The 144179-nt window shown below is 44.3% G+C and overlaps 3 protein-coding genes, 1 non-coding gene and 1 pseudogene across 13 annotated transcripts; 3 read left to right on the top strand and 2 right to left on the bottom strand.

Annotated features, from left to right (window-relative positions):
* The first annotated feature begins 991 nt into the window (after nucleotides 1-991).
* Nucleotides 992-1781, top strand: LOC122710029 (mitochondrial import inner membrane translocase subunit Tim29-like). The gene is given in 2 exon segments (XM_043927481.1): nucleotides 992-1117; nucleotides 1119-1781. Coding segments are annotated over 2 exon segments (747 nt in total). The 3' UTR covers nucleotides 1740-1781.
* A 50513-nt stretch (nucleotides 1782-52294) lies between these two features.
* Nucleotides 52295-52524, bottom strand: LOC122673126 (annotated as a pseudogene).
* Nucleotides 52525-72180: 19656 nt separating this feature from the next.
* LOC122673067 (double homeobox protein 4C-like) lies at nucleotides 72181-77519 on the bottom strand. The gene is made up of 3 exons (XM_043870654.1): nucleotides 77398-77519; nucleotides 76209-76384; nucleotides 72181-73295 (listed from the first exon to the last, which is right to left on the bottom strand). The coding sequence occupies exons 1-3, from the start codon at nucleotides 77408-77410 to the stop codon at nucleotides 72537-72539; spliced, it is 948 nt and encodes a 315-aa protein (XP_043726589.1). The 5' UTR covers nucleotides 77411-77519; the 3' UTR covers nucleotides 72181-72536.
* Nucleotides 77520-96366: 18847 nt separating this feature from the next.
* CDK20 (cyclin dependent kinase 20) lies at nucleotides 96367-143823 on the top strand. Of its 10 annotated transcripts, none has more exons than XM_043927582.1 (16): nucleotides 96375-96763; nucleotides 97130-97243; nucleotides 99786-99974; nucleotides 100218-100339; nucleotides 100539-100601; nucleotides 101737-101851; nucleotides 102324-102479; nucleotides 111428-111465; nucleotides 115382-115542; nucleotides 117153-117271; nucleotides 120986-121195; nucleotides 135968-136126; nucleotides 137538-137748; nucleotides 138825-139003; nucleotides 139095-139222; nucleotides 143288-143823. In XM_043927582.1, the coding sequence occupies exons 1-16, from the start codon at nucleotides 96689-96691 to the stop codon at nucleotides 143394-143396; spliced, it is 2148 nt and encodes a 715-aa protein (XP_043783517.1). In that variant the 5' UTR covers nucleotides 96375-96688; the 3' UTR covers nucleotides 143397-143823. The 10 variants fall into 10 exon arrangements, with proteins under 10 accessions (XP_043783525.1, XP_043783526.1, XP_043783522.1 ...); XM_043927581.1 differs by having other exon boundaries at nucleotides 96376-96763; nucleotides 101737-101860; XM_043927587.1 differs by lacking the exons at nucleotides 139095-139222; nucleotides 143288-143823 and adding an exon at nucleotides 138272-138350 and having other exon boundaries at nucleotides 96373-96763; nucleotides 101737-101860; nucleotides 138825-138954.
* Nucleotides 128170-128251, top strand: TRNAS-GCU. The gene has a single exon. It is a non-coding gene; the product is annotated as a tRNA-Ser (tRNA).
* Nucleotides 143824-144179: the final 356 nt, after the last annotated feature.

The raw sequence follows: 144179 nt of genomic DNA, 5'->3' as shown, positions 1-144179 counted from the left end.
GAGGAACCAGGCTTCTTGGGCTATTCCAATGGCTGCTGAAGTTGAAAGACCATATATTAATGAAGAGACTACAGTGGAAGTATAGGCAAGGTTAAGGTAACTGAACAGGGATGTTGATAAAGAAACTTAAATTTAATGAAAAAGAGTAGCTAACTCAAGGTTCAGTTCAGTTCAGTTCAGTCGCTCAGTCGTGTCTGACTCTTTGCAACCCCATGAATTGCAGCACACCGGGCCTCCCTGTCCATCACAAACTCCCAGAGTTTACTGAAACTCATGTCCATCAAGTTGGTGATGCCATCCAGCCATCTCATCCTCTGTCATCCCCTTCTCCTCCTGCCCCCAATCCCTCCCAGCATCAGGGTCTTTTCCAGTGAGTCACCTCTTCGCATGAGGGGGCCAAAGTATTGGAGTTTCAGCTTCAGCATCAGTCCTTCCAATGAACACCCAGGACTGATCTCCTTTAGGATGGACTGGTTGGATCTCCTTGCAGCCCAAGGGACTCTCAAGAGTCTTCTCCAACACCACAGTTCAAAAGAGATAGTAACAGCTGAACTGAGATCCATGGATGTCTTATCTACTTCATGGTGCTCTCCAAAATGAGTTTTTCTCTGGAATAAAATGTCATGTTTGACCAAGCCTGAAGTTAAAAACACCTTTAAAGTAAGCAAATGATATTCCTCTTTTTAAAAACAAGACTAAATGAACTAAGGTCAAAGTTCTCTTTGTCTTCTCAAATGAATTATAGCCTGAAATAAAACCTGTCTGGTTTCCGTGAATAATATCAGACATATGATGCTTTCTCCTTTCCTCCTCATTTTGCAAATAAAATCCCGTCTGAACTTTTCTGGAAATAAGTTAAATGGAAGCCAGAATGACAAACATTATATCTGCTAATGTGTGCTCTGGGGAAGAGAACCTATTGTGTCTGTGGGAGTGCGTCAGGAGGATGGGAGGAGATGCTGAGCTTTGGTCAGAGCAAAAAGCCAAAGTCATGGATTTGAAAAGCTTTGTCTCGGCAGCCGCAAAGCCCGGCGTGTGGGGGAGGTTGGGCGCTTGGGCCCGCTCGCTGCTCCAAGATTACGCCGAGGCGTGCAAGGACGCGGCGGCGGCGGCGCGGGGCCCGGCCCGGGAGGGCGGCCGTGTACTTGGGGCTGCTGGGTGGCGCGGCGGCCTGTTGCTCCCTGGCACCGAGCGAGGCAGCCTTCGAGGAGGCGCTGCTCGACGCGTCGGGGACCCTCCTGCTGCTGGCGCCCGCCACTCGCAACCGCGACTCGGAGGCGTTCGTGCAGCGGCTCCTCTGGCTGCGGGGTCGCGGCTGCCTGCACCACGTGAGCCTGGGCCTCTGCTCGCTGGTGTATGAGGCACCCTTCGACGCCCAGGCCAGCCTCTACCAGGCTCGCTGTCGCTACCTGCAGCCCCGCTGGACCGACTTCCCGGACCGGATTCTGGATGTGGGCTTCGTAGGCCGCTGGTGGGTGCTGGGGGCCCGGATGCGCGACTGCGACATCAACGACGACGAGTTCCTGCACCTGCCGGCTCACCTGCGCATTGTCGGACCCCACCAGCTGCACTCGGAGGCCAATGAGCGGCTCTTCGAAGAGAAGTACAAGCCCGTGGTGCTCACCGACGACCAGGTGGACCAGGCGCTGTGGGAGGACCAGGTCTTGCAGAAGGAGAAGAAGGACCAGCTTGCCCTGAGCCAGGCTGACTCTCTGCTGTCGTCGGAGGTCGCGAGATGAAACTCAGACCCCCCCCCCCCCACCCCGGGTCCCAACCGGGCTCCCGGCCCCCGCAGAATGCTGGCCCGGGAATGTGCACTTGGGGCGTGTGAGCCTCAAACGCAGAGTGATGGAAGTAAATTATTTGCAGCGTTCTCCCCCTGGGTTTTCACAAAATCGGGGGCCTACCTCTCACCTGTTGGCTGTGAGCAGACGGCTCATTGAGAGCTTCCCTGGTCTAGGAGTTGGGGAGAGCAGAGAGGCGTGCCATGTCGTGTTTATCACTGCCAGAGTTGGTAAGGAACATTAGACGGAAATAAGCCTTTTTCACTGGGCTTCACGGTTCTCCTGACTAGGGTAACTTGCAGCTTTTCGTCTTAAAATTTGAACTAAAAGGTTTATTCCATGAGTGACGTATATTTTTTAATTCAGTTTTAAGTAATTGTAGTCTCAGAGGAAGCTGGAGCAGTAATAGAGACATTCTGTGTAAACGTTCGCAGCAACTGGTAACATTTCACACTGTCCTATTGTTCCGTTGCTACCTTCAGTGGGACTCTTTTGCAACTCCATGGACTGGAGCCCACAAGGCTCCTCTGTGGGATTTCTCAGGCAAGAATATTGGAGTGGGTTGCCATTTCCTTTCAACAACCTTGAAAATACAGAATTATTGGGAAAGGAATATGTTAGTGTCTATAGCTGGGTTGAAATCATACTTTTAAAACTAATGTTACAAGAGTGAGACTGCCTCTGTCACTGATGTGGCCTGTGACTAGTTAATAAACCAGGAGATGAAACACCAAAAAAAAAAAAAAGAAAAGCTTTGTCTCTTCCGTCACTACTGGAGATAACCAGTACATCCTAGCTTTACCTCTTAGCTAAGAACTTAATGCAAATATATTTTTAATTTATTATTTGTTGTTATGTATATATGTGTGCTCAGTTACTTAGTCATATCTGACTCTTCGCAACTCCATGGACTTTAGCCTGCCAGGCTCCTCTGTCCATGGAATTTTCCAGGCAAGAATATTGGAGTGGGTCGCCAATTCCTTCTCCAGGGGATCTTCCCAACCCTGGGATTGAACCCGCGTCTCTTGCATCTCTTGCATTGGCAGGCAGGTTCCTTACCACCAGCACCACCTGTTAACTAGATTAGAAGACTTTAAGAGCTTCTGAGACTACCAGATGCCTCTTAAAATGAAGTGGTCACCTGGTTTTGTGTAATAGAGGTAGCATTTGTCTTTAAAATTCTTTATAATTTTCATCATCCCCTTCCATGTATTACCTAACTCCCAAGTACTTTCAATTTTCCACATATTGCCTGTCCTCATACTGTTTATGCTGACACCTCTTCGTGCTGCAGAAGGAAAGATAAAATTGGTAAGTATCTTTGGGTGTGGTGTGCACTCTACAGCTCACTGCAGTCTCCATAGCTACCTATTAATGTTTTATCTATTTAGATTATCCATCTAGATGCCAAAGACATTTAAAAGTGTGTCTCCTATCCTGCCTTGGCCAATTCCCAAGTATAGAGTATGGAAATCAGCAGATGTCTCTGTGTGTGTGTGTGTGTGTGTGTGTGTGTGTGTGTGTGTGCATGTGTGCTTTGTTTTGGGATTTTATTGTTGCTTATTTTGCTATGCAGAATTTTTTTAATTAGTTTGAATGTTTATACTTTTATGACCACAGACTATTAATATAGTCCTAACCCTCACATATCATTTCAGGCCCTGTAGATTATGATGATATCTAAATAACATATACATATTCATAAATAAAATTCATGTGTGACATTTTATATGGAAAGTTCCCAAATGTACCTAAATTAGATAAGTTGAGACAGTTTTTAGTATGTGGAAAATGTCATGAAATCATGTCTGATAAAAACTATCAGACAGAAGATGGCAGATAGAAAGACCCTGAGCTCACCTCCTTTCATGGGCACAACAAAATCACAGCTACTTGAGAAACACATCACTGAAAAAGACTGGAACCTACCAGAAAAGATCTTCTACAAATAAAGAAAATATATAAAGAAGGAACCACAATGAAACAGTTAGGACCAGCAGAGATGTGATATAGTCAAGTCCCATGCACCAGAGTAGGCAACCCACAAACCAAATAATTATGATTGCAGAGGTTTTCCCCAAGGAGTGAAAGGTCTGAGCCCCATGTCATCTTCCTAGCCCAGCAGTCTTGCACTGGGAAGATGAGCCCCCAGAGTGTTTGATTTTGAAGGCCAGTGGGGCTTACCTTCAGGAGTGCCAAAGGGACTTCTTCACTCTTCAAGGGTGTGCACAAAGTTTCACATGATCTAGGACCCAGAAAAGAAGCAGTAATTTGATAGCAACCTGGGTCAGACCTACATGCTCATCTTGGAGAGTCTCCATGAAAGGCTACAGGCAACTGGAGTTCACTCTGGGGACATGGATACTGGTGGCAGTCATTTTGGGGAGCACCTTCTATGAGATGGACACTGGTTCTGGCAAATGCCATTTTGGAATCCTCCCTCTAACTTATTAGCACCAGGACTCAGCCCCACTCTGACCCCAAAACCTACAGGCACCAGAGCTGGGATGCTTGAAGTGAAGTGAAGTGCAAGTTGTTCAGTCATGTCCGCCTCTTTGCGACCCATGGACTATAGAGTTCATGGAATTCTCTAGGACAGAATACTGAAGTGGGTAGCCATTCCCTTCTCCAGGGGATCTTCCCAACCCAGGGATTGAACCCAGGTCTTCTGCATTGCAAGCGGTTTCTTTACCAGCTGAGCCACCTGCTTAAAGCCAAGCAACTAGTTGGATGGGGCACAGCCCACCTAGCAGCAGACAGGCTGCTTTAAGACCCCTGAGTCCACAGCTGCTGCTCTACAGAGCCCTGCCTACCAGAGGGCCTGGGATCCAGCTCCATCCGCAAGCGGGCAGGCATCAGACCCAATCCCCTGAGCCCTGGCCCTGCCCTCTAGGGATCCTGCTCTACCTTCAGGACCAGCCTCCCCTGCCAGGGAATAGCACGGACCTAAGAAAATCACAATCCCACAGCCTGAGGACTTGGCCAAGTCCTGCCCTGGATGACTGGGTGTCAGGCCCACTTGATAGCAGGCCAACACAAGCGTCAGGATGCCCCAGGCCCTATGTCCAACTGTGTCTGGCAATCTTTGCCTCACCAAAGATCCGACACCAGCTCCGGGACCCCTGGGTCCTATAAGCAGATTCTTGGACCCAACTCTACCGGCCAATTAGGCCAGCGTTAACCCAGCTTTATTCAACATAATATCAGAAGTCCTAGGAAAGAAAAAGAAATAAAAGAAATTCAAATTGGAAAGGGAGAAATAAAACTGTCACTGTTTGTAGTTGACATGCTACTGTACATAGAAAATCCTAAAAATGACACCAAAAAATTACCAGAGCTCATCAATGAATTCAGTAAAATTGTAGGATACAAAATTAATATACAAAAATCTGTTGCATTTCTACTCACTGACAACAAACTAACAGAAAGAGAAATCAAGGAAATAATACCACTCACCCTTGCATCCAAAAGAAAAAATACCTAGGAATAAACCTACCTACAGAGGTAAAAGACATGACAACTATAAAATGCTGATGAAAGACATTGAAGACAACACAAATAGATGGAATGATATACCATGTTCTTGGATTGGACGAAATTATTATTGCTAAAATGACTATACTACCCAAAACAACCTACAGATTCACTGCAATTCCTCTCAAAATATCAATGGCATTTTTCACAGAACTAAAACCAGTAATTTAAAAATGTGTATGGAAACACAAAAGACCCCAAGTGGCCGAAAAATCTTGAGAATGAAGAACGTGGATTCTTAAAAATAAACAAGCAAATACAACAGAAAACAAACAGACTCACAGATATAGAGAACAAACTAGTGTTTGTCAGCAGGAAAAAGAGAGGGGAAGGGAGTTGAGTGGTACAAACTACAATATTATGCATAAAATAAATAAGCTATAAGGATATATTGTACAATGCAGGGACTACAGCCAATATGTCATAATAATTATAAAGGGACTATAACCTTTAAAAAGTGTGAATCCCTGTATTGTACCCCTGTAACATATAATACTGTAATCAATAAGGCATGCATGCTAAGTTGCTTCAGTTGTGTCCGACTCTTTGAAACCCCATGGACTGTAGCCCGCCAGGCTCCTCTGTCCATGGGAATCTCCAGGCAAGAATACTGGAGTGGGTTGCCAGGCTCTCTTCCAGGGGAATTTTCCTGACCCAGGGATCAAACCCACGTCTCTTACGTCTCCTGCGTTGGCAGGCAGGTTCTTTACCACTAGCACCACCAGGGAAGCCCAATCAATTATACTGCAATTAAAAAATATTTTAATGTCATTATAATACATTGGTGGGGGGAGAAAAGAAAAGCCAAAGACATAAATTTCACTTGGAGCAGTGGAGGGAGGGCACAGAAAAGGGAGAGGAGAAACAATGTAAATTCGTAAAATATTTTTAAATGACAAAAAGAAACTTAAAAACTTTTAAACTTATTTTTAAAAGAAAAAAGTACATCATAGATACTTAAAATGTTTATTTAACTTCTGTAAATAAATGGACCAAAATCACATTGTTTATTAAAGGAAAAGATATCACGTTATAACACTTCAGTACTGAAGATAAGAAAAACTGAATTTTGTTTTAGGACCACTTGTTGGTGAAGGAATCAGATAAAATATCTGCCTACTTTGCCTCAAATCATTTATTAAGACTATCCAGTTATCAATCTACTTTCTGTTATAAATATGAGTTTAAATTGAAGAGGATTCAGAATACAGCTTAGAAAAGAAGACTGTGGTATAAAAGGACTGAAGAGATTTGCGAGACGAAAAGGAAGGAAAGAAGGATGGGTGGAGGGAAGGAGAGAAGGAAGAAAAAGAGAATCTACAATTAGAATTAAAGTTCTCAAAATTATTGGCTTGTCACGAAAGTGTCTCAGACATCCTTCTTCCATTCAGCCTTATCTTTGTGGAAAGATACTTCTGGAACCTTTCCAATAAAGTCTCCAGGGAAGTCAGCCATCTTTCCTTCCTTCCTAATTCTTTTTTTTTTTTTGGATGGTAGTTTATTTTTCCAGATTGAGTCTTTTTTTTTTTTTTCATTTATTTTTGTAAGTTGGAGGCTAATTACTTTATCCATGGCTGATTCATGTCAATGTATGACAAAAACCACTACAATATTGTAAAGTAATTAACCTTCCTAATTCTTTTTGGCGCTCATAGCCTTGAAGCCTGGGAGCATTTTCCAATGTCTGACTGCCATCCTTACTATTTCAATGCAGACTTCTTATTACCTTGGGAAAATGGAAATGCTATCCCCAGTTAGGCACTCCGTGTGCCTGCCTCCCTCACGTCCACTCCGCCTGCATTCGTCCCATAACTAAGGCAATAACAAGCTCCACGCAGGGAGCCTCCAACTCGTGGCTGATCATTAGCCTTGGGCCCAGGGTATCTCAAACACCGCGGGCACCTCCCTGATACCCATGGAATGTGAGGCAGCGCTTGGTCACTGGCAACGGGCACAGATGGAGACACTTCCCAGAGTCATTTCTCACAGCTCCAGAGAGTCCTGTGGGACAGAGAAAGTCCCCATTGCCCACAGCCCACCATGATGAATGACTTGAGAGTTTACCCTCGTGTTGACCTCCCTTCCCTTCCTGTGACAGTCTCCACAATCCCCCACTTCTGCTCTCTGGAGTCATGTTTCAAAATAACTTACATACTCACCTTTGACTCAGGCTTTGCTTTCTGGTGAATCCAGACTAATGTCTCAGCAGTAGTGTTATTTTCTCAGCTCTTAAAGACTATTTAACATTGTTTGACTTGAGATAAATTAACTCATCCTTTCTCTTCAGAGGGAAAGCTTGTCCTAACAAAATCTTATTTTGTGTAGTCTCACTATTCTGAGGGATCTCATAGTATTTCATACTTAGCTCTTCTTTAATTTTTTTTCTTCTTTAATTTTGAGAAATTAAAAATTGCAGGCAGATACAGAGAATAACTACACTAAAGCCTTTGACTGTGTGGATCACATTAAATTGTGGGAAATTCTTAAAGAGATGGGAGCACCAGGCCACCTTACCTGTCTCCTGGGAAACCTGTATACAGGTCAAGAAGCAACAGTTACTATTGGACATAGAACAAAAGACTGGTTCAAAATTGGGGAAAGAGAATGACAAGCCTGTATATTGTCGCGCTGCTTATTTAACTTATGTGCAGAGTACATCACATGAAATGTCGGGCTGGATAAAACACAAGCTGGAATCAAGATTGCCGGGAGAAATATCAACAACCTCAGATATGCAGATGACACCACCTTAATGGCAGAAAGCAAAGAGGAACTAAAGAGACACTTGATGAAGGTGAAAAAAGAGAGTGAAAGCTGACTTAAAACTCAACAGTCAAAAAACTAAGATTATGGCACCTGGTCCCTTCACTTCATGGCACATAGAAGGGGAAAAAGTGAAAACAGTGACAGACTTTATTTTCTTGGGCTCCAACATCACTGCAGATGGTGACTGTAGCCATGAAATTAAAAGATGCTTGCTCCTTGGAAGAAAAGCTATGACAAATCTAGACAGCATATTAAAAAGCAGAGACATCACTTTGCCAAAAAATGTCCATATAGTCAAAGTTATGGTCTTTCCAGAAGTCATGTAAGGATGTGAGAATTGACCATAAAGAAGCCTGAGCACCAAAGAATTGATGCTTTCCAATTGTGGTGTTGGAGAATACTCTTGACAGTCCCTCGGATTGCAAGGAGATCCAAGCAGTCAATCCTAAAGGAAATCACCCCTGAATATTCATTGGAAGGACTGATGCTGGAAGGCCAGTACTTTGGCCACCTGATGCAAAGAGTCAACTCATTGGAAAAGACCCTGATGCTGGGAAAGACTGGAGGCAAAAGGGAAGGGAGTGACAGAGGATGAGATGGTGAGACAGCATCACCAATTCAACGGACATGAGTATGAACAAACTCTGGGAGATAGTGAAAGACAGAGAAACCTGAAGCACTATAGTCCATGGGGTCGCAAAGAGTCAGACTCAACTAGTGAGTGAACAACAACAGAATAATTTCATAAACACCTTTGTATCCATTACACAGAAAAATGAATGTAGACATTTTATTTTAGATCTTTATCTCTATAACATGAAAGCATTGGACATAAAGTTGAAATTACCCCTTTTGGTTTTCTGAGCTCCATTCCCCTTCATCAGTCCCAAGATATAGTCACTACCCTACATTTTGTACATGTTTTCTGCTAGCCAAGTTTTGTTTATTTGCAAAATATTATTTTGTATGGTTGTTTTTACCAGATGACTTCAGTAAAAAGTTTATTTTAAAATTTACATAAGTAATTTTCCAGCTTATGTTTCATTTTGAAACAGTATTTGTTATCAATTTTATTTTTTAAGATATATACACATTGATACATATGGCTCTAGGTCATTTATCTTATTCACTGTAATATTCTATTGTATAATCTATATTCATTTATTCCTCATTCTAAGCATTTTCGGATGTTTCCAGGGTTTTATTTTCCCCTTATGAATAGTGCTGCTGCTATGGATACATGTTTTGTACTTTGGTGCACACATACAAAAGAGTCTGGGAGTCTGGGGGCTTTGAGGGTTGTTTTTTTAGCCGTAAGGAAGAACATTTCCAATTCTCCCAGATATTGCCCAACTACTCTCAGGTGGTTTGCCAATTTATTCTTCCACTTAGCAAGATAAGAATTTCTGCTTCATCAGGTCCTAGTCACCACTTGATATCTTAAATTGTTTTAAAACCTGTTGTCAGTCTCATGGGCTTGAATGAATGCTAAAATTGGGAGAGTCGTGGGTGAATCTGAATCACTGGTCACCCTAGCAGAAGCAGGTCATTTCTCTCTTTATTTATTTGGCTGCTTTGGGTCTTAGTTGCAGCCTGTAGGATCTTCATTGCCCCATGCAGGATGCTTTTTTTTGGGGGGGGGGGGGCAGCATGAGAACTCTTAGTTGCAGTGTGTGGTATCTAGTTCCCTGGTAAGGGATGAAACTCAGACCCCCTGCATTGGGAGCTCAGAGTCATAGCCACTGGGCCTCCAGGGAAGTCCCCAGAGGCAGGCCATTTCTGCTCTCTTTGCTCATCCTTTTGGTATTTATCTCCATGCGTGCATGCATGCTAAGTCACCTCAGTTGTGTCCCAACTCTTTGCAACCTTATGGACTGTAGCCCATCAGGTTCCTCTGTCCATGGGATTCTCCAGGCAAGAATACTGGAGTGGGCTGCCATGCCCTCCTCCGGGGTATCTTCCTGACCTGGGGGTTGAAACCACTATCTCTTCTGTCTCCTGCATTGGCAGGTGGGTTCTTTACCACTAGCACCACCTAGGAAGTTCCATTTATCGCCATATTTCCAAATAATGTGCCTGTATTGCTATTTCTTGAATTTTTTTTCCCACTCCAGATATCATTTTTATGTCTTACTAGTGAAAAGGACTTGACTCTCAGTTGCTTGTTTTTTAATATCCTGTGTATTTATTTTTGTCACTTTACATTTCTGGAGCAAATTTCCCAGAAGCTTCTAGAGAAGTGATGCACTCAAGGCTTTTTTAAATCAAAAGATGAGTTTGAGTGTTCCTCCCTCCCACTTTGTGATGGTTAATTTTATGTGTAAACTTGACTGGACCAACGAGTGCTTAAATATTTGTTCAAACATTATTCAGATGTATCTATCAGGGTGTTTTTGGATGAGTGTAACATTTAAATCAGTAGATAAAATAAAACAAGTTATCCTTCCTAATGTGGGTGGGCCTTGTCCAATCAGTTGAAGGCCTGAACAGACTAAAAAGTCCTGCCTCCCGCAAGAACAAGGAGGTTCTCCAGCAGATAACCATCAGGCTCCATCTACATCATCAGCTCTCCTGGGTCTCCACCCTGCCAGCCCTCACTGCAGATTTGGACCTGTCAGTCTCCATAATCATGAGTCAATTCCTTACGACAAATCACTTTCTCTCCATATGTACATCCTATTGATTTTGTTTCTCTGGAGTTATTCAGTTGCTAAGTCATGTCGGAATCTTTGCAACCTGGTGGACTGCAGTGCCAGGCTTCCCTGTCCTTCACTATCTCCTGGAGTTTGTTCAAATTCACATCCATTGAGTTAGTGATGCTATCCATTCCTCTCATCTTCTGTCACCCATTTCTACTGCCCTCAATACTTCCCAGCATCAGGCTCTTTTCCATTGAGTTGGCTCTTCAAATCAGGTGGCCAATGTATTGCAGTTTCAGCTTCAGCATCAGTCCTTTCAATGAGTAGTCGGGGTCAATTTCCTTTAGGATTGACTGGTTTGATTTCCTTACAATTCAAGGGGCTTTCAAGAGTCTTCTCCAGCACCACAATTCAAAAACCATCAATTATTTGGCACTCAGCCTTCTTTATGATCCAACTCTCACATCCTTACATGACTACTGGAAAACCAAAGCTCTGGAGAATCCTAACTAATACACATCCCCATCATTCTCCATTTGGAAAAAAAAAAAGCCCATAAAATTATTTTGGAATAGTATGAAATGATGTTACCAAAAAAAAAAAAAAAAAGATCTTTGTTTTTATAAAAAAGAAAGAAAGAAAATTACAAATGAAAATAGCCCAGTCCCAAACATGCATTCCCTCACTGTATCCCTAAAGGGGACTAGCCATAAAAAGAAAAGTTTAAAAAATTGAATCAAGATAGAATCATCTTTATCACTAGGACCCTAAGGTACTGTGTCATCTACATCATCAAGATGACCCCTTCCAAATGTGTTAGATATTTCCTCACGGAGTATCCAGGCAACAGGCTGATGATGCTATGTGACATCTACCCCGTCGCAGTGAGTGTGGGAAATCCAGTGGCTCAGCTTTCTCGGTCACTGGCACTAACGTTATTACACTAGGATTTCCAGCAGTTTAGAGGTGAGAGGCAGAAGGTGATGGTGGCGGTCTTACAGCAAGTGTCACTCACATTTTACAAAACCAGCAGTGCCTACAGACTGCTCAATTTTGTCCAAAATTTAGTACTCAGCCTTTCTCTTTTTTAAAAAAATAAATAACTTTATAATAGGTTCATGCATCTTGTGTTTATAGCGCCATCTGCTGCTTCTTCAGACCATTGCAGTTTCTCCCATTTGCTCAGTTCACACCTGGGGAAAAAGTGGAAACAGTGACAGACTTCATTTTCTTGGGCTCCAACATCATACAGATGGTGACTGCAACCATGAAATTAAAAGATGCTTGCTCCTTAGAAGAAAAGCTATGACAAATCTAGACAGCATATTAAAAAGCAGAGACATCACTTTGCCAACAAAGGTCCATATAGTCAAAGCTGTGGTTTTTCCAGTAGTCATGTATAGATGTGAGAGTTGGACCATAAAAAAGGCTGAGTGCAGAAAAATCGATGCTTTCAAACTGTGGTGCTGGAGAATACTCTTGAGAGTCCCTTGGACTGCAAGGAGATCAAACCAGTCGATCCTAAAGGAAATCACCCCCTGAATATTCATTGGGAGGACTGATGCTGAAGCTGAAACTCCAATACTTTGGTCATCTGATGCAAAGAGCCAGTGCATTTGAAAAGACCCTGATGTTAGGAAAGATTGAGCACAAGAGGAGAAGCGGGCAACAGAGGATGAGATGGTTGGATGGCATCAGCAACTCGACGGACAGGAGCTTGAGCAAGTTCAGGGAAGCCTGGCAAGCTGCAGTTCACGGGGCCACGGAGAGTCAGACACGACTTGGAGACTGAACAACACCTGACCTGGCTGATGGGTGAGAGGGAAAAGCTGTTCTTTCAGGTTAATATTAATTAAGAATGATGTTCCACTAAACATCAGGCACCTTTCCAGACATTGCTGAAACAATAAAATTAAATAGAAAAATTATTTTCTGTACCCTTATATTCTCATTGAAAAAACATATAATAAATAATGTCAGGGTATGGTATCAAACAAAAATCAAGCAAAATAAAATGCTAGAGACTTATGGGGTGCTCTTTTTATATCAGGTAGTCATGAAGGGCCTCTCACAATTAATTGATTTCTGAAGCAAGTAGGCACTGGGCCGTGTGGATACAGCAAATGCTGAGAACCTGGAGAAAGATCCGAGGGAACCGCAGACATGAAAGTCATTGTGCACGTGAGGTCTGGGTGATGGAAGCCCCATCTAAACGCAGTTCACAGAGTGCTGTGTTGGCCACAGTGAGGCCCCAGCTTTATGCTAGCGGGAAGGAAACATGGGGTTTCCCCACTCACCTCACTGTACCTCACTTCTCTTGTCCTGGGTTTATGGGGATCCTGGGACTTTCCCCACGTGGGGAACTGTGTGGAATAGTCGGCCGGAGCGTAAGTTTCTGAGCCCTGGGAGGGATGAGGCTTCAGAGCCCAAGCAGAGCGTTGTCACTCTCCCTCTGCATATCCCTCCTGCGACTCGTCCTCTGCTTCTGGAAAATGCTTCCCTCTTCTTGTTTCCCTCAGGGACTTCCTCCACCTGATGTGCTGAAACTCTAATTGTCCCTAATCCTCAAAGATCTTTTTATGACCTACTAAATCCAGTTCTTTTTTTCCTTGATGATGGTGAAGGCTTTATTTTCTTATCCTTTCAGGAGGCAAGAGAAAATACTAATATTTACACTCCATTTCTCATATAGTTTTGCCATATGAGAAATGGAGTGTAAATTGGGGGCAGGAGGAGAAGGGGACGACAAAGGATGAGATGGCTGGATGGCATCACCGACTTGATGGACATGGGTTTGAGTAAACTCCAGGAGTTGGTGATGGACAGGGAGGCCTGGCGCGCTGCGGTTCATGGGGTCGCAAAGAGTTGGACACGACTGAGCGACTGAACTGAACTGAACTGATATAGCATATAGCAAAACTCATATAGCAAAACTATCAGGTTTTCCAGCTGAGAAAGTCTGGAGGTACACATTCAGCCACACTGAGTGTGCATGCGTGTGTGTGGGGGGGGGGCGGGGTGGGTGTTAGTTGCGTCTGACTCTTTGCTACCCCATGGCCTGTCATGGGATTGTCCAGGCAAGAATACTGGAGTGGGTTGCCATTCCCTTCTCCAGGGGATCTTCCCAACTCAGGGATCAAACCCAGATCTCTTGCATTGTAAGCAGATTCTTCACCATCTGAGCCACCAGGGAAGTCCTGGTACCAGCCACACCTTGGAGACTCCAAATTGAACGGTGGACCACATCCATGCAACTACATCAGACGTGGTGTATTTGGGACCCATCTGAGTCCCCGCTTTATTGGAAAGATTTGCTGGGGGAGGGATTCAGAAATGCTGAGATCCAGGATTATTCAAACACTCACTAAATTGTTGCTATAAATGTCACATAGAAGAAGTTACATCTGCCCGGACTAAAGCTGGTCCATATGCAAAGAAGAGAGAAGAAAATGTGGCCACGAGAGCCAAGATGGGGGCACCTTAATGTCTGTGCATGCATGCTGTCCGGCTCTTTGTTACTCCGGGGAATGTAGTTCACCAGGCTCCTCTGGCCATGGAATTTTCCCGACAGGAATAGTGGAGTGAGTTACCATGCCCTCCTCCAGGGGCTCTTCCTATCCCAGGGATGGAACCTGTGTCTTCTGCGTCTCCTGCATTGAAGGCAGATTCTTTACCACTGCACCACTGGGAATTCCACCTTAATGTTCATTGATAGATAAATGGATAAAGAAGATATGGTGTATACATTCACTAGACTATTATTAAGCCTTAAAAAAGAAGGAAATTGTGCCATATATTACAGCATGGATGAACCTTCAGGACATCATGCTACATGGAGTTAGCCAGTCACAGAAAGACAAATATTGTATAAGGTCCCTAGTGTAGTCAGATTTATAGAAGCAGAGAGTGGAATAGTGTTCCCAGGGGCTGGGGGGAGGGGAGAAATGGGGAGTTACTGTTCAACTAGTATAACGTGTTAGTTATGCAAGGTAAACAAATTCTGGAGATCTGCTTACAATGTTGTGCCTGTAGATAACAATATTATACGCTTGTAGTGGCTTCTCTTGTTGCGGAGCATGGGCTCTGGAGTGCTTCAGTAGTTGTGGCATGCAGGCTTAGTTGCCCCTTGGCATGTGGAATCTTCCCAGACCAGGGATTGAATCAATGTTCCCTGCATTGGCAGGCAGATTCTTTACCACTGGGCCACCAGGAAAGTCCTGGTGCGAATTCTTGCCAAGAAGAATCCAGTCAAACGATAAACTCAATTCCAGTAACTACTTTGACCTTTACTACTGACATATTTGCATTCTGATTTTGCTTGGCTTTTGATTTTATAGTTTGAAAATTTAATATATTATCCAGCATAACTTTTCACATAAGTCATCTCTGTGCTTTTAAAAACCTACATGAAGACAAATTTTTAATTCTTTTTCAGGAAAAATAACCAAATAAATCAGATGGATAAACTATATATCTTTGAGATTTTGCCATGAGACTACCTATTCTTCTGCATAAAGGTCTCTCTCTGGGTTACTGATCACTAAACTAAAATTGCTATATTTAGAATTTTTAATAATTATTATAATTTTAAAATTTTGATGAACATAATTACAGACCACGCTTATACAAAAGTACAGAGAAATATTGAAAAAACCATCCACAAAAGTCCACCAACAGAAAAATTTATAAACCAGAAGTGATGCATTGATAGAATGCAATACAACTCAGCAGTAAGAATGATCAGCTACTGATACACAACAGGAATAGATTCCAGAAACATTATGCGGTAGGAAAAAAAAGCAAGACACAAAGGAGCCTGTGTATGTGATTCCACTTATATAAAGCTCCAACACAAGGAAAACTCCTCCACGGTGATGGAGATCAGATGAGGAATTGTCCAGCGCTGGGGGAGGGTGTGTGAGATGTGCATGGGGACACAAGGAAACTTTGACGGTGATGGCATTGTCCTCGATCTGGATTGGGACAAAGTATCACAACTGTGTGTATTTGTCAAAATGCATCAAACAGTACCCTTAAAAGAGATATGTTCTATCTATGTAAAGTATACTTTATAATGTTGGTTAATTTTTAACATTTAAAAATGTGCGTTATTGGTGGTCTAGTGGTTAAGACTCCTCACTCCCAATGCAGGGGGCCCCAGGTTCAATCCCTGGTTGAGGAACTAGATCCCACATGCTGCAACTAAGACTGGTACAGCCAAATAAGTGAATGAATAAAAATAAATATATATATGTTAAAAAAAAGAAGAAGAAGAAAAAAAAATGTGCGTTATTTTATTTATTGATTTTATTTTTGGCTACACTAAGACTTCATTGCCGCACATGAGCTTTCTCTAGTTGCAGCGAGGGAGGGCCACCCTCTAGTTGCAGTGTTGAGGCTTCTCATTGCAGCGGCTCCTCTCAACGTGGAGCACAGGCTTTAGGGCTCACGGGCTTCAGTAGTTGTGGTACACAGGCTTAGTTGCTTTGTAGCATGTGGAAAGTTCTTAGACCAGGGATCGAACCCACGTCCCCTGCATTGGCAGGCTTATTCCCAACCACAGGACCATGAGGGGAGTCCCAATAATATTGGTTAATTTTTTTTAAAGTGAGTGTCCTACGAAATGTTCAAATGTGTTCTATAAAAAAGGAGCGAGATCATAGTGAAGTAATTTTGAGAAAAACTGGATAAAAATGATCATACTGATGTATTTGTGCAGGACTTCTCAGAACCTATGCTAATATGAGCTAAGTAAGATGCTCCCAGTGGTCATTGTGAATAGAACAGGAAATATTCTCTAGGTCAAATCCTGCTCCAATTGCCTTAAAATACAACTCCCCATGGCAGCTTCTACCCTGCTGGTGCTACTGTGGACCCGGTCCAAAAAGATTGTTTCCTCCTCATGCCACCAAAACCCACAACACACAACAAAACAATGACAAACTAGAACTAAATGAAAAATATTCTTAAACATCTGGACTCATTAGGTATTTGAGATGGTCATCATAAAATTTCAGTCTCCTAATGACAGCCTAAAATCCATACCCTTACATGCACATCTGTCATGCTTGTATCTGTACTATTTCATTCTTACAACTGGACAATCAGATGAAACAACCTTTGATCTGTCGTCTTGATATTTCACAGTCTCAGGAAACAAGCTTTCCTCTTATTACAGAATGAAAGCCAGGGAAATGCCATTATTCACAAAAACGGGAGTCACTGTATTTTATTAATTAGTATATTTAAATATGGACACTTTCTTTGGGGGAAATCAATTATATTTTCATGAGGCACCTTCTTGAAGCTCTGTAAATTACAATGCAAATGACCCTTGGGTGATGCTTAGGAGACAGTCTGAGGCTAACAGCAAGTAATGAGGAAAGTAAGGTGCCAGAGGCATTTGCTCTCCAGGCCAAGCAAGCGGTGGCCAGAGCCCCAGACAGGCCTGCTCTTGCATCTCCTCGAAACTGAGGCAAAGTAGAAATGTAGCTTCTAGAAATTCACACCCCTATAAAAGAGTACTAATTTTTGTAATATTCCTAGCTTAAAAAAAAAAAGCACAAGAAGCTACTATACTACATTTGAAAAACTAAACAACAAGTTTAATGTTTCCAAGTTTGTAGACAGAAAAGTGATGTAAAAATTATCCAAATGTGTCTTTGGGAGGTTAAAAATTGGTTCCAATTATTTTAATAAGAAAACTAATTTATGCATTCAAATGCTAGTCTAGAGAAAAAATTTATCATTTGAACGTATTTTCATCAAAAACCAAATAAAGTCAAGAATTACTATCATAGGAAATCTTCCAAAGTATCTATTTTTGAAGAACTTGTGGAACAAGAAGAAATCAGGCTACAATCTTGAATGATTTCTTGATATTGTCTGCCCTTATAAGATCTGTTGGTCCTTCTTTGATTCTATTAACTGACATTCAACTATTCCAATAAAAAGTGTATAATTTATACATGTTCCATCGTTAAAATATAAGGTACATTGTCCTTGGAAGCCTGTCTCTGAGAATCATCTGGATCATATTACACATTGGTTTTGAAAACAGTTCCTGTTCTATTGTGATCCATTAAGAGTATTTATTAAAATACTCCAGTACAATCTATGTACCCTGTTTTGAAAATCCCAGGCTCAGCAATGAAAATACCCTTTGAATAACATCATGTCAGTTTCCTGTGCACAGAAATATCATCTTGATAAATAGGCTTGAGCAGAAAATTATTAGTAGTAGTGCCTCGAGATATTTTAAAGAAATGAAGAAAATAAAGATTTTATTTATTCTAAATGGCTTGACTATTTAAACGTACATGGGCTTTTTAAAATAGAGTTCCCTAATAGGACTCTGAGATTAATCTGCTCATCATTTGCTTGGTGATGTGAAGGTAAGAGTTTTCTGCCTATTTCTGCAAATAACCCAGCTAATGAGATACATTCCCAGAGTCAGGCCCATATGTTAGCTTCAATGACAGGTGCCAAATTATGGTGAATGCCCTTTTATAACAGGAGGCTCCTAAATACACGTGGCACCCTCAAACACCTGTCTTTATTGCAGCGTGGTATGGAAAGAGTTAGTCTTATTGGAGGGCATTTGCTCTGTTATTCTGGAGTCAGTTTATACCAATAGCAAAGAGCTGAAAGCATTTGTATGGCAATTAAGTAGGAAATGTGCTATTTCCTGATAGGCTATGTGATTCTCACCCAGGAAAACCTTCCACCACTTCAGTGCTGCAAAGGTGATGTAATCAGAACTTCTGTGGCGGTGATGTGTGGCCACTCTTCTGGACAGAAAAAAGATCAAGTCATATCTTTGTATCCTACCAAGGATGATGGAGGTAAGATAGCCTTGAACTACTTCAAATCTTTCTCCCATCATCCTAATAGGTTACACTTGGAATTATTAGGAGTTTTCTACTTCATACAAATGCTGAGAAATTAATTATAGATTTTGCTGAGTGCAAGATGAGACTAAACCTTCCTTAGTTAGTCTTTTTTCTCACCTTCTGATTTTCACCACACCGTGGCAGGCAGCAGGTGTCATTTCAGCAAGTGCATCTGCTTGGCAAACCATCTTGGTTCACTGGTTCCTACTTGGAAGAGAAGGGGAAGAGAGAACTACGGCAAAAAGCACCTTGTGTGACACTGGGAACCAAGGAGAATCATCTGTAAGAATCAATGACAATCATTTTACCACCACAATAAACAGGGTTGTAGTAAACAGAGAACTGCTGGGACCATCTCTATGTATTATGAAGGTCCCTTCCATGCAGAACTGGAACCAGAAAGATGATGGAAATATTCCCCTTTCTCTGCAGAGAAAGCCATCCAAAACTTCCTGATTTTCTTCTGTCCTGGAGGAACCATGTAGCAAGAACCACCAATGGCTGGAGAAATACAAGGAAAGAGCAGGTAGATGCAGGAGGGATCCGCCAAGCCAGAGGCTGTTGGTGCCTGCCCTGGCCTGCGTTCAAAGTCTCTCTGGACCATAGATTCTCTGAGGGCACCTGTAGGCCCTTGTATAGTTTACATTTTCAAGGGGGTTTTATTAACCACTCCAAAAAAGTCTCATTGAAACTCAACCTTAAGTTGATCATCTGAAATGACAGAAAGAACATCATTTCTGTTACAAGTCTGGCCAACAGGATGACCAGATTCTTCATGTCCTCCTCAGGTTCCCAGCAGAGCCAAGGTTGGGTACCTGTCCCAGGTGCTCACTGACAGACAGCAGATGGGCCACCCTCCCCAAGAAGGGGCTGCTCTTCTTGCTGTCCCATTCAGCTGCAGTGACAAGAAGCTAGAGGAGAATGCATGTTGTAGGCTCATGGGCCCTCACATCTATTTATTTGGCCTACACTGTACTTAAAAAAAAATGTAAGTGTTTGCCAACACGTAAAATTTGAGTGGTTTCACATTTTAAATGGCTAGGTTCTCAGAAATCAGTGGTTCCAACCCTCCGGCAGGAACCATGAGGAAGCCAGGAGAAGTCACCTTGCAGGATGGGCGTGAGTTCTCCATTAGCACAGGTCCTTCCAGGCTCATCCACTCACTTGCAGCCGCTGGGGTCTGGGAGGCAGTCAGGATGGCTGCCCTGCTCTAGAGGAATGACAGTTTCCTCATCCTCAGAACAAGGCTGGAGTCCAGAAACCAGCAGTTCTAATCTCCAGTTCTCTAGGGAGATCCTAGAGCACTGTGCTGCCCAATGATGCCATTCTTACTCCTCCATGTTCTTCTAGGACCATAGACCAGAGCCCTGGACTCATTTCTTTTTTTTTAATTTACAAAGTCATTGTTGTAGGAACTGCCCTCAGAAACAAGCCCGGTCAAAGTGCTGACACTGGACTTCCAAGGATACAGGGAAACGAAAGAGGTGGTGGGGACCCTGGTACATGTTCACAAGACTGGATTTGTGCTGCTCCAGTAACAGATGTGAGCTTCTAGAAAGTTCTCTGATAAGTGGATGGGGCATGCACATGCAGAGCAAATGTAATAACTGACACCACTTCAGCTAAGCATGAGGAAAAGCAAGCAATGTATAGTTTCTTGCAAAATATTCTTTTATCGAGAAACATTGAATATTTTGAAAATTTCGGATTAAAGAGTTTTTCTTTTTGGGGGGCTGTTCAGCTTGTGAGATCTTAGTTTCCCAACCAAGGGTTGAATCCAGGCCCTCGGCAGTGAAAGCACAGAGTCCTAGCCACTGAACCCCTGGGGAATTCCCTAAAGATGTTCTTTGTGTGCAAAGTAATATAAATGTATCAAAAGAGACATTAAATGCATTGATTCAATTATGTTATTAATATTTTACAGGTTTTATCATATTAAAGATTTTGAAAGACCAATATATGTTCTTTGCTGTTGACATAAAGAGAGAAGACAAATGTTAATAACAATTCACTTTTTAAGCTAAATGGGTTTTGTTCTTAAAATTTTTTTTCTTCATGGCACCAAAAGAAAAGGCAACAAAAGTAAACATAAACAAGTGAGACTACATCAATTCTATGAAGCTTCTGCCTTTTTGTCCAGAACTGCCATCTTTCAGTAACTCACCAAAATGACCAATATGGAGAGAAAAAGGAGGGACTCTCACTACATGTTCTCTAGGCCTCTTAGAAAACATGGAGTTGTTCCTTTGGCCACATACATGGGAATCTACCAGAAAGGTGACCTTGTAGATATCAAGGGGATGGGCACTGTTCGATAAGGAATGCCCCACGAATGTTACCATGGCAACACTGGAAGAGTCTGCGATGGTACCCAGCAAGCTGTTAGCATCATTGTAAACAAACAAGTTAAGAACAAGATTCTTGCCAAGAGAATCAACATGTGTGATGCTAGTGGTAAAGAACCTGCCTGCCAATGCAGAAGACATAAGACACATGGGTTCAGGGGTTAGGAAGATCCCCTGAAGGAGGGCATGGAAGCCCACTCCAGTATTCTTGCCTGGAGAATCCCAGAGGAGCCTGGTGGGCTACTGTCCATAGGGCCACAAAGAGTCAGATAAGACTGTAGCGACTTAGCACACATTGAGCATATTAGACATGCTCAGAGCCAAGATAGCTTCCTGAAATGTGTGAAGGAAAATGAAGGAAAGAAACAGGAAGACAAATAGAAAGGTACTTGGGCTCAACTAAAGAGCCAGCCTGTTCCACCCAGAGAAGCATGCTTCATGAGAACCACTGGAGAGGAACCTGAACTGTTGGAGCCTGTTTCCATGATTTGATGGCATGATGAGTATAAAGAAAATAAAAGATCTGGACTTTTAAAACATTTCTCTTAATTGAGTAGAAGTCTTGTGTTCCCACCCCCCAAAGAAATATTTAAAGCACATTTTAATTGTGTGCTTTAAATTCAGTGGGTGACATCTTTGCTTTTCAAACTGAGTGGTTTTTCTTCCTGAAAGATGTGGGGTAGTTTGTTATGTAATATACTCCATTGGTTAATAAACTAACTGCCCAACATTACTTAGTAAAAAAAAAAAAAAACTACAAAGCTTCTGCACAGCAGAGGAAGTCATTAACAAAATGAAAGGGCAACCTACCAAATGAAAGAAAATATTTTCAAATGATATATCTGGTAAGATCTATAAAGAACTCATGCAACTCAACAGCAAACAAACAAGCAAAGCATCTGATGTAAGAATAAGCAGAGGACCTGAATAGACAGTCTTCCAAAAAAGACATGCCGATGGCCAACTATACAGGAAAAGGTCCTCAATACCACTATCTATCAGGGAAATGCAAGTGAAAATCACAATGAGGTATCACCTCACAGCTGTTACAATGAAACTGAAAATGAAAGTTGCTCAGTCACATCCAACTCTTTGCGACCCCATGGATTATGCAGTCCATGGAATTCTCCAGGTCAGAGTGGGTAGAGTGGGTAGCTGTTCCCTTCTCCAGGGGATCTTCCCAACCCAGAGATCAAACCCAGGTCTCCCACTTTGCTGGTGGATTCTTAACCAGCTGAGCCACCAGGGAAGCCCAAGTGGCTTAGAATGGCTATTTTCAAAAAGACAAGTGATAATAAGTGCTAACAAGGATGTGGAGAAAAGGCAACCCTCATGCACTATTGGCAGAAATGTGAACTGGTGCCTCCACTATGAAGGACAGTAGGGAGGTTCCTAAAATATTAAAAATAGAACTACCATATGATCCAGCAATCCCATGTCCAGGTATTCGTCTGAAGGAAAAGTCGCTGTCTCAAAGAGATATCTGCACCCCTATGTTTATTGCAGCTTTATTCACAATAGCCAAGATATGAAAACAATCTAAATGTCCACTGAAGGATGAATGAGTTAAAAAGATGTGGTATACAAATACAGTGAAGTACTGTTCAGCCATGAAGAAAAAGAAAACCTTGCCATTTTTAACAAAATGGATGAAACTCAAGGGCTTATGCTAAGTGAAATGTCAGAGAAAGACAAATTCTGCATGGTGTCACTTATTTGTGGAATCCTAAAAAAGAAAAACTTATAGAAACACAAATTATAAGGGAGGTTGCCAGGGACTGGGTGATGGAAGAAATAGGGAGAGATTGGTAAAAGGGTCCTGACTTCTAGCAATAAGATGAGCAAGAACTGAGGATTTAGGGACTTCCCTGGTGCTCCAGTGGTTAAGAATTTGCCTTCCAATGCAGGAGACTCAGGTTTGATCCCAGGTGGGGGAACTAAGATCCCATGTATCCTGGGGCAACCAAGCTGGCACGCCACATCTAGAGAGTCTGAGCATCACAACTAGAGAAGCCCTCACGCTGCAACCAAGAGCCCATGAGTACCGCAGCAAAGGTCCAGTGCAGTCGAAATATAAATTAAAAAAACAGATAGTTTTTAAAAAGGTCTCAGGAGCTGATGTATCACACGATGACTATAGCTAATAATATCGTATTGTGTAATTGAAATTCACTAAGGGATGCAAAGAGCCGACTCACTGGAAAAGACCCTGATGCTGGGAAAGATTGAAGGCAGGAGGAGAAGGGGACGACAGAGGATGAGATGGCTGGATGGCATCACTGACTCAGTGGACATGAGTTTGAGCAGCTCCGGGAGTTGGTGAAGGACAGGGAAGCCTGGCGTGCTGCAGTCCATGGGGTCGCAAAGAGTCGGACACGACTGAGCTACTGAACAACAACAAAGGGAGTAGAACTTAAATGTTCTCACAAAAAAAAACTGAAAAAGGTTAATTATGTGAGGTGACAGATGCATTAATGAATTGATGGGGAGAATCCTTTCACGTGTGTATGTATATCAAATCACCATGACGCACACTTTAAATAGCTTGCAATTTTAAATGTCAATCATACATCAATAAAACTGAAATTAAATTTTTTCTTCAAAATAATCCTCTAAGAACCAGAAAATCACAAAGCATCAAAAAGTAATTAAGTTCCTGCCAAATATCCACCTTCATGTAAGATAGTAGCACCACTCTCTGCTGAAGTTCCAGATCAACCACACATTTTTCACTTGCTTTCTCCCTTCCAGAGATGAATTTAGTATGTAATTTGAGGAGATGTAGTTTTGTATGTAACTTGAGGAGATGAATTTGTATGAAACTTGAGAAGATGTAATTTGGTATGTCAGAAGTATCTCACTTAGAGAAAAACAAAAAACCACTCGAATCTCTCCCAGAGCACATCCAAGCAAGATTGTAATAAACTGCTAAAATCATAGTTTGTTATTCTGGACTCAGAGAGACTACACATAAAACTGTAGCTTTTAAAACGTGCAGAAGGATCTGTTCAGGTGAGACAGTGTAGGTATTAGTTATAATACAAAAGAGGGTTCCTTTGTATTTAAAGAGTTCCTCTGTCACTGAAGTGGGGGTGGTCATGGAAATCTAGTAGCTACCATGATGGCTTTTCAAGTCCTCACTGGGAACATAGGCTCTGAGAGAATCTCACATCCACCTGTTTCATTGAAGCTCCTTGTCTGATGAGGCTTCCCTTTCCTTTAGTTATAATAAATATTCAAGAGGAAGAGAAAATTAGCTATTTAATAACTCTTAGGTATGCCACCCAGATCTCCCTCAGAACTGAGGGGCTCATTACCTGGATGAGTCCCTCTTCCTTTCTTTGAGGTTGCAAAGACTTCAGCTTCACCCAAGGTCACATCCTCTCACTGCTGGATTCGAGACAAGGACCCTTGACTCATGGAGGGACAGCTAAGCAATGTCATCCCAGCACAAAAAATCCTCATGTCCCAATGAAGCTGCTGTTGCACCCACATCACAGCCCAGCTCCACCCTACCCAGTTTTGTGCCCTCACTCCTTCACAGTATGGTTCCCAAGAAGTCACCACAAATCTCCCTGAAGACTCTATTTTCTAAGGAATTCCAAATACAGTATGCCTTTGTCACTTCATTTTTTAAAAGGATAATTACAAAAATATCGGAAAGTGTCAACAGTTAAAAAATTGTCATGTGTCGACCTTAGATTTTGTCTTAGAAGGTAGTGTCAACTAACGTTGACAAAAGAATATTTTTTTGTTCAACAACAGCAAAATTCACAGGACATCAAAACAGCTGTCAAGCGGTCAATTTAGTGGAGACAAAACTTATAAAATTGTTTTTAAGTGTAATTATCTATCTTGGGCAGCTATTTGATTACCTGAAATGTATGGCCCTTAAGTTCAAGTCTGCTATTAGTAATAGTGGTTTCCTTTCAACTGTGCTTTCAACAGCTTTAGTGAAGAAAAACCTTGCCTTCAAACACACTGTGAATTGTTCTTGTCAAAATTAGCCTATGTTTTAAGAATTTTCAGACAAAACTTGGAAGAAAGATATTACTTCTCACTTGTTTTGGAAGGCTGTGTATCCCAGATGTATCTGAGCAGCGCAGGCAAGCAGTGAGGTGAGAAAGAGATGAAGAAATTGTCTCTTCCCCATTATCCCCTGACCGTGCCCTCCAGGGGGCATACATTTAGAATCTACTTCAAAGTAACGTCACTGATGATCCAAAGACCAGATGAGGGGATGAGTACAAGTTGTGACTGGTGAAGAAGATGCGTTTTCTGTGTCTTTTTTTTTTTTTCTTCCCTTGATCCCCAAAGCTGCCCCACCCTTGTCAAGCTGTGTTCCTGGGGGCCCTAAGGAATTCTGGGCTCAGGGCGGGGGTCCCTCCCATTCTTGGAGCTACACCAGCTGAATGAAAGGCAAAGGCGATTGGCATCACCAGTCTGAAACGTACTTCTCCAGACTAATACTTTTCTAACCACCACTAGTTAAATAAAGTGGTGCATGCGAACAATAAGATTTTCCCGATAAGACATGGAAATCCTTAAGGAATCACAGATCTGTGCATTTCTTTACCTCACAACTACTCTGAAGAAAGTTACCAGCAAATCAGTGAGAGGTGCATGACTCACTCACAGGACCCAGAAGGAGCCACAGGACAGAAAGCAAACAATGTATCAAAGACAGGGATGGAGCTGCAGAGGCCCAAACAGTAGGCAGAACTTCTCTATTTAAAAGGAAAGGGAAGAATGGAGGGAGGAAGAAAAGAGAGAGAGGGAGGGAGGAAGGGAGGAAGCAAGGAAGAAAGAAAAGAGGGAAGGAGGAAGAGTAAAAGAGAGAGAAAGTCATTGTCAGTATTTTTTTTTTAATCCCCAGTACTTTACCCCTTCCCTGGAGGAGGGCATGGCAGCCCACTCCAGTACTCTTTGTGACCCCATGGACTGTAGCCCACCAGGCTCCTCTGTTCATGGGGTTCTCCAGGCAAGAATACTGGAGTGGGTTGCCATTTCCTTCTCCAGGGGATCTTCCCAGACCACATATCCCACTGAACCACCACACAAGCCCCACTTTACCCCTTATAGGAAGCCTACTTGAAACAAAAATACATAAATGTATTAGAAAGTAAGATCTATCCTGTTGGTTGCTAGACAGTACCAGGTAAAGCATATTTCTTATAAAAGTCACTGAGACACAAGGTTCACATATAATGATGCAAAAGGATTAAATACTTGAAACAACACTGAATTTCTGTGGCCACAAAATCATAAATGTTGTTATTCAGTTGTTAAGTTGTGTCCGACTCTTTGTGACCCAGTAGACTCTTTGCGACCCAGAGGACTACAGCATCCCAGGCTTCCCTGTCCTTCACTGTCTGCCAGAGTTTCCTCAGACTCATATCCGTTGAGTTGGTGATGCCATCCAACCATCTCATCCTTTCCTGCTCCCTTCTCCTTCCCTCCACCTTTTCCAGCATCAGGGTCATTTCCATTGAGTCAGCTCTCCACATCAGGTGGCCAGAGTACTGGAGCTTCAGCTTCAGCATCAGTCCTTCCAATGAATATTCAGGACTGATTTCCTTTAGGACTGACTGGTTTGAAAGACAGCTGAATAATGGTAATATCTATTTTACTATCCAGATGATAAGAGATCAAGAATTTGGACTAAAATTATTCCTCAGAATCACACAAGAAGTAAAGGTAGACTTCATTGGCAGGTTGCAGATAATTAAGTTGGACACTTACTGGGAACACAAAATGCACAAAACCTGCAGAGAGCTGACACAGGATTGCTATCATTGAATTCAGGCCCCAAGGCACAAGCTTGGTTTGAACACTGCAGGTTGGAACAGAAATGTTTTCAATTGTGTATGACCCACTTTATATCAACTTGTTGACAGCCAGATAGAAGGCTATGATTTACAATGCTGATTTTATTTTCTTTCCTTTTCTTTCCCCAGCCTCTTTTCACATTCGTCTCCTCCTTAATTTAGCCTGAACTGAACACAGACCTTCCCTTCTAGAATTTATTTTTAAACTGATGTTATGTCACCAGTAACAAAACTGAAAGAAAAAGCAACAATTTAGCAAGAATAAATCAACAGATTTTCTTTCTTTCTTTAAATAAGACCCTCTGAAAAACCTGAAGGATCTTTTTGGTCAACCCAGTATTTATTTATTTATTGGGCTGGGTCAAGTCTCAGTTGGGGTACATGGGATCTTTAATTTTGACATGTGGGATCTAGTTCCCCAACCAGGGATTGAACCCAGGCCCCCTGCATTGGGAGTGCAGAGGTTAGCCACTGGACCACCAAGAAAGTCCCCAAACCAACAGTTTTTCTAAGAAGAACCAATTTTCAACATATGATAAGTAAAGATACAGTTCTGTTGTTCAGTTGCTAAGTCACGTCCGACTCTTTGCAACCCCATGGATGGCAGCACACCAGGCTTCCCTATCCTTCACTATCTCCCAGAGTTTGCTCAAACTCATGTCCATTGAGTCAATGATGCCATCCAACCATCTCATCCTCTGTCTCCCCCTTCTTCTCTTGCCCTCATTCTTCCTCAGCATCAGGGTCTTTTCCATTGAGTCACCTCTTTGGATCAGGTGACCAAAGTTTTGGAGTTTCAGCTTCAGCATCATTCCTTTCAATGAATATTCAGGGTTGACTTAAAGACACAGCTAAATAAGATCAATTTTCCACACAAGCTAGGAATAAGATGAGCCCCACAAAGTGAGGTTTTTAACTACCCCAAAACATTGTCTATAATTGCAAAGCTAGAGGGATTTGTAAATATCCAGATATCATTAAAAGGTGTGAATTCTGTAGAGAAGAAACAAATGGTTAGGACTAAAATGTAAGTGAAATCACATGTATGTTGCATCTTGTCTGGAGTATCAGTGTGAATTAAAGAGAAACAATCTGAGTACTGTAGACCAAAGAGCCCTATAGCATTTTAACGATGTGCAGAGAGAAGTGATTCTGCCAACAGACACTTGAGGACCACGTATAGAAATGATGGATGCATCAGCCACCATCAGACACAACTTAGCCTCCAGTTCACAGCTGTTTCCTAACATAGCCATCAGGCAAGATGCCATTCAGGTTTATCACACACACCCTTGTCCACCTGAAACAGCCTCCTAGGGCTAGTCATTTTCTTATATTGAGAGGAGCATATGCTGAAGAGCAGAGCTGAACATCTATCCTTCTCTCACTAGAAAGTAATAAATTGGCTTCTTTGGTTTATACATCAGTCTCTTAAGAGTTTGGTTAATTTGAGTTTACACCTATGGGTACATGGAAAATAACTGGGAACGCCACCCTGGAGTAAAGGCTCTATCGGGGAGCCAGTGCCAAGGAGAATACCACCTGAGTAGTCAGCAGGCACCCCCTTTGGTGTCACAGTGGGATCAAGCCTTTAATATTGGTGCTTGATCAAGAGGACAGAAAATTCTGGGGTCAGCCCTCCAGCAATACACCTAAAGACCCTCTCTACATATCATTTTCCATTGGAAAACATTTTCTTCAAGGAGAAAATTTCCTGAGTAATTTTTGTCTCGCCTTCCCTAAAATCTTTCCCTAATCAAACAGATATTTCATGAAAGTTTCAGCACTTCCTATAAAAAAATTTTTAATTGCTTTAATTTATTCCATAAAATTTCATTTTCAACCCAAAGTTACTTGACCCAAAAGTTCTGATGGGCATTTCATGCTGGGCTCAGCATGTCTGAAGGTTAGCATCCCACCAGACTTTTCACCTCTGTTCCTCTACACCTGGATCTGGTTGCACTGGCGTCCTCTCGCTGGAAATCTCAGCCCAGATCTTGCAGTGGTAATTTTCTAGTTTATGGGAAGACGGGCAGCAAACCCCTCTTGACACTGGTGTGGCCAGAGCAACAGACCTTGCAGGTTTATCTCTGTAGACTACCCACCACTGCACAGCCCCACTCCTAAAAGGAAAAAGGCAGGTCCATGGGCCCTGGACGAAAACCTTACAGAGGGTAGGTTCACAGGTTCACGCCTGGGAAGCCATCACACCAGACTGGCGGATCTCTGGGAAGCCAGACCTTTCAGCCCAGCATCTGAGCTCTGGCCACTCCCCACTGGAAATGTGAGGACGGAGACCATCTTCTTCCGGCCGCCTCTTTTAGGGGTCACATTCCAGCACACATATCTCCAGAATTAGATATCAAAAAGAATTAGATATCTTCTAACATGAAGACCCTCATTCCCTTTGAAAGAAACTGTCACATAGTTCATTCAAAATTATCAAAATTATAGTTTCTTTCATTTCAAGTTGCCAGTAGCAGTACTGAAAACTGTTCTGCACCAATGAGAAAACGAAGTGTGGATTTATCCCTCATAAATCTCTACCAAGATAAGCATTAGCATCAGTAGTAGTTTAAGGAATGAAAAGCTTATTTTAAATGAGGATCACAGTTCCTGGAACTCTCTCCTCCTTTTATTTGTCTGAAAAGCTTTTATCACTGAGTTTTTAACATTTGCTACAAAACAGTTCTTCCACACACTATTCTTTCAAAGTGATTTTATTACACATTCAGTTCTTTTAAAATATGCCAAACTGGCAAACCATAGATCTCTCCATTCTAAATGTGTAAATGTTGAAAGTTTTATTAGAAAAAGAAGCTGCATAAAGGGGAGAAGATAATTTGCCTGAGAGAGACAGAGGTGGACACCCTGAGCAAAAGGCAACCACAGCATGGGAACTCAGGGCCACAACATCCAAGGAGTGATGAAAATAAGAGTTATATATTTGCTTTCCTTTACCCGCCTCCTTTCTATAGCGTAGTGGTTATCACATTCGCCTCACCATGCTGAAGATTCCCGGTTTGAAACCGGGCGGAAACAGACTGGGCTTTCCCTGTGGCTCAGCAGTAAAGAATAAGTCTGTAATGCAGGAGTCACGGGTTCAATCCCTGGGTCAGGAAGATCTTCTGGAGAAGGAAATAGCAACCCACTCCAATATGCTTGCCTGGAAAATTCCATGCCCAGAGAAGCCTGGTGGGCGGGCTGCAGTCCATGGGGTCCATGTAGTCCTTTGGACCGAAGAGTGGGACAGGATGGAGCACCCATGCACGCATTTGAGAACTAGTCACAGAGGAACAGAGGATCTTCTGGAACTCTCAGGCTCAGGATGAAACCAGTAAGCAGAGGTGGGAGAAGAAACTAACATTTCTCACACATCCTGGTTGTACCTGCAAGGGTTTCTCAGCAAACCCCGCCCCCAGACACATACAATCATTCCCATTTTACAGACATGGGTACTGAGGCACAGAAGATAAAGAATTCACATTCCATGGGCTACAAATTAGTCACCTGGACTCCTAAGAGCAAAGCATATCTGCCAAGAAGAGGAAATTGGCATTCCAACCCATGGGGAAGTCAAGGTTAAATCAGGATGCTGCCCAGATGCTCTCTTTGGAGTGGGGTACAGGACAGACAGAAAGTAGAAGGCAGCAGCCAGGAGACCAGTGGCCACAAGACCATGCTCAGGTGGGAGACCTGCTGAGGAAAGGTGGGCTCCGGGTGAGTCTAGAGGAGGCTGATGAGGGGGGCACACACCAGACAAGGGGGGAGGGTACGTGATTGCTCACGTTCACCTTGAGAGATGCTGAGTGGAAGCAAAACAGGGGAGCGGACAGCAGACGGATATAACTGGAACAGGCAGAAATAGATTTTTAAGCAAAATTTATGTTTTTTCCATTTGTCTAGCTTTGTTGAGAAGAAATTTTCTTAGAGCTGACACCCTTCCTCTGTGGGCACTTGGTAACTGTGAACACCACCACCAAAGCTATTCCTACCAATTTGGAGTCATAATCATTGACATTTTAGAATAGAAGGCAGCAAACTGCAGCCCACCATCTCTTTTCACGTGGTCTGCAAACTAAGAATAATTTTTACATTTTGAAATGAATAGGGAAATAAAAGCAGATGACTACCGCAAGCCCCCTACATCCGAACGAGTTCCATCCCAGGAGTACGATCACAAATCCAATCTGTTCCCAGGTCCACTAAAGTTAGCCTACTAACACAATCAGCTATATAGTACTGTACACTATTCACACAAATAATACATAAAAAAACAAACACACAAAAAATAAAACATGTTTAATCTTACAGTACAGTACCTTGAAAAGAACAGAAGGACAGTACAACAGTTGGCATACCGGGACTGTCAGAGAATGCACAGGCAAGCAGAGTTACCGTCAGGAGGAGGGAGAGGAGGTGGGAGATGGCAGAGCTGAAGGTCAGCAATTGGAGATGGACTTTCAATACAGACCAGAGGGGAAAATGACCCAGAGTGGATTTTCATGACAGGTCTTGAGGTCCAGATATTTCATATTCTGACCCAACATGGAAGGCCAGGGTGCTGGTGGGCAGAGGGTTAAAGCACTGTAGGATCATCCCTGGTCTTCCTATCAACTTTTCTTTAACCCTTTCTACTAAAGTAGAAGCCTGATTCTTCTCCAGGATTCCAGGCCTCTGGACCTCTCCCTGGGAAACTGCCATTTTAAGCATTTAAACCCCAAGATAGGAGAGTAGAGATGCCAAATTAACCAAGCACAGCAAAGTAATGAAGAGGAATTGGGGTAGCCTCTTCTGCTAACTCATTGGTAGGGTTACCTTCTGGTCAAAATGTGACGCTAAGGTGTAGAGATCAATGGCAACCATCCCATGTCCTCGTCAAGCCATCCACTGCCAACTCTTGGTTTTAAACATATAGCCTTTAAATATAGAGTTTCCATTCATGACCATGGTTCAGATCCCTGATAGTCACTGGGCACAAAAATCCAAAGAAACAAAATGGGAATAGATCCCAATGGATCATTAGTCTCAAGGGCCTGTGCCAGGAGCTATAAGTCTTTCTAGGGCTTGTGAAAACATCTGAAGTCTGACAAAAAGAAGAAATGCATTTTAATTCCAAAATTAATATATGCTTAATCCAGTTCAGTTCAGTCACTCAGTCGTGTCAGACTCTTTTCAACCCCATGGAGCGCAGCACACTAGGCCTCCCTGTCCATCACCAACTCCCAGAGTTTACCCAAACTCATGTCCACTGAGTCGGTGAAGCCATTCAACCATCTCATCCTCTGTTGTCCCCTTCTCCTCCTGCCCTCAATCTTTCCCAGCATCAGGGTCTTTTCAAATGAAGCAGTTCTTCGTATCAGTTGGGCAAAGTATTGGAGTTTCACCTTCAGCATCAGTCCTTCCAATGAACACCCAGGACTGATCTCCTTTAGGATGGGCTGGTTGGATCTCCTTGCAGTCCAAGGGACTCTCAAGAGTCTTCTCCAACACCACAGTTCAAAAGCATCAATTCTTCGGTGCTCAGCTTTCTTTACAGTCCAACTCTCACATACATACATGACTACTGGAAAACTATAGCCTTGACTAGATGGACCTTTGTTGGCAAAGTAATGTCTCTGCTTTTCAATATGCTGTCTAGGTTGGTCATAACTTTCCTTCCAAGGAATAAGCGTCTTTTAATTTCATGGCTGCAGTCACTATCTGCAGTGATTTTGGAGCCTAAAAAAATAAAGTCAGCCACTGTTTCCACTGTCTCCCCATCTATTTCCCATGAGGTGATGGGACCGGATGCCATGATCCTAGTTTTCTGAATGTTGAGCTTTAAACCAACTTTTTCACTCTCCTCTTTCACTTTCATCAAGAGACTCCTTAGTTCTTCTTCACTTTCTGCTGTAAGGGTGGTGTCATCTGCATATCTGAGGTTATTGATATTTCTCCCTGCAATCTTTATTTCAGCTTGTGCTTCCTCCAGCCCAGCATTTCTCATGATGTACTTTGCATATAAGTTAAGTAAGCAGGGTGACAATATACAGCCTTGACTTACTCCTTTTCCTATTTGGAACCAGTCTGTTGTTCCATGTCCAATTCTAACTGTTGCTTCCTGACGTGCATACAGATTTTTCAAGAGGCAGGTCAGGTGGTCTAGTATTCCCATCTCTTTCAGAATTTTCCATAGATCATTGTAATCCACACAGTCAAAGGCTTTGGCATAGACAATAAAGCAGAAATAGATGTTTTTCTGGAACTCTCTTGCTTTTTCAATGATCCAGTCGTTGTTGGCAATTTGATCTCTGGTTCCTCTGCCTTTTCTAAATCCAGCTTGAACATCTAGAAGTTCATAGTCCATGTATTACTGAAGCCTGGCTTGGAGAATTTTGAGCATTACTTTACCAGCGTGTGAGATGAGTGCTGTTGTGCGGTAGTTTGAGCATTCTTTGGCATTGCCTTTCTTTGGGATTGGAATGAAACCTGACCTTTTCCAGTCCCGTGGCCACTGCTGAGTTTTCCAAATTTGCTGGCATGTGGAGTGCAGCACTTTCACAGCATCATCTTTCAGGATTTGAAATAGCTCAACTGGAATTCCATCACCTCCACTCGCTTTGTTCGTAGTGATGCTTTCTAAGGTCCATTTGACTTCACATTCCAGGACGTCTGGCTCTAGATGAGTGATCACACCATTGTGATTATCTGGGTCATGAGGATCTTTTTTGTACAGTTCTTCTGTGTATTATTGCCACCTCTTCTTAATATCTTCTGCTTCTGTTAGGTCCAAACCATTTCTGTTCTTTATTGTGCCCATCTTTGCATGAAATGTTCCCTTGGTATCTCTAATTTTCTTGAAGAGATCTCTAATCTTTCCCATTCTATTGTTTTCCTCTATTTCTTTGCACTGATCACTGAGGAAGGCTTTCTTATCTCTCCTTGCTATTCTTTGGAACTCTGCATTCAAATGGGTATATCTTTCCTTTCCTCCTTTAATTTTTGCTTCTCTTCTTTTCACAGTTATTTGTAAGCTCTCCTCAGACAGCGATTTTGTTTTTTGCATTTCTTTTTCTTGGGGGTGGTCTTGATCCCTGTCTCCTGTACAAAGTCATGAACCTCCATCCATAGTTTGTCAGGCACTCCATCTATCAGATCTAGCCCCTTAAATCTATTTCTCACTTCCACTGTATAATCATAAGGGATTTGATTTAGGTCATACCTGAATGGTCTAGTGGTTTTCCCTACTTGCTTCAAGGTAAGTCTGTGTTTGCCAATAAGAAGTTCATGATCTGAGCCACAGTCAACTCCCATTCTTGTTTTTTCTAGTTGTTAGCAAAATATAGCCCTTGGTCATCAACTCAGGGCTTCCCAGGTGGCTCAGTGGTAAAGAATCCACCTGCCAAGCAGGAGATCCGGGTTTGATTCCTGGGCTGGGAAGATCTCCTGGAGGAAGAAATGGCAACCCACTCCAGTATTCTTGACTGGGAAATCCCATGGACGTAGAAGCCTGGCAGTCTACTGTCCGTGGGACTGCAAAGAGTTGGACACAACTGAAGTGACTAAGCAAAAACATCAACTCAACTGCAACTTTCTCCTAAAGAGTTGTACTATATGAATTCACTCTTTCAGCAAATGCTTATTCTTAAGTAGCAGTGAAAGGAAGTAAAAAAACAGGAATTAGTTTTTTCTTTCACTTTCCTGAGAACAAAGAAGATAAAGAGAACAGTGAGTTGCCTGAACCTTCCTAACTTGGAATGTCAATAGCCAAGTGTGCTTTGAAAGTGAAAATCGCTCAGTCCTGTCCAACTCTTTGTGACCCCATGGACTATGACAGTCCATGGAGTTCTCCAAGCCATAATAGTGGAGTGTAGCCTTTCCCTTCTCCAGGGGCTTTTCCCAACCCAGGGATCAAACCCAGACCTCCCGCAGTGCGGGCAGATTCTTTACCAGCTGAGCCACAGGGAAGCCCAAGAATACTGGAGTGCATAGCCTGTTCCTTCTCCAGCGGATCTTCCCGATCCAAGAATTGAACCTGGGTCTCCTGCGTTGCAGGTGGATTCTTAAACAACTAGGGAAGCCCAAAGTGTGCTTTTTTGCCCCATGACTCTGCAGGAGGCATACTTCACATCTATTTTCCTTTGACTCTATACTAAATGCGTCCTGCATCTGGTGTTTACAACACTCTTCCCTTTAAAGTTCTTCTTTTTACACATAAGAAAGAAGGCCACAGAGCCATCAAACCGCCAGACTCAATTACTGAGTTACTGAAGCCAGCCTATGACTGTCTGTGAAACCATGTAAGAGGAAGAAATCAAGATCCCAACACCTTTGTTCCTCGTCACCGACTCCTAACAGTGAGCCCTCATTTTATATACGCCCCTAGACTCCTCATGAAGCCGGGGTGGGGCACAGTTTTTGAGGCGTGAGCCTACCATCTTCCCCTCTCCTCCAGAGAAAGCCAAGATTTTGGCCAGCAACATCCTCAGTGCTGTCATTACAGCGTCTCTCAAGGTCCCTGCCTTTCGCTGCTTTCATTTCAGTGGGAGAGACAAATAATAACAAATGAAAAGTCAGGTAAGGTAAAAGTTATGAACAAAAATACAGAAAGGCAAGGCAACAGCGGGGTCAGGTGCAATTATCAGTGGAGGTGAGTCCTGAGCAGTGAAGGAGGAGCGGGAGGGGGTGGTATGACCATCTTAGCCGCAGGACCACAGAAACAGAACAAAATCACACCTGTGAGTTTAGATTTCCTAGTCACCACCTTATGAAACTAAAAAGAAACAGATAAACTTAATTTGGTTACCCCAATATATACCAAATATTATGTTGACATGAAATTGACAGAGAACACTTTGATGAGATATTTTACATGTTTTTCGTAAGAGGCCTTCACACTCCAGTGTGTATTTTGCCCTTACAGCACATCTCAAGGTCAGCCAGCCACCCACAGGGCAAGGGCTTAGCAGCCACACGTGGCCATCAGCTACCACGGCAGCACAGTACAAGGCCCGCCACTGGAGATGGATGCCCCTTCAGGCTGGGTCCTGACATGGGCCACCCACACCAAGCCAGGAACGCTGCCTACTGACCGGAAGTTCAGACAAGGGATTTTGATAGACCCTGGAGTCCTCGTGTGTGTGCCTGTGTTGTTGAAGCTGTTATAAATGCACATTTCGAGTGATCTGAGTGACAAGGAATACAGAGGGGAAATCCAGTCTCATACCCAGAAACAAAAGTGTTGAATGTTCCTTTCTTTCCTCCTGAGGCCTGAGGACAGGCACCTATCTAGGATGATCTTCTTCCCAAGGACTGAAGAATTTGCCTGGAGATGTTCCTGTTGACACGGGGTCCACGCCCCTCCATGACACACACAGATCTTTGGACAAATCCACCCTATGGCTTGTCTTGAGCGCTTCATTCTAGCAAATTCTTATCTGAGTGTTTGTGCAACTGAGTGAGGGAAAAGGCAACTCAAAATCTCCCAAGGCTTAATATTAGGAGAACGTGATCCTTGGTTTTTCCCTGCCGCAGCTGGGGCCTTAGAGCAGGCTGCTTTTCTTATCTAGGCTCTGTGTGTGAAAACATGAGGTGGGGTGGAAGTGGCGGGGCTTTGGGGGCCCCTTTCAGAGAAGACATGATTAAAACTGTCTGCAATTAAAATTGACCACAGTGTAGGAGTAATCTAACTGAAGTGGGTTTTATTGTGCTTTTGGCCAATTAGGACTTCAGGAAAACATTCACCTTTCTTTTAGAAACTTAATTCCTGAGGTATGGGGCAGAGGGCTCCCTGACTAGGATTTTTGAGAATGTCTTAGATTATTTTAGAAATACTTTCTTAGATAACCTGCAATTTCTAGTGTTAACAAATCCTATTATATCCCTCTGCCAAAGAATGTGTGTTTATAAAATGTGCATAATATGGTAAGGAAGTAAGAAACATATGGTTAGATCCTGTGAGACAAATAGGACGTGTACAGTTGAAGGACCCACACACGCTTCCCTCCTCTGCACATGCACATGAGTAGTCCAACTGGATGTTTTAACAGGGATACTGATGAACGTTGATGAACGTTGGTGGCTGCCATTAACCTCAGGTTGACGAGGCCATGATGGTGTCCGCACTAAATGACTCCGTAAACCTTCTCAAGGCCTAAAAGTTCATCTCCCTGAGAACCTCCCTTGTTACAGGGGACTGACAGATGCACAACAGGAGAAGGCGCTGTTTCCCAAGTTTAGGAGAAGAGAAGAATGACCCTGATGCTCGCTGAAAATACAGATGTGGAGCCAAAACAAGGGAAATTGCACTTGGGTGACCACTCTGGATTGAAGTGAAATTTTCAGTTCTAAGTACAAGAAGAAAGAAGGAAGTGGGGTTCTATGTGCTCTACCCCACCCCGTCTCCCTCTGCCTCTTGATGCTCCTAGCTGTCTCTCTGCCTGTTTATAGAAAGGAGAGCATAAAGATATCTTGGTAAAGACAGATGTGTTTTCTCTTTCTTAGTTATGAGAGATATAGGCCCCAGATTTCAGAGTCCATTTGCTGAACAAGGACTTCTTTTCTCTCTGGGCATATGTCAGTGATTGCTAAATTGAATGCATTGGAAATACATTAGTACATTGTAAAATTCTGGAAAGGGGGAAGATTTAGTGGATTTTAGTCTCTCAGGGATGGTCGATATGTAGCAGACTCTCTATGAACCAGGATGCACTGCATTTCTCTGTCCTGTATTTTAAAATAGGGTGTAATTAGAACATGGGATTCCCTGAGGATGACACACAGATGGCAAATAAGCACATGAAAAGATGCTCAACATCATTAGTCATGAAAGAAATGAAAATTAAACCACAATGGGTATCACTACAGACCTAATAGAATGGCTGAAATAACAAATATTGACACCAGCAAATGCTGATGGAGATGCAGAAAAACTGAATCACTGTTACATACTGGTAAGAATATAAATTCGTTATCTTCACATCGGAAAAGTTTGGCAGTGTTTGCAAAACTAAACGTATAATTACTGTACAACCAAGCAAGATAAACTTTTGGGTATTCATCCCAAAGAAATGGAGACATATGTTCACACAGAAACCTGTATGCGAATTTTCAGAAGAGCTTTATTATAATAGCCAAAACTAGAAACTACCCAGATACCCTTCAGTGGGTTGAGTCACACAAGCTCCTATCTCTCCATACCACGGAGTGTTGTTTAGTCGTCAAGTCGTGTCTGACCCTTCTGTGACCCCGCTCCTCTGTCCATGGGATTCTCTGGGCAAGAATACTGGAGTGGGTTGCCATTTCCTTCTCCAGGGGATCTTCCCAATCCAGGGATCAAACCCGCATCTCCTGCATTGGCAGGCAGATTCTTTACCACTGAGCCAGCAGGGAAGCCCCTATCACAGAATGCTACTCAGCAATTAAGAGAATTACTGATGTGTGCAACAAGTTACAAGGGAGTTCTACTAAGAGAATGAACAATCCCCAAAGTTTATATTACTGTATACTTCTATTTATGCATCATTCTTGAGATGACGGAATTATACAGATGAAGAGTCGGCTAGTAAAGATGAGTGATGGCCCAGGATTAGGGATGGGGTGAGGAGGACAGGGGGCTTCCGTGGTGGCTCAGTGGTTAAGAATCTGCCCCACCCACCAGTGCAGGATTCCTGGGTCAGGAAGATCCCCTGGAGTAGAAAGTGGCAACCCACTCCACTATTCTTGCCTGGGAAATCCCATGGACAGAAGAGCCTGATGGGCTACAGTCTATGGGGTCACAAAGAGTCAGACATGACTTAGTGACTCAACAGCAACACAAAAAACTTTTGAAGATCTGAACTTTTCTAAGTGAAAGTGAAAGTCATTCAGTCGTGTCCAACTCTTTGCAACCCCATGGACTATACAGTCTATGGAATTCTCCAGGCCAGAATACTGGAGTGGGTAGCCTTTCCCCTCTCCAGGAGATCTTCTCAACCCAGGGATCGAACCTAGGTCTCCTGCATTGCATGTGGATTCTTTGCCAACTGAGCCACAAGGGAAGAAAACTTTTCTAAATGACACTTAAATTGGCCAAATAATTAACCATATAAAAGTTACTAGTTGCTTTCTGTCAAAAGAATTTATTGTTTTTATCTTTTCCATATTACTGAATTATTCCCCCTTATCCATATCACTGAGGATATACAGCAGGAAGTTCTGTAAAACCTTTTCTAAAATTATATATAAGTGAAATGTATCATTGGAAACTGGGACTCTTGAAACGTTTTGCTGAACCTTTTATTATAGAATGACTAAATAGGAGAAGTAGATGGTTTCACAGGCAATGAGATCCACAGGTTGGGAAAGAAACCGTTGCCTAAATGAAGCAATGACAGTGAATGAAATATTTCATGTAGGCAAAATTGCTTTCATTGATGGAACCTACAACCTGCAAGTAAATGCAACTAGGGAATCAAGGACTGAACAGTGTGTAAGCTCACATATAGAGACAGCAAAGAATAGAGGCAGGTCAGCAAGCAAGGAGAATCACAACGTAAAATGCTATCTTCCACTTCATCTTTCCTAGGAAACACAAAAGACCCAAGTCAAAAATTAATTCATGGCCAGTGCATTGAGCAAGCTATCTCTACCGCTGAACAGGCCTTAGGTGCTCTGGATGAGTAACAAATGAATAATGAAACACTTGAAAGGCTAAGACATTTGTATAATTATGGAACCTGCTGAGAAAGAAGCAGCTATAATGAAAGCCATGGGGAAAATGTAAAACAGAGCATTCTGGGTAATCCCCTAATCATGCTTTTTAACAAGAGAAAAGCCCTTTCAGGCATGTACCTTTCATTCCCCTAGAAATTCAGTGCTGAGTTTCCAAAGAGAAAAATTATTAAAAGCAATAAATATTCTTGAGAATTTTTCTTTACTCATTTGGAAAGACAAATGAAGGATAAATATTCCAGAAAAAAATAATCAAGTTTTTGGTAAAGGAGCTTTTTCATTGTCCTGAGCTCAGAGTACTTTCTGATCTAGAAATCAATATTATTACGCTCTTGGAGCAGACTTGGGTTCCGTCTCAGTGTTGTGTGGACAGTTGTCAGCAGCCTCAGACCCCTCCGCTTCTCTGGGATGGTCCCCCACACCTGCCCCGCGGCCACCATCCTCACTCATCACTGACTTGACAGAGTCATTCACAGCTTTAGTTAATTACCTGCTGCTTAATGCAATATACCAGGGATGCGTCCCGGTTTCTCACATTCATTCTTTCTTTAAAAACCTTTTTATTTTATATTGGAGTAGAGCCGATTGACAGTGTTGTGAGACTTTCGGGGGTGCAGCAGCGTGACTCAGCCACACATGTACATGTATCCATTCTCCCAACTTCCCTCCCATCCAGGCTGCCACATAACATTGAGCAGAGCTTTCTGTGCTATAAGTAGCTTCTTGTTGGTTATCCATTTTAAATACAGCAGTGTGTACATCACATTCAGTTTTGACAGCCCACTTCTGCCCCAGAAACAATTTTAACTGACAAAGAAACAAGACAGCAGACATGCACCATCTTCTCTGTGAGTCCTCCCAACACCTCCCCTCCCTTTCTCCTTGTCCTAGTTATTGTTGTTGTTTAGTCGCTAAGTCGTGTCTGACTCTTTTGTGATCCCAAGGACTGTAGCCCACCAGGCTCCTCTGTCCACGGGATTTTCCAGGCAAGAAAACTGCAGTGGGTTGCTGGGCCCTCCTCCAGGGGATCTTCCCGATCCCGGGATCGAACTTGCATCTCCTGCATTGGCAAGTGGGTTCTTTATCACTAGCACCACTTGGGAAGCCCAGTTACAGATTACTGCAAAATAAACCCCAGTATCAGTCTGATAAAACAACATCCACTTTATTCTGTCTGTGGATGCTATGTTCAGGAAGTTAGACCAGGCCCTGAGACAATGGCTTGTCTGTTCTGTGGGATCTGGGTTCCCAACTAGGAGTGCTCAAATGCCAGGGCTAGCATCCCCTGGCATCGTTACTCATCCATCTGCTGCCTGGACTGAGATGACTCAAAGGTTGGGCTCCCCCGGGCCTGGAGCTCCTGCATGCGGCTCCTCTGTGCAACTTTGGCTTTCTCTTAGTTTAACTGCTTCAGGTGGAGCAGCCTTCTTACATGGAGGCCCCCACAAGTGCCTTGTAAGGGAGGCAGAAGATGCATGGCCTTCTATAGCCCAGCCTCAAAAGTCACACAGGAATCCTTCCACCAATTTCTGTTAGAGCAGTCCCAAGCCTGCCGAGCTAAAGGGAGGACATAGATCTCCACCACTGGAGGGGAGGAGCTACAAAGAGTTTGTGCAATTTATATCTCATGTGGGTTCTGGGTTTGACCTTCTGCATGCTTCTGGATCTCGGGTTCTTTTCTTCTCCCCACCACCTAGATGACCTGGCCACCCCTCTTTCTCATCTCCCTGCACATACTCTTAGGCTCTGCTCAGCCACAGTCTGTTCTCCATCCTGCAACCTGGATAATCGTAAAAACCCAAATATGCTTCTCACCAGCCGCTAACCCCTCTGAGATTGAAATTCCGAGCGCTTAGCTCAGCCCCCAAGGCCCAGTGTGGTTTATTCCCTGACGACCTGTCTCGTTGCCCAATCCTGGGCCGCTGAGTTGGGCGACCATCCTGAATGCCTCAAGGCCTTTGCACACGCTGGTCCCTCTGCCTTGAATGCTTTTCCTTGTAGGCCCCATTCATTTGCACCCCAAAACTCCTGACTCATGATTCAGCTCTCTGCCCAACACCATGGTCACACAGGGCCCTTCTCCACCCCCACAGTGAGTCTGAGCGCCCTGTGATGTGTTCTTACAGTACTCTGTACTTTGCCCCTGTCTGGCCCAGCATTGCCTATAACTGTCTTGTGTTAGGTTGTACAATTGGCCACATTGTGATCTCCTCCTTCAGTCTACGCCCTTAAGATATGAGGCTCCCGATGATTCCATCAAGAGGTGAAATCTAGGACTTTCCTGGTGGTCCAGAGATTAAGAAGCCGCCTTGCAATGCAGTGGACACAGGTTCAATCCCTAGTCTGGGAAGATTCCACACGTCACAGGGCAACTAAACCTGTGTGCCCCCACTACTGAGCCCTCACTCTAAAGCCCACAAGCTGCAACTACTGAACCTGTGTTCTGCAACTATTAATACTAAAGCCTGTGCTAGAGCCTGTGCACCACAATGAAGAGTAGCCCCCACTCCCCACAAGTAGAGAAAGCCCACACATAGCAACAAAGATTCAGCACAGCCAACAATTAATTAATTAATTTTTTAAAAAGAGGTGGAATCTATACATGAGACTTGGCTGTGAAATTGCTTTGGCCAATAGGGCTTTGACAAACACAGCACCAGAAGAAGTTTGCAAGGTGCATGTGCTTTGGGGCCTGCTCTGTTGCAATGACTGGACCCCCAAGACTACCAGATATGAACGAGCTTACTGTACATTGGAGTCACGTGGCACTGGGGCTCCCTGCATCATACCACAAGGCCATCCTGTGTCAGCCAGCCTCCCCTGCCCTTTCACTGGCCAGACACAGGGGACAGCCCAGCAGAGACAAGCCATACTGGACGCCCAGTCAGGATGACTCTGTAATCAGATGCACAGCAACCGATGGTTGTGGTTTGAAGCCACCATATGTTAGGGGAAGCTGATGGATATGCCTGTATTCGGATCAGTACTTTATGGTGTCAATAGCCTCACCGGACTTCAAACCTCATCAAGGCTGATACCAGATGCACGCTAATGATTTTCTTCTTTAAGATCTATTTTCTTGGCTGCACTGGGTCATCATTGCTATGCATTGGCTGTCTCTGGTTGCAGAGAGCAGAGACCACTCTTTTTCGTAGTGTGTAGGCACAGCTCATTGCTGTGGCTTCTCCTGTTGCAGAGCATAGGCTCTGAGGCTCAGGAGTTGTAGCACTGGGGCTTAGTTACTCGAGGCATGTGGGATCTTCCCAGACCAGGGAGCGAACTGGTGTCCTTTGCATTGCAAGGTGGATTCTTAACCACTGGAACTTTCTGAGTGGACAGAAACATCCCTAACTTGACAGCAGTGATGATGACACAAGGGCACGGGTTTGTCAAAACTTAGAATTGGTACAATTCCTTGTACATGAAAGATTCTCAATGAAAGTGATTTCCAAAGGGCTAAGGAGGGTCCTTCTCTCTTTCCAGCTCCTTCTCTCCCACCTGTGCCCACGGCCCTCTGGGTTGGAGCACATAGAGAGACGAGGGGAAGGGGCATGAGAGATGGCCGGCTCCTGATGGAGTTTTAGAAACTCCACCCTCCAAATTGCCAGCTGACTGTTCTGCCCTCCTTGCTTCCAGGGGCAGGAGTGTCCCCCAGTCACTGTGTCCCCACACTCCAGAGCCTCAGCAGAGCCATCTCTCACCAGGTCTTAGGTGGGAGGGCAAGGGGCTCATGACACAGTTGTCTATCTCTCAAGACTCTGCATCTTTTTTATTTTGGAATATAATTTTCTTAGAAAGGTGTGTTAGTTTCTGCTATACAACAACATGAGCCAGTCATATGTACACATATATCCCCCTCCTTCTTGAGCCCCCCTACCAGCCCTCCCCATCCTACCTCTCTAAGTCATCACAGAGCACCGGGCTGAGCTCCCTGGGCTATGCTGCAGGTTCCCACTAACTATTTTACGCACGGTAGAGTATATATGTCAAAGCTACTGTCTCAATTCATCCTACCTTCCTCCCTCCCCACCCTGTGTCCAGAAGTCCATTCTTTACATCTGCACCTCTATTCCTGGGCAGCAAATATGTTCCTCAGTACCATTTTTCTAGATTCCATGCTGCTGCTGCTGCTGCTAAGTCACTTCAGTCGTGTCCGACTCTGTGTGACCCCATAGATGGCAGCCCACCAGGCTCCCGTCCCTGGGATTCTCTAGGCAAGAACACTGGAGTGGGCTGCCATTTCCTTCTGCAGTGCATGAAAGTTAAAAGTGAAAGTGAAGTCGCTCAGTCATGTCTGACTCTTTGCCACCCCATGGACTGTAGCCTACTAGGCTCCTCCACCCATGGGATTTTCCAGGCAAGAGTACTGGAGTGGGGTGCCATTGCCTTCTCCCCTAGATTCCATATATATGTGTTAATATACAATATTTGTTTTTCTGACTTACTTCACTTTGTATAACAGGCTCTAGGTTCATCTGCATCCCTACAACTAACTCAATTTCTTTCCTTTTTATGGCTGAGTAATATTCCATTGTATATATGTATCACATCTTTATTCATTTGTTGAGGGACATTTAGATTGCTTTTATGTCTTGGCTATTGTAAACAGTGCTGCAATGATCATTAGAGTACATGTGTCTTTTTGAATTATGGTTTTCTCAGGGTATATGTCCAGTTGTGAGACTGTTCAGTCTGTATCTTTTTCTGCCCCGATCCTGCCGTGGTGTCTTTGTAAATTTCTATTTGGTCAGGAAATTCAGGCTCCATGGGAACTGGCATGTGGAACCAAGTTGGCATCCTATTATAAATGATGACCGTACTGGGTTTTTGTTTGGAGGTTGTTGTCTATTGTACCTTTGTTTTATACCATCCAGCTTCTGCCAGCTATTCCTGAGATAATAGCAGCCTGAATTTGCTTTGGTGATGAGTATTTCTCCAAATCAGTCCAGGTGATTCCAGAAAAGACAGCTCCACAGAGGAATTCAACATGTAACTTGGTCTGAACGGTAAGGAACCTATTGCCTTAGCAGATATCCAAGGGAGAACATTCCGGGCAGAGGAACTATTATGGATTGAATTGTGTTCCCCCACAAACGGATACATTAAAGCCCTAAGGCCTCCAAGTGACCCTCTTCAGAGATAGAGCATTTAAGGAGTTAATTAAGGTTAAGCGAAGTCATAAGTGTGGAACCCTGATCTGCTAGGACTGATGGATGAGGAGAAGAGGAAAAGACACTAGCGCTCTCTCTGCCATGAGGACACAGCAAGAAGGTGACCGTCTGCAAGGCTGGAAGGGGACTTACCCTTCAGCCATGATGGCACCCTGATCTTGGACTCTCAGCCCCCAAAACTGTGAGAAAGAAAAGTTTGTTGTTGAAGCCTCCCAGGTACTGTACTTGGTTACAGTAGCCCAAGCTGACTGAGACAGGAAGTGACCCATGCAGAAGACCTGAGGTTCAAGGCTTTTCAGGGACAGCAGAGGGAGCAGGAGCTGTGGGGAGGTTTTTAGCAGAACAGGACCAACTCAACTGCGTTCACAGGACCCACCTGGACCTGGAGGGGGAGCAGTGGGCAGCACTAGGGGGAGAGGAGGACCCTGCCTTCTAGGCGCAGAGGGGCAAGGGATCGATGACAAACGGTGTCTCCCAGGGAGCAGGAGGGAGGCTCACTGGGACCAGAGGAGGATTCGTGGGCTGGCTAATAACCATGATCTCAGAGGATGCCTGGAGGGGCTGCAGGGGCTGGGATGGGCCAGATATTCTTGGAGCCATAACAAGCAGGCCTCTCTAGCTTGGCCTAGGAGAAGAAATAAAAACTCCTGGGGTTTGGGGCTCGTGGAAGCTGTTGTTGTTCGGTTGATAAGTTGTTCCAACTCTTTGTGACCCCATGGACTGTCACACACCAGGCTTCTCTGTCCTCCACTATCTCCCAGTTTGTTCCTATTCATGTCCATTGAGTCTGTGATGCCATATGATTATCTCATCCTCTGCTGTCCGCTTCTCCTCTTGCCTTCAATTTTTCCTAGCATCAGGATTTTTTCCAGTGGGTCAGGTCTTAACATCAAGTGGCCAAAGTATTGGAGCTTCAGTTTCAGCATCAATCCTTCCAACGAATGTTCAGGGTTAATTTCCTTTAGGGTTGACTGGTCTGAGCGCTGTGCTGCAAAGTAAACAGGGACGAGTCTAGTTACTGCAAATCATTCTCCCTCAACACTTCCAACATGCAAAGTGCTTCAAGGTAGGGAAAAAAGAGAACTGAGGGGAGGGGGGATGAAAAAGGTGCTGCCTTCACAAGGAGGGGAATGGAGAAGCCACTCTGGGTGTAGAGCCCATCTCAGCCACCATCACTGAATCCAGTTGCTGAAGCAGCTCCACACCACAAAAACAAATCTGCAGAGAACCCAGCAGATGTCTACTCTGACGTTACACGTCTCCTAGATTAAAGAGCCATTGATGAGCTAGGACCTGGAAGCAACCTAGATGTCCATTGGCAGATGAATGGATAAGGAAATTGTGGTACATATACATAGTGGAATACTACTCAGCTATAAAAAGGAACACATTTGAGTCTGTTCTAATGAGATGGATGAACCTAGAATCTATCAAACAGAGTGAAGAAAGTCAGAAGCAGAAAGACAAATAGCATATTTTAATACATATACAGAAGAAGGCAATGGCAACCCACTCCAGTGTTCTTGCCTAGAAAATCCTGTGGACAGAGGAGCCTGATGGGCTGCCGTCTATGGGATCGCACAGAGTCGGCCATGACTGAAGCAACTTAGCATGCATGCATGCATTGGAGAAGGAAATGGCAACCCACTCCAGTATTCTTGCCTGGAGAATCCCAGGGACAGAGGAGCCTGGTGGACTGCTATCTGTGGGGTCGCACAGAATCGGACACGACTGGTGTGACTTAGCAGCAGCAACACATATATATGGAATCCAGAAAGATGGTACCAACAATCCTATGTGCAGGGCAGCAAAAGAGACACAAAGAACTAACTTTTGGACTCAGTGGGAGAAGAAGAGGCTGGGATGATTTAAGAGAATAGCAGTGAAACATATGCATTACCATATGTAAAACTGATGACCACTGTGAGTTTGATGTATGACACAGGGCACCCAAAGCTGGTGCTCTGTGATAACCTGGAGGGAGAGGATGGGAAGGGAGGTGGGAGGGAGGTTCAGGGTAGAGGGGATACATGTATACCGATGGCCAATTCATACTGATGTATGGCAAAAACCATCACAATATTGTAATTATCCTCCAATGAAAACAAATAAATAAATTTTAAAAATAAAAAATAATTTAAAAAAAAAGAGCCATTGGTGTTATCTAGAGAAAGAAGAGGGCAAATGATTGGAGTTTCATTTTCCTCTGAACAGCACATCACATTAGTGATCCAGGAGGCTGGGAGCTGCCACTCTCCTTTGTTGTTCCCAGAGCAATTTAGCCAACATTTCTTTCTAAACATCTCTTCCCCAGCATCTCCTTGTGGGCATCACACAACCCATCATGGGGCCAACAAGCTGCAGCTCAGGGGTATAATTTCACTATATTGATTGATACCGAAAATGGAATGCTCTCAGGTTACTTTCCTGTCTTAGTTTTATCCTGGAAATGCCCCAAGGGACATAGTCATAAGGCTCTGGTGTTGTTTTCAAGATGAGCAGAAATACCCTTCTACATGAGTTTTTTAAAACTTATTTGTGGAACTCACAATGACATCCCCCTTCTTTCCTATGGCTGCTCAGCTCTTTCCAGCACATTTCTTCCTGATTTTTCATAGAAAAGCAGGGATTTTCCCATCCAAGAGGAAAGGGAAATACCACAGTAAGTACCCTATGTACAAAAAAGTTCTGTTCCGAGAATGCATTCATAAGTCAAATTTATTCGTAAGATCAACAATGTTAGCCTAGGCACTCAACTAATACAACCAGTTACGTAGTACTGTACTGTAATAGGTTTATAATATTTTTCACACAAATAATACATAAAATACAAATACAAAAAATAAAGAAAACATTTTTTTTAATCTCACAGTACAGTGTACCACTTTTAGAGGGTGCACACACATGACAATGTATGCCAGACGTGTGAACTAACTTACATAATTGGACGTGTGAACACATGTTCTCATCTTTGAAAGTTCACAACTTGAAGGTTTGTATGTAGGGGACTTAACTGTACTATTACCAGCATGCAGCATTTCCCCTGCACTGCTACAGATGTCTGTGGTAATTAAACCAAAGGGAAACCGTATGCAAAAGCCCAGTCATCTGGTTCAAGATGGTAGAATGAGATACAAGGTTTCCTTGTCTCCCTCACTAAAATCATCCAAGAGAAGTACAAGTGGGAGTAAATCCGTGGAAACCAAGGAAAGGGAGCAGAGTGGACGATGGAGACCATCAGCCTTTGAAGACTCTGACAGATTTCTAGAAGACAGGAGGTGGAAAGATGCCAGTAAATGGGTTGGAAGAGGCAGGTGGAACCCACAGGGTGGGGTTGGGGAGACAGGCCGCGTCTGCAGTGCACAGTTGGTGGGGAGATGACAATGATGATCATACTCACTTCATATCTATGCCCTTAAATGAAATAAAACAAAAGCTTGTATTTACCTTTTATGCCCTCCATGCACCTAGGAAGAAAAGTTAATGCCTTGTGAATTATTACACACACCTCCAGATCTCTGGCTGAAGTCCATTCTCTCACTAGTTTTACCAGTCTGCCTCAGATTGTAACCCACAGGGCCAGTTACAGGGTTAGTCATTGGTAACACCCACGAATGGCAGTGCTGACTTTTGTCACTTTATTTGTGAGTTCAGTAGGTACACATCAGAGTAATGGGAAAGACTGACTCATTTCAGCTTGTTGGCTATCTTCTCTACCAGACTCTTTTCTTTTTAATTAATTTTTATTGGAGTATAGTTGCTTTACAATGTTGAATTAGTTTCTGCTGGCCAGCAAAGTGAATCAGTTTTCCGTATGCATATATCCCCTCTGTGTTTGGATTTCTTTCTCATTTAGGCCATCTCAGAGCCTGGAGTAGCGTTCCCTGTGCTACACAGCAGGTCCTCTTTTGTTGTCTATTTCATGCATATGATCAATTGTGTGTATATGCCAATCCCAACCTCCCAATCCATTCTACCCCCACTTGTCCCCATTGGTGCCCATATGTTTGTTCTCTACGTCTGTGTCTATTTCTGTTTTGTAAATAAGATCATCCATACCATTTTTTCTAGATTCCACACGTATGCATTAATACACAACATTTGTTTTTCTCTTTCTGACCTACTTCACTCTGTCTGACCATCTCTAGGTGTCTACCAGATTCTTAAAAGCTCCATGCACAGTGGGGCACCACACGGGTATTTATCGATTTATCTATCTATTGACAAACCCAAAATGTTCTCAACGAATATGAGGTAGTAAGGGGGTACAATTTTAAAATAAGGATAAATCTAACTGAAAATTTACTATTTATTATCACCATGTTCTAGATATCCTAAACAATGTCAGTGATAAAAATATTCATTTTTGCTGGACACTCAATCAGTACTATTCATATCTTGTCACACTACTCACTCATTATCACCCATCCTTCCCAGTCCCTGGGAAGGGACTAGGCTCTGCCCATAAATCAATATAGATCTTTACCTCTGGTCCTATCTCCTTCTAGGCAATGTAGACCATCAGCTTTACTGCCTTCTCATGGGTCGTGCTCTATACAAAACTGGAAACCTTTCAGGTCACTCAGAGCAGCACACTTAACTTTGATACAGACTACCTCCAAATCCCACAGAGGCACACCAAGCATTGTATATCTTTCTGAGAAGTAAAGAACACAATTCACAGCAACATTCTTTCAAATTAGAGACAACATCCCCAAATGTCCTGTGACGCTGGACTCCAGAAACTCCACCAAGGACACAGACCTTGGTGGTTTGGGCTGAAAAATGTTCGTCTTCCATTCTTTTGCATATGTGTCTCACCAACACATGTGTCCCAACATCAGCTCTTGGAGTCCTGTCAGCATGATGCTATCAATGCTGTGAATGACTCAGAATACTGTCCTGCAGGTCAGTGAAATGGGAAATGTGTGGGAAAGAGCCAGAGCATTGAAATACCCCTGAGGCAAGACACTGAAGATGTTCTTCTTAGCCAAAGAAAGTTCTCAGTTCCTTTGTTATTTGGCATTAAGCAGGAAAAAATTCCTTATCTTTAGCTGCATCCTTAATGACTGGAGGTCTTTTGATTTGCTCCACTAAGGAGGCTGTATCTCGAAAAGCAACTGCAATTAGAGACATCACCTGGAATTATCCACTGTCATTATCCAGTTTTCATCTGCCTTTTGCCCTGGCTATATTAGAGAGCTAAATGGACCATGGTGGGAGTCTACATCCTTGCATCTTTAGTCATGAACAGTGCCAATATCCCGTGAACTTCCCTTGGGCATTTGCCATTGCTTTTGGCTCTTTGTCAACAGTAAGGAAGGCTATGTGGGGCTTTCTCTTTTTTTTAATGAATTAATTTTTTTATAGAAGGATAATTGCTTTACAGACTTTTGTTGTTTTCTGTCAAACCTCAACATGAATCAGCCATAGGTCTGCATATATCCCCTCCCAGTTGAAACTCCCTCCCATCTCCCTCCCACCCCACCCCCTAGGTTGATGCAGAGCCCCTGTTTGAGTTTCCTGAGCCACACGGTAAATTCCTGTTGGCTATCAATTTTACGTATGGTAATATAAGTTTCCATGTTACTCTTTCCATACATTTCACCCTCTCCTCCCCTTTCCCCATGTCTGTAAGTCTATTCTCTATGTCTGTTTCTCCATTGCTGCCCTGTAAAATAAATTCTTCAGTATCATTTTTCTAGATTCTGTATATATGTGTTAGAGTATATTTATCTTTCTCTTTCTGACTCATTTCACTCTGTATAATAGATTCTAGGCTCATCCACCTCATCAGAACTGACTCAGATGTGTTCCTTTTTATGGCTGAGTAATATACCATTGTGTATATGTACCACAACTTCTTTATCCATTCATCTGTTGATGGGCATCTAAGTTGCTTCCATGTTCTAGCTAGCTACTGTAAATAGTGCTGCAATGAACAATGGGATACATGGGTCTTTTTCAATTTTGGTTTCCTCAGGGTATATGCCTAGATTGGGATTGCTGGGTCATATGCTGGCTCCATTCCTAGTTTTTTCACCTTCCATAGTGACTATATCAATTTACATTCCCATCAACAGTGCAAGAGCATCCCCTTTTCTCCACACCCTCTCCAGCACTTATTGTTGGTAGACTTTTTGATGAGGGCCATTCTAACCAGTGTGAGGTGATATCTCATTGTAGTTTCGATGTGAATTTCTCTAATAATGAGTGATGCTGAGCATCTTTTCATGTGCTTGTTAGCCATCTGTGTGTCTTCTTTGGAGAAATGTCTGTTTAGGTCTGTTTCCCACTTTTTGACTGGGTTGTTTGCTTACCTGGTATTGAGTTGTATGAGCTGCTTGTATATTTTGGGAATTAAACCTTTGTCAGTTGTTTCATTTGCTACTATTTTCTCCTGTTCTGAGGGTTGTCTTTTCACCTTGCTTAGTTTCCTTTGTGCAAAAGCTTTTAAGTTTAATCAGGTCCCACTTGTTTACTTTGGTTTTTGTTTATATTACTCTAGGAGGTGAGTCATAGAGGGTCTTGCTTTGATTTATGTCATCGAGTGTTCTGCCTATGTTTTCCTCTAAGACTTTAATAGTCTCTGGTCTTACATTTAGCTCTTTAATCCATTTTGAGTTTATCTTTGTGTATGGTGTTAGGAAGTGTTCTAATTTCATTCTTTTACATGTAGCTGTCCAGTTTTCCCAGAACCATTTATGGAAGAGGCTGTCTTTGCCCCATTGTATATTCTTGTCTCCTTCATCAAAAATAAGGTACCCATTGGTACATGGGTTTATTTCTTGGCTTTCTATCTTGCTCCATTTGGTCTGTATTTCTGTTTTTGTGCCAGTACCATACTTTCTTGATGACTGTAGCTTTGTAGTAAAATCTGAAGTCAGGAAGGTTGATTCCCAGCTGCATTTTTCCTTCTCAAGACTGCTTTGGCCATTCAGGGTCTTTGTTGTTTCCATATGAATTGTGAAATTTTTTGTTCTAGTTCTGTGAAAAAATGTCATTTGATAGGGATCACATTGAATCTATATATTGTGTTTGGTACTATAGTCATTTTCAAAATATTGATTCTTCCTACCCAGAAACATGGAATATCTCTCCATCTGTTTATGTCATCTTTGATTAATTTCATTAGTATCTTATAATTTTCTGTGTACAGTTCTTTTGTCTCCTTAGGTAAGTTGATTCCTATATATTTAATTCTTTTTGATGCCATGAGAATGGGATTGATTCTTTAATTTCTCTTTCTAATTTTTCATTGTTAGTATATAGAAATGCAAGTGATTTCTCTGTATTGATTTTGTACCCTGCAACTTTGCTAAATTCACTGATTAGCTCTAGCAATTTTCTGATACTATCTTTAGGGTTTCTTATGTACAGTATCATGTCATCTGAAAATGGTGAGAGCTTTACTTCTTCATTTCCAATCTGGATTCCTTTCATTTCTTTTTCTTTTCTGATTGCTGTAGCTAGGACTTCCAGAACTATGTTGAGTAATAGTGGTGACAGTGGACACCCTTGTCTTATTCCTGGTCTTTGAGGGAATGCTTTCAGTTTTTCAACCATTGAGAATAATATTTGTTGTAGGCTTATCATATATGGCCTTTACTATGTTAAGGTAGGTTCCTTCTATGCTCATTTTTTTAATTAGTTTTAATCATAAATGAGTGCAGTATTTTGTCAAACACTTCTTCTGCATCTATTGAGATGATCATATGGTTTTTAACTTTCAATTTGTTAATCTTTAGGGATTGCTCCACAATCCCTAAACTCCAGCTCCCAGCCACTGCTCTTTCCAGGGGACCTGCGTCCCTTTCTGCGGTATGTGTGGCTATACTACACTTGATCTTAGCCAAAAGGCCAAGAAGCGATTGGTATGTGTGGCTATAGAAAGGACTGTCTGATTCTCATTCCATTAAGGCTGCCACAGATCAGCTGTTCACTCTCAGCCTTAAATGTTTCTCCTCTGATTTAGACACTTGACCAGATGTGGGGATCAGACCACTCTTCAATTCCCCTACCCACTGAGGGCAGGTCCAGTCCTACGAACACTCAGGTTTTTCCCCCTAGTTCCTTCATCCTACTGAGTTTTGCGTGATTCTATTCTTTTCTGCTGGTCAGATACTCCTGTCCACTCTCAGCTGGAATTCTGCATGGCCTTCTGTGTCTGAAGGTGTAATCCTGATTTATCTGTGGAGATAACCTCAACATCCACCTACTCCTCTGCCATCTCGTTCTGTTTATGTGGGGCTTTCTACCATAACAACTTCACCCCCTGGACCAGGAGACCAGTGGTAAAATTGCACCAGTTAGTGAGGTCACCTAACCAACGCTCTGTTCAGGAACTGGGAAAGTAAGTACAGGGTAGATGTATACAGAAAATAGCTAAATAGATTTAGTAGACTACTTAGCTAAGTAGTATACTTGGATCCTATTCCATATATCATATTAATAAGCCCCTCTACACACTCCCAGACTGGCCAATGGACCACAGTAACTGAGTTGGTCTATGGGTATTAGCCTCAGAGAACATTCCCTGTGTATTTTCCCATGCAAAGTTATTCTGTTAAGTGGCTATAGGCTTTAGGGAAAGGTGAGGAAGTAAACTCATAGCACGTTTTGTGAGAATATCATGTAGTCCTCCTTGAAAGACTACAGGAGATCATGGCTTGTGGATTAGTTCCATTAAGAGCCTTTGATTTCTCATCATGATGTTCAGTCCATGCCTCTATTCCCCAGAGCTGAAAGTTCTCCATTTTAAAAATCAAACAGAACCTCAGTAAACTGCTTGCCAATTTCATTCCTAGGGCCTTGGGAGTGAGAACACCCAAACTGACCTGGAGCCTATTATGGTGATCAAATTAGATTTGCGTGTGCTTACGTGGCTTCCACCTCCCCAGAACCAACATTGAAATCAAAGAGTCCATGTAAACCAAATCTTTAATCCACATTATCCTCAGCCTAACATTGAGTGGTGTTAGTGCTCCTAGAGGTAGCAAAACAACTCAGAATCCAGCCTTCAAGTAGTTCACTCATATAGACACTTCAACCCAACATAAAAATATATTCTCTTTTTCCTTGGTCTTAGACAACCATAATCCATTCCCATTCTGACTTACTTCATTTTTTATGACAGTCCCTAAGTCCATTCATGTCTCTACAAGTGACCCTACATTGTTCCTTGTTATGGCTGAGTAATATCCCATTGTATCCATGCACCACATCTTCTTGAGCCATTCATCTATCTGTGGACATCTAGGTTGCTTCTGCCCTGGATATTATAAGTAGTTCTGCAATGAACACTGGGGTGCATGTGTCTTTTAGAATTTTTTGGTTTTTCTCAGGGTATGTGCCTGTGGGTGGGATTGCTGGGTCATATGGTAGTTCTATTTTTGGTTTTTTGAGGCATCTCCACACTGTTCTCCATGGTAGTTGCATCAGTTTACATCCCCACACGTGGTACAAGACAGTTTCCTTTTCTCCACATCCTCTCCAGCATTTATTATTTACAAATTTTTTGATGATGGCCATTCTGATCTGTAAGGTGATACCTCTTTGTAGTTTTGATCTGGGTGGGTGGGATTGGGGTGGGGAGGGAGGTCCAAGAGGGAGGGAATATATGGATACATTTCGCTGATTCACTTTGTTGTACTGCGGAAATTAACACAGCTTTGTAAAGCAACTAGAAGCCAGGTTAAAAATCTATTCTCACACACGTTCTGATGATTTTGCTGATTACAAACAGCTTATTTTCTATTCCCGCGTTTGACTTTGTAGTTGACTTCCTGGACATGTAGAGTTCCGAGTCTAATTATAGGCCATCAGACAGCCAGAATAGCATGCAAGGACTGGGATGTGAAGAGTGGTTTCCCCTTGCAACAGAACTTACTCAGGCAAGAGAGTTTCAGGGTCTTGTATGCAAGGAAGGACTCGGCTGAGTAAGGAAAACCGAGGGGAAGGAAAAGGCAGGACTCATAGTTGTCCAGATATTTTGGATTCTCTTGTGTATTCCCATTCTAATTCTTAGAGTTCCAATCAATCCCCTCACTTTGATAGAGTGATGACATGTTGTTGTGAATTCAGCTGACTTTGCCACTTGGCATCCTGTAAGATCAAACTGCAACACAGCATTAGACGCACTATGGGGTACAATTTATGCCTCAATTTTAGAATTAAGACATTTCTTGTTATCTTTCTTCAAGCCCTTCAATGCTGTATCAGTGTTGCCTTCCCAAATACTAAGTGTATTTTTATCCCTTTTCATTGAAAAATCATACCCTCCGGGGTTCCAGATAGAGCAAGGAGGAGAGAGTGAAAGTGGAAGTCACTCAGTTGTGTCCGACTCTGTGACCAGGCCAGAATACTAGAGTGAGTAGCCTTTCCCTTCTCCAGGGGATCTTCCCCACCCAGGGATCTAACCCAGGTCTCCCACATTGCAGGTGGATTCTTTACCAGCTGAGCCACAAGGGAAGCCCAAGAATACTGGAGTGGGTAGCCTATCCCTTCTCCAGGGGATCTTCCCCACCCAGGAATCGAACCGGGGTCTCCTGCACTGCAGGAGGATTCTTTACCAACTGAGCTATCAGGGAAGCGAGGAGGAGAAGCTGCCTGAAATGAACAGGAATGCTATCAAAACCACCTGGGAGGACTTCCCTGGTGGCGCAGTAGATAAGAAACTGCCTTCCAATGCAGGGGACACAGGTTCAATCCCTGGTCTGGGAAGATTCCACCTGCTAAGGGCCAACTAAGCCCTTGAGCCACAACTAATGAATGTCTGTGCCACAACTACGGAAGCCTGTGTGCCTAGAGACTGTGCACCCCGACAAGAGAAGCCACACAGTGAGAAACTGTGCAACTAGAGAGGAGAGTCCCCTCTCTGCAACCAGAGAAAGCCCACGTGCAGCAATGATGACCCAGTGCAGCCCCAAATAAATAATTAATAAGTATAAAATAATACATATAGCTGTGTACACACATCAGGATAAAATTTAAACAAAACAAAAACAAAAACAATGTCAGGGAAACAAGTTAGGACCTCATTTTATTTTCTCAATGTTACCTGTCACTGCCAGAGTTGGGTGGGCGTCTCCATAGCAGAGGAAGCAAAAAGAGGCTGAAGGCAGGCCTTTCTGGGAAGATGTCCTCGCCCTGAGCCTGGTACTGGCCGCTTTAGCCACTTCCCAGATCCAGGAGGAGAGGCCCCACCCTTCCGCAGGGCAAGGGGAGGATGGGCATTTCAGCTTAAGGAGCTGTGGTAGGCGGGAGGAGTATGCCCAGAAAGCGCTAGCCTCAGACTCTCATCCCACTTATTGAACCATTTGCTTTTGTTTTCTCAAGTACTTCCCTGGTAATCAAGCTGCCTTGAGATGCATTTTGTAAAAGGAGCTAGAAATAGAAACCTCTCAGGAAACCCGCTTGATTCCTGATGAAGGAGGCTCTCTGACTGCAGACCCCACATACACCGGCTGAGGGCCCTGCTTCTCACACTCAGCCCTGCTTCATGGGCTGAGTTTTTTAAAGGACTCTTTTAAGTGTTGCTTCATAGTCCTTTGAGGGGATTCTGAATAAATATAGAAGGTTTGACCTCTCCGTTACTAAGCTGTGTGCCTTTTGTGATAGCCAGAGGTCAATTATTTCACACTCTGTTCAAAGTGCTAAATGGTTACTGCTTTGAAATTAGATAACTGCTGTATGAAGCATTCTGAAGAAAACATTGCAGAAGTTCCCAGAAATGTTTGTAATAGTCATCATTATGAAAAAGGAACTGACTTCCTCATCACCAAAAAAAAAAAAAAAAATTGCGCTCCAGCTGTGTTCTAAATGAAAATTTGTCTATATTAGTCTCAGCACTTTTGTTGGTCTTTAGTCGCTCAGTTGCATCCGACTCTTTGTGATTCCATGGACTGTAGTTCATGGGATTTCCCAGGCAGGCAAGAATACTGGAGTGGGTTGCCATTTCCTTCTCAAGGGGATCTTCCCAGCCCAAGGATCGAACTTGTGTCTCTTGCATTGCAGGTGGGTTCTTTACTGCCACCAGGGCATTTTTAGGGGCCTGTAATGCAATACAGTACAATGTCATTTAAAATGCATTTAGAAATATATATACATAATACTAAAACGTTGGAAAGTTGTAGTTAGGGTGTCAGTGACTGTAAAAGTATCCTTTAGAGTGAGAGTGTAAGGAAAAGGCTACTTTACGTATTTAATATCTATCTTCTCCATTTGAGCCATTATCTGGGATTCATTACTCAGCAAGGCATTTTGTCTAGAAGGCACCCTGTTTTACACTTGGTACATAGAACTGGAAGATCTTCTCAGAAGTAACCCTGACACTTATCACTGCACAGATGTGTTCTCCATTGCTCTCAGAATAAATTCAAACCCCCTGCCTTACCCCTCAGAGCCCTGTATGATGTGGCCTTAGCCTGATGTTCCCAGAATTTTTCTTGCAACACTGTGGTGCCAACAACCTCCTTCCCATCCAGGCCAGAGTTGCTTGTCTTCTTTTTTGGAATGTTCCACCCATAGCTTGGTCATGCTTCAGTATTTTCACCTGTTCCAATGTGATGGTTAATTTCATGTGTTTATGTGACTGGGCCACAAAGTTTGGATATTTGGCCAAATATTATTCTAGATGTTCTGTGAAGCTATTTAGTATAGAAATTAACACTTAACTCAGTAGACTTTGAGCCAAGCTGACTGCCCTCCATCACACAGCAATGCACTCCAGTATCCTTGCCTGGAGAATCCCATGGACAGAGGAGCCTGGCAGGCTACAGTCCATAGGGTCGCAAAGAGTCGGACATGACTGAAGTGACTTAGAATGCATGCATGAACACACACACGATTGCCCTCCATAATGTGAATGGGCCTCCTTCAGTCAGTGAAAGGTCTTCAGAAAAAGATTGAGTTCTCCCAAGGGAGAGGAAATTCTGAATCCAGACAGCCTATGGACTCAAGCGGCAGCATCAATCCTTCCCTGGGTCTCCAGTCTGCCAACCTGCCCTTCAGATATCAGACTTGCCAACCCCCAAAATCATGGGGCCAATTCCTCAAAATCAGTCTCTCTCTCTCTCACACACACACATACACATACATAGACACATACACTCACATACATCTTATCTACATATGTATATCCACATGCCATCAGTTCCATTTTTCAGGAGAACCCTGACTATTACAGTCAGACAGTTTTCCTCAACCACCTCATCTAAAGATGGAGGCTGCCCCCGTGGCTTTCTTGAAGTGCATCATGGGCATTTCCCTAACCTTGATTACTGTGCACTTGCTCTCTAGCTGTCTCAAGGTCTGAGGACTCTGAGCAGGAATGTTGAAGGCTCTGGGAAGCCAGCAGCCTTAGTGAGCTCTCATTGCACAGACCCATGCAAGCACAGAACACCAGCTGGATGAACAGTGGATGGCACATATTCTTAACATTTTAATTACATATCTTCTTTGAAGTGACTGTAAGGATTAATCAATACATTTTTAAAGTCTAATAATGTCTCAAAACTGATGCTTTTGAACTGTGGTGCTGAAGAAGACTCCTGGGAGGCCCTTGACTACAAGGAGATCAAACCAGTCAATCCTAAAGGAAATCAATCCTAAATGTTCATTGGAGAGACTGATGCTGAGGCTGAGACTCCAATACTTTGGCCACCTGAAGCGAAGAGCCAACTCACTGGAAAAGACCCTGATGCTGGGAAAGATTAAGGGCAGGAGAAGAAGGGGAAGACAGAGGACAAGATGGTTGGATGGTATCACTGACTCAATGGACACGAGTTTGAGCAAGCTCGGGGAGATGGTGAAGGACAGAGAAGCCTGTCCTCCTAGCATGCTGCAGTCCCTGGGGTCGCAAAGAGTCTGACATGACTGAACAACAGGACTGAGCAACAAAAACATCTCAAAGTTAACGCCCACTTTGTTATTTTTAGAAACTTGAACAGGGGACTACAAGAACTAGACTTAGACAATGTTTCATAACTTGGTTAGCTAGTATCATCAATCCATTAATCATTACAACATTGCAACATCATAAGTAACTGCAATAACTCATTGATATCAAACTATCAAAACCTTCACACTTCCTGCAGGAGCCCCACCCACGCTCCCCTCCACCCTCTGCTTTTGTTAGAGCAGTGTATACCCCTCACCCTCGCTTTTCAAGGAGCCACTCATTTTTGAGTGGTCCTGCACGCATGTGAAATAAACCTCTCTCCTGTTAAACAGGCCCCTGACCCCCGGGACCTACATTGGTAGAAGAAAAATTTCCCTCCCACACTAGGAACTGTTTTGCTAATGCTTTTCTGGTGGTTGACTCTGTTACTCTTCTTCAAAATCTTACATCACAATTTTTACTAATTACTATGCTATAAGCTCCCAATTCATTTTTATTCTCTTATTGCTTATCTTTATACATTTAAATAATGATTTTAAGCCTCTGTTCCTGTTTTGCCAACTCACTTGCCTCTCTATGAGAATCAATGCCCACTGCTCATCCTACAAGCCAATATCTTCTTCCATTCAATAGGTTGTCTTTTTACTTTATTAATGATTCCATTCTCCGTACAAAATGTTTTTACTTTGATGTAGTCACATTTGTTTATTTTTGCTTTTGTTGACCGTGCCTTAGACAAACCCCAAAACACCTTGCTAAGACCAAAGTATAACATTTCACTGCCTATGATTTCTTATAGGAGTTTTATGGTTGCAGGTCTTATATTTAAGTCTTTACTCATTTTGAGTTTATTTTTGCATATGGTCCTATGTTAAATAAAGACATAATTCATTACTGCTTTATTCATTACTAGTTTGTTTCATTTAAAACTGTATTACTTTTGAGGTCTGAAATGCCGCAGCAAAAGCTGGATCCTAACAATTTAAAGTAAAAGAGGAGGAGGGGATCAGCAGGTGGTGGGGAGGGTCCCTGGTACAGATGCCCACTGACCACCTAGAGGAAGAGCTGGCTAATAGCCTGTCCAGAAGCGCTCCCACTGCGCCACCTTGTGGAGTGATTCTGAAATAGCTGAGTGAGCGGCTCTAGGGCTGGTTTGAAAGCACATCCCCCACTGCAGCATCTACACTGCCTGGGAGCTTGTCAGAATTCAGGTTCTCAGGCCTCATTCAGACACACTCAGTCAGAAACTCTGGGGGTGGATCCCAGTGATCTCAATTTTACAATCGTTTATTCTGTTGAAACTTGAACTCGAGAACCACTGCCCTATTTCAAACATGGGCACAACCAACATATACATATATATAAAGATAGTTTCAAAATTTGAACTACCCATAAGGGTAGGTGTACTGATCTTTTTAAGGGAAAAATCATTCTGGCCACAGATCTATGTTCATCAGTGATGTTGGTCTGTAGTTTTCTTTTTTTGTGATATGTTTTTCTGGTTTTGATATCAGGACGATGGTAACCTCATAGAATAAGCTTGGGAGTGTTCCTCCCTCAATTTTTGGAAGAGATTGAGATGGATAGGTGCTATTTCTTCTCTAAATATTTGATAGAATTCACTGTGAAACCATCTGGTCCTGGACTTTTATTTGTAGGAAGATTTTTAATCAATTTCACCTTTATAATTTGTGACTGATCTGTTCATAATTTCTATTTCTTCCTGGATCAGTCTTGGAAGGTTGACTTCTAAGAATTAGTCCATTTTTTCCAAGTTGTCCATTTTATTGGCATATAGTTGCTTGTGAAGTGAAATTAAAGTGAAGAGTTAGTCACTCAGTTGCATCCAACTCTTTGCGACCCCACGGTCTGTAGTCTACCGGGCTCCTCAGTTCAGTTCAGTTGCTCAGTCATGTCCGACTATTTGCAACCCCATGGACTGCAGCACGCCAGGCTTTCCTGTCCATCACCAACTCCCAGAGCTTGCTCAAACACATGTAAATCGAGTCAGTGATGCCATCCAGCCATATTATCCTCTGTCATCCTCTTCTCCTGCTTTCAATCTTTCCTAGCATCAGGGACTTTTCCAATGAGTCAGTTCTTCGAATCAGATGGCCAAAGTGTTGGAGTTTCAGCTTCAGCATCAGTCCTTCCAATGAATATTCAGGACTGATTTCCTTTAGGATGGACTGGTTGGATCTCTTTGCAGTCCAAGGGACTTTCAAGAGTCTTCTCCAACACCACAGTTCAAAAGCATCAATTCTTGAGCACTCAGCTTTTTTTATAGTCCAACTCTCACATTCATACATAACTACTGGAAAAACAATAGCTTTGACAAGACAAACCTTTGTTGGTAAAGTAATGTCTGCTTTTTAGTACGGTGTCCAGGTTGGTCATAGCTTTTCTTCCAAAGAGCAAGTGTCTTTTAATTCTATGGCTGCAGTCACTATCTGCAGTGATTTTGGCACCCAAGAAAATAAAGGCTCGTTTGCCCATGGAATTTTCCAGGCAAGAATACTGGAGTAGGTAGCCATTTCCTCTTCCAGGGGATTGTCTTGACCCAGGGATCAAACCCAGGTCTCCTACATTGCGAGCAGATTCTTTACTGTTTGAGTGACCATGGAAGCCCACAGTTGCTTGTTGTATTATCTTATGATCCTCTGCGTTTTTGCTGTTATCAGTTGTAACTTCTTCCTTTTCATTTCTAATTTTATTGCAGTCCTCTCCCATTTTTTCTTTAAGAGTCTGGCAAAAGGTTATCAATTTTATCTTTTTGAAGGAACAGCTTTTAGTTTCATTGATTTTTGCTATTGTTCTCTTCATTTCTATTTCATTTGTTTCTTATAGAAAGTAGAACAAAAAGATAGGGGGGAAATAGAATTTAAGAGATTTGCTTGGATAGCCAAAATCAAAATAATGAAATCTTTAAAGAGAAGGCAAAAAAAAAAAAAAACAGAGATAGAGTTATCAGCAAAGAAGTATAAGAACATTTTCTAACATGGAAAGACATTAACTATCAAACCTAAAATAGCTATCAAAAAAAACAATAGCTACCAAATCCACAGCCAGATAAATGTAATTTAACATGCACACACACAGAAACATAAAGAATGAAGAGAAAACTCATTTATTTTCTTCAGATAGAAAAATAAACTATTTACCTACAAAGCATTGGGAATCAGTATGACCCTGAAATTCACATTGCCGAAGCATAAATGATCACAAGAATTACCTTTGAAATTTGGAAGGAATATTACAGCCAGTATATATCCACCCAAACATGCAATCTCAAAAAAATCAACGTTGACGACCTATTCTCATGAAGTTACTCGAAATTAAGATCCACAAAACGATAGAAAAATCCAAGAAAAAGAACAATATGGGGTCCAGAAAATGCGAGCTCCAACAGAGGAAAGAGGGGGAGGAAAGTCCCAAGATGATGGAGTAGGAAAATTCTAGGATAACAGTAGGAAGAGAAGCCTAGAGAACAGCTGACACAGATTGGAGGAGGGAAACTGAGGCCTCCAGGGGAAAAGAAAACTGAGAATATCTGGTTTATTTTTGGTTTATATGGTCATCAGAGCCTGGAGGAGGGCATGGCAACCCACTCCATTCTTGCCTGGACAATCTCATGGACAGAGGAGCCTAGTGAGCTACACTCCATGGGGCTGCAAAGAGTCAGACACGTCTGAAGTGACTTAGCATGGCATGCATGGTCATCAAAGGTGCGGAGAATTAATGAATGACTAATAACTGAAATAAATGCAACAAAATTGAGTCTAGAAGAAGAGAAGTTGTACCAGAAAGAGCATAATCAGACACACTATGAATATGACTAATATACTGTGAAAATTGTGATCATGATAATGTAAACACTGTAATTTACCCAGAAATTATGTTTTATGAAGAGAGAATGGAGGGGGGCAGTAAACACTGAGGTGCCAAAAGAATTAAATTCTCAGGAATTCCCTGGCAGTCCAGTGGTTAGGATTCGGGCACTTTCACTTCTGGGACCTGGGGTTGGATCCCTGGTTAAGGAACTAAGATTCCCAAAAGCTACTCAGTGCAGCCTAAATAAATACATATATAAAGTGTAAATAAAATAAAATAAAATAGCTTTTTTAAAGAATTAAATTCTCATCTACCATAGTGAGAAAGCAGACAATCAGAACACTAGAAATCAAGAAGTACTCTTGCAAGCTTGTCACATATCAATGTAGGTATAAAACCGTAATAAGCCCCTAAAAGATTTATATCTTCTTGCATTTAAGGAATAAGAATCAGTTGTGTGGAAGGGTGGAGCAGGAGCTGTGTCTCTTCATAAGTATTGAAAAAACACTCCACTTTTCAAAATGAGTACATGCAACATGTGGTAAAATGAAAATGAAAACTAAAGACTCAGATCTGCCTGACATGTAGTGTATGGCATTTAAATTCAAAAATCACGCTTAGAATGTATTTTTATCACATGATTCTGAACTTAAGTATTATGCAGAAAGAGCGCCACACATGTTTTAGAATATTTTCCTAAATCTTATCCATGTTGAATTCACTTTAGTAATGGTGTATAGAAACGTCCTATTTATTGAGATACTGGGTTTGGCCTTGTTTGGCAGAGGCGACCCTCTATCACACGTGCTTCTGGGCCAAGTCGTCCTAAACGACATGATATCGTGTCTGACGATACGGGGGGCATCTGCTCGCTTAGGGAGCTGATGTCGTGGTCCCCATAGAAGAGGAAGGGGTTCAGAAAGGATGTTGACCAGAAGCGGGAGATGCTGAGAACTCTGAGAGAGCTCTCTGAGAGACATTAAGAAGGTAGGAAAACCGGACTGTGGGATAAATGAACTTCATGTGAAAGGTAATCAAGAGTAGTCGCAGGGTTCTGACCTGGGTTCTCAGAACCCAAATCTTGGGTTTTGCACCCTGAGACTCCACACCCCACACACACCCCCGAGGGCGTTTTACATTTTTCCCATTGTTCCCTCGTTGCCCTGTTGACTGTTTTTATCATCATTCGTAGCGCCATCTAGAGGCTTCGGTCTCCTGGAAGGTGAGCATTTCCACAATCGCCTCTAAGCGGCTAACCTAAGCGGCTAACTGGGGCTTCCCTGCTGGCTCAGAGGTTGAGTCAGCCCGCAATGCAGGAGACGCGGGTGCCATCCCTGGGAGGGGAAGAGCCCCTGGAGAAGGCAACCCACTCCAGTATTCTTGCTGGGAAATGCCATGAACAACAGTACCTGGGGGGGCTAAGTCCGTGGGGTCACAAAAGAGTCAGACACCACTGACTGACTAAACAACAGCAAGAAGCTAGTTATGGTTAATCATCTTAAGTAGAGCTTGAGGTTTGTTCTTTTCTAGTCAACAGTCTTCCGGATTTCTCTTTTGTATTAAGTTCTCGAGATGGGAAAACTTTATTGTTGTGTCTGCTAAGTCTTGCTCAAGGCAAATCATGTTCCTAAAGGCATGTGTCTCATGCCTTTATTTTTATTTATTCTTTTATTTTACCCTTTTGGCTGCACTGCGAGGCTTGAGGGACCTAGTTCCTCCACCAGGAACTGAACCCAGGCCCTGGGCAGTCAAATCACCAAGTCCTAACCCCTGGACCACCGGAGAATTTCCTAATTTGTTTCTTAATTTTTATACAACTTTTAAAAGTTACTTTCCCCAAAGTTACTATGGCCAAAATGTTGGCTATATTCCCTGTGTTTTACAATACATCCTTGAGCCTATCCTTTACATCCAGTAGTTTATATCTTCTCTTCCCCACCTCTTATTGACCTTCTCCCCTCCACTGGTAACCCCCAGTTTGTTCTCTGTGAGTCTGCTTCCTGTATGTTATTTTCACTTGTTTGTTGTATTTTTTAGATTATACATATAAATGATATCATATAATATATCTGTTTCTCTGTCTGACTTATTTCACTTAGCATAATGCCCTCCAAGTCCATCCATGTTGCTACAAATGGCAAAATTTAGTACTTTTTAAATGACTGGTAGTATTACAGTGTATATATATGAAACAACATTTTCTTTTCTTTTTTTTTTTTTTTTTTAATTAGTTGGAGGCTAATTACTTCACAACATTGCAGTGGGTTTTGTCATACATTGACATGAATCAGCCATGGAGTTACATGTATTCCCCATCCCGATCCCCCCTCCCACCTCCCTCTCCACCCGATTCCTCTGGGTCTTCCCAGTGCACCAGGCCCGAGCACTTGTCTCATGCATCCCACCTGGGCTGGTGATCTGTTTCACTATAGATAATATACATGCTGTTCTCTCGAAACATCCCACCCTCACCTTCTCCCACAGAGTTCAAAAGTCTGTTCTGTACTTCTGTGTCTCTTTTTCTGTTTTGCATATAGGGTTATTGTTACCATCTTTCTAAATTCCATATATATGTGTTAGTATGCTGTAATGTTCTTTATCTTTCTGGCTTACTTCACTCTGTATAATGGGCTCCAGTTTCATCCATCTCATTAGAACTGATTCAAATGAATTCTTTTTAACGGCTGAGTAATATTCCATGGTGTATATATACCACAGCTTCCTTATCCATTCATCTGCTGATGGGCATCTAGGTTGCTTCCATGTCCTAGCTATTATAAACAGTGCTGCGATGAACATTGGGGTGCACGTGTCTCTTTCAGATCTGGTTTCCTCAGTGTGTATGCCCAGAAGTGGGATTGCTGGGTCATATGGCAGTTCTATTTCCAGTTTTTTAAGAAATCTCCACACTGTTTTCCATAGCGGCTGTACTAGTTTGCATTCCCACCAACAGTGTAAGAGGGTTCCCTTTTCTCCACACCCTCTCCAGCATTTATTGCTTATAGACTTTTGGATAGCAGCCATCCTGACTGATGTGTAATGGTACCTCATTGTGGTTTTGATTTGCATTTCTCTGATAATGAGTGATGAAAACAACATTTTCTTTATCCATTCATCTGTTGATGAACACTTAGGTCTTAGAAACTATAAATAATGCTTCTATGAACATTGGGGTGCGTGCTCTTTTCAAATTAGTGTTTTTGTTTTTGAATATATACCCAGGAGTGGAATTTCTGGGTCATATGGTAGTTCTATTTTTAGTTTTTTGGGAAACCTCCATACTGTTTTCCACAGTGACTGCACCAATCTGCATTCCCACCAACAATGTGACAGTGTTCGCTTTTCTCCATATCTGGACCAACATTTGTTATTTGTAGAGGTTATAATAATAGCTGCTCTAACAGGTGTGAGGTGTCATGCCTTTATTTTTAAGCTCATCTCATTTTTCAGAATATCCTCACTCAGGAGCATTTTGACATTTGCCTTTGATGTCACCCCAGGACTGCTGTTCACTAACTTCTCAGCTATTTGTTGAATAAACCTACTTTGCAATTCCTCAATATTTTTTCAACCATTTTAACATTCTGAAAAAAATAATTAATGGAAACACAAAAAAACACATAGATAGGGAGGCACATTTTCCCATTTGCCTCAGGCTCTGATGTGGCTCAGAGTAGTACTGTGAGAGCTTATCTTTATTTACTCTTCTTTCATCTTTTTTTAATGCATTAGTACTAATAGTTTTTGAATATCACATTAAAATATTAGTCATGCTGATTACTGAGATTTGGGGCATAAAATTAAAAGATGCTTGCTCCTTGGAAGGAAAGCTATGATAAACCTAGACAGCATATTAAAAAGCAGAGACGTTACTTTACCAACAAAGGTCCATCTAGTCAAAGCTATGCTTTTTCCAGTAGTCGTGTGTGGATGTGAGAGCTGGACCATAAAGAAGACTGAGTGCTGATGCTTTTGAACTGTGGGGCTGGAGAAGACTCTTGAGAGTCCCTTGGACTGCAAGGAGATCAAACCAGTCAACCCTAATGAAAATCAACCCTGAATATTCATCGCAAGGATTGATGCTGAAACTGAAGCTCCAATACTTTGGCCACCTGATGTGACAAGCCCACTTATTAGAAAAGACCCTGATTCTGGGAAAGATTGAAGGCAGGAGGAGAAAGGGGTAACAGAGAATGAGATGGTTGGATGGCATCACTGTCTCAATGGACAAGAGTTTGAGTAAGCTCCGGGAGATGGTGAAGGACAGGGAAGCCTGACGTGCTGCACATGGGGTCACAAAAAGTCACACATGACTGAGTGACTGAACAACAATGGCTTTGATCATCCGTCCATTCCAGGTTCCCTTCCCCACTATCTCTGGGAATGAGAAGTGTGTGCCCAGCTGCTCGGTCAGTCTGACTCTTTGCAATCCTTTGGACTGTAGCCTGCCAGACTGCTTTGTCCTTGGGATTCTCTGGGCAAGAATACTGCAACAGGTTACCATTTCCGCCTCAAGGGGATCTTCCCCACCCAGGGATCGAACTGACAATCTCTGGAGTCTCCTGCATTGACAGGTGGATTCTTTACCACTGAGCCACTGGGGAAGCCGTGGAAATGAGACGGGATGATGGCGATTATAATCCTATGAGCATGAGCCTTTACTCAAAGGAGATAAGGGCGAGGGGAGAAGGTGAGGTGGGGAACTTTGTTGCAAGACAAAGAAATAAAGGAATAAAGGAAAGAACTTAAAAGCCAGGGACAGGGAGGACACTCTACTCGCTTCTCCAGGTCAAACCCACGGAGGTATCTGGATCCCCAGGAATGGAGGAAAGGAAGCAGGCAGACGCGAGGTCTCCAAGAAGTTGAGAAATTGGAAGCAAGGAAACACTTCAAGGGGAATATGTATTTTCAGTCTGGGTTTAGCAGATAGAAAAGGTTGGGATCAACTCTTGGAAAGAACTCTGAAATGGAGAGCTATTGTGTCTATGGGCAAATGTTTCTTCACTCTTTTTATTTGCTGACTTCTCAGTTGTCTGCAAACATTCTGCAAATTCTGAACTGGCATTCCCAGCCCACCGCACAAAAGCACAGGTGTCCTACATTTACATAGCACTTACTACATCACAAGCTTCTTTCAAACACTCCACTTTGTGAGGTAAGCAGGAATGGTTTTCTTTATTCATGAGATTGTCTCACTTGGCAGACCCAGAATGCAAAACTAAGACTTCAGATGGAGTTACAGGGTTGTGTTTACGGCTCTCAGCTGCCACGTACGTTCCCCAGAAAACCCGCAGTCCCCACAGCTTAGTTTCTTGGGTCAGTTTCTTAGGGGTCAGTTTTCATCTTCTTTTCTTTTCCCTTTCTTGTCTCCCTTGGAAACAAATGTAGGTGTGAGCCCCAGGCCTCCAACCTCCTACCTTTGCTCTGTCATGGTCTCCCACTGTCCAGGAAGGGGGCCTGAAAGGCAATGAAGAGCTGCTGCAAAGATGCAAAGGTAAGAGGAAATTCCCAGAAGTGAAACGTGTTCTAGGGGCTGAGTGTTTCCTAGGGGTAGGAGAGGGAGGCACCCTTGGTCTTGTTTGGCCCACAAAACCCAAAGATGCCATTTCTCAGCAAATGTCTTTGGCTACCCCCAGTGGGTACTGAGGAGCTTCCCAGGTGTCTCAGTGGTAGAGACTCCGCTGGCCAATGCAGGAGATGTAGGAGACTCGAGTTCCATCCCTGGATCAGGAAGCACCCCCAGAGGAAGAAATGGCAACCCACTCCAGTATTCTTGCTGGAAGAATCCCTTAGACAGAGCAGTCTGGTGGGCTACAGTCTTTGGGGTCCCAAAGAGTCAGACATGACTGAGCTACTGAGTGAGCCTGTACACGTGTTATGCATGTTGAACCAAACCAGGCCCAATAGCATTTAGAAGTTTCCTATGATTTATCTGAACAGTGTTGATGTGCCTTTAAAGGCATTTATAATTAGCTGGGGGGATTTGGTGAAATGGAGAAAGATTGGGATTTAGCTAATTATCTGCTCAGATTCTTCCCCTGTAAAATAGGAGATTTAATTAGCTAAATGGTTCTAGCTCAGATGTTGAAAATGTTTCATTTAGGACACTGAAATGAGTTCATAATAGTTCATGTGCTAGAAGATCCATATAATTAACCTTTCTATTTTTTCATTCCTTTAATTTTTACTATTATAAACAAAGCTCTATTATGCATATCCTTAAATATTTGACCGTGTATGGCAAATATTTTCATTTTTAATTCAATATAAGAGGTAAAATATAGCTTTTCACTAATTTAAGTTGTATTGCTTTTTAAAAAATTATTTTATTGAAGTATAATTGACTTACAATGTTGGTTTAATTTTCCTTGTACAGGAAAGGGATTCAGTTATATGTGTATATATATATATACTTTTTGCATATTCTTTCCTATTATGGTTTATCATAGGATATTGAATGTAGTTCCCTGTGCTATACAGTAAGACTTTGTTGTTTATTCATTCTATATAGTTTGTATATAGCATAGTTTGTATCTGCTAATCCCAAAAATCTCCATCCATTGCCTACCACCCCCCTTCCCCTTAGCAACCACAAATTTGTTCTCTATGTGAGTCTGTTTCTTTCATAGACAAGCTTTTCTGTTTTGGCCATGACACAACACATAGCTTGTGAGATCTTAGTTCTCTGATGAGATGAGGGATCAAATGCAGGCCCAGGGCAGTGAAATCACCAAGTCTTAACCACTGAACCACCAGGGAATTCCCATTTGTATCATATTTTAGATTTCACATGGATGATATCATTATTGTGTTTGTCTTTCTGATTTACTTCACTTAGGATGATAATCTCTACATCCATCCATGTTGCTGCAAATAGCATTACTTCATTCTTTTTTATGACTAAGTAGTATTCCATTATATATATATATATATGTACCACATCTTTTTTTTTTTTTAATATTTATTTATTTGGCTATACCAGGTCTTAGTTGCAGCATGAGAACTCTTAGTTGTGGCATGTGGGATCCAGTTCCCTGACTAGGGATCAAACCTGGGTCCAAGCATTAGGTGCACGGAGTCTTAGCCACTGGATCACCAGGGAAGTCCCCACATCTTCTTTATCTATTCCTCTATGGACGGACATTTGTTTCCATGTCGTAGCCATTGTAAGTAGTGCTGCTATGAACAGAGAGGTGCAAGTTTTCTCTGGATATATGCCCAGGAGTGGTACCGAAGGATACCATGGCAATTCTAATTTTAGTTTTGCTTTTTTTTTTTAAATTTAGAATGACTTTTTAAATATGTTGAACATTTTTGAGAGGTATCATTCATCGCTATCTGAATTTATTAATTTCCCTGCCACTGTATATGCTCTCACTTTTTCCCCCAACATGTCATTTGCATTTTGAGTTTTGTCCATGGTCACTATCCTGTATTAATGGCAGAGCAGTCTCTTTTCTGTGTTTATTTTTATGCTTAGAACCATCATCTTAGCCTGAGTGGCACTCATATGCTGCCTGGTAATTAAGAAAACTAGGCTCTAAGAGAAGAAATGTTGCCCAGGCTCTACATCTAGAGTGTGGGGCCAGAACTGAATCTCAGTCTTACCTCAGGCTCTTCCCTTATTCCTCAGGTTTTCTCTGATCAGCTGCCTGCCAGACAGGCACGCAAGAGCCTGAGGAAAGGAAGGGAGGTAGGGAGTTCTCATCTGAGAACAGGAGCATGGAACCCTGGTTATATATCCTAAATCATTTCCTTCCAAATACTGATTCCCTAAAGATCTTGCTGAAGCTCCAATACTTTGGCCACCTTATGTGAAGAGCTGACTGATTAGAAAAGACCCTGATGCTAGGAAAGACTGAAAGCAAAAAGAGAAGGAGGCAGTGGAGGATGAGATGGTTAGATAGCATCACTGACTCAATGGACATGAATTTGAGCAAACTCCAGGAGACAGTGGAGGGTAGAGGAGTCTGGCGTGCTATAGTTCATGGGGTCTCAAAGAGTCAGACACGGCTTAGTGACTGAACAACAAAGGCCTTGTTCATGTTTTTCATTTGTTTTTGTTTTTTTTTTTAGTTGCTTTTTGTTTTGCTTTTGGTTTTGTTTTGGCCATACTGTGTGACTTGCTGGATTTTAGAACCCTAACTAGAAACTGAACCCAGGCCTGGGAAGTTAAAGCACTGAATCTTAAAAAAATGGACCTCCAGGGAATTCCCAAGAACTTGCCCTTGTTGAGGACCAATTTCCTGCAAAGAATGTAGGAAAACTAGAGACAAAAAGCAAGAGACAGCATCTTTTATTTCTTTTGCACCTACAAGAAACTTGGAAATGCTGAAATCTAATTTCAGAGAAAGACCATCACTTACCAATCATCTTAGCATAGGCAGATTCCATGGCCAGCTTTGCCACGGCATATATGAGTAAATAGTTCTTGAGTCAGTGTCTTCTCTACTACAACTTGATAAATATACGGGCCAACTAATGCTTTATTAACCCATTCCAATGTGGATTTCATACATTGTAAAGCACTATAGGGGCAGAAAGACAGGGGTCCAGAGAGAAGCCTTATATTTTAGGTCAGTGTTCAGCCAAGACTTCTGCTCCATTTGAACAGAGGACAGCCATTCAGTCTCCTACCATGCAGCTATGCTTCTGTCCCACTGGGGCCCAGACCTGGGAAATTCAGCATATCCCCTGATGAAGACACACAGGAGCAGTTTCCTGATGCCCTCAGTGGGCACAGGGCAGCCTGTGACTGCCCTCCACCAAGGTCTGGTGGTACTCTCATCCTCTCTTCACCTGGTACTGCCATTTGGGAAGGAAAATGGGGGTGAAGGATGGGGTTGGAGGCTAGAAAGATGTCTACTGATGAAACCTGAGTAGTCGGGCGTCAAAACCCAAGGTGCTGACAATGTAGATCCAACTTAAGGTTTTTCAGGCTATGAGGCCTTCCTGCGCCATATTGACAAAGGGGATCGAGTCTTTGAATTTGGGCTCATTAAGAAGCCACTGCACTGTTACAAGTTATCCTGACAGTTTGTGTGCTGGTACTGTAACTTCATAGACTGGCAAGGTAGCAAGGAAGGTGAAATATGTAATTGGACATTTCTGTGGTCAAGCAGCCTGTGCTCAACCCCTCGTTTTCCTTAAAGTCAGTCTGTGCGGAGCAATTTAAGGCTGCTGGAGTTCATCTCTGATGTACACCAGATTCTTATTTATAAACTGGGTAAAGCTAACTTTTGCTACTCTGTAACCTTGAAGGTAGTCTGCCACATGAACAAGAAGCATCTTTATACAATTTCTCCAACCTTGAGGGCTCAGTCCCCCTGGCTAAGCAGATTTCTTCCACACAACTGTGCTTCCCACCCTCTCCCTCTTGGCATGGATGGGTAGGTACCAGAGGGACCCATGCTACATTGTGTAAACTGAAGAGAAGAGATGCATTTGCATTCACCTTCCAATATCTCTCTCTACTCAAACCCATTCATTCTACACTACAGTTTGCATTTGGCCATACAGAGTGAGTTGGGAGAGGGGGACTTGCTTTCAGGAAATTGTTTGCCTAGAAGCAGAGATGTGTTCAAAGTCCAGAGGGAAAACACACTTGGCTGGACAAGGGAAGTGGGCAGTGTGCACGCAGAGAATTGGGGGGATCCATTCCAGGCCACAGAAATAGCCACAGTGAGTCCCATTCTGTGAGTATTGAGTTTATTTCTACAAATCAGCCCTCACCCTACCCCTCAATCCCTTCTAAGGTTTACAGAACGTTTAAGTGCTTCATATTGATCAACCACAAAAAGGCAGGACAGATGGACTTCTAAAGATCCCTTTTCCTCCCATCTAAGGAAACCCCTTAGGTCCTCTGCCTGCCCATATCCCCTGCACTTTATGTCCTTCCATCCTGACAACTTCATTTCTTTAGAAATTACGTCTAGGAGATCTCTCCAGTGCAAATACACAAATCTTCAAATCCTTTTTCAATTTTGCATACTATTAAAACGTACAGATGAGCCCTAGCTGATTTCATCTGTGACCTGACTCATACTTGCTTAGGTTACGTCCACTGTTTTGTTGTAGCAGGAGTTTAAGTGCTGCTCCCCAGCTGCAGTGGCTGAGGGTTGGGGTGACCAGGGCCTCCCACCAAGGTCCGTTCTCAGAGGTAGGGATGGAACCGGCTACTGACGTTGGCAGGTGCCTTCATCGGAGAGGACTGAGGAGCAGGATGGGAACACGGCTCCTGGGGCAGAGGCGGCTGAGCGGATGAAGAGGCTGGAGTCAGCGGAAGTGACCAACAGGACCACGGGGGCACAGCGGCCTCCAGCCTCTGGGATGGTGGCCGCTCGAATTCCATCTCTGGCTTCGGAGCCGGCGAAGGCTGCCAGCTCCACCGTGGCTGCTGCTCACCAGAGGGAGGACACTGCCCGTATCCCTGCGGGGCCTCATTCCCTTGAGCCAGGAGCTGTTCAGGGCCCGCCACATAAGTCTCTGCACGGCCAGCTTCCGGTTGTGGAGAGGTCTGTGGGGAAGCCGTGAGAACTGTGGGGTTGAAGCCTGAGGAGAAATAGTGGAGGTTGAAGCTCGAGGAGAAAGAACAGCGCAGGTCTTCAGAAGGCTCATCAGCTGCAGTCGGCAGGTTATGCGAGGCCATATTCATGCCCAGGTTACCAACATACCCCCCAAAACCAGCTTGACCAGAAGCATTCTCTGGCTCTGAGGAAAATAAACTGGCATCCCTCTGGGCCGCCAGAAGACACTGCTGGCAGGGGCAGCTGGGGGCACAGAGACCTCCGTGACTGGGTCTTGGAGCTGCGGCGCCAACTCTTCCGTGAATGGGTTCTGGAACCGGGGGGCATGCCTTTTCCTTCTTTGTTTTCTTGCGAGGATCTCGCGCTCTTCTGTTCTGAAACCACACCTAGAGGGGCAGGGAGATGGGGAAAGGAAAAGACACTGAGTCAAAGGGATGGGGAGACAAAAGACATTTTCCAGTTAAGCCCAGTCCCGTAATTATCACCACCAAGGAGCATGTGACTTAAGGTAGAATTCAGAATAAAAGTAAAATTCGTGGTAAGCTGATTCAAACCATTCAAGGTGTGGCCCGACCTTAACCTTCCGGGCAAAGCTCCCCAAAGCATCATGTGCGCATGCGTCCCACAACCCAGGACGCTGTGTGGAGGCGCCATAGTGACACACCCTTTCTCTCCCATTCTGTTTTCCAATCTTTGTCTGCACTTTCACTCCTGGCTCTTCTCTTCTCTGCCAACTGCAATTCACCCCTTATCCAGATTATCTTTGAAAGAAGCCTCCTCCCATGGCAGGGGTAGGCAGAGGGAGGCCGGGGGATGGGACTAGGTCATAAGATTAACAAGTTCTGGAGATCTAATTACAGCATGGTGATTACAGGTAATAAAACTGTAAATAATATTTTAAAGTTGCCAAGAAAGTAGATCTTTAATGCTCTTGACATAAAAAAAGAAATGTTAACTATGTGATAGAATGGAGGTGTTAGGTAAGCTACAGTGGTAATCATTTTGCAGTTTATAAGACAGAACCCCTCCGAGTAAAACCCCTTTTCACCCCAAGCCCCAGTTCAGTGTCAGTTCCTCTGTGGGTCCTTTCAGGACCTCACCTTGGACAGGTGAGGCCTGGGAGCAAGACACTTGTTAGTCCCGCCTCCTCTCCTTTGCCCAACACAAGCAGTCCTCTTCTCTTCCCATTCCCAGGCAGGCCTCCTCTCTGCCTCCTCTAGATTTGAGATGTGGTTCTACTTCCCCCAGGGCTACTCCTTCTCCTGGAGGCTCCTCTTCACCCCTCACCCTGGTCCAGCTCTGCCAGGCCCCCCCTTTGCCTTCCAGGAACACAACAATGGCCTCTTTATAGGCCCAGCCACTGGGCAAGCCCTGAAGATGGAACAGAGCAATAAAGGGACTTCACAGGCAATTCCCACCCATTTCCCTTTCCCTTAGGAAAAACAATTCCCCCAGGGAAACTGCAGGACAAAGGCCCAAACTTACTGCAAAGGGGTGAGGGAGGAGGGACATTCCCAAATTCCAATCCTGCACTCTCCTGTACACACCCTGGCCCCGAGGCAAGCCCAGCTCCAGGCAGGCACCTTTGCAAATGCTAAGCTGATCTCCAACCAGCAAACTTTCCCAGTCTCTCTGACCCCTAACTGGGTTTCCCAGGTGGCTCAGATGGTAAAGAATCTGCTTGCAATGCAAGAGACCTGGGCTCAATCCCTGGGTCAGGAAAGATCCCCTGGAGAAGCAAATGGCAATCCACTCCAGTATTGTCATCCCTTTGGAAAATCCTATGGACAGAAGAGTCTGGCAGGCACTGGGTGGCAAAGAGCTGGACACGACTAATCGACTTTCACTCTCTGGCCCTAATAGGGTGTCTACCAGGTGCCCCCAGAGGGATGTCCCATAGCTGAGCTTTTAAACTTCAAAGTTTCCCATCTGGCTCCAGCTGCTACCTGAAGTATAAACAGAACCCCAGAACTTTTTACTGAACTTCTGAACCCAGTGCTTCTGCCCATAAGTGGTCACGAAGTTGTACCTGCCTGCCTGCTAAGTCGCTTCAGTCATGTACAACTCTGTGTGACCCTATGGACCATAGCCCACCAGGCTCCTCTGTCCATAGGATTCTCCAGGCAAGAATATTGAAGTGGGTTGCCATTCTCTTTTCCATGGGATCTTCCCAACCCAGGGATCGAACCCAAGTCTCAGTCTCCTGTAAAGGTGTTTGGGCTTCCCAGATAGCACTAGTGATAAAGAATCTGCCTGCCAGTGCAGATAGGACTGAAAACCGCTGGTCAAGACACAGAGATTTCAATCCTAGCTACACATCAGAATCACCTGGGAGGCTTTCTAAACGGCCTGTGTGTATTCCAGCTCCGCTCTCAGAGACCTGAATTTCATTAAGAGCAGCAGCAGCAGTTTTCAAACTTGACCTCACACTTCAATCACCTAGAGGGCAGAGGAGGGGGTGTTATTTAAATTTAAATTCCCAGGCTGGACCCAGACTCATCCCAGTAGACTTCCTGGAGGAGGAATCAGACAGACTACAGTGTGCCCCCAAAGCTGTAATCCAGAGATCCAAAAGATCCAAGATCCCTGAGACCTCCAGCCCCCTTTGGGGGGTCCTTGTGAAATCCATCTTCTTTACAACACCCAGATGTGATCTGCCTCTGCTCTTTTGCTTACTTCCTATATTCTCTCTGATTCCCAGAGGCCCAGAGACCTGGTACATCAAAGGGAATGCAAAGAACGGAGAAACCAGCTTCTGGGTCTTGTTCTGCCATTCCTCTAAGACAGTTTTCAGGCTTTGAGACTATGGTTGCTTTTCTTAAAAAATACTTCAAAGTTAACAAAGTAATGTAACGAGTTTATTGTTGTTCAGTCGCGAAGACTCTTGGCGACCTCATGGACTGCAGCACAGGTTTATTATGTCTATTTATTATTTTTAGGTTATTATTAGGTTTATTATTTTTACTGAATTAGTGAATATTTTGAAATTTCTCCATTTCAATTTCTTCCCCCCCCCCTTTTTTTTCAAATTCTCAGTTTTCAATTTCTAACATGGTAAATATTTGACAGATAGAACCCACAGAAGCCAGTTTAGACTCTACCCCATGCCAGAGTAGTAACCTAAATTACTAACCTCTAACCTTTATTTTCCTATAAATGGGGATAATGTCTACCTCACAGCAATATTAAGAGGATTAACTCAAAGCAGGGCTTTTAAACCAGTATTAAAAACAGGCAGTTAAAACGTGGGCTGGTTCCTCACCCAGCCCCACCCTCCTGTCAAGGATTTACATTTTTACCTGGATTCTTGGCTCAGGAATCTTGATTTGCTCGGCCAGAGCCATTCTGACATTAATATCGGGGTAAGCGTCACTTTTGAAAGCCTCGAAAAGAACCTTGTACTGGTTTTTGTCGTACTTGGTTCTCCTGCGCCTCTGGCCTTCTTCACACTCTGGAGCAGGTCCAGAAAGAGACTCTAAAACAGATCCAGAATGAAAAACAGACTTTAGCCTCAGGCCTCACATTTAGTTTCACTTGTAACCCCTCCATCTCTGTGTGAGAACTGAGACTTGCTCAATCTGCAACCTTCCAAAGAAAAGGAATTTTGTTTCTGGGCAGTAAGCTTAGGCCCCCTTGCAAAGCTCTCGCAAGCCCATTCCTGGGATTCGGCTTCTGGCCTGGCACCCTCTGAGGAATCCCATGAAATATGGACTCTCCCTCAGCTCCCAACTCTCCCTCAACTCCCAACTCAGGGATTCCACCTGCACAACTTACCCATACCAAAAACGTCAGTGCACCCCAAACAATTCTTGGGGCATCTGCCATATAAATTATAATGACAACGCAATGCACAGGTCCAGACACTGGCCTGGGAATGCCCAGATGTGTCTGTCAAGACCCCCACTAATATGTACCCACCAGCTATGAGAGGACTCAAAATACGCAGCTATTAGGAGATGTCAAAAATTAAAACGAGGAAATCTCATCTGAGAAAAACCAAACATCGTGGAATTCTACACATTTCTGCTTGTAACCAGGGCAAGCTCCCCAGTCCTCAATTTTAGCTTTGGGCTCCCAAGTCCATTAGAACTGGGCTCACCACTGACTCAGTTCTAAACCGAATTCACTCCCTGAGGAAAAATGGGCAAACTGTCAGGCCCTGGAGAAGCTAGGCTCCCTTTCCCCTTTAAGCCCTCCTCAAAGCAATCTAGAACCACTGCATCCTGCAAAGCGAACTCTCCACACTTCTGAATTTAAGGAAAAAAAAAACACCGTACCATGATGGGTGCCTACTACCATCTTGAGCTCCTTCTCTAGGGAGGCTTTTTCAGGGCCTGGTCTAGTTAGCCTTCCCCCCTTTCCAAGTCTCAGCACTAAATGGCACAGTGAACAGAAAACTTCAAATCACTCCAGGTGAGCCCTGCCGATACCCCAACGGCCCAGACTCTCCCGCATTAGTCCACAAGAGCCCTCCTCCCAAAGACTCACCCTCCGAAGACATGATGAGGATGGGCCTCCAGACAAGCAAGGAACTTCGGCGAGAACTGCCTCCCTGTCTCCTGGAGTCCTGTAGAGGCACTGGAGGGACCCACCCAGTCAAGCCCCTTTTAAACCCCTTCCAAGGCCCCCGCTTAATGCAATCTTCTCTGAAAGTAGTTCTGGGAGTGGCCAGGCGCACTCGGCCGAGCACTAGTTTCCAGTGCGCCCGACTCCCCGGGCTTTGCGCAGCTACTGAGACATTGAGCACTGGGTCAGGATTTAGGAAACCTGACTGGAGATTGCCCCGACCCCGTCGCAGAATAACGTAGACCAGACCGCACAGCGTCATCAAGGTGATTGGTTTTGAGGGGTACGACGGCAGATGAATTAGTTGAGGAATGAAAGGCAACTCTTCTACACCCACAATACGCCCAGGTTCAGGGCAGCAAGCGTCGCCCAAAAGCAAACGTCCCCCAGTAGCAAACACAGGGCCAGATTGAATCACACTTTCCTACCCCGTTACTACAGAACTTGCTACTGAAATTTCCTCATCCATTTTCTCTGATCAACATTTCAATCACGAAAAAAAAATTTTTTTTAATCATGAAATGAACTATGTTATTATAAAAGCTGCTGCTGTGCCTACCTAGTACATAGGTGATGAGTCAAGATTTAGACATTTATGCTGTGTATCAGGGCCCACTTTTCTTGAATTCCAGTGGACTGAGCAAATCTCAAGGGAATTTTAGTAGAATATAATTCCACGAAAATAGAAAGGAAATAAGTTGCAAACTGCCCCCAAGGTGCAGGTACCAGGAGAGAAAGGGGTGGGAAGCTGCATGACCTTTGGCTTATCTCATTGCAGTGATTAACAAGCAGGGTGGGGCACTAGATATGATCACATTTTGTTGTTGCTATTGTTCAATCACTCAATTGCATCCTACTCTTTGCAACCTGTTGGACTGCAGCACACCAGGCTTCCCTGTCCTTCACTATCTCCAGGATTTTGCTCAAACTCTTCTTGTCAATTGAGTCCGTGATGCTATTTATAACCACCTCAACCTCTGCTGCCCCCTCTTCTCCTGCCCTCAGTCTTTCTCAGCATTAGGGTCTTTTCCACCTCTTCACATCAGGTGGCCAAAGTATTGTAGCTTCAGTCTCAGCATCAGTCCTTGCAATGAATATTCAGGGTTGATTTCCTTCAGGATTGACTGGTTTGATCTCCTTGCAGTCCAAGGGACTCTCAAGAGTGTTCTCCAGCAGTTAGAAAGCATCAACTCTTTGGCACTCAGCTTTCGTTATGGTCCAAGCCTCACATCCATGTGGGTGGATGTGTACTCAGTCATGTCCAACTCTTTGTGATGCTATGGACTGTAGCCTGCCAGGTTCCTCTGTCCATGGAATTTCCCAGGCAAGAATACTGGAGTGGGTTGCCATTTTCTACTCCAGGGGATCTTCCTGACCCAGAGATCGAAACTGTGTCTCTTGCATGTCCTGCCTTTACAGGCAGATTCTTTACCACTGTGCCACCTGGGAAGCCCCAGTTCACATCCATACATGACTACTGGAAAAACCATAGTTTTGACTAGACGGACCTTTGTCGACAGAGTGATGTCTCTGCCTTTCAACGTACTGTCTAGGTTTGTCGTAGTTTTCCTTCCAAGGAGCAAGCATCTTTTAATTTCATGGCTACAGTCACCATCTGCAGTTATTTGGGAGCCCAAGAAAAGAAACTCTGTCACTGTTTCCACTTTTTCCCCTTCTATTTGCCATGAAGTGATGCAACCAGATGCCATGGTCTTAGTTTTTTGAATGCTGAGTTTTTAGCCAACTTTTTCATTATCCTCTTTGACCTTTATCAAGAAGTTCTTAGGTTCCTCTTCACTTTCTGCATTAGAATGGTATCATCTTCATATTTGAAGTTGTTCATATTTCTCCTAGCAGTCTTGATTCCAGCTTGTAATTGACCCAGCCCAGCATTTCCCATGATGAGCTTCCCTGGGGACTCAGTGTTAAAAATCCTCCTACCTATGCAGGAGATGTGGTTCGATCCATAGGCTGGGAAGATCCTCTGGAGATGGGGATGGCTACCCACTCCAGTATTATTGCTCGTGGAATTCCAAGGACAGAGGAGCCTGGTGGGCTATAGTCCATGGTGTTGCAAAGAGTCAACATGACTGAGCAACTTTTCACTCTGCAAATATGATAAATAAGCAGGGTGACAATATATAGCTTTCAAGTATTCCTTTCCCAGTTTTGAACCAGTCCATTGTTCCATGTTGAGTTCTGACTGTTATTTCTTGACCTGCATAAGGTTTCTCAGGAGGCAAGTAAGGTTTCTCAGGAGGCTGGTAAATTCCCATCTTTTTAAGAATTTTCCACAGTTTGTTGTGATCCAAACCAGAGGCTTTTGATCACATTTTGACCACTATCCAATGTTTTCTTTCAAGCTCCATAGTTTTGATTTGACTTGTTTTGTTTTTCTCCTGGCTGGATTAATTTGCAACTCGTTCAATTAATTTGGGATTGCCTCAGAAAAAAAGAAATTATTTCCACCAAAGTCTGTCCTGAGCTGAAAGATTTAAATAGCAAGAGCAAACTTGGAAAGATCCAAGTGTTGAAAAGTAGAGTGGAAAGTATTGTTGAAAATTGTCAAAAAGACAACCTCAAAATGCCATATGAAGCTTTGCTGATGGTCTCCCATGGAGAATTCCATCTCAGAAACCTGCTTTCTGCTCTGCATTCCAGGACGCTCAGAAATACATGGGCACTGGGCTCCTATTCTGCTCTGAGGATGGTTCTGCTGGCCTGTCTCGCTCCTGCAGAGAGGGGTAGCAGACTGAAAACTCAGAATGCTTCCAATCCTGAAAGGCTCTCCATCTGCACCAGTTCTTGTTAGAAATGATCTTCGCAGCTGTGTGTCCATGAAGGATGTAATCTGTTTGAAAAAGTTTAGCATCAGAGGGTCCACCTCGGGCAGAAGGAACCACCTTATGGGTGCGATAGTTCCCACTCCTTCACCAGGGAACAGCTACATCAGCTCCAAGCAGTTGTACTTCCCCACCCCCACACAGCCCCATAAGACCCCACAAGACTCCCCCTCAGCCCCACAAGATCCCACAACCACCCCAAAAAGACCCCAAATGACCGCACAACAACCCAACAACACTCCACACCATGCTATCCCACATAATGCCCAACATCCACCACCACCTCTTTAACACTTGACCCTCTCACTTCATTTCTTGTCCCTAAGTTTGAGAAGACTATTGCACTTGCAGGGGATGGTGAGTGTCAAGCTCTGTGCAGTGAGGAGAGAGATGGACAGGAAGTGCAGGAGTGGGAAAACCCTGAGAATTTGCAGGGGAGCAGAGGGAGCTCTATACGCGTGTGGACGTGGATTTTTGGAGAAATACTTTAAAATGGGAGACACTCAAGTGTTATTATAGCAAAGTGTGCATCAGAGCAGAAATGAAGTGACCAATGGTTCAGTGCCACAAAAGGATGCATCCAAAGCTCAAAGGATCTGGATCTCTGCTCTGGGTCAAGCCCTGCCCTTGTATTAATTGGTCCCCATGACTGCTCTCATCCCCATTTCTTCAAGAGTAGAGGCCAAGCCCAAAAATCCCTTTAAAGGCACAGTCCTGGAATCCAAGGCAGTTTGGGCAGTAAACTGCTGCCCTTTTTCCTCCTGTGAAACAGGCTCTGAGGATGTTTATAACCAATACAGTGGCTGAGCCACATGTGCTATTGGGCACTTGAATGTGGCAAGTCCAAGCTGAGATGTGCTGTGACTATAAAACACACCCTGAATTGTGGGGTTGTTTTGTTTGCTTGTTTATTTATTTATTCTTTTTTTGCCCCATGGTGTGGCATGCAGGATCTTAATTTCCCAACCAGAGACTGAACCCATGCTTCCTGCAGTGGAAGCTTGGAGTCTTAACTACCGGACTTCCAGGGAAGCCCCGGCACACTGCATTTTGGACACTCAGCGCAAAACACACGATGTGAAACAGCTCTGTCCAAGAAAAAAATACTCAATAGCCAATCTAAGAAATAAGTGGAAAATTTTATTCAAAGCAATCTGAGGATTACAACCCAGGAAGACAGTCTCTCAGAAAGCACTGAGGACTGTTCCACCCGTTAGAGCTCAAAGATCCATTAGAGGTCAAAGCACAGTTATATAAGCTTTTGAGACAAAGGGTTATACGTAAGGGAAACATATCGATAGTTTACATGATCTAACAAGGCAAGTAGTGAGTCATCGTGACTCCTTACAGAATTGAAAAAGGAATGTTATCTCCTAAGGAGTTACCTTGCTGGCAGTGACTAGAAAATTGGTGCGGTTTTTAGTTAGTTAGTTATTTTGTTGGTGAGCAGGCATTCGTGTGTCTTCTAGAGCTTCTAAGGAGATCTAGTCTGTGTACAGTGCAGATGGACAATGCATACGAAGGGGAGGGAAGAGTGACTCAAACAGCAGATAAAATTTTAGGTTCAATGTTTCTTGTCCTGCCTTAAAATAATTTTGTTTCATCAGCTCAGTGATTTTTATATGCATTGCACAGTCAAAACAACATTTTTTACATACTGGGCAAAATAAAATGTATCAGTAAAATCAATGTCACCCATTTCTTCTTACCTTTTTAATGTGGTTATTATAAAATTTAAAATCACCTATGTGGCTCACATTATATTAAGAGTCTGTGCCCATAATTGCTATGCAGTCCCTCTGCACCTATGAGGTGCCAGATAATGGGCAAAATCCTAAAGATAATTTATGAACAAGACAAATAGTATTCCTCTGTGGCTTCAAGAAGCTTCCACGTTCCTCAATGGGAGAAGGCCAAAGCTTCAGATTCCTTTAGAGCAGAGGCCCCCAACCCCCGGGATCTAATGCCTGATGATCTGAGGTGGAGATGATGTGATAACAATAGAAATTAAGGGCACAATAAATGTAATGCACTTGAATCATCTGGAAACCATCCCCAACCCCCTTCCCCCACCTTCCACCCCACCCCCTTCACCCCCACACTTGTCTATGGAAAAACTGTCTTCCACAAAACCAGTTGTGCCAAAAAACACTGTGGACTACTGCGTTAGAGAATAACAGGGGGAAAAAAATTTTTTTTTTAATTTAAGGAAGTTTATCTTTACCTCCAAAGACATTTGACAAGTTGATCTATCCCAGATTATGTTTATTTATTATTCAATTGAAGTGTATCAGACACTCATCACTCATAAATTAATGTTTTCCTATAAGAAATAGCAGACTTTGTAACATGGTTGTGAATACTTGTTGATTATTTCAGCTTAGTATTTCAAGAATCATGCCAAATTTTTTTTTGAAGCATAACAGCAATAGATGGAAATAGAGAAAGGGAAAAAAAAAAAAAAGATTGCGTGTGAGAGGGAGATGAAGATTGAGGATGATTAAAAGGGAGTCAGAAAGAGTCCGTTAGTGAATGTCTTCACGATTCAGACCCTCAGGACCACACTTGTCTAAAATGAACTCCATGGGACTCCCCTGGTGGTCCATTGGCTAAGATTCCAAGTTCTCAATGCAGGGGACCTGAGTTTGATCCTTGGTCAGGGAACTAGATCCCACATGCCACAACTAAGAGTTCACATGCTTCAACTAAAGACCCTGCATGCCACAACTAAGACCCAGCCCAGCCAAATAAATATCTTTTAAAATAATAATAACTAAAAACTATAAAGTGAACTCCATGAACTTTCATTTTGTCTCTCTCCCCCTCTCCCCCACCCCCCTGATCTCCCTGTCCTTCCAATCCCTGTGACATTAGTGTTAGTTGCTTCCTCATGTCTGACTCTTTGTGACCCCATAGACTGTAGCCCACCAGGCTTCTCTGTCCATGGGATTCTCCAGGCAAGAATACTGGAGTGGGTGGCCATTTCCTTCTTCAGGGGATCTTCCCAGCCCAGGGATCCAGTGGAAGCTCCTCCACTGCAGGCGGATTCTTTACCCTCTGAGCCACCAGGGAAGGTCAGATAGATTTTGTTGTGAATCTGGTTCCTCCCTTCCCTAGCTCCCTGAAATGGAAAGACTTAGAAAAATTCTCTAAACTTCCTTTTTCTCATGTGAACAACAGAAGTAACTAAATTTGCCGCCTCATTGGGTTTTCATATAAAGTGCCTCTCGGTAGGTTCTGGCATGTGTTACATGCTTATTAAACATTAGCTATTTTATTTTCTTCAAAAATATGAGGACCAATGAATTAATGCTCTTATCTGATGCCTGAAATTTCCCTGATTCAGAGCTCACAGGGAAGAAAGAGCAGCCTGAGCAGACAAAGGATTATGAATGATATCCTGAGGCACTCCAGGGGCTTTTAGCCATGTTGGTTCTAGGCTAAGCAAAGGATTCAGGTGTTCCTTAATTTAACTCATTGAAAATGACTACAGGGCACTTAGCTATGCTAGGGCTAATTAAGGGAAAAGACAGCACAGGATGGAGCTGATTTGTAGTACAAAGAACCACAAAGAAATCTGAGATTAAAAGATTTAGTAGAAAAAAAAAAAAGGTTTAGTAGATTTGGGCGAAGGTGCTGCTATGCCTTCCAGTGGGGCTGGCGGGACCGCTGCAGGCTCTGTGAACGAAGAAGCTACCGAAATTCCAGATGAAGTGGCTTTGGGGCATCTACCACTTCAGCACCAATAAGAATGACTGCCAGAGCAACTTGATCTTCCATTTGGGACTTTGTTGCCGCAATTTGGCTGGCCAAGAATTTGAGTTACATTGACCAAATAGCATCTCAGCCTGGGGTGTAACCATAAAGACACATGGAACCCCTGTTCTGTACTCGAACCTTCCAAAACCAGAGCCTTCAATCTGTGACCATCACAAGACTTGCCCTGATGGCAGCTGACGTTTTATTCAGATGGGTACTTTTCCTTCCCTGCCTGATTTACTTTTCTTTGTTGAAACCACTCAGGACACCCTTTGCGGGTCAGCAGGCAGGCTCAGCTGAAGTGTTGTTCTCTGTTCTGTAAAGTTCTATACAGCAAGGATTTGATCCCTGGGTTGGGAAGATCCCCTGGAGGAGGGCACAGCAACCCACTCCAGTATTCTTGCCTGGAGAATCCCATGGACAGAGGAGCCTGGCAGGCTATAGTCCATAGCGTTGCAAAGAGTTGGACACAGCTGAAGCAACTTAGCACACATACATAGTTCCTAAGTTTTGTCAGGGGATGATCTTTGTTCTTGTCCTGAGGAATAATTTAATTAACAAAGACTGTACACAAAGACCCCCCCCCCCCCCAAAAAAAAAGATTTAGAAGATTTGGAGTCAAATTCATGCTCCAGCACTTATTATATGCAACATTCTGGGTCCCTAAATACCTTATGATTTAACTTCTCTGAATCTAGGTATCTTCACATATAATTCTCACGACACCGCTGGTGAAACCCACTATGCTTGTAATGACTTAATAATGATGAACATTTATTGAGGACTTAATGACTTATTACACTCTCATTAAACCATTGGAGCAACCCTCTTCAGTGGGTACTAGCAATATGTCATTGGAAGAGAAAAAACTCAGCAATTGTTGCAGTCTTCAGCTGATGAGGAGCACTTTGAGAAATCCACTGCAACCACTTTGGTTTTATCCCCTGCGCTAGGCCTCTACATGTTAATATTCCAAGAGCAACTGCAGCTTCCCTAAGTTGGAGCCTTGGTCCATGGCCCTCTCTCTAGAAGTGCACACCATGGGCACTCATAGAGCTTTATTGACTTATTGCTTGATGATGCTAAGAGTGGTGGGAAGGACTTCCCTATTGGTCCAATGTTAAGAATCTGCCTGCCAATGCAGGGGACACGGGTTTGATCCCTGGTTTGGGAAGATTCCACGTGCCTTGGGGCAGCTGAGCCCATGTGCCACAACGGCTGAAGCCTGAGAGCTCTAGAGCCCATGCTCCGCAAAAAGAGAAGCCCCTGCTCATTGAAAGCCTGTACACAGCAACAAAGACCCAGTACAGCCAAAAATAAATAAATTAAAAAGTGGTAGAGAGCCACTGATTCTCTTTAGTACTTGAGAAAATACTGAATTTTCTGAGATAGGCAGCTATGGAGGGGAACTGGAAGATTCCCAGTAGTATCTTAAAGTATTAGCTGCTATGTGTTTCATCCTCAAAAGGCCGTGTATGAGAGCAGCCACCTCGTTCAGCTGAGGGAACTCAGCAGGCTCTGGAGTAGGCATTTCTCCTCTTCACAAAGAGGGATTTATAGAGTGCACTCGAGTCATCTGGCTCAGTTTCTCAGTCTTGTCTGACTCTGCGACCCCATGGACTGCAGCCCACCAGCCTCCCCTGTCCATGGGATTTCCCAGGCAAGAATACTAAAGTGGGTTGCCATTTCCTCTTCCAGGGGATTTCCATGACCTAGGGATCGAACATGCAATTCCTGCATTGTCAGGCAGATTCTTTACCACTGAGTCATCTTGAGACCTTATTAAAAATACAGAATCTGATTCAGTAGGTCTAGGGTGCTGCTGGGCATCTACATCGCAGCAAGCTCCCAGGGGTAGACAGTGCTGTTGGCTTGCAAACCACATTTTGAGTAACCAGTCAAGAGTTTATACTCTGTTTTTCATGTGTTTCCCCCAACCCTATCCAAGCCAAGGGGCTCGAAAATTGTCTCAGAAAGTGAGTACACAGAATAGCCTAAGCTCCCACGAAGCTCCCTATGATGAAAAGAGCCTTTCCATTTCCTGAGAAAGAGATCACTGTTAAATTCTGAAAGCCAAAGCAAAAGAGACTCCAGAAAGCAGCAGGAGAGGAGTCACTCACTACTTACAAGAGATCCTCATGTGCATTCACGTTGTCGATTCAGTCATGCCCAGCTGTCAATTCAGTCGTGCCCAACTCTTTGCAGCCCTATGGACTGTAGCCCGCCAGACTCCTCTGTCCATGGGATTAAGTGCTAATTTCTCCCTAGAAACCAGGACGGCCAGAAGGTGGTGGGGTGACACTGAAAGTGCTGAAAATAAAAACTATCAACCAAGAATTCTACATCTGGCATAACTATACTTCACAAATGAAGGAGGAATTAGATCTGCCCCACAAAAAATTCTAAAAGGAGTTCTTTGGGCTGAAATTAAAGGACTCTTGAGAGTAACTGGAATCGACATGGCACCAGTAAAGATAACTACATAAGTAATGACAACATAAATATATATGCTCTGTGTAATTCTATTTTTCCCATTTGATTTAAAAGACAAGTGCATAAAGCAATAATTATAAATCTGTATTGATGGTCACACTGTGTATATTGATTCGTATAATAGTAACAACATAAAGGAGAGGGGAAGGAACACAGATATATAGGAACAAAGTTTTTCCATGTGACTGAAATTTAGTATTAATTAAAATTATTGATTGTTGGGAATTCCCTGGCAGTCCAATGGTTAGGACTCCACACTTTCATTGCTGAGGGCACAGGTTCAACCCCTGGTTGGGGAACTAAGATCCTGCCAGTCACATGCAAGGCAAAACAAAAACAAAATGTTAGATTGTTTTAAGTTAAGATGCTAATTTTACCACCCAGAGAAACATTAAGAAAAAAAATGTTTCTAAACATCGTAAACAAAATGACAAGAGAATTGAAACAGAACACACTAGAAAACATCTACTTAATACAAAAGAAGCTGATAATAGAGGAATAGAGAAATGAAAAAGACATGGAAAATAAATATGAATTGGTAGATGTAAATCCTACTTCAGAAGTCATTACAACAAATGCTAATGAATTAGACATTCCAATCAAAAGAGAGAGATTAACAGAATGGATTTTCCCAAAAACATGATCCAGTTATAAGCTGTATACAAGGGAGTCTCTTTAGAAAGTTAAAAGATGAGAAAAGATACAGAATGCAAATAGTAACCAAAAGAGTCAAGTGGTTATATTATACTGGTATGAGTCAACATAGACTTTAAGACAAAAACTGTTACTGGAAACAAAAGACACTTTGTAGAGGTATTTAAGGAAATAAATAGGACAATCCAATAAGAAAAATGATTATACACACATATTCACTTAACAATAGAGTCCTAAAATACAGTGAAACCAAACCAGACTTGACTGAAAGGAGAAAAACATAATTCAACAATAAAAGTTGAAGACATCACGTCCCACTTTCGATAATAGAACAACTAGGCAAAAGAAAAGCCAGGAAATAAAAGACTAGAACAACACTTAAACACAATTAAATCCAACAGACATCTGTAGAAAGCATGTGGTCTCTTCCTGGACCACAGATTGAACCCGTGTCCCAGGCACTGCGAGGCAGGTTCTTCACCACTGGACCACCAGGGAAGTCCCTGTGATTACTGTTTTAATGATTTTTTTAGAGAAAATTTTAAAATTTTAGAACAGTTTTAGATTTACAGAAAAATCACAACAATAATACAGCTTGCACATACTTCACAACCCAGTTTCTTCTATTAACATTTTGTATTAGTTATGGCACATCTACAATAATTAATAAATGAATGTTGACACATTATTATTGACTGAAGTCCATACTTTATTCAGATTTCCTTAGTTTCTACCAAATATGTTTTTTCTGTCCTAGTATTCTAAGATATCAAGTTCTATTTCGTTGTCATGTCTCTTTAGGCTCCTCCTGGTAATCGGCTTCCCTTGTGGCTCAGCTGGTAAAGAATCAGCCTGCAATACAGGAGACCTGGGTTCGATCCCTGGGTTGGGAGCTCCCCTGGGGAAGGAGCTCCCACTCCAGTATTCTGCCCTGAGAGAATTCCATGGACTGTACAGTTCATGGGGTCACAAAGAATCGGACACAACTGAGTGATTTTCACTTGGCTATGGCAGTTTCTCAGACTTTCCTTGTTCTTGATGACCTTGCCAGTTTTGAGGAGTGTTGTTCACCTATTTTGTAGGATGGTCCATGTTCGGGATTTGCATGACGTTTCCTCATGATTTGATAGAGATTATGGGATTTGGGAAGGAAGACAACAGAGGTAAAGTGCCATTCTCTCCACGTACCAGTAGTACCTACGATCAGCATGGCTTATCACTAGTAATGACCTTATCTCCTGACTGAGGTGGAGTCTTGTCAGATTTCTTCCCTGTAGAGTATTTTTCGTTTGATTTCACTTGATTTTCACTTCAGATAAGATGGATGAATGGCATCACCAATGCAATGAACATGAACTTGGGCAAACTTCGGGAGACAGTGAGGGACAGGGAGGCCTGGCATGCTGCAATCCATGGGGTCACAAAGAACTGAACACAACTGGGCCACTGAACAACAACAATATAGTCTTTTTTTTCTCTTTTCATAGTGTCCTCTTTGACAGTATGACACGACATACAGCCGGCAGTTAAAAAGTGGGGAGCTATTCATGTACTGGAAAGACAACAACTTACAGAAATGAAAATATGTAACAGAGAGAGGGAGAGGGGAAGGGAGAGAAAAGTCCAAATATATTACAGGGACTCAGCCACATAATATATCACTAGAGTTTAATTCCCTTTAATAGTAGGGTCAGAAAAGATACTTACAAATTGATTGATAGCCTAGATCCTGCAAAACCTGCTGTTCTGAGGGGAAGAGGCATCTGTAAATTTGAATAAAACTCCTGGAAAGAATTAATGCAAAATTTTCTGAAGCCACAGGAAAACATCAAAAGAAGCATTCAGTTCAGTTGCTCAGTCGTGTCCGACTCTTTGCGACCCCATGAACTGCAGCACGCCAGGCCTCCCTGGCCATCACCAACTCTCGGAATTCACCCAAACCCATGTCCATTGAGTCGGCGATGCCATCCAACCATCTCATCCTCTGTCGTCCCCTTCTCCACCTGCCCTCAATCTTTCCCAGCATCAGGGTCTTTTCAAATGAGTCAGTTCTTCACATGAGCTGGCCAAAGTATTGGAGCTTCAGCTTCAACATCAGTCCTACCAATGAACACCCAGGACTGATCTCCCATAGGATGGACTGGTTGGATCTCCTTGCAGTCCAAGGGACTCTCAAGAGTCTTCTCCAATTCCACAGTTCAAAAGCATCAATTCAGTTTTCTTCATCGTCCAACTCTCACATCCATATATGACCACTGGAAAAACCATAACGTTGACTAGACGGACATTTGTTGACAAAGGAATGTCTCTGCTTTTTAATATGCTGTCTAGGCTGGTCATAACTTTCCTTCCAAGGAGTAAGCATCTTTTAATTTCATGGCTGCAATCACCATCTACAGTGATTTTGGAGCCCAGAAAAATAAAGTCAGCCACTGTTTCCACTCTTTCCCCATCTATTTGCCATGAAGTGATGGGACCAGATGCCATGACCTTAGTTTTCTGAATGTTGAGCTTTAAGCCAACTTTTTCACTCTCCTCTTTCACTTTCATCAAGAGGCTCTTTAGTTTAGTTCTTCTTCACTTTCTGCCATAAGGGTGGTGTTATCTGCATATCTGAGGTTATTGGTATTTCTCCTGGCAATCTTGATCCCAGCTTGTGCTTCATCCAGCCCAGCGTTTCTCATGGTGTACTCTGCATATAAGTTAAATAAGCAGGGTGACAGTATACAGCCTTGACTTACTCCTCTTCCTATTTGGAACCAGTCTGTTGTTCCATGTCCAGTTCTAACTGTTGCTTCTGGAACTGCATACAGGTCTCTCAAGAGGCAGGTCAGGTGGTCTGGTACTCCCATCTCTTTCAGAATTTTCCACAGTTTATTGTGATCCACACAGTCAAAGGCTTTGGCATAGTCAATAAAGCAGAAATAGATGTTTTTCTGGAATTAATAACCCTAATATTAGGGTGACTAATATTGTGACTGTGTGGATGACAACAAACTGTGGGAAATTCTTAAAGAGATAGGAATACCAGACCACCTTAACTGCCTTCTGAGAAATCTGTATGCAGGTCAAGAACAGTTAGTACTGGACATGGAACAACAGACTGGTTCCAAATAGGAAAAGGAGTATGTCAAGGCTGTATATTGTCACCCTGCTTATTTAACTTCTATGCAGAGTACATCATGAGAAACGCTGGGCTGGATGAAGCACAAGCTGGGATCAAGATTGCCAGGAGAAATACCAATAACCTCAGATATGCAGATAACACCACCCTTATGGCAGAAAGTGAAGAAGAACTAAAGAGCCTCTTGATGAAAGTGAAAGAAGAGAGTGGAAAGGCTGGCTTAAAATTCAGCATTCAAAAAACTAAGATCAAAAAAAAAAATAAATAAATAAATAAATAAAAACTAAGATCAGGGCATCTGGTCCTATCACTTCATGGCAAATAGATGGAGAAACAATGGAAACAGTGAGAAACTTTCTTTTCTTGTGCTCCAAAATCACTACAGATGGTGACTGCAGCCATGAAATTAAAAGACGCTTGCTGCTTGGGAGAAAAGTTATGACCAACCTAGACACCATATTAAAAATCAGAGACATTACTTTGCCAACAAAGGTTCGTCTAGCCAAAGCTATGGTTTTCCAGTAGTCACGTATGGATGTGAGAGTTAAACCACAAAGAAAGCTGAGTGCCAAAGAATTGATGCTTTTGAACTGTGGTGTTGGAGAAGACTCTTGAGAGTCCCTTGGACTGCAAGGAGATCCAACCAGTCAATTCTAAAGGAAATCAGTCCTGAATATTCACTGGAAGGACTGATGTTGACGTTGAAGCTCCAATACTTTGGCCACCCGATTCCAAGAACTGACTCATTGGAAAAGACCCTGATGCTGGGAAAGACTGAAGGCAGGAGGAGAAGGGGATGACAGAGGGTGAGATGGTTGGGTGGAATCACCGACTCAATGGACACAAGTTTGAGCAAGCTCCGGGAGGTGGTGATGGATGGGGAAGCCTGGTGTGCTGCAGTCCATGGGGTAGAAAAGAGCCGGACACGACTGAGCAACTGAACTGAACTGAACTGAACTGAAGGAAGGTATACCAAATTGTACAGAAATAAGGAATAGAGTGACTCTATTGATAGAGTGAATCTATTGATTATTTTAAAATAGAATTTAAACATGAATGAATTTAAATTTCATGATAAAATTTTATAATTATTGCAATTGTTTATATATGTTGTTTAAGGTCATTGTAAATGTGTGGTTGCCATATAAATTACTTGAGAGAATTTAACTGGAATTGTTACTGATGTTTACATGTTTAAGAAAATGAACTTTCATAGTCCAACTCTTTGCTACCCCAGGGACTATAGCCCGCCAGGCTCCTCTGCCCATGGGATTCTCCAGGCAAGAATGCTGGAGTGGGTTGCTATTCCTTTTTCCAGGGGATCTTTCCAACCCAAGGATCAAACCCAGGTGTCCTGTATTGCAGGTAGAGTCTTAACCATCTGAGTCACCAGGGAAGCCCAAGGTATTTGAGAGAAATTAATCACAATCATTACTGATGTTTACAAGGTTAAGAAAATGAACTTTCATAGTTTTATCTTTTAGATAATTTAATAAGTTGAAAATTAAATTACCAAAAAAAAACCCCAAATAGTGGGGGGTTATGCTGCATCTCCTGAGAGCAGAGTACTTACATAAGTTATCTGGAATTCTTTTGAACAGGATACTTTCTATTACCCTTTATCTATTTATCATTTATTTATTAATAGTGATTCATGGATATTTATTTTATACTTTTGGTTATAACCCAATACTACATCCTTGTTTTCCTGGTCAAATTGTTTCAGCCTTGGAAATTGGAAGCTCTTTCTGTTGGCTTATGTGCACCTTATTTTTTCTTTTTTTTTTTTTTTAGCAGTTTCTTGTTTTCTGTTTTAAATATTATTTGTGAATACATTGAGAAACACTTCAAATAACACTATACTTTTTTTGTTTTTAAATATCAAGCATAATTTCTTGAAAAAACCCCAGTGGAAGGATAATCTATTATCCTCACCAAAAAGTAACCCTTTTTCTTACACATTTATGTATTTATTTGTTTATTTTTGGCTGCTCTGGGTCTTCATTTCTGCGAGGGCTTTTCTCAAGCTTTGGCGAACTGGAGCTACTTTCTGTTGCAGTGCACAGGCTTCTCTCATTGTGAAGCATGGGCTCTAGGGCACTTGGGCTTCAGAAGTTGCAGCATGCAGGCTCAGAAGTTGTGGCTCACAGGCTTAATTGCTCCTCTTCATGTGGAATCTTCCTGGCTAGGGATCAAACCTAAATCCCCTGCATTGGCCAGCGGACTCTTATCCACTTCACCAACAAGTCAAGTCCAAATATTAAGCCTTTCTATTCCTCTTTTTTGCTCCTGACACTCCCATGTTTCCTTCTGTTACCATTCCCCTTCTCCTTTCAAAAACTTCCTTTAGCAATTTTTTTATTAAGTTCACTAAGAGCACATTCACTCAATTTTCCTTCATCTGAGGATGGCTTCATTTCATTTTCATTCCTGAAGTATATTCTCACTGGATGTAGAATTCTGGTAACATTTCCTTTCTCTTAGCACTTGAAAAATGTGCTATTTCCTTCTGGCCTCTATGGCTTCTAATGAGAAATCACAAAAATTAGAGACATTCTGCCCCAGGAGGCAATGTATCATTTTTCTATGACTGCTGGCCGCATTCAAGAGTTGTTTTTTTGTTTTTTCTTCTAGTTTTCAGTAATTTGATTTCTGATGTTTTGGGGCATGATGATATTTTGGGGCCTACTGTTTTTGGGGATTGACTCAACTTCTTCAAACTGTAGGTTATACCTTTCCCAAATTTGTGAAGCTTTTAATCATTATCTATTCAAATTTTTTTTTCAGCCCTGCCCTCTTCCACCTCTCCTAAATTTTAGATCTACTCTTAATGTCTTACCAGCCTTTCAGATTATGTTTATTTAAAAATTCTTTTTTTTATTTAAAAAGGCTTAATTGTGGAAAAGAACATATAAAATTTACCATTTAAACAATTTACCACCTGAACAATTTCTAACTGTACAGCTCAGTAGTGTGAAGCATATTTACAGTACTGTGAAACCAATATCCAGAAGTTTTCATATGGGAAAACAAACTCTATAACCAGCAAACAACAGGACCCCATTTCTTCCTCCACCCATGACCCCAGCAACCATCAGCCTACCTTCTGTTGATATGAATTTGATTTCTCTACATACTTCATATAAGTGGAATCATACAGTATTTTTGCTTTTGTGAATAGCTTATTTCACTTAGCATAATATCCTCAAGGTTCACTCACATCGTACCATGTGGCAGAATTTTCCTCCTTTTTAAGAATGAATAGTATTCTAGGACTTCCTTGGTGGTCCAGTGGTTAGGACTCTGTTTTTCCAAAGCTAGGGGCACGGGTTCCATCCTTGGTCGGGGAACTAAGATCCCACATACCACACCGATCAGTTAAAAAAAAGAAGAGTAGTATTCCATTGTATGTATATATTATATTTTGTTTATCCATTTATCTCTCTATGGACACTTGGGTTGCTTATTCCTCTTGCCTACTGTGAACAGTGCTACTATGAACATGGAAGTGCAAGTATTTCTTTAAGGTCTTGCTATTAATTTTTTTGATATATATTCAGAAGTGGAATTGCTGGATCACATAGTAATTCTATTTTTAATTTTTGAGGCACTGCCATGCTGTTGTCCATAGCAGCTGCACCATTTCACATTATTTTGTGTCTAGTTTCTCTGAGCATTGTGCTTGAGACTCATCCATGTTGTTGCCAGTAATAAGGCTTGGTTTATTCTCGTTACTATGTAGCACTCCATTAGGTGAAAAATCCTGCCATTATTTATTCTACTATAGACTTTGGGGTTGTTTCCAGGTTTGAGCTATTTAAAACAGTGCTGTTATCAACATTCTTCTGTGTTTCTGGTGTTAAAGAAAATATGTGCGTGAGCGGTAAGTCACTTCAGTCATGTCTGACTCTGTCTGTGCCATCCTGTGGACTGTAGCCTGCCAGGCTCCTCTGTCCATGAGACTCTCCAGGCAAGAATACTGGAATGAGTTGCCATGCCCTCCTCAAAAAAAAAAAAAAAAATATATATATATATATATATATATATATATATATATATATATATGTATACACATTTCTTTTTTTTTTTTTTTTCACATTTCTGCCAAGTTAAATTCCTAGGAGTGGAATGATATTCTGGCGACTATTATATTATGGTTTTGATCTAAAATTTCCTGATGACTAGTGGAATTAGCACAGAACTTTTCAAATGTTTATGGGCCATTTGTGCATCTCCTCTTGTGAAGTGTCTATCCTATATTTTGCCCATTTTTCTGAAAGTTTGCTTCTTATGACTTTGCAAGAGTTCCTAAAAAGTTCTGGATATGAATTCTTTGTCAGATACATGTGTTATGATATCTTCTCCTCTTTGTGGCTTTGTTCTTCACTCTCTAAATGTAGTTTCTTATGATAAACTGATGTTCTTACTATTGACAAAGTTCAACTTTTCATTTTTATTTGTCTTTTAACATTTTCTGTAACCTCATTTAGAAAATCCTTATCTAATCCAAAGTCATTAAAATATCATGTTTTCTTCTAAGAGCTTCATTGTTTATCTTTTATATTTAGGTCTGCAGTCCATCTGGAATCAATTTTTGTGTACAATTTGAGATCTGCGTCAATAGACATTTCTTCCTCATATGACGTTCCAAATGACCCAGTACCATTTTTTGAAGATCATCCTTTCCCATTTCACTGCTGTATTTACCCACACCATCTGCAATAGCAGTAAAGCATTCCATTCTAAGGCACTCTCATAACTTATTCACCATTCTTCCATGAGATATTTGACTTATTTTCTGGCCTCTGCCATCATCAAACAGGGTGACTATCACTGTATGGACATCAAGGCCTTCTTCTGAAATTATTAAAGCAGAATACAATTTCTTTTTTTTTTTTTCAGAGTACAATTTCTGAGCCAGAAAAATATTTATTTTTTTGAAGAATTAATAAATTATATGGTTCACATTTCAAAAAATCCAAATAGGCCCAGTGAAAAGACAGCCTCCTATCTTGTCCCCAATCCTTCTGGTCCCTTCAGCAGGTAAGCACAATCATGAAATCTTGAGTATTTCCCAGACACCTTGTAATACATGAACAAGCATTATTTATAATCTTTTCTTTTCTTTTTACACAGCTAGTGGCACTCTATATACTTTGTTCTTCGTCTTGCCCTTTTGACTTAACAATACCTTTTAGAAATCTTCCCATTACTGTACATAGAAAAGCATCCTGGTTCATTTTTAAGGTAGCGTAATTGATGTGTGTACCACAATTTAGCCAGTCTCCTATCGATGGACATCTATGCTGTTTCTAAGTTTTTGCAATTCATCTGCGATTCAATGGCTGACTTTTCACGTGTCATTTCACATGTGTGCAATGTATCTGTTGGCGGAGGTTCTAGAAGTGGGTCAAAGAGGATATGCAGCTGTGATGTGATTATCATTATTTTAGTTGTGATTGGATTATTTTACGGTTTACCTCATCGTGTATGAGATTAAACACTTCTTCAGAAGTTTTAAAAAGCTACTTGCTTTTGTCAACATCCTTTGACGGCATGCACTTCTTAAAAATCCCTCAGTCTGCAAATTCCTCCAGTGTTTCCTCATTAGAAGTCCTCAGACATTGTCTTTCTGTGTCAGAGTTTGCACTTTTTAAAAGTTGTCTTTAAATGCTGCCACTTGACGCTCTCTCCACAACGCAGACCGGAACCCGTCTCGCTTCAATCATCACTGGCCCTGGGGCTTAAAGGCGAAAAATGGCACCTGTGTGTTTTCCTAGGTGGAAGCTGGCACCTCTCGGTAAGGGGGCGGAGGGATCCAGGCCTTCTGGAGGAGGAGCCCGCCCCTCCCTGTAACTTTTAGGCCACGCCCTCGGCGCCGCAGCCACGCCCCCGGGTGGACGGCCCCGCCCCACCCCGCACGGTGCTCGCCTCCTCCCGGAAGAGCGGCTCCACCCTCCCGCCAGTTTAGCGCCTTCCCACAGCCCTCGGGCTGCGTGGCCCCGCCCCGTTGCGTAACCTGGCATCACTGGTCACGTGGTACTCGGCAGAGTCGAGAGGGATCAGCGGTGACCATCGCTCCCGCCCGCACGGTCTGCGCACGGATGACTTCCGCTGAGTGAAGCGCAGTGAGGCGCGATGGCGAGGTCCTAGGGAAAGGCACTGAGAGGCCCGGACACCATCCCTAGTTGCCCTCGGCCTCCTGGCCCGGGCGCTAGTTTCCGCGCCGTTGCTAGGCAGCCGCGTCTGGGGCGGGAGCCGGGGGCGGGCTAACGCGGAAGGGTCCGGTGCCAGGGAACGGGCTGTGACTGCGAAGGGTCAGGGTGCAGGGCAGAGGGCCATGGAGCAGTACTGCATCTTGGGGCGCATAGGGGAGGGTGCGCACGGCATCGTCTTCAAAGCCAAGCACGTGGAGGTGAGCATCCAGCCCTTCCTCCTTCGGTTCCATTGAGATCTCCCCGCCTTCCTGACCCATGCTTGGGCCATAGCTTCTGCCTCCCGGTAGTTCGTCCTGGCGTTCGCCCGCCTCTTTTGCCCGCGGAGATGAGGGCTTCCAAGTTGCGGCCAGCTACCAACCGTGCTTTCAGCGAGTTCCCCTAGGACCCTGGCGTGGATATCTCTTGAGTTGTTTGCCCAACTCTGCGCCGGTTGGCCCTGATTTCCCTCCAGCACGGGTTGCCACTTGACGAGGTTCCACCCCCACGAGGACCTCATCCCTAGGTGTCGCACCCGTTTTCCCAGCCGGGACGGGCTGACAGTGTCTGCGTTCTGTCCCAAACAGACTGGAGAGATCGTTGCCCTCAAGAAGGTGGCCCTGCGGCGGCTGGAGGATGGCATCCCCAACCAGGTCCTGCGGGAGATCAAGGCCCTGCAGGAGATCGAAGACAGTCAGTATGTGAGTGGGGCAGGTGTTCTGAGGGGCTGTCCCGCCCTCCCTGCTCACTCCCACTCTGAGGGCCTGCGGTCACTGTGTTGCCTTATTTACATCCTCACCCCTCAACTCACTGCCTTTCTTGTCCACATTCATTCACCCAGTTATTTCATCCCTCACTCATTCCCTCTTGTTCACCCATTTATTTCTTGCCTACTGTTTATTCATTGACTGACTTACACTTTTTCTCAAAGCATATAGTGATTTCTAATGATAATGATTATTATCACCTGTTGAGCTCCTGTTACATTCTGCAGGCTGGGTTAACTGCTTTATGTACACGGTCCTTCTGAGTTTTCTCCTCCATCCTGCAAGGCGGGTTTCAGGCTCTCTGTCTCTCAGGCCAGGGCCTGCTCATGGGCACTCAGCTGGCTCAGCCTGTCTGTGGAGGCTTTGGCCTGATTGCAGAATCAGCGTTTTAACATTAGGGTCTCCCATAGGCTCTGCCCTTTGCTGGGCACTGGGGACACAAAAAGCGGCCGCTAACCTGCTCTTGAGAACTGAAGTGTGGCAGGGGAGACAGACAAAGGCTACAGGGTCCACTTGGCGTGATTTGTATGTGACAGGCATGAGAGGGGCTGTGGGCACATGGGGAGAGATACCACACGCCCAGGCTCATTATGTGGTTTTCTCTCTTGTCCATGTCCTGAGTAGAGAATGTACTTAATTTCCTGGGGAGTGACAAGGCTAGGCCCACCCTCCCAAGAGTAGGCAATACTCTGACTTGCTTCTTATTCTCTAGAGATGTCCATGATATTTTGGTGAAAAAAGCATGTTGTAGAACTGCATGTGTCATCCTGGTTTTTTATAAGAATATTTCGTGTGTATATATATATAGATACAGATATAGATATAGGCTTCCCTGGTGGCTAAGGTGGTAAAGAATCTGCCTGCGATACCTGAGACCCGGGTTTGATCCCTGGGTTGGGAAGATCCGCTGGAGAAGGGCATGGCAACCCACTCCAGTATTCTTGCCTGGAGAATCCCATGGACTGGAGCCTGGCGGGCTACAGTCCATGGGTTCACAAAGAGTCAGACATGACTGAGCGACTAACACACACAACACACACTCACATATATGAATATGTGTCTGTGTATACCATGTCTCTTGTAAAGTCTGGTGGGATAGACTCCTACTGTTGACTATAGGTGGTAGGATTTTACTTTTGCTGGGGTTTTTTTGTTGTAATTTTGTGTATTATCTGAATCTATATGTTTGTCCCAATTTGTAAAATGACTGTCTGCTACCATCAAAATCAGAAAAACAGCGCTACGGCCATTCTTGTTTCTTGAGGACAGTAAAAGGGCTTGCAAACAGCTTGTGTGAACTGGGTGGAGGGCCCATGGGAAGTTGGTGATACAGTCCTATGTCCTGTGTAGCAGGCCTGAAGGGTCTATCTTTAAAACACTCCAGATATTCCCCTGGCCCAGGCCATCCTCACCTCTCATCAGAACAACTGCAACAGCTCCCCCTTCCCTCCTCCACCTTCCCTGCCGCTACTCCCACTCCACAGTCAAAAAAATGTAGATGAATCCACTCCCCAGCTTGAAAAGCTCCAGCGGCTTCTCTTTACTCTGAAAGAACTATCTCTATCTGCTCCGGCTCATATCAGCCTCATCATTCATTCAGCAAAATTTCTTACATGTCTCTCCAAAAAACAGCACTGTCGAGACTCCAGGAGTATAGAACAGAGCAGCCTCCTTCCTATTCTTGCCTTGGGGCCTTGTGTTTGCTGTCCCCCTGCCCACAGCTCCTTCCCAGATCCCTGTATAACAGACCTCGCCCCATCTGTCCTCTTCTGTTTTCATCAGGATACCCTATAGGTTTGTTCGTTTCTCAGTCATTTGTCCCCCAAGCTCCTTAAAGCCCTTGAGAACCCACTGGCCCTCCCTCCGGCTCATTGCTGTGTAGCCAGCCCTGTGACCTTGTGGGCCCTCAGTTTATATGGCATGTCTCCTGCTGTCCCAGTGCTGGGAGCTGTGATCAATTGTGTGTATGTGTGTTTCCAGATGATTTTCCAGTTTGTGGGCTGGGTGGGGGATCAGACACTGCCCTATGTTGGCCTTTCTTAGACCTCCTTTCCCCTGAGGGTTCACTAGAGCTAAATCACTTCAGTCGTGTCTGACTCTTTGCGACCTCATGGACTGTCACCCACCAGGCTTCTTGTCCATGGAATTCTCCAGGCAAGAATATTGAAGTGGGCTGCCATGTCCTCCTCTAGGGGATCTTCCCAACTCAGGGATCAAACCCACATCTCTTTCATCTCTCGCGTTGGCAGGCGAGTTCTTTACCACTAGGTGCCACCTGAGTGTTTACCACGGGATTCCAGTAGGGACTTGCCTTCTTCTGGGAGAAGGGAGCAAGAGAGCACCCAGCTCCCTGATCCCGAGCTCAGGTCTCTTGTCACCTTCTCTGCCTGCCTGGTCCTCTGTTGGCGCAGGGGCTGAGGGTCCGAGAGAGTCTGAGCCATGTGAGTCTGGAGGCTGACGGGGTACCCCATTGCAGGTTGTGCAGCTGAAGGCCGTGTTCCCACATGGCGCAGGCTTCGTGCTGGCCTTCGAGTTCATGCTGTCCGATCTGGCTGAGGTGGTGCGCCACACCCAGAGGCCACTGGCCCAGGCGCAGGTCAAGAGCTACTTACAGATGCTGCTCAAGGGCGTCGCCTTCTGCCATGCCAACAACATTGTACATCGGGTCAGCGCCACCGTGGGCTGGGCTGGGCCTGTGGGTGGCTGGGCTGGGAGTAGGCCAGCCCTTGATAAACGGCATGGTTTGGGAGGGGACAGAAGGGGCAGGGCCTGGGGACAAGTGATCGGGGTTGTGGCCCTGGAGGAGACCTGGTCCTGGGCTCACCCGGGTGTCCGGCCTGCCAAGCCCTCCTGTCCGGAGGTCCACTGGGGGCTCTGGAGGGACTGATGCTTCTTTTGGTGCCCTCAGGACCTGAAACCAGCCAACCTGCTTATCAGTGCCTCAGGCCAGCTCAAGATTGCGGACTTTGGCCTGGCCCGGGTCTTTTCCCCAGACGGCAACCGCCTCTACACACACCAGGTGGCTACCAGGTAGGAAGGACCAGTTTCTGGGTGGGATATGGCAAAGGATAGGCCCCCAACCTTCCTACTGGGGAAGAGGTGATTTTGGACAGAGATGTTCTGTCCAAACAAGTGCTACTGGGGCTGGTGTGGGGGTCAGGGTGGCCTTCCAGGGCAGCTTTCTGACAGACCAGTGACCTACCTGTGACCCCCTGCCCTCCTCTTATAGGTGGTACCGAGCTCCCGAGCTCCTGTATGGTGCCCGCCAGTACGATCAGGGTGTCGACCTCTGGTGAGACTCCTGTGGGCTAGACAAGCGGGGATGTGGGTAGCTGAGTCACCTCTCCTCCTGGACATTGAGGTCTCTAAGCCTTTTGGGGGTTTTCCCTGCTGTGAGCTCTAGGTTGCCTTGGGAATGTCTCCTCTGGTTAGAGTATCTCTGAGGAGTTTGAAATCAGTGATCCTCCCCATGACAGTTTTGAGCTGGGAGGGGTCAAGTGGGATTGGAGTGATTGTCCCTGTAGGAAGCTTCTGGTCTGAGGCTGGGAAGGCGGTCTGAGGCATGAGGCATCTAAGCCTGTATGCAAGGGGTAACATCCCAGGATGTAATGTCCCTGAGTTATGCAAAGGCTTGGGTCCCTGGATATGAAGGCCCTGAACCTTTATTTGGAGTCGGATGCATGGCAACTCACTCTAGTATTCTTGCCTGGAGAATTCCATGAACATAGGAGCCTTGTGGGCTACAGGCCTTAGAATCACAGAGTCAGACATGACTGACTTACCTGGTAGCTCAGTTGGTAAAGAATCTGCCTGCAATGCAGGAGACCCTGGTTTGATTCCTGGGTCAGGAACCGCTGGAGAAGAGATAGGCTACCCATTCCAGAATTCTTGGGCTTCCCTGGTGACTTAGATGGTAAAGAATCCCCCTGCAGTGTGGCAGACTGGGGTTCGATCCCTGGGTTGGGAATATCCCCTGGAGAAGGGAAAGGCTACCCACTCCAGTATTCTTGCCTGGAGAATTCCATGGACAGAGGAGCCTGGCAGGCTCCTGGCAGGCTACAATCCTTGGAATCGCAAAGAATCAGACACGACTGAGTGACTTTGACTTCACAAGAGTTCGAGGTCTAGGGGCTGTTTTGGAGGTCTGCCCCAGAATGGGAGGGGGTGGCTGTGTGTCCCAGAGTATGAGATTCTGAGAAGTTCCCCGAGCTATTGGGTTGATGTATGTTTCAGAGTTGAAGCCTGAGACCTATTTAGAGAAGGGGCTGTGCTCTGTATTCTAGGCTGAAGCTTTGGACTGTGTGAAGCTGGAGATCTGTAGGCTACTTTGTGGGTGTCTTGACCGCAGGGGGAGGTGTGGGTGCTGGAGTGGGGAAACCTGTGTCCCTGGTGTGAGATCTCTGAGATTTTGGCTTCTGTACCTGCAGGGCCGTGGGCTGCATCCTGGGGGAGCTGTTGAACGGGTCCCCCCTTTTCCCAGGAGAGAATGACATCGAACAGCTTTGCTGTGTGCTTCGAATCTTGGGCACCCCCAGTCCTAAAGTCTGGCCGGTTTGCAGGGGCATTTGGTAGCCTTTGGAGGGGTGGGGTTGGGTGTTCTCTCTTCCCCCAGCAGCTCGTAACTCCCCCACCCTGCATCTTCTGTCTTCTGTCTCATGGCCCCACACCTCCTAGACACTCCCAGACCTTGGTCCTGGCCCAGCATGGGATCTCCTCCATCCCTGATCTGCTGGAGGGGGGAGGACCAGGGCCCAGCCCCTACTCCTTCCTGCTAATCCCCAGCACACACGCAGCCCTTACCAAGCTGGGCATGGAGCAGGCGCCTGAGATGTGCACATGTTTACTCACATCATGCTGTGAGCGCATGATGTCATGAGTGATGCGGTGCGAGCAGGGGCAGGTGGATGGGGGATCTGTGAGTGAGTGGCAGCAGGTGGGTGACAGGAAGCAAAACTGACTCCTGGGGGTGCTGGTGGGGTGGGCGCCAGCCCTGATGAGCCCCCTTCTCCTCCAGGAGATCACTGAGCTGCCCGACTACAACAAGATCTCCTTCAAGGAGCAGGCGCCCGTGCCCCTGGAGGAGGTGCTGCCCGACGCCTCTCCCCAGGCCTTGGACCTGCTAGGGCGGTTCCTCCTCTACCCACCACAACAGCGCATCTCTGCCTCCCAGGTAGGGAGACACCCATTGCCCTGACCCTCCTTGTTTGGGCCCCTGTGACCCAGCAGGTTGAGGTCCTCGGAACCTGTGATGGGCTGGGAACAGCACACCCGGAGACAGGGGAGGGACGGCGTGGAGAAGGTGTGCCTCTCCTGAGCAGACCCTGGAGAGGCAGCAGATGGCTAGGAGTGGGCATATTAAAAGGGCATGCCCACCTCGCTGAAGAGTGCATCTTGCTTCTTCATCCCTTTATTCCTTCAAGAATAATTTACTGGCATCTGGCATGTGCCCAGCATCATCTTGGGTCCTGATCCCGAGTGAACAGACGTGACTTGTTCCTCTGCGCTCTCCACCCTATGGTGGGGCAGGGCAGCCGGTCTGTGGGCATCAAGGGGAGGGATGTTGGGACTGACACTGGGGTCGTGCAAGTCTTCTGGAGAAAGGCAGGGGGGTCTATTATCCCAAGAGAAATGATGAGCAGAGGCCTGGAGAGGAGGACCCAGAAGGGGTAGGCTGTGGCTGCAGGTGAGGGAGGTGGGGAGAACCATGGGCTGATGGCTTATGGTGTTAGGCCTCTGTCATGTGTAGCTGTCCATCTGACCTCATGGCAGCCTCACCTCTCTGCCCTTGGAACAAGCAGTGTGTGTTTACATACACCCTCTGCGAGTTCCAATGTCAGCAAGGCCTTTAGGATGTACTGAAGCCAACCGAGGCTTCCCAGGTAGCACCAGTGATAAAGAATCTGCCTGCCAATGCAGGAGACATTAAAAAAAAGACGTGGGTTCGATCCCTGGGTCAGGAAGATCCTCTGGAGAAGGGAATGGTACCTCACTCCTGTATTCTTGCCTGGGAAATCCTAAGGACAAAGGAGCCTGGCCGGCAAAGAGTTGGACACGACTCAAGTGACTTAGTACGCGTGCACAAAGCCAACCAACCACTTCTCAGCCCCTTGCTGCTGCCTCCCGTCTAAGTGCCCCCTGCCTCCCCGCACGTGCCCAATTGCCTCACAGAGTCTGCTTCTCCTCCTGCCCATTCAGTCTCTCCTCCACCCAGCAGAGAGAGGGGCCTTGTCCAGGCAGGCTCTCACCTCTTCCCCTGCATGGCTCTCTCCTCAGCAGAGAAGTCCAGGTCCTAGTGGCCCACAGGCATCACAAACGTGGGGCCGTCACATCTGTGACCCTGCAGCTCCCTTCCCCTTGCTCACTCCCTGGGACCCCAGGCCTCCTTCAGGTCCTAAGGTCTGTGCACGTCTGTCCCAGAGCCTCACTCATTGAGCTTTCAGATCTCTGCTCAACTGCATCAGATGATTGGTGCTGTGGGAAAGAGAAAGTCAGAGCGTGGACAAGGAAAACCAGCGTGGCTGCAGGCCTGAAGAACGGGAGGGTAGGCCCTGATCTGATGCACTGTTCATCTTACTTTATCTTGTTTATCGCCCCCTGTGCTGTGCTGTGCTTAGTCGTTCAGTCGTGTCCAACCCCTGACTTTATGGAAGACTTGAAGGCAGAGCTCTTTGTTCTGTTCACTGCTACATCTCCTGTCTTGGGAGCAGTGCTGAAACAGTGAACACTCAGAGCTGTTGGGATCATCTTGAATGGAGAATGCATGAATGAGAAAATTTCTTCCGGGCAGTATTCACATCCCCCGCTGTCCCCCCAGAGGGAAGTGAGCTGAACCTGGAAGGCTGCAGTGACCGGTTTCCTTTTGCTGTCTCTTGCTCGCTCCCCTCAGGCCCTCCTGCATCACTACTTCTTCACAGCTCCCCTGCCTGTCCACCCCTCGGAGCTGCCGATCCCCCAGCGTCCAGGGGGACCTGCCCCCAAGGCCCACCCAGGACCTCCCCACGTCCATGACTTCCACGTGGACCGGCCTCTCGAGGAGTCACTGTTGAACCCAGAGCTGATTCGGCCTTTCATCCCAGAGGGCTGAGATGCAGGGCCAGGCCCGGTTGGCTTGTCCCCCGCGCCCCACTTCCCACCCCTCCCAAGGACAACCCAAGCCACTGGTTCCTCTGATCCAGCCTGATTTCAACCACAGTGGCCCTGGTCCTGGCCAGACAATGAGGCCATCCAGCCCCAGCAGAGGGCGCCCTCAACCTGTGCTGTCGGCCTCCCACCTGTGCGCTGCTGAGGGATCCATCAGAAGGGGACAGAGTTCCACTACCATGCCTGCCATCATCAGGGATTCCACTGGTCAGGGATTGTCCCAGGAGAACCATCTAAGGGAGCACCGAGTTTAAGATGTCCTCATGGAAACCCAAGTGAGAAGGAAAGTTTGGTTTGATTTTGTTCTCAGACGTTAAACACTAGTTCAATTTTGAGATTTATTATAAAAACCCTGAGTAGTTCTATGTGATATACGCCCCTCTTCCATAGAAGAGAGAAGAAGTTCATATAGAGAGAAGTGGCCCAGGTGGCATCATCTCTTGGCTCTTGCTTCTCTCTGGTCCTTTGGAAAGTGGCCCCATTCATGGCTACTTTAGTCTTGGGGGCTTCCTAGGTTCTTCATGTAACAGAGCTCCCATTAGAGGTGAGGTGGCAGAAGTCAAGGCCCAGGGATGGCTCAAGTGGGGGACCCGGTAGTGACCCTCCACACCTTAAACTGGTTTACCAGCATCACCCTCAGGATAAGGGTAGGCTGGGACCACATGAACCTCCTCTTCACTCAGAGATATCTTGCAAATAAGACAGACATTCCTGAAATTCATTTGTTAACTCAGTAAATACCAAAACAATCCGAACTTGCTCTTGTCTGTCTTATTTAATAATTTGGTAAGTCAATTCTAAAATATATATGTGGAAATGAAATGGTTAAGAGGAGGGAGAAGCAGGAGAAAAACAATGAGAGGATTTACAGTATCAGACACATACCAAGACATATCATAGGGCTATAGTAAATAAGACAGTGTGCTATTTGTTCATGGATAGATTAAAAACAGACAAGTGAGAGAAACTTACTAGCAGTCTTTTATTCAAAATATACATTTTGTGCTCATACGTATAAACTTCTGCAAGCACTGAGGTTACAGAGGTGACTAACTGCCATCATCACTGCCTTCTGGGCTCTTTGAGAGTAAAGCACAGTAAACTCAGTTGTTGCTTGCAGGGATGTTTAAGTGTCTCTTGACTTTAAAGGTGTTTTAAGGATCTGGCCTCTGCCTGTTTGTCCAGCCACATCTGAAGACTAAGTTTCAGTCTAGCTCAATTTCTAGTATCTCTCACCTCCATATGAATGTGGGTCTGGACCCAAACCCTGATCACTGACACTCAGCCAGTTCTGCTCACAAAGACTCTATAAACCTTACCCCCACCCCCGACAGACTCTAGCCTTGACCTTGAGCCTTACATTTATAACCTGACCCTATTACCCTGACCCTGGCATATATCCTCACTCTCACCTTCATTCAGTTCTTTAGCAGCCCCTTCCCCCCCGCACCCCCGGCCACTGGCCTGGCTTTGATCTTAGCATTGACTCTGACCCTCATCCAAACTCTGACCTCATTTGACCTAGAACTTAACCTTGTCCTTGAACTTGGCTCTCATTTTCACCTTAACCATGACTGTCTAATTGATATTTATCTTACTTTGTTTCTCATGTTGACCCTGCTCCTAATGCTGACCATTAACATGTCCTTCACATTCATCCTGATCTTGACATCTCTGACAATGATAGTTTCTCTCACACTGGTCATGAACACTATGATGAGACACTCAGCACCCTCAATCTGATTCTAACCCTCAACTTCACTCTGCCCCTAGACTGAATCCTTACCTAGACAAGGACCCTCATACTGACCCACCCTGCCCTTGAACTTGTATCTTGACGCTGAGCTACACTGTGTGTGTGTTAGTCGCTCAGTCGTGTCCAACTCTTTGCGACTCCATGGACTGTAGCTGCCAGACTCCTCTCATGGTGGAATTCTCCAGGCAAGAATACTGGAGTGGGTTACCATGCTCTTCTCCAGGAACCTTTCTGACCCAGGGATTGAACTCGGGTCTCCTGCATTGCACGCAGATACTTTACTGTCTGAGCCAGGGTACTCAAGCTGAAACTGAAACTGGTCTGCACCCCAAACCTGATCATGACTCTGATTCTGACACTCATCTTGACATGGACTCACTTGGCTGACTACTACTGACACCCTAATACCATCATGACCTTGAACTTGACCTAGACCTTAACTCTGAAATTGAACTTTATGGTGACATAGCCCTTCATGATTATGGTGACTCTGATCCTCAACCTGATCATCACCTCCATCTTGACCTATCCTCATGTTGAAACTTAAGCCTGATTTTGACCACAAGCCAAACTCTGACCCTCTGTGGTAGGCAGACTAATGTTCCCCTAAAAATGCCCACGTCCTAAGCTATGAATATGCTATCTTACACACAGAAGGGATTTTGCAAATGTAATTAAAGGAATGAGATATACAGAGTGTCCTGGATTATGCAGATTGGGCCAATGTAATGGGGGTAGGGGAGGGAGAGTTGGAGGACAACTGCCAGCAGGAACAGAAATGGAACCCCACCTTGACTTTTAATTGACCTTGACTTTCATAATGTCGTGCTCACCCTGACACTGACATTATCCTCACATTGATCTTGACCCTGAATCTGACACTGATTCTAATTCTGAACATCAACCTCACCCTCAACTTGACCCTGAATCCTACTCAGAACTGCACATGCACGTCAACCTGAACCCAGCTTTAACTTTCATCCCCAAAATACCATCTTTCTTATCCTGACATTCATCCTCTCACTGACCCTCTGCAGTGGAGGCACAACTTGATCGTGATCTTGACTCACACTTATCTCAAACTTGAACTGGATTTTTTTTTTTTTTTTTGAACTGGATCTTGAACCTAACCCTGCATCTAAAATTTCCCTCACACTGATCTTGTCCTTGAAACTGATTCCAATGACATGACCCTGACCTTTCTCTTAACACTTAACCTGACATAGAATTTTACCTCGAACTGGACACTCACCCCAATTTCTGATCTTCATCAATCTGTCCCTGATCTTACCCTCATCCTGTGACCCTAATTGCTCTGACACTGAGCTAGATCATGATCCTTATCCTTACACTAATTCTGATCTTTGACATGGTCATGACCAAGTCCAGAGTGAGGTCCGGGGTCAGGGCCAAGGCAGGGGTCATGACAAAGGAGACACTAGGTGAGGGCCAGTGCCAGGCTAAGAGGGAGGCTGGGGGGTCTCTGTGAAGGTGATTGTGAAGGGGAGAGTCATGGCTAGGGCAAAATTCGGAGTGAAAGAATGTTAGGGTGTGTCACGGTCAAGTGCAGGTAAGAATAGGGGTGGGGTAGGTGTCAGATGCTAATGAGGTCAAGGGCGATGATTAGGGTGAAGCTAAGAAAAGGGTCAAGGTCTGGGTAAGAGCCAGCACCAGGGCAAGGGCTCAGGAGGTACTTGGTGCAGGGGCACCGCAAGTTCCAGTGTAAGGGTCAGTGCAAGGGCGAAGGTCAGAACGAGGATAAATGTCAGTATAAGGCGGAGAGCGAGGTTCTGGGCTACTGTTAGGACAAGAGCAAGTGCCAAGGGGCAGCTCAAAAGCCTGTTGAAGACTAACAGAAGCGGCCGGTGAGCCTTTACGGCAAGCAGCAACAGCGCCACGGCTGGGCAAGAATTATGCCAGCCGGGCGGAAGCCGGCGGCCGGGAGGGGCGCGGCCTGCGGAAAGAGGTTCGGCTTGAGGGGCGGGGCTTACCCTAAGGGGGCGGGGCTCGGCCTGCGGGGGCGGAAGCGCAGCGAAGGCGTGACCAGACCCCGGCGTCCTGGGCGGCGGGCGCCATGGAACCGCAGTTGGGTTTGCATGAACTGCTGCACGTCTTTTCCTTCTTGGAGGCCCGCGACCTGCTCTGCGCCGCCCAAGTGGACAAGGTAGTGCGTCCTGTCCCAGGTGGGAGGCAGGGCTGGGTTCATGGTCACTGGCGTGTCCATGGTTGGTCCGTTCCCTCTAGGCCTCAGTTTCCCAAATCTGGGAGGGGGCGTGCGGCGGCCCTGAATCCGCCGGGAATCAGCAGAGGACGCTCGTGGCCCCCGGGGTGGTGACCTCCTCAGCGTTTGAAGGGTTCAGTCAGAAAACCTCTTACTTCTCCTTCCCTCCGTCTGTCTATAGTGTGTCCAGAGCTCCTGCCGGGTTGACCTGCACTGGGTACCTGTGACAGAGTTCACCCCTAAGATGGACTTACAGATCCCGCCTCTTCTGGAATGTTCTGGAAGTTCCCTTCTGGGGCCTGCCCGGAAATCCTTGCTCTGCCTGTGAGTGGCATCTCCTCCTGCAGGCTCGGGCTACCCCTCCTCAGCCAGTCGAACTCCGTACTGGCTGTGTTCCCTGAGTGCCTGGTGGATGCGGTAGTCTGGTCTGCGCTTCTGCGCATGTTACGGGTGTTCTGAGCGCTTTCTCCTCTGTGCGCTCCCTCAGCGGTAACCAAATGATCTTACAGTGTTGTGTATTTGTTAAATATCTGCTCCTCACCCCCCTCCCTCGCTAGACTCATTCCTAAGAGTGGGGAATTTGTTTCTTGCATCACTGTGTTTAAAATCACTGTATAATCATTGTGTGCATACACTCAGTATATGGCTTGATATTTAATTGTTTCTCAGTCGCCAAGTCGTGTCTCTGCGACCCCATGGACCGCAGCACGCCAGGCCTCTCTGTTGCTTACCATCTCCTAGAGTTTGCCTACACTCATGTCCATTGAATCGGTGATGGCATCCAGCCATCTCAACCCCCTTGATATTTAGGGTCCTCAGTAAATGTTTGTCCAGTGAAATATTTTTTTCATTTTTATAAATACATTATTATATCACTTTACAAAAGGTAAACAGACAGACCTTGACCTGCGTTGTGTAATTATAATTTAAATGTGTAGAGTAAAATACTGGGTTGTTATCCCCAGTTGTACCAGTAAGGTATTAGGGCGTCCCAGGTGGCGCTAGTGGTAAAGAACCCGCTTGACAGTGCAGGTACCTGTACTTGGTCAGGAACGAAGGTTTCATACCTGGGTCAGGAAGAGCCCCTGGAGGAGGAAATGGCGACCCACTCCGGTATTCTTGGGGGGAGAATCCCATGGAGGAAGGAGCCTAGGGGGCTATAGTCCGTGGGGTAAGAAAGAGTCAGATGCGACTGAAGCGACTAAGCATGCATGCACACCAGTAAGGAAAATGAGTATCAGGTAGTGAGCTCGTTGGCTGAGGTCACCCAGGTAGTCCCCCAACAGATTTAGAAAGGGAGGTGCCTTTTACCCTTTGATAGCAGCAGATTCTCTAGGTTCTGGTTCCCCTGTTAGATAAAATGAGATCAGTAAACCCTGCCTCAAGGTGTCATCATGAAGGTCAGGTTCTCACAGAGAGATTCTCAGAGGACTTGCAAGTGAAAGTATTAGTCGCTCAGTTGTGTCTACTCTTTTGCGACCCCATGGACTGTAGCCCGCCAGGCTCCTCTGTCCATGGCATTCTCCAGGCAAGAATACTAGAGTGGATAGCCATTCCCTTTTCCAGGAAATCTTCCTGACCCAGGGATCAAACCCAGGTCTCCTGCATTGCAGGTAGATTCTTTACCGTCTGAGCCACTAGGGAAGCCCAAAGTTGGGTAGCATCTATTTGTAGGTTTCATTACATATTATAATTATTAAGGATTATGAGTATTAGGGAAATAAGATCTTGCTTGGGTTTTGAACTGGGAACTGTGTAAAAGGAGAATGGATAATCTTGCCAGGTTTGATCTTTGCAAAATATCAGCTTTACATTCCTTCCAGCCAAAAAAACTTCCTTTTTTTTTTTTTTTTTTTTTTTTAATTTGGCTCTACTGGTTCTCACTTGTCACACACAGAATCTTCAGTTTTCATTGCAGCATGCAGGATCTAGTTCCCTGATCAGGGATCAAACCCAGGCCCCTGCATCGGCAGTACAGTGTCTTAGCGCCTGGACTACCAGGGAAGTCTCCAAAAAGACTTCTTAAGGGCTGAAATATTTTGAACTTGGATGAGTGAGGGTTGCAGAAGTAGGAGCCTAGGCTCAGACAGGATGGTTGTTACTTCTCCCAGAGCCTGTGAGCCACACATCTGGATGGGAGCCTCAGTAGGTCTGGGCCACACAAAGCTCCTGAGTGGTTTCCATGAGGATGGGTGGGCTGCTGAATCCAGGGTGGCCCAGCTAGAGAGGCCAAGAGGTTCCAGGATGCAGGTGTGGCCTGAGGGAGAGGGAGGCATGGCACTCTGATCCTGTCCCAGGGCCACCTGAGCCTCTTCCAGACATTTCTGCAGAGAGCAGTTTGTGGGAATAGGGCCTATGTACCCTCCCCATATAGAAGTTCCGTTCCACCACCTTGACATCTCTGGGACATCCCTTTAGCCAGGGCCTTGATTTACTCCATTGCAGCAGCTTTCTTACGGGCCCTGCTGCTCTGCCTTCTTCAGTTCTTCCTTCTCATAGCATTCTCATAGCATCTAGTGACCTTTCTGAAACACAGTTTGGCTTGTCACTCTGCCGTTCACAATTCCCAAGTGACTTCTCACTGTTTTTGCCCTTCCAAAGTTGGTCTAAGAAATCTGTCTCCAGCTCCTTTCTCTGTGTTCTGACTCAGGCAACCTGCTCATCATCTTTTTCACACTTGTGAATCTTTGCCGAGGTGGATGTCTCTCCCTGAAATTGCTTCAGGCTTTTTCTTAGAGGACAGCCACTCATCCTTCAGGGCTTGATCCATCATTTCTTCTGAACCTCTTGACCCCAGTTGAGTTGGTCATTCTTTCCTTCCTCGTTCGTTGTTTGGTATGTTTTATTTGATTGTCTGAATATGTCACCTCAGGGTGAGTGTTCTTGAATGCCAGCACTGGATCTCATTCAGCACTCTGTCGCCTCCACAGGGCCTGGCAGGCTGGGCATTGATTGCTTGCTGACTGAACAGATGACTGTTTTCTCTCCCCTCGTTTTCTAGGTCTGGAATGAGGCTTCAAGGACCAAGGAACTGTGGAGGTGAGTGAAGGAAAAACCAGGGCTCTCAGGAGAGTATACTTGAAGGAGAGAGGGGTGGCCCTTTTTAGCACTCACTGAATTTCTGTTGAGACAGGAACAGACAATCCACAGCCCCTACCAGCAGGAAACTCCTCTTACTTGGAAGAATAAGACTCTTCTTTAATAGTATATTGAAATAAAAGAGACTTTGTTAATCAAGTGGAGGTTGATCTTGCGGGCGGGGGTACCAAACTCAGGGACAGAAATGTATAGCAGATTGAATGCAGCTGGCTGATAGACAAACTGATGGACAGATAAGCCATTTTGATTTCATCTTTGCTCTAACGGCATTGTTCAAGTGGGTATATCTTTCCTTTTCTCCTTTGCTTCTCTTCTTTTCACAGCTATTTGTAAGGCCTCCTCAGACAGCCATTTTGCTTTTTTGCATTTCTTTTTTTGGGGATGGTCTTGCTCTCTGTCTCCTGTACAATGTCACGAGCCTCCATGCATAATTCATCAGGCACTCTGTCTATCAGATCTAGTCCCACAAATCTATTTCTCACTTCCACTGTATAGTCAAAAGGGATTTGATTTAGGTCATACCTGAATGGTCTAGTGGTTTTCCCCACTTTCTTCAATTTAAGTCTGAATTTGGCAATAAGGAGTTCATGATCTGAGCCACAACCAGCTCCCAGTTTTATCTTTGCTGGCTGTATAGAACTTCTCCATCTTTGGCTGCAAAGAATATAATCACTCTGATTTTGGTGTTGACCATCTGGTGATGTCCATGGGTAGAGTCTTCTCTTGTTTTATTGGAAGAGGGTGTTTGCTATGACCAGTGTGTTCTCTTGGCAAAACTCTTATTAGCCTTTGCCCTGCTTCATTCTGTACTCCAAAGCCAGAATTGTGTGTGGATCACAATAAACTGTGGAAAATTCTGAAAGATATGGGAATACCAGACCACCTGACCCACCTCTTGAGAAACCTGTATGCGGGTCACAAAGCAACAGTTAGAACTGGACATGAAACAACAGACTGGTTCCAAATAGGAAAAGGAGTACGTCAAGGCTACATATTGTCACCCTGTTTATTTAACTTATATACAGAGTACATCATGAGAAATGCTGGGCTGGAAGAAGCACAAGCTGGAATCAAGATTGTCAGGAGAAATATCAATAACCTCACATATGCAGGTGATACCATCCTTATGGCAGAAAGTGAAGAGGAACTAAAGAGCTTCTTGATGAAAGTGAAAGAGGAGAATGAAAAAGTTGGCTTAAAGCTCAACATTCAGAAAACTAAGATCATGGCATCTAGTCCCATCACTTCATGGCAAATAGATGGGGATACAGTGGCTGACTTTATTTTTTGGGGCTCCAAAATCACTGCAGATGGTGATTGCAGCCATGAAATTAAGCTTTAATTAAGTAAATTTACTTAATTGCAGCTTACTCCTTGGAAGGAAAGTTATGACCAACCTGGACAGCATATTAAAAAGCAGAGACATTACTTTGTCAACAAAGGTCCGTCTAGTCAAGGCTATGGTTTTTCCAGTAGTCATGTATGGATGTAAGAATTGGACCATAATGAAAGCTGAGTGCCGAGAAATTGATGCTTTTGAACTGTGGTGTTGGAGAAGACTCTTGAGAGTCCCTTGGACTGCAAGGCGATCCAGCCAGTCCATCCTAAAGAAAATCAGTCCTGAATATTCATTGGAAGGACTGATGCTGAAACTAAAACTCCAGTACTTTGGCCATCTGATGCGAAGAAATGACTCACTTGAGAAGATCTTGATGCTGGGAAAGATTGAAGGTGGGAGGAGAAGGGGATGACAGAGGATGAGATGGTTGGAAGGCATCGCCGACTCAATGGACATGAGTTTGGGTAAACTGCAGGAATTGGTGATGGATAGGGAGGCCTGGCGTGCTGCAGCCCACGGGGTCGCAAAGAGTCGGACAAGACTGAGCGACTGAACTGAACTGAACTTGTAGTACAGTGCTCACAGTTGAAATGGGTAGAATGCCAACCCTAAACCCTAGATTTTGTTTTCATTTTTCCTGATAAGCTGGGGTAGGAATTTCCCTTTGAGTAACACAAGTAAGTATATTTCTTGCAGCAGTTCAAAAAATCTCTGCAGCAGCTTATCACCTAACCCCCACATGTGTGTTGTGTATCACCATATTGTATGCACCTCCAGGTTCTTGAAGCAGATTGTTCAGCTGTCTGCAAGCCAAGCCACAGATGGGTTTTCAGTTGATTATTATTTTACAGTATCTGGTGTTAACTCTTTTTAGCATAAAGTCATTGCTTAAGATTGTACCTATGTTCATATAAAAACACTGGGTTTCTGTTTCTGGGACAGCACATTCCAGGAGCATTGTCACATGCACATAGCATTTCTGATGCTGTGCCTATGTGGGTACCAGACCCAAAAGTTTCTCAGGCCCATTGAAATTCTTATGGACACAGTAAATGAACGTGATTAACTGATCATGTGTTTTAATAGGTACTCTAATTCTAATTTAAAATACTTCATGTTCTTTAAAAATATTTCATGGCCTGTTTTTCCCCTTTGACCTTTTAATGAAATTGTGCCATTTCTTTAATAAACTAAGCATTAGTTTTTTGGTTAAAAGTAAAACTGCAAACATTTCCTTTTGTTTAAGGTACATAATTTCTGTTGTGTACATTAGATTGTTTTGCTATCAGTTGCTGTCTGAAAGGTTTTGATGCCAAGGGTTTTGATTTTTTCACTTGATACATCTTTGTATTTCAGAGATGTATATACTTTACTCATATGCACACTTCAACCATATTGATAGTCTGCCCTTTTTTGGTCAGATCATTTGGTTTTATTTCTTCTGAATATTCATCATGGTTCCTACTTATGGTTTGATGTATAATGGCCTTAAAGATGTAGAAACAGGCTTCACTTCCACAAAGAAACATGCTTTCTCCCTTTTTTTCTTAAAACTACATTGTCTTCTTAGTCTCGTTTTTATTTTCAAACTGTTTAAGTTGACATATGTGTACAAGAAATTCCCCTTTCTGCTTATTTCACCTAAATGAAAATCAACAACATGAGAGTGATGATGTGAGGCAGCTAATATTCAGCTTCTTAGTCCAGGAGATGAAACGAATGGTGAAGGCCATGGTGCAGCTGATTCTTTTTTTTTTTTGACTGTGCCATTCAGCTTGCGGGATCCTCGTTCCCCAACCAGAGACTGAACTAAGGTCCTCAGCAGTGAAAGTACAGAGTCCTAACCACTGAACTGCCAGGGAACTTCCTGAAAGCCCATTCTTGTCTGAAGGGGACAGTTCTCTGTGGCCCCAGACAAGTTTTATCAGGTGGTAATTTGATTTCAATATAGCTAAATCTTCTTTTACCTGATTTGTGTGTGAAATTTGATGTTTAAGTGTGTGCAACCACTTCATGTAGGCTAGTCCTATGCAAAGGGATTCCCTAGTGGCTCAGATGGTAAAGAGTCTGCCTGCAATGCAGAAGACCTGGGTTCGATCCCTGGGTTGGGAAGATCCCTTGGAGAAGGAAATGGCAACCCACTCCAGTACTCTTGCCTGGAAAATCTCATATACAGAGGAGCCTGGCAGTCCATGGGGTTACAGAGAATTGGACATGACTGAGCGGCTTCACTTTGGCTTTCAGTCCTAAGCAGACCAGACAGGGTAATCTGGATGCCCATTCTGCCCACAGGCTGTGAGTATGCTACTTCTTGTAGAATAAGCAGAGTTCCAGTGAGTACAGGGAAGCCTGCATCCCACCTCAGCACTGGACCCCTCAAAGGAAACTGAGGCCTATGTAGGCAAAGTGAGTTGTCCAGGCTAAGGTGCTGAAACTGGGAATTGAAGCTAGGCCTACTGATGTCAAAACACCTTCTAATGACTCCTTTTCTGCCTGGGACTGGGGCCTGTGTTTCAGGCAGCTGTGTCTGAGACGCTGGTCCTCCTGTAAAGCCTCCCAGATGACCCTGGGCACACAGACATGGAAACAGTACTATCTCCGCCGATCTGAGCTCGAGTTCCGAATGGCATCTGGGCGGCCAGAGGACTTTACCTGCAGGGCCCTCGCTGGGCACAAAGGTATGGGGTAACAAAGTGGTAACTGTACATTCCCACTGCTTCCCTGGTCACGTCTCCAGGGATTTAGTCTTTCAGCCAGTTAGTTGGAAAGTGCTGCTTTATGAGGATATGCCCTTGCTGGGCTCTATCCTTGTTCTATGTAATTTAATCCTCACAGAGATCATGACATCTGTTTCAGAGTAGAAAGAAACTAATATAAGGAAGTTGTTCCCAGTTACACGACCAGTGGGATGGCAGGCAGTCTTGGGCATGATACCCGGGTTGTAAGTCTGAAGCCCTAATTCTGTGTGTCCACCACGGTGCCCTGAATCACACTGCTTCTCAGAGAGAAAGAGGGGGGACCGTCCCACCTCCCAAGCTGAATGTTCGTATCCTGAGCACCCACATGTGTGCTCAAGGTGTTGGGGTCCTTTAATGGACCGGAACATTGTGGTGCGGAGTCGACGATAAGAAAGTGAAAGAGAAAGAGAGAGAGAGAGAGAGACAAAAAGACCCGGGGACCTAAGCTCTGATGGAGCAAAGGTGCTTTAATGATTTTTCTATGAGTATATATAGGCTGCAGTACAAGAAACTTCTTTCGGGAATGATAGAGATCAGAAAACCAAATGTACAGCAACTGTTACCACAAGATCAGGAGACAATCCATATCTCAAGAAAGGGGAAGGAGATTAAGCTGTTTTGTCCTAAGGAGAATGTTTACTAAAGGAGACTCATGCTTGCCTCACATAATGACCTCAGTCCCTGGGAGCAGCGTGCTGTTCCGCTTGAAGAGGGACAAAGGACTCATGAGAGACAGCATGTAGGAATCCTCCCGTCAAACATTCCCTGACAATTCCCCCTTATTTATTTATAATATTTGTAAGAAGAGTTCTGACCATCAGAGTTTATTTAGTTTTGACAATCTTTGCATGAAGGCAACGGTAGACAACAAATATAATTGTTAAGACAATCACCAAAATTATGGTTCCAGATCCAATGCTATGAGTAAGACTTTGAAACCATCCACGTGGGTCTAGCCCAGATAATTGATCAGCCAATTGTTTAGCTAAAGTTTCCATATCAATGGAAGAGTGCAGATTATTAGAAAAGGTTTCAAATTTTTCTTTTTGTAATAATTGTACATTCAGAGAGGCGTTATCATGTATGTTTTGTAAATGAAACTTGATTTGTTCCCAGTTGTAGGCACTATTATTAAAATGAACAGGAGTAACACAAAATTGAGTAGAATTCCAGTCACATTTTAGCATCACCTGTTTTTGTACATCTGTTAATTGATCTCCAACCCATTCGATGGCTGTTTTCAGTTCCTGTATTTCTTTTTGAATATCCTCATCTATTTGAGACTGAGTGGCCCACATAGTATGAGCATTTTTAGTCCAATTTTGGATAAAATTATGTGTTTGAATTGAGGTTTGTAAAGTAACGCTGGTGATGACAGCAATGGTGCAAATAGTTATTAATCTTATAATGCCAAAAATCAGCCATCCAATGAATCGTTTACATTGCTAGAGCAATTTAGTAAGCAACCGGGAAGCAAGTCCAGCCATGGGACCTTCTTCCCAGGGCCGTTGGAGATTTGACGCTCAAGGCAAGTCTGTGTTCTCTTTCAGGAGAGATAGATAATCTGGCCTACGTCTCAACCAACGAGTACCGGTTTGATGGTCGGGAGAAATCCGTGGTGTGCACCATCTCCTCTGATGGCACTGTGCGTGCTTGGGATCTGCATGAGGTGAGCTGCCTGGGAGGGGCCAGGATGAGTGCTGTGGATTCTGCTGGGTCCTCAGCCTTGCGGCCCTTTGCCTTTATTCTCTTTAACCATCACAGTCACCTTGTGAGGTGTGGGAGACCCATTGTGCAGTGAAAAGAGTGAGCTGCAGGAGGCTCAGTCACTGCCAGGTCACTCTTCAAGCTTGAGTCTGATCAATCGCAAATGCCCTTGACTGTCCGCTGCCCTGCCTCAGGGAGATGGGTCTTTTTATAGTGCCTGATGGAGGCTGTTCATGCAAGGGGATGGCAGCTGGCTTGCCCAGTTTTGTGATGTCCACATTGGAGCTGATGCCGGCCTCTGGGTGGTTTTGCCCAGATAATGCAACTTTTACTCACCCATTTGCAAACTAAGTGTTAAAAACTTCGATAACTTATTAGTAATTTCAAACTTGGTTGGCACTGATAGTTAAAAAGTTTTCCTATCCATTTTCTCATTTGATTCCCATGGTAGCCATTATTATTCACAGTATTCATTATTATTATCATCCTAATTTTATACAGGTTTAGACTGAGACAGAAAGGAAAGGCATCTGAGTTGAACCACGCGGTCACTTGCAGATAGATCCAGGGCTTCTGCCTGGGCCCATGGATCTTTTCCTGGAAAACTAGATAACTTGATGTTTTCAAACACGCTAAACAAGGAGAGGTCCCTCTAGGGCCTTGCATTATTAAGTAGACAGACTCAGTGAGGTTGTTGCTCATCTTGTGCTGTTCAGGTTTGCTGGACGTGGCAGTTTCCTTCCACGTGAACTCCTGAGTAGGGCACCAGGAGGCCCTCCCTAACTTCCCGCAGATGGACCCGTGAACAGGGCAGTGTGGTCAGGGATCTCTTGACTTCTCCGTCCGTGTGGAAGCTGCATTCCTGAGTCCCCGTGCCTGCCTTGGGGGTTGCTCCTCTGCCCAGACTTCGTGGTAGATGCCATGAGCGAGAATGGTGTGAACCGTGTTAGGTGATGGGGGTGCTTGGCTGCCAGTGAATGAGTGAGTCCGAAAGCCCTACTTGGGCTCCAGCCCAGGATTCCGACAGATGCCAGATGACACACCAGGCCGTTTGAGGGACTCTAGAAACTGGGATAGGAACTCGGAAAGGGAGGAAGGTTGGGGGCACAGGATGGGAGCAGTGAGAGGGCAAAGGGGCAGAGCAATTTTGGAGTGAGTTTCAGATAGTTATAATTTGCTTTGATTTTCAATCATAAAACGCTGTCAAGGCTTTTATATAAAAGGAAAAATGGGACTAAAAGATAATTCGTGAGAAGTAAAAAAAAAAATTGCCTTTCCTTCCACTTTCCCAAGGTTATATTTCCAGAGGTAACCACTTTTTTATTCATTTCTGGTCTTATTACATTTTATATTTTATTAATAGATTCTGTTTCTTGGTCTGTATACTTTAGAGAGTATCTGTTGACTGCTTTAAAAGTTACATTTTTAATTACTAGGAACCCTTTCATATTCTCTGGTTATTATTATTATTTTTCTTTGTTTAAAGGATACAGTTATTTGCATTGTATGTCTTTCCTCCATAGTCAGTTTTTCAGTTGTTTATCATGGATTTTTCTCTTCCATGTGCTTTGTTTTCCTCATATATATGCCATGATGTTTGACATAATTCTAAGGGAAGGTCTCTGGTGACCATGGGTGCATGCAGCTGGTTTCTGTCTCATTGCAGTTGTGTTGTCCTGAAAGAGACCTGCCTCAGGCTGTGGACATGAGACCTTGTGGGCTTAGTAGCTTAGGGATCTTGGGCAGGAATGAGACCCAAAGGCTGGGAGGTTCCATAGTTGCCAAAACAAAAAGATCTTGACTTAAATAGAAAGGACTTTGGTGCAGGGGTCAGGAGACCTTTCAATAAGACCTTTTCTTTCTCTAGTCAGCAGACCAGAGAGCAAATATTTCAAGCATTGTAAACCATGTGATTCTGCAACAACTTAACTCTGTGGCTGTAATGCAAAAGCAGCTCTAGATAACAGGTAAACGAAAGGGAGTGGTTGTGTTCCAATATAACTATGGACACTCAAACGTGAGTTTCATATTGTTTTCAAGTGTCATGAAATGCTTTGCTTTTTTCCTTTAACTAAAATTCAAAAATGGGCAGTAGGCTGGGTTTGGGTGCAGGCCGTGGTTGAACTCTGCTGTGGTCTGTTTATTACAGGGCTAGACCACTCTGCATCCATTCTCTTTGCTTCCCGATCTTAATCCCTCTTGTGAGCACATCGCCAATCTTACTTTATTTTTAAAAATTCAGTCATTCGGCTGGAGTCATGCAATATGTAGCCTGTTTCCGTGCTCTGTTCCCCTGGTCACTGCTTTCGATTCTGACATGAGAAGGGGAGTTTCACTGCTACTTTGCCTACTTCCATGCCCCTGGCCACTGGGGGGGTAATGTGTGGTCTCTGAGACCTACTTGACATGAGCCAGTCACCGGTGCAGAGTTTCTACTAGTGGTGGTCTTGTTAGCTGTTCCAGCAACAGAAATCATCTGTTGATATGTTGACGTGAGGGGAAAGAAAGAAAAGAAAGGAAGAATACTGGGATATCATGACTGGGAAAAGATTGTGCTAACAAGGTAACACCTGATACAAAAAGGACCATAATAACTACAAATTGGAAGGAAAAAAACCTTGTCACAGCTCTGGAAAACTGAAACAATGGCTAGAGGATTGGTTCTCTGATGCCCTTTGTTAATGTGCCGTGGGCCTGCTCTTTACCTCACTCTTCCAGCTTTCGGAATCCTGAGAGAGACCGTGGAGCTGGGAGTCAGCCCAGCTCAGACCAGTTGTTCTCCTCTGTGCTGATGGCCATGACGGGGCATGGACCTTAGCCAGGCCCAGCCCGTGGTAGCACCACTGGGAACCCCGATGGGAAGGGTGTGTTTTGAGCAGGGCACCTGCAGTTATCCAACAGAAACTGTTTGCATCCATGAGCCTAAATTAGCTTATCTGTAAACTTGGGCTCCCTGGGGACCAAGTGAGATGCTCTGTGTGGAAGTTCTCTGTATGCAGCCCTCTGGAACTCATGTCCTGAGTACAGCTCCAGTCCAGGGCAGGGTGGAGGGTAGTGTTGGTCCTCCCTCCCTGCCCGGCCTTCCTCAGTTAAGCCATAGTTGACCCCTGGGAGTGCTTCAGACATCCCAGTGTGCACCCCAGGCCCCTCCTCCAGTCCTCCTGGCCATGGCTTTAGCCCCAGGCAGTCTCTGCATCCACGCTCAGCCACTGCTCTCCTCTAGGACAATTGTCTCCTTTGTGGTAGAACGTTACTTTTTTTTTTTTAAGAATTTTATTTATTATTTATTTAAGTTTTTGGCTATGCTGGGTCTTCATTGCTGCGTGATCTCTTGTTGCCAAGCAGGCTCTAAAGGTGCGCAGGCTTCCGTAGTTGTGGCACGAGAGCTTAATTTCCCTACGGCATGTGGAGTCTTTCTGGACCAGGGATCAAACCCATCTCCTCTGCATTGGTAGGCAGATTCTTAACCAGTGGGCCACCAGGGAAGTCCAGGGGAACATTACTTTTGTGTAGTATCCCATATCGTGCTGTACATCCTGTGAGGATGGGGATCACACCCCTCATCCTGCATGTCCCCAGTGTGCCCTGGGTGATGGTTGAATGAATGAAACTAGTAAGTGTTTAGGAGATAAATGAGCCCTGTGTGAGTTGTTACATTCATTTTGTTCTTGCCCAGGGCATGGAGCTGTGGTCGAGCCCTGTACAGTCTGCTCCTCTGGTGCATCTGGTGACCTACCCTCGGCTGCAGCTGGTTGTAACTGTGGATGAACGGGGGCTGATCAAAGCATGGGAAGCAGAGAATGGGTGTGAGCAAGCCGCCTTCTTGCTGCCCATGTATTCATCTACATTGGAGGCCTGTGACATTCCAGAGGGCCCCCTCTTGCTGGTGAGTAACCCGACTCCTAGGAGCCTCTCCTGTTTCCCAGCATCTGTGGAGCTGGCACCAGACCACGTGTCAGTGGCACCTCAAGCCAGGCCCTCCATGGGGCAGACCAGGTGACCTCACTATTCTGCTTGGTCCCCCCACTCCTCCTTGCCTGCCGTGTGGAGGGCAGACTCCACATCCCCCTTCAGTTCTGACATGCCACAGCCTGCTCCCTGGACCTGTCTCTGCAACCTCTCACCCTCTCACAGTGAGGTCCAGCCCCATGGGCTGCCGGTGCTTTCCTGTCCGCATGCCCCTGCTTTCCTGTCTCCTGGTCCTGCTCATAGTCTTTCTTCCGCTTCTGGTTACTTCTCACTACTGCATTCTCACCCTTCTTTCCCCCTTTCAAGTCTCAGCAAGGGTCCAACCCAAAGGAAAACTGAGGCATGTTCAATAGAATGCAAGCATTTGTCTGAGATGATGAAGGCCTTCTGTTGCAGGGACATTTGGTTTGGAGGTGATTCTTGGGTATCGTGAGGGAGCATTTGACCAGAGAGAAATGGTGAAAGTGGGTGTAAGTTGGCAGGTCAAGGATGTGGCTCTCACCTGGCGGCAGTATCCTCCTCCTGGAGGGAAGGAGGTCTTTGAGAGTGTGGACAAGCTGGCCTCCCAAATACAAAGATGAGCAGACCCCGAGGAACAGTTTCATATGTAAACAGGACTAATTCTATAAAGAAACTAAGCTCATGAACCAAAACAGTAAGACTTGATGAAACATATTTTATATAAATAACTCTGTAGCTGTTTAAAGAAGACTTTGGAATAAGTGTAATTAATACCTCCAGAGCAATTTGAGAATATATTGTATAGAGGAAGAGGAAGCTAGTATAGTTGCTCTCTGGGGAATGATAGACCACATGATTCACACTTCCTTATTGGTGAAGGACAGTTAGGAAAGTTAGAATATATATCAAGTCAGAGAGCTAAAAATAGCAAATAGTTTCTAGGCCAAGATTCAGAAGATGGCAGAAAGCACAGTGCTGAGCCTGATGCTGGGGCTGCTTTTGTTCTGGAGATGTTTACTCCAAGGCCAAGGAGCTGAGTAGGGAGATAGCCAAGTAGATAAAGGTTGGCGTGCAGGGCCATCAAGGATTGGAGCCCTGTGAATCCTCTTACATTGGGTGTGTTATCGAATGTTGGAACCTGAGAGTTGTGGGGGAGGGTCTGAAAATAAACAGTCCCTGCAATGACTGCAGCTGCCCAGTTACCTGGTGGTAGTAAATGAAAATCCTTTCTAGAGAAAGATAAGACTCCCCATCCCTCTCTTTTCAAATACAGTGTTTAGCACTCCCTTAGAGATAAGTAGCCATAAGATAACATGACCTACCCAAGGCAACCTACAGATTCAGTGCAGTCCTTACCAAACTACCAGTGGTGTATATTCTTGGGCTTCCCTTGTGGCTCAGCTGGTAAAGAATCCACCTGCAATGCAGGAGACCTGGGTTCTATCCCTGGGTTGGGAAGATCCCCTGGAGAAGGGAAAGGCTACCCACTCCAGCATTCTGGCCTAGAGAATTCTGTGGATTGGATAGTCCATGGGGTCGCAAAGAGTGGAACACTGAGCAACTTTCACTTTCAGAGATAAGATAATATGACCTACCCAAGGCAATCTACAGATTCGGTGCAATCCTTACCAGACTACCAGGTTTTCACAAAACTAGAGCAAAAAATTTTTAATTTATATAGAAACACAGAAGACCCTGGAATAGCCAAAGTAATCTCGGAAAAGAAAAAGGGAGCTGGAGGAATCAGATTCCCTGACTTTAGACTATACTGCAAAGCAACAGTAATCAAAATAGTATGGGACTTGCACAGAAACAGGAATATAGATTAATGGAACGAAATAGAAAGCCCAGAGATAAACCCATGCACCAGTAGTCAATTAATCTATGACAAAGGAGGCAAGAATATACAGTGGAAAAAAGACAGTCTCTTCAATAAAGTGGTGTTGGGAAAACTAGACAGTTATGTGTAAAATAATGAAAGTAGAACACTCCCTAACACCATACGCAAAAATAAACTGAAAATGAATCAAAGACCTAAATATAAGGCTAGACCCTATAAAATTCCTAAGAGGAAAGCATAGGCAGAACACTCTGACATAAATTGCAGCAAGATCCTTTTGGATTCACCTTCTAGAGTAATGAAAATAAAAACAACAATAAACAAATGGGACGTAATTAAAAGCTTCTGCACAACAAAGGAAAAATTATCAACAAAATGAACAGATAGCCCACAGAATGGGAGAATAATCCCCAAAGTATGCAGACAGCTCATGGAGCTTGCTCTCTGTCTCTGTCTCTCATATATATATATAAACAATATATATATATAAAACAATCAAAAAATGAACAGAAGACCTAAATAGACATTTCTCCAAAGAAGACATTCTAAAGACCAAAAAGCACATGATAAGGTACTCAGCATCACTAATTATCAGAGAAATATAAATCAAAGTACAGTGAGATACCACCTCAAACCAGTGAAAATAGCCATCATGAAAAAGTCTACAAACAACAAATGCTGGAGAGGGTGTGGAGGAAAAGAAACCCTCCTACACTATTGGCGGGAATGTAAATTGGCACAACCACTATGGAGAACAGTATTCAGGTTCCTTAAAAAACTTAAAAATACAACTTAAAATATGATCCAGCAATTCCACTCTTGGGCATACACCTGGAGAAAACCATTGTCCAAAAGAATACATGTATTCTAATGTTCACTGCAGCACTATTTACAATAGCCAAGACATGGAAGCCATGGGTGGTGATATGAGTGTTTACTTTGTAATAATTTACTGAGCTCTTATGTTTACGTTTTGTGCCATTTTCTGTGTGTTATATACATCAATTAAGAAGTTAAGCATATAGAAGAATTAGTGAGCTGGAAGATAAAAGTAATTCTGTAGAATGCAATGGAGATATCAGGAGTGGTAAACGTGAAAGAGAGGCTGAGAGACAGAGACCAGTGCTTCGCAGACTTGAATGCGATGTTTGCTTGTGGACCTCGTTTAAATGGAGATTCTGATTCAGTGGGTCCTTGGGAATACCTGAGATTCTGAGTTTTTTAGGAACTTCTTGAGGATATTGATGCCGTAAGATCCTTTTGGATTCAGGTCACAGACCACACTTGGAGTAGCAAGGCCACAAAGGACCCATGAAAAATTTTAGTATTTGTTTATTTATATCTTAGGAGTAGATGAGTCAGGGTGAAACTGTTTAGTGTCATTTCATGGGGTTCCAAAGAGCCCTGATCTTTTATGTCTCCTCGCAGAAAGAATCCAGCAAAAGGTAAAGTGATAGATAAGTGATTTATTAGAACAGGGTGCTTATGAGGCTTACAAGCAAATGGGCGAGAGAGTGCTATGTCCTAAGAACTTAGTGGGCTACAGTTTTATAATCAAAGGAAAAGTAAGGAGGAGGAGAAGGTCGTCTTTGTCTTTCTTGTAGATGTCACGCTTCCATCCTCAGTTCCTCCTCCAGGTTGAGCAGGGGAGTTTTCCTGTCCCCACATGGTCCAGCTAGGCCCACAAGTTACTGTTTTCATGTGTGCTGAGAGCATGTCCTAGGGATCATCAGCTGACTGAGCTCCCTGGGCAGGATGTGGTCTCATGCCACCATTGGTTTGCAGTTTTGGGGGCATGTCTCATGCTTCTGTCGCTAAGCAAGCCAGCTTGGTTTTGAGGTTAACCAAATTTGCTTTCTCAAGTGATCATTAACTCCCAGGGGTCTCCCCAATTTTTTAAACTTACAATCCCCTAGTGGGAATTAACTATTTTATGACCTGCTTTGTCCCTTTACTCTTTCCCTGTCAAGCTGGGGGGTGGTGGTGGGGGCATAAGAAACGTTTGACAAGATGGTAGATATTTTTCCAAAATAGACTAGGGACATTAATCCATGAAGGTCAAGAAGGTCCTGCAAACCCTGAGCAAGGTAAATACAAATAAATCTGCACATAGACCCATCAGAGTGAACTGAGATAATTGAAGACTAAGACAGATCTATTTAATAGCAGTGAGGGGAAATAAAACTACCTTAAATGTAATAGTAATGAGACTGCTTCAGGCAGTGGGAGAATGATCACAGGTGAATTTTCAGAAGAAGCAGGAAAGATTGTTGAGCAAGAGCCATGGTAAATCTTAGGAAATCTAAACGAATATCACCTGTATAAAGCAGCAGCAACAATGCCTTGTGGATTTTATATGTAGAAATAAAATGAATGACTTCACCATTTAGGTTAGGAGAAGGTTATGAGGAACTAGGTCTACTAAGCTCCTTGAAGTGTCCAAGATTAAATGTACCAGTTAGTCATATACTTTATAAGGCAGTTTGCAAACAGTTACCTCTCACCTAACTCCCAAAATAGTATACAGCAGGTAGCTTCTAAATCATAAGAGGAAGATCAGTGTGTCTTGTGGTTTCCCTCTAGGGGCAGGATCAACCCTGACCCAAAGTTTGGCTTGGTTATTGTCAACTGAAAAAAAAAATAAAAGCACAACCTAGAAGTTGAGAGTTTTGTTTTATTCAGCAAACTTTCTGAGGTTTTCGCATCTCCGATGACCTTAAGAAAACGGTTCCAAAGAGGCAAGGGTGGGGACCCAGGATATATAGGATTCTTTTGCAACAAATGACCAGGTGGTTGGATCAAAAGATTACTATTACTATTAATTAAAGAAAATCAGATATGATATCTCAAGGAATTTAACACTCTTCTATGTATGGGAAAATGCAAGAGTCTAGGCTTACTGAATTGTTCCTTTGATAGGCACCTTCCTTTGATGTGGGCTTCCCTTGTGGCTCAGCTGGTAAAGAATCCGCCTGCAATGTGGGAGACCTGAGTTCGATCCCTGGGTTGGGAAGATTCCCTGGAGAAGGGAAAGGCTACCCACTCCAGTATTCTAGCCTGGAGAATTCCATGGACTGTATAGTCCATGGGGTCGCAAGAGTCGGACACGACTGAGCGACTTTCATTTTATGAACCTTCACTGTCTGGGGTCAGTATCCTGTGTTTTCACATCCTGAGTCCCCTCAGGGCTCACCATTGGGGGTGGTGGTAATGTGATGGCTTGATGGCTGCAACATCCTTTGTTTACAGATATGGCAGGCAGCATTTTTAGTTCTCATTATCAAAACTCATGATGCCACATGTGCTCTGAGGGGATGTGAAAAGATTCATTGGTTTCATTTTCAGACTTCCCTGGGCGAGCAGGGCGGGCTTCTAGGAGTCAGCTCTGGAAATGGCTTGAGGGAGTAGGGAGGAGTGATTGGCCCTGGTCTTCCTTCAGAGGAAGCAGAACCCTGCTGGCATCTTGATTTGGGGCCTCTGCCCTCCAGAACTGTGAGAGAATACATTTTTGTTTTTATAAGCAACCCTGTCTTATTACTATAGCCAAAGGAAACTAATACAAGACTCCTCTAAAACAGAACACTTAAGGAAGGGTTGGAATTAAAATGATGGGAAAATGATAGGCATTAGAGATGTTAACCAGAAGCAAGCTGATACAGCTAGTAATGTTAGATGAGAAGACTGGAAGATGAAAGTCTTTCCTGGATCTTAGGGTCATTTCATATCAGAATAATAATTAGGTAAGCCTCCCAGGAAGATAAAACAAGGCTTAATTTTTTTTTGGGGGGTGGCCTCATTTTTTTGGTGTGACTTTCGGGATCTTAGTTCCCTAACCAGGGATCAAACCTGTACCCCCTGCATTAGGAGTGCAGAATCTTAACTACTAGACCACCAGGAAAATCCCAGGGCTAATTTTGAATGCATTTTAGAATATGGTCTAAAATATATATTGAAAAATAATGTGTAGAATTTCAAGGAGAAATGGTCAAAGCTACATGCATCATGAGACATTTCTGTTACCTGGTTAAAGAGAGATGCTCTGGGCGGGCCCACTAGTTCCGTGGGCGCTTTAAAGGCAGAGCATTTTCTCTAGCCAGTCACAGAAGAGGAAGTCAGAGGCACAGGGTGAGGGCATGCGGGCCTCCCGTGCTGGCTGCCAGGTTGTTGGTGGGCCTGGAACGGAGATGGTCTCTGCGGCCAGCCAGTGGGCAGGGAAACCTCAGTCCTGCAGCCACAGTGACCTGAATGGGCTCTCCAATGAGAACCCAGCACCCTAACACCTTGATTCAGCTTTGTGTGACTTTTTATACATTCCACGGCTTATTTGGAAGTTGTTAAGTCAGTGGCTCATTTCAAGTTAAATTACATTTGTGTGCAAGGTCAGCATCAGGGTTCATTTTTACTTTCAAATGGTCATCCAAAACTTATAGGAAAGACCATACTTTTTTCATCGAATTACATTATCACCTTTGTTTTGTCAAAATATCCACTGACCAAATGTGTCTGGGTGTTCTGTGTCAAACTTGTGGTCAGGCTCCACTGATCTTGTATGTTCGTCCTAGTGTCAGTCACACGGGGTCTTGTTTCCCACAGATTTTAGTTAAGTCATGACCTCCCACATTTCCTTTTTTTGAAAATGTATCTATTTTCATAAAATTTTTCCAGTGAGCTCGTCAATTTCTATAACGCTGTTTCCTGGGTTTTTGGTTACTTTGAATCTGTAGATTAATTTGGGGACAACTGACCCGTTAGCATTCAGTCTTCTAAGCCATGAATACGGCATATATGTCCCTATATATTTAGGCCTTCATTTATTTTTCTCAACAAAGTTTTGTGGTTTTACGTGAACAGGACTTGCACATAGTCTGTTAGAAGCATTTTTTTTTTTTTTTTTTAAACAGGAATATTCGTCCTTTACTAGACACATTTAATCTCTACACACTAAAGTCAAATGTACCCAGAGGTTCTGATGCTATTCCTCCTCCCATCCCTGGCTTCTCTCCCTGTCTTGTGCTGGGACGGCATCTTTTTTTTTTTTTTTTAAACAGCACCTTTGTTGATGAATTATTTCCGGTTTGGTTAAAGTTTGGGACGAGGTGGCCGAGTGGTTAAGGCGATGGACTGCTAATCCATTGTGCTCTGCACGCGTGGGTTCGAATCCCATCCTCGTCGGATGTACGTTTTGGAGCTTCCCTGGTGGCTCAGAGAGTTAAAGCATCTGCCTGCAATGCAGGAGACCTCGGTTCGATCCCTGGGTCGGGAAGATCCTCTGGAGAAGGAGATGGCAACCCACTCCAGTATTCTTGCCTGGAGAATCCCATGGATGGAGGAGCCTAGCAGGCCACAGTCCACGGGGTCGCAAAGAGTCGGAAATGACTGAGCGACTTCACTTATTGATGAATTATTTCCGGTTTATTTAAAGTTTATGCTCTTGCTCAAACGCCAGCGGGTCCTTATTGAATGTCTCCGTTCCGCCTCACTTTTCCAGCTGTGCACCTTTCCATGCCGAAGTGATTACATACAGATATCAGAACAGGGGACAGTTTCTCTTCGTTGTACCAAAATGGGTCTTTTATTACACGGGTTTCTTCTTCCTCTTGCTTTTCCCGTCTAACAGTATCTTCGTGGACTCTAAGTTATCGGCTTCTTCATCTCTTTCTTGCTCGTTTCTCAGAGGTTTGGACTTATATCTGTAAAGGGTCACGGGAACCGAATTTCGGTGAGGAATTCAGGACGTGCCTTTCTGACTCAGAAAAGCCGAGGTGCCCGGCTTTGGAAGGGTCAGGGCTCCCAAGTCCGATCCCCTCTAAAGGAGCTTTCCTGTTCGTAAAATCGGGGCCGTTTAGGCCGTCCGGTGCCCTCTTGGGAGGCGGTGATATCAGGTCTGTGACACCAGGGGGACCCCCTCGCCCCCCACCCCACGTGCGTCTTTGTGTCTTAGCGCGTCTAGGTGGCTCCGGGGAGGCTAGCGTTCCGCCGGACGCACACCGCCGGGGCCGCGCGCGAGCCCCACCTGCGGCGTTAATCATTAGCAGGGCGCGAGCCCCGCCACCGCCGCCGCCGCCGCCGCAGTCGCAGCCTTTACCCCGGGCTCCAGCTCGCAGTGCCGCGAGGTTTCCCCCGGCCCCCGCCAAGCCGCCAATCGCGGGATTCCAGCCGCCGGCCCGAGTCTCCACCCACTGGAAAAATTCCTGGTCCTCAGTTAGAAGCATTTTTATACTGTTTAAATATTATTTTAAAACATTCATTTATTTTTGACTGCATCAGGTCTTGGTTGCCGCACTTGGGGTTGGTCGTCATTGCGGCACACAGGCTCTCTGTCATAGCACAGGGACTGCTCTCTGTTAGCACTTGTGGCGCACGGGCTCCAGAGTCTGCCAGCTCATTAGTTGTGGGGCGCGGACTTAGCTGCCCTGAGGCATGTGGGATCTTATGGCTTCCCTGGTGATGCGGTGGTTAAGAATCCACCTCCCAATGCAGGAGACATGGGTTCAATCCTAGGTTCAGGAAGGTCCTCTGGAGCAGGAAATGGGACACTCCAGTATTACTGCCTGGGAAATTCTATGACAGAGGAAACTGGCAGGCTATAGTCTTATTGCTTCCCAAAGAGTTGGATGTTACTGAGCACTCATGTGTGTGGGATCTTAAGATCTTCCCCAAGGGATCGAACTCACATTCCCTGCATGGGGAGGCAGAGTTTTAATGACTGGACCATGAGGCAAGTCCCTTAATGTTATTTTAAAATTACTTTTCCAATTTTTTTCATTGCTAGTATACAGTATATGTAGAACATAAATTATTGTATGATCATGCTACCCAAGATGGCTCTTGTCCTGCTGTCTCTACATCCTTCGCTCGACCAGTCCCTTCTTCACCTACACCCTACTCACATGACCAACTCTCCCCTCTAATACATACTTGCCCCACCTCCAGTTAGTGATTATTCTCATCTTTAGATCAGAGCATCTTCTCCATGATAGCTTATCAAACGGGTGGTAAGGGACGGGCTCCTCTGCTGGTTTCCCTGGTAACCGACAAGCCAACCTGATGTCAGTTATCTCTGTATATGGCCCCCCTCCTATACATGGACATTACCAGATGGTCAGTACTGATTAATTGATTGATTGATCAATCTGATCAAATCAGATTGATTATATTCTTTGCAGCCAAAGATGGAGAAACTCTATGTAGTCAGTAAAAACAAGACCAGGAGCTGACTGCGGCTCAGATTATGAACATGTAATTGCAAAATTCAGATTTAAATTGAAGAAAGTAGGGAAAACCACTAGGCCATAAAGGTATGCTCTAAATCAATTCCATAACTCTAACCATAAATTGGACCATAGACAGGAGGGGTTGCAGGAGTTTTGAGGGACGGAAACAGGCTTGAATGAAGCGTGAGCCTCCAGAGCAGAGAGCACACAGGCTGATGATAAAGCCCTTCCTGGGAAAGCAGTCTTCAGCCGGGAGAGAAAAAGGGGAAGGAAAGAGCAAGAAGTGGGACGCAAGAGGGCTGAAAGCAGGGAAATGAGTAAACTGTATTATTAAGTCTGAATAAAGACAATCCTGGGCTTCCCTGGTGGCTCAGATGGTAAAAAATCTGCCTTCAGTGTGGGAGATGTGAGTTCGATCCCTGGGTCAGGAAGATCCCCTGGAGTAGGAAATAGCAATTCACTCTAGTATTCTTGCCTGGAGAACCCCATGGAGACAGGAGTCTGGCGGGCTACAGTCCATGAGGTCCCAAAGAGTCTGACATGACTGAGCGACTAACACACTTTAAATCAAATCCCTTACGGTTATACAGTGGGAAATGATAAATAGATTCAAGGGATTAGAGCTGATAGAGTGCCTGAAGAACTATGGACAGAGGTTTGTAACATTGTACAAGGAAGCAGCGATCAACACCATCCCCAAGAAAAAGAAGTGCAAAAAGGCACAATGGTTGTCCGAGGAGGCCTTACAAATAGCTGAGAAAAGAACAAAAGCAAAAAGCAAAGGAGAAAAGGGAAGACATACCCATCTGAATGCAGAGTTTCAAACAATAGCAAGGAGTGATAAGAAAGCCTTCCTATGTGAACATTGCAAAGAAATAGAGGAAAACAATAAAATGGGAAAGACTAGAAATCTCTTCAAGAAAATTAAGAGATATCAAGGGAATATTTCATGCAAAGATGGGCACAGTAAAGGACAGAAATGGTATGAACCTAACAGAAGCTAAAGATACCAAGAAGAGGTGGCAAGAATACACAGAAGAACTATATAAAAAACATCTTAAGGACCCAGATAACCATGATGGTGTGGTCACTTACCTAGATCTAGGCATCCTGGAGTGTGAAGTCAAGTGGGCCTTAGGAAGCATCACTGTGAACAAAGCTAGTGGACGTGATGGAATTCCAGCTAAGCTATTTAAAATCCTAAAAGATGATAATGTTAAAGAACTGCATTCGTATGCCAGCAAATATGGAAAACACAGCAGTGGCCACAGGACTGGAAAAGATCAGTTTTTATTCCAGTCCCAAAGAAGGGCTATGTCAAAGAATGTTCAAACTGCCCCACAATTGCACTCATCTCACATGCTAGCAAAGTAATGCTCAAAATTCTCCAACCCAGATTTCAGCAGTACATGAACTGAGAACTTCCAGATGGTCAAGCTGGATTTAGAAAAGGCAGAGGAACCAGAGATCAAATTGCCAACATATGCTGGATCATAGAAAAAGAGAATTCCAGAAAAACACTTCTGTTTCATTGACTACGCTAAACCCTTTGACTCTGTGGATCACAACAAACTGTGGAAAATTCTTAAACAGATGGGAATACCAAACCACCTGACCTGCCTCCTGAGAAATCTGTATGCAGGTCAAGAAGCAACAGTTACAATTGGACATGGAACAACAGACTGGTTCCAAATGGGAAAAGGAGTACATCAAGGCTGTATATTGTCACCCTGCTTATTTAACTTCTAGGCAGAGTACATCATGTGAAATGCCAGGCTAGATGAAGCACAAGCTGGGATCAAGATTGCCGGGAGAAATACCAATAACCTTAGATATGCAGATGACACCACCTTTAATGGCAGAAAGTGAAGAGGAACTAAAGATAAAGAGCCTCTTGATGAAGGTGAAAGAGGAGAGTGGAAAGGCTGGCTTAAAACTCAACATTCAAAAAACTAAGATCAGGGCATCCGGTCTCATCACTTCATGGCAAATAGATGGGAAAACAGTGAGAGGCTTTAGTTTCTTGGGCTCCAAAATCACTACAGATGGTGACTGCAGCCATGAAATTAAAAGACGCTTGCTCCTTGGGAGAAAAGTTATGACCAACCTAGACAGCAGGCTAAAAAGCAGAGACATTGCTTTGCCGACAATGATCCGTGTAGTCAAAGCTATGGTTTTCCCAGTAGTTAAGTATGGATGTGAGAGTTGGACTGTAAAGAAAGCTCAACGCTGAAGAATTGATGCTTTTGAACTGTGGTGTTGGAGAAGACTCTTGAGAGTCCCTTGGACTGCAAGGAGATCCAACCAGTCCATCCTAAAGGAAGTAAGTCCTGAATATTCATTGGGAGGACTGATGCTGAAACTGAAACTCCAATACTATGGCCACATGATGTGAAGAACTGACTCACTGAAAAAGACCCTGATGCTGGAAAAGATTGAAGGCGGGAGGAGAAGGGGACGACAGAGGATGAGATGGTTGGATGGCATCACTGACTTGATGGACATGAGTTTGAATAAGCTCCGGGAGTTTGTGATGGACAGGGAAGCCTGGTGTGCTGCAGTCCATGGGGTCGCAAAGAGTTGGACGCAACTGAACTGAACTGAGGAGTGTTCAGATCCTCTGCATAATTTAAAAGCTGTGTTGTGTCCCTTTTCCTGATTGGTACCAATTCTTTATATATTCTGGACACAGTCCTGTGTCTTGTTTATTATGAAAGTGAAGTCGCTCAGTCGTGTCTGACTCTGTGACCCCATGAACTGTAGCCTACCAAGCTCTTCCGTCCATAGGATTTTCCAGGCAAGAATACTGGGGTGGGTTGCCACTTCCTTCTCCAGTTTATACATGGGAAATACATTATTCCAGTCTGAAGCTTGCCTTTTGTTTTTCTTAACAACGTCTTCTAAAGAGCAAAAGTTCTAAACTTGATGAAATTGGATTTGTTCATTTTTTACTACACAGCTAGTCCTTTGTGTGTCTTAACAGTTAGAATTAATAGGTTGAACTTCCCTGGTGAGCAAATGGTTAAGACTCTGCACTGCTAGTACAAGGGGCACAGGTTTAATCCCTAGTTGGGGAAGGTCCCGCAAGCCACACAATGTGGGCAAAAAATAATTTAAAAATTTTTTCTTTTTTACCAAAGAATTAACAGGCAATTTAGCAAGGCTGTTAGATACAGGTAACTATACAAAAGTCAAATGCACTTCTATGTATATTTACACAGAAATTATTCCTATGTATGCTGCATAGTGCATGCATGGCAATTTCTTTGTAAATACAAAACGATACATTCTCCTATTACTCTTGGTCTGCACCCTACCCACTTACGCAGCCTCAAGACAAGAGTCTGGAGTCAGCAGTGGTTTAATGGATGGGGGAGCTTATATCTGAAGCAAGGCCCTTAAGTGACATTCTACCACGGCAGCAGGGAGCAGGCAGGACATAGCAGCAGTCTTCACTATTGAGCGGGCAGTTGCTGCTGTTCAGTCGCTCAGTTGTGTCCAACTCTTTGCAACACCATGGACTGCAGTATGCCAGGCTTCCCTGTCCTTCACCATCTCCTGGAGTTTGCTCAAACTCATGTCCATTGAATCAAGGATGCAATCCAACCATCTTGTCCTCTCTCATCCCCTCTCCTCCTGCCTTCAATCTCTCCCAGCATCAGGGTTTTTTCTAATGAGTCAGTTCTTCGCATCAGGTGGCCAGAGTATTGGAGCTTCGGCTTTAGCATCAGTCCTTCTAATGAATATTCAAGATTAACGTCCTTTAGGACTGACTGGTTTGATCCCCTTGCAGTCCAAGGGACTCTCAAGAGTCTTTTCCAACACCACAGTTCCAAAGCATCAATCTTTGGAGTTCAGCCTTTATGGTCCAACTCTCACATGACATGACTACTGGAAAAAACCATTCTTTGACTACACGGATCATTGTTGGCAAAGTAATGTCTCTGCTTTTTAATATGCTGTCTAGGTTCATCACAGCTTTTCTTCCAAGTAGCAAGTGTCTCTTAATTTCGTGGCTTCAGTCAATAAAGCAGAAGTAGATGTTTTTCTGGAACTCTCTTGCTTTCTCGATGATCCAGCGGATATTGGCAATTTGATCTCTGGTTCCTCTGCCTTTTCTAAATCCAGCTTGAACATCTGGAAGTTCATGGTTTATGTACTGTTGAAGCCTGTCTTGGAGAATTTTGAGCATTACTTTGCGGGTGTGTGTGATGAGTGCAGTTGTGCGGTAGTTTGAGCATTCTCAAAAGAATATAATCAGATGGTCATTAGCACATGGAGAGACATTCCACACCATCATGTCATTAGCAGAATGTAATTTTTTCTTTTATTTGGCTGCATGTTTTCAGTCATGTCTAACTCTTTGTGACCCCATGGACAGTAGCCTGCCAGGCTCCTCTGTCCATGGGATTCTCAGGCAAGAATACTGGAGCAGGTTGCCACTTCCTATTCCAAGGGATCTTCCCAACCCAGGGATCAAACCCAAGTCTCTTGTGTCTCCTGCATTGGCAAACGGATTGTTTACCCTTGCACCACCTGGGAAGCCCTAACTTGGCTGCACCAAGTCTTAGTTGTGGCACTTCAGATCTTTAGTTGCAGCATGTGGACTCCTAGTTGAGGCGTGCAGGTTCTAGTTCCCTGAACAGGGATCAAACCCAGGCCCTCTGCATTGGGAATGGGGAGTCTTAGCCACTGGACCACCAAGGAAGCCCCAGTTTTCTGCATCTTAACACTTTCTTTCTCCTTTTTCCTTATTTAGGCCTGTCACCTGTTTTGTTATCTTTACTCCCATGGCAGTCAGTGAGTTATTCTATTTTGATCCTTCTCACTTTTAAAAGATGTATTATTTTCAGCTTTTTGAGAACATAAAATATTTAAACCTGTTCTTCTCTTGTGTCTACCTTTTTTTTTTAATTAGCTCTTTGATTTATAGTTTAATGTATTTCATAACACCACCAGTTCTTTTGGTGACATTTGCGTTGTATCTTGTGATTTGATGAAGCGCATCCCCTGGTCAGGGCCCGAGGAAGGGCCCATGAATGCAGTTCTTGCATTAGCATTGTGGTTCTGTAGTCTAGGGGCTTAAAGAGTGACCAGGCTGGACACTGCATCCCTGGCTCATGCTTTCCTTGAATTTTGTGAAAATGTTATGCCACAGTGTTTCTGTTGAAAAAGTCTACTGCCACCCTTACTTCTCTTGTTAGTAGTTTTAAAAATCAAAGGCCTAAAGGATTTTTTGAAATATTTAAAGCCTGGTAGTTAGCTGTATTGTGATGTGTCTGTGGTGACCAACCCAGCTCAGCTTCCCCAGGATTTATTTGCAGAAAGTTTCATTGGACATGAATTTTGTTTGTTTTTTGACTGCGCCACGTGTTTGTTGCAGCACATGGACTCAGTAGGTTCGGTGCTCAGGCTTAGTTGCTCAGTGGCATGTGGGATCATGGTTCCCCGGTCAGGGTTCACACCCACGTCCCCTGCGGATTGGAAGGCGGGTTCTTTACCACTGGACCAGCAGGGAAGTCCTTGTACATGGATTTTCAGTGTTAGTCTGTTAATTATTTGACTTTTCTTCTGTAGGAACTTCATTTCTGTGTTTCTTAGACCTTTGTTTATCTCCTTGGACACTTTCTGGTTCTTTGTGGCTCTTGATCCCGTTTTGTCCTGTCGCTTGCAGGCCACCTGTGCTGAAGGGGCAGTCTACACACTCACGGTGCCCTGGCTGCAGCTGCTCTCCAGAGTCAGCGTGTTTCCTGGCAACCCCACCAGTCTTCTCTGCTCACCTGACCGGCAGTGGGTGTTCGCGTCAACCCAGAACTCAGACTTGAGCCCCGAGGTCAGTGGCGGGCTGTGTCCCTTGCCTCAGGGGGGTGGTGGGTCCTGTGCCCTAGGCTTTTGGGGTGCATCTGGGGGGTGCAGCTTCTCATGTAAGACCAAACCGCACAGCCTGCATGGGTGATGATGAGTCATCTTTGACCTTTCACAGCCGTGACTGCCTTCTCAGGGCCACCAGCTGAGCCGATGGCCATGGCGGCCTCGCCCAGGAGCCTCTGTTCTTTCCAGGCTCCCGTGTTGCCCACAGGCTGGAGGGGGTCAGCTACCTGACTGGAGATGACAGAGTTTGAAAAGGTTTGGGACGTCCTGGTGGAAATGCTCATGAGGTATTGGTGGCCTGAGAACAGGCTTCAACAAGAGGAAGGAAGACAGTGGGCCAGCATGGAGGAGATGCTGACAGCGTGGGGACTGTATCCATTACCTGGAGGCCCATACACAGCTTGCCTGTGAGAATGGCTGCCTCTGCCAGTGATTCATGGACTCAGAGATGCTCAGGCTGAGTGCCAGGGTCTGAATTGAAAAAGAAAGTGTGTGTGTGTGTGTGTGTGCTGGTACGCCCGTGTGTGTGTGTGTGTGTGCGCGCTGGTACGCCCATGTGTGTGTGTGTGTGTGTGTGTGTGTGTGCTGGTACGCCCATAAGCTTTGTCGTTCAGTTGTGTCCAGCTCTTTGTGACTGCCAGGCTCCTCTGTTAGTGAGATTTCCCAGGCAAGAATACTGGAGTGGGTTGTCATGTCCTACCCCGGAGGATTTACCCAACCCAGGGATCAAACCTGCATCTTCTGTGTCTCCTATCTTGGCAGGTGGGTTACCACTGAGCCACCCAGAAAGCCTGAATTGGAAAATTAGACTGGAGTAAAAAGCAGGCAGCTGGAGAGGGTCTTGAGACATACCGGGATCAGTGAGCAAGGAAGGACAGAGAAAGAGAAGCAGTGGCCAAGCTGGACGGAACTGGCAGTGACGGGACCTGGGAGTTGGGAGGCCGGGGGTCAGGTTGGGAAGCCAAAGGAGAGAGGCCATAGGATTGGTGGGCAGCCTTGCATCAGTTCCAGGGACCAAGAAGGGGTTTGGAGCCAGACTGCAAGAAGATAGGAAAGGAGTATGGAGGAAGACATTGAAGGCAGAAGCAAGATGATGACAGGCGCTCAGGAAAAGAAAATCCATTTATTTGATTCACCCATAATGGTGACCTCACTGGGACTGGTGTGCCAAGATCTTTCCAGCAGGGCCAGACATGGGGTGGGGTTAACCTCTTTTCCCTGGTAAGGGCGTTTGAGAAAGGCGGGTCCACATGAGGCACCCTGTGAGACCCAGTACAGTCACCGTGGATGTGGTCTAGTGGGGGCTTTTGGAGTGCTCCTGGCTGGAGAAGTCTCCCTCACCGGCGATGAGACGTGTGGCGCTGTTTCCCCAGGTGTTCTACACTCAGTCCTTGCTGTGCCGGTCGGAAGAAGAGACTCCTGCCTCCGCCACTCTCCCCATCTGGCTGACGTCCAGAGCCTGCTGGGCCCCCGACGAGGCAGCCAGGCTGATGGTGATGCACAGAAATGACAACGGCATGCAGTTGGTCATCACCACCTATGAGCTAGGGACCAGAAAGCCCAGGGATAGAGCGGACATTCTCGGTAAGGATCCCCATGTCACCACCACTTCCTTACAATGCTTCAAGCACAGATTCCTCAAGTTTCCTTTGGGGCACTTTTTCTTTCCTCTCAGTGAATCATAGTGACCCCACAAATGTTTTCTAGTTGTGATTTTGTGGGCTGGTGGAGTGGTGAACACTTGCTGTGTGTTGGGGCCCTCTGCATGGCCGTGGGATTCAGATGTTAACTGCTGTCCACTCTTCTCCCTTCTCTGCTTCCATTCATCCCCACCTCTCCTTTTACAACTGTGTCAGAGTCACCACTCTCAGCACTGAGTGCACACAGAGATGAATAAAAGCCACAACTGCCTCTTCCCTAAGGAGCTCCTAATCCAGTAGGAAAATAAGACCCACATCTTTGTCCTTTCCTGTCTCCTCTGTTTTCCAAACCCCACATTACCCCAATAGGCCTTTTCTTTGTTCCTTAGCATTTTTTCCTTTGTATTATGTTCATTTGTTTTCCTATCATCATTTGACCATAAATTTTACTCTGAGCTTCCTGGCAGCCGAGGAAAAAAAGGGAAACAGGATGTGTAATATAATCCCTTGTCTGATACGAGAAAACGCATGAACTCTTCAAAAGAGGTAATTTTATTTTCCTGGTGCTACGTAAACTCCATAAGGAAATGATCAAATTAATGTTTTTTAAACAAGGAATGCTGTACAGTATAAAAGAATCTTCAACAGTAGTTTTCAGCAGATGTCATAAATGTCATAGTTCTCATGTGGTCATGTCTTGCATCGCCCTGTCTTAGGTGGGGAAGGGCAGAGAGCAGGGTGGAAGCCTCAGCCCTGGATAGTACCGTGGGCCGATACTGTCACTCCCGTGTGCATATGGCCTTGAACCTCACAGTCCCCCTGTGAAGCAGCACAATCCACGTTTGAGAGCTGATGACCAGTAGACTAGGGGAGTAAATGCATGGGTCAGGATTGACTGCAGATGTGACACAAAGCCGTTGCTCTTTTCATTATTCCACATCCTCGTAGGTGAGGCATGTCTATTCCAGACCCCCAGCTGCTACTAAGACATGACAATCTCTGTGCCTTTATTTCAAAAAGCACAACAGATCGCGAGCTTCCTGCTGCCAGATACCATGATGCCTCCTCACCTCATGAAGAGCCACGGCTCCCAGGTGATCCTGCTGGTGTCCGGCTCGGAGCTGGTGCTCTTCACCATTCACGGCCTGCAGCTGGTGGCCTTTCAGGACCACCAGAGGCCCATCACGTCCATGTGGGTGGTGAGTGTGGCCCCTCGCCCGCCTGCTGCCAGCCTCGTGGCTCCATGCCTTGGAGCCCACATCCCTGCCTCACTTGGTTTTTCGTTTCAAGGACCAGACTCGAGTCATAACCTCTTCCTTCGACCTCTCCCTGCGAGTCTACATGTGGAACAAGGAGAATAAATTTCCCGTCCTCAAGAGCTGCTATCATTTGCTGGGTGGGTCTCACAGATGGGCCAGGTAATTGCTTCTGACTTTTTAAATGTTACCTACAAATTGGCCTCTCCTGGTCCCTCAGCAGGAGGATACCATTGGCAAGAATGTGAATGGGACTTGGGGTCTTAGCCCAGCCTGCCTCTCCCTATATGGCGACCTGAGGCAAGTCACTGTTCATATTTAGCCTCTGTTTTTAAAAAAAGATGCTACACTATGCATCATTTGCATTATCTCTTTTAATAGACAAAGCCACCACCTGCAGTTAGCATCACCCACATTTCCCAGATGAAATCAGCGATGTGGGTTTTGCCCAAAGGCCCACAGGGGTGCACAGAAGCCAGGGTCAGCCTGGATGCAGCCCTTAGCCTACTTCTGTAACCTGCACAACGCCAGGTCCGTTTACCAAACTTAGGTGGCTGTAGGGGCAAGACTGTAAAAGTTGGAGAGAATGTGGTTTTTGTGCTGTGGTTTACAATTAGAATTGGGGATGCAGTCCTTAGTCGCTCAGTCATGTCTGACTCTTTGCAACCCCATGGACTGTAGCCCACCAGGCTCCTCTGTCCCTGGGGATTCTCCAGGCAAGAATACTGGAGTGGGTTACCATGCCCTCCTCCAGGGGATCTTTCAACCCAGGGATCAAACCCAGGTCTCCTGCATTGCAGGTGAATCTTCACTGCCTGAGCCACCAGGGAAGCCCAAGAATACTGGAGTGGGTAGCCTGTCCCTTCCCCAGGAGATCTTCCAGACCCAGGAGTGGAACCAGGGTCTCCTGCATTGCAGGTGGATTCTTCACCAGCTGACCTACCAGGGTAGCCCAGAATTTGGGGATGACATGTTTTTTCTTAATCAGAGTAAGTCCTGCAAAGTAAGGACAGGGCTTCCAGACTGTCTATTTCACTGGGTTACTTATGGTAACACCTCCTACTTCATAACCATCAGTGACTTGTCATGAGTTATGGGATTAATTCAGCCTCCCGTGGCAAACATCTTACAGTATTAATAAAAAAAAAAAATACAACGCCCCAAACTAAATATTTTTACAATTAAAGATTCCTATAACAAACCTGCTTCCCTAGTAGCTCAGATGGTAAAGCTTCTGCCTGCAGTTCAGGAGACCCAGGTTTGATCCCTGGGCCAGGAAGATCCCCGGGAGAAGGAAATGGCAACCCACTCCAGTATAACAAACCTACCTAGTTGCTGAGTTTGAGAGCCGTAACATTCCATCTCCACACTGCAGGCCATGAGGGGCTGTATATTTCCTACTGAAGACCCTGATATGTCGCTATCTACCCTCCCCTGTGCTCAGGAGAGGTGGCCTTGCTCTGTTCTGTCTGTACCTAGGCTGCAGGCCAGCCTTAGTGAAGCAAGCCCCTCAGGCCAGTGGAGGCCCTGATTACATGCCCCACATCCACTCATGACCCCTCAGTAATGATTTTTTCCCTCCAGTGGCAGGAGACATATGTGCGAACAAACACTTGGTGCCACTGGAAGGAGGCCACTGAAGAGCTTGCCAGTGATGTTGGTCTCCCAAGATGTGCTTTTTTTTCTTTCCCTTTTTTATATGTGCCTTTAAAGAATTCCCTATATCATTACTGAATGGTTAGAACATCTTTTCACTGAAAGAACACTGTTGTCAACTTAGTTAGCAAGTAGCACTTGTAGAAACTTCTTTTTTACACGTTTTTAAACACTGCTCTACATGCATTACACAAAGCAGAACACATTCATTCACTGAAATATTAATTGTGCACAATTAGAAACTTCTTATTTATTTAATTACTATTTATTTACTTACCTCTGTGCTGGGTCTTCATTGCTGCATGCAGGCTTTTTCCAGTTGCAGTGGCTTCTCTTGTTGCAGAGCTCAGGCTCTAGAGTATGGGCTTAGTAATTGTGGCTCATGGGCTTTGTTGCCTTGTGGCACGTTGGATCTTCCTGGACCAGGGAACAAACGTGTGTCCCCTATATTGTTGGCAGGCATATTCTTAGCCACTGAGCCACCAGGGAAGTTCCAGAAACTGCTGCTTTATATGTGTTTTTAAACTGTGCTATTTTGAGGCTTCCCTGGTGGCTCAGATGGTAAAGAATTCACCTGCAGTACAGGAGACCCAGATTTGATCCCTGGATCAGGAAGAGTCCCTGGAGAAGGGAATGGCTATTCTTGCCTGGAGGATTCCATGGATAGAGGACCCTGGTGGGCTATAGTCCATGAGGTTGCAAGAGTCAAGACACGACTGAGTGACTAACACACCCATTTTATAGGATGGTAAACAGATCCATTCACTGAAATGACACTGTTCTCAATGAGCATAGCACACTTAGAAACATAAATGTGCTTTAATCAGAACCCTGGAATGTATTACAACCTTGAATTCTGCTCTTTCCCAATTCATAACAGATTCTTCAGAAATCCTTAGTTGATGCAAGTGGTAATTTCTCTTTGAGGGCTTCACTTAGCAATCATAAACGCAGCAACCTAGCTCTGTGTTGATCCCCACAAGATGGGCAGCTATGGACTGCATTTCATCTATCTTTTCATTACTTTTTAGGAGCTTTTCAGTTTCCTAAAATGTTATGATCTGTGAATACATACTCTGATTTTCCAAAGAAAACAGGTGTGTTAAACATAAATTTAATAGCAAACCTAGCAGCATACCCCTAGGAGAAATAAAACATGTCTACAGAGACTTGTACTTGAATGCTCTTAGCAGATTTATTCAGAACACCCTAAAAGTGCAAACAGTGCAGATGCCCATCAACTGGTAAATGGATAAATCCACTATGGTGCATCCATACAGGGGAGTTTTATTCATCTGTGAAGAGGAATGGCATATGACATACATGTAGGTGAACTGCCAACATATTGTGCTGGTGAAAGAAGCCAAATGTGTAAGGTCACATATTGAATGATTCCTTTAATGTGGTACATATAGAAAAGGCAAGTCTATAGGAACAGAAGGTCAATTACTGCTGCCCAGGGTTGGGGGTAAGATGGGATTTACTGCAGATGGCTACAACAGATCTTTTTGGGCCAATGGAAATTATTTAAAACTGGGTTTTAGTGATAGTTAGAGAGTTCTGCACATTTACTAAAGATGAGGGAGGGGGTGTGGGAAGATGAAGAGAAAGTCTATAAAGAGAAAAAGAAAGAAGATAGGTGCTAGTTCAACCTTAATTGCTAACAAACCAAGGAGACTGCTGACTGACTGCTTGTATCAGGGAGCAGTTGTTGCCCTGCTCAGCCCCACGTAGACCAGCCAGTCCTGCAATTTTCCAACCCAATCCTGCAGTTTTCTGACACAGTCTGCAAACTGCCACATTCCACTCTTGTTATTAATCTCTTTTTTTGGTGGTTGTTTGCACTAGATGTGTTTTTTAAAATTAATTTCTTTTAATTGGAGGCTAATTACTTCACAGTATTGTAGTGGTTTATTAATCTCTTAAGCTGAGTAAGTCATCATGGGATTTACTCTAAGCTGAAAGGTAGTTCATGAAAGCCAAAGCTAGTGTCAGAAGCAATCTATAGACAAAAAGTGGGCTTCTGTGGGAAACTCAGGCAGTTCTGTGTTTGTTTGTTGGTTTGTTAGTTCTTATTTTTGTTTGTTGGTTTGCTTCTCTGCACACTTGCTCCGTTTTTCTGTGGTGCAGCAGAGCAGCATTATATGTTTGTGGAAACTGAAGGCCCCATTGGCTCCTGCGGTTACATCTCCTTCACTGAGACTGGTTAGGAATTGATAGTAATTCTAAATTTTGGAGAAATGACTCTGACCTGCCCAGATTGGATGAGGTACCCCCAGCTCCTGTATCAGGAGAAGTTTCCAGAGTAGCTGGAATCATTGTGATTCAGGCAGCTACCATCAGGAGGACCTCGAACTGATCACACTCAAGAATGTGAAGATTTTTGCTACTTGATACAAATGAACATAGGTCCTCAAGTCAAAGCCTCAAGTCAAAGCCCAGTATACTCACAGATGGGGTGGACTGGGTGGAGAGCATACAAGATTGAGCTCCATCTTCGTGTAAAAGCTTTATGACTTAAACATTTGCCCTTTTCCAAAGTTAACATGTAGCATGTCCCTTCCTTCACAGTGGGTTTACTCATGTGGAGAGTGACGGTATGAGCATTGTAGGCGTGGAAGCCAGAAACATCGGAACTAGTATTCTGAGGTCATATTACTTCCAAGTGCAGTGTGGCTAAGATGACAGCATCAACTGAAGATTGTCACCACAGTTGGTGAGGTGCTTGTCTACATACAGAGACTAAAGTATTGTATCAACATTGGAAAAAGAAGTAATGATTTTCAAATACCTACTGTGGGCCACACAAGTGTGTGAGGTGACTTTATGTTTAAATCCTCACCAGAAGCCAATGAAGTGTAGATATTACTGTCTGTATTTTTCAAAGAAGTTGAGATGTAACAGAAGAGTAGTTAACCCACTCTTAGCCCATTTTTCAGCTATCAAACAAACTGTCCAAGGTTATTTGGATAGTAAGTAGCCAAGAGGAGTGAATGCAGACCTTGGGTGCTAGAAAACCCAGGTTTAAAGTACTCAGATTGTAACATAATTGTTTTTTGTTTTCCAAATATGTAATTAATGAAGTAAATATTTTTTTCATCTTCCTAGTCTGTGTTACTTGCTTTGATGCTTTTAAGTCACTTCAGTCGTGTCTGACCCTGTGCAACCCCATAGACGGCAGCCCACCAGGCTCCCCCATCCCTGGGATTCTCCAGGCAAGAACACTGGAGTGGGTTGCCATTGCCTCCTCCAATGCATGAAAGTGAAAAGTGAAAGGGAAGTCACTCAGCCGTGTCTGACTCTTCCAGACCCCACGGACTGCAGCCCACCAGGCTCCTCCACCCATGGGAATTTCCAGGCAGGAGCACTGGAGTGGGGTGCCATTGCCTTCTCCGCACATTAGACGCACATTAATAAATAGCTCTGGCTGTCCTACGGATGAGTTCTGCGGCACAACATTGCA

The sequence above is a fragment of the Cervus elaphus genome, chromosome 16 (genome assembly GCF_910594005.1).
Source record: "Cervus elaphus chromosome 16, mCerEla1.1, whole genome shotgun sequence".
Classification (NCBI taxonomy): Eukaryota; Metazoa; Chordata; class Mammalia; order Artiodactyla; family Cervidae; genus Cervus; species Cervus elaphus.
The sequence above is the reverse complement of the archived record's forward strand: the minus strand, read 5'-3'. Positions and strand labels throughout refer to the sequence as shown.

Bases quoted from the DNA above. Each gene is read 5' to 3' on its own strand.
- LOC122673067 (XM_043870654.1), bottom strand. The intron at 73,296-76,208 runs GTAAAAATGTAA...CTGCCCCTCTAG, and splicing joins TTCCTGAGCCAAGAATCCAG to GTGTGGTTTCAGAACAGAAG.
- CDK20 (XM_043927581.1), top strand. From the start codon at position 96,689: ATGGAGCAGTACTGCATCTTGGGGCGCATAGGGGAGGGTGCGCACGGC. The intron at 102,480-111,427 runs GTAGGGAGACAC...CTCGTTTTCTAG, and splicing joins AGCGCATCTCTGCCTCCCAG to GTCTGGAATGAGGCTTCAAG. The intron at 111,466-115,381 runs GTGAGTGAAGGA...CCTGTGTTTCAG, and splicing joins AGGACCAAGGAACTGTGGAG to GCAGCTGTGTCTGAGACGCT.